Source organism: Fringilla coelebs (genome assembly GCF_963513975.1).
Source record: "Fringilla coelebs genome assembly, chromosome: 1".
Lineage (NCBI taxonomy): Eukaryota > Metazoa > Chordata > Aves > Passeriformes > Fringillidae > Fringilla > Fringilla coelebs.
The window spans coordinates 109,377,122-109,520,712 of NC_140028.1; the positions used below are offsets into that span (position 1 = coordinate 109,377,122).

General features: G+C 42.6%; 7 protein-coding genes across 8 annotated transcripts in view; 4 read left to right on the forward strand and 3 right to left on the reverse strand.

Moving 5' to 3' along the window:
• Window positions 1–29,697: 29,697 nt before the first annotated feature.
• Window positions 29,698–30,753, forward strand: LOC311162692 (C-C chemokine receptor type 8-like; the record flags this gene model as incomplete). The annotated part of the gene is made up of 1 exon (XM_084221135.1): window positions 29,698–30,753. The coding sequence occupies one exon, from the start codon at window positions 29,698–29,700 to the stop codon at window positions 30,751–30,753; it is 1,056 nt and encodes a 351-aa protein (XP_084077261.1).
• A 17,548-nt stretch (window positions 30,754–48,301) lies between these two features.
• On the forward strand, window positions 48,302–51,100 carry LOC311162682 (C-C chemokine receptor type 5-like; the record flags this gene model as incomplete). The annotated part of the gene is made up of 1 exon (XM_084221124.1): window positions 48,302–51,100. One exon carries the CDS (start codon window positions 48,302–48,304, stop codon window positions 49,370–49,372), a length of 1,071 nt encoding a protein of 356 aa, XP_084077250.1. The 3' UTR covers window positions 49,373–51,100.
• A 7,213-nt stretch (window positions 51,101–58,313) lies between these two features.
• LOC311152560 (C-C chemokine receptor type 5-like) lies at window positions 58,314–62,238 on the forward strand (the record flags this gene model as incomplete). Its single annotated transcript, XM_084203769.1, has 2 exons — window positions 58,314–58,350; window positions 61,157–62,238. The coding sequence occupies 2 exons, from the start codon at window positions 58,314–58,316 to the stop codon at window positions 62,236–62,238; spliced, it is 1,119 nt and encodes a 372-aa protein (XP_084059895.1).
• Window positions 62,239–66,691: 4,453 nt separating this feature from the next.
• Window positions 66,692–88,963, forward strand: TOPBP1 (DNA topoisomerase II binding protein 1). The gene is given in 28 exon segments (XM_084223321.1): window positions 66,692–66,827; window positions 67,412–67,546; window positions 68,098–68,241; window positions 68,741–68,922; window positions 69,043–69,236; window positions 70,049–70,228; window positions 71,140–71,309; window positions 71,892–72,055; window positions 72,981–73,228; window positions 73,510–73,829; window positions 74,615–74,787; window positions 75,828–76,039; window positions 76,575–76,864; window positions 77,625–77,798; window positions 78,711–78,820; window positions 79,859–79,982; window positions 80,321–80,467; window positions 80,956–81,052; window positions 81,650–81,842; window positions 82,655–82,881; window positions 83,925–84,088; window positions 85,025–85,139; window positions 85,663–85,844; window positions 85,847–85,855; window positions 86,727–86,867; window positions 87,732–87,821; window positions 88,279–88,440; window positions 88,766–88,963. Coding segments are annotated over 28 exon segments (4,572 nt in total). The 5' UTR covers window positions 66,692–66,746; the 3' UTR covers window positions 88,910–88,963.
• A 2,097-nt stretch (window positions 88,964–91,060) lies between these two features.
• CDV3 (CDV3 homolog) lies at window positions 91,061–107,790 on the reverse strand. Of its 2 annotated transcripts, none has more exons than XM_084213929.1 (5): window positions 107,339–107,790; window positions 104,861–104,940; window positions 102,559–102,701; window positions 101,594–101,756; window positions 91,061–100,074 (listed from the first exon to the last, which is right to left on the reverse strand). In XM_084213929.1, the coding sequence occupies exons 1-5, from the start codon at window positions 107,573–107,575 to the stop codon at window positions 100,068–100,070; spliced, it is 630 nt and encodes a 209-aa protein (XP_084070055.1). In that variant the 5' UTR covers window positions 107,576–107,790; the 3' UTR covers window positions 91,061–100,067. The 2 variants fall into 2 exon arrangements, with proteins under 2 accessions (XP_084070055.1, XP_084070054.1); XM_084213928.1 differs by having other exon boundaries at window positions 91,061–100,506.
• On the reverse strand, window positions 107,618–135,222 carry BFSP2 (beaded filament structural protein 2; the record flags this gene model as incomplete). Its single annotated transcript, XM_084208092.1, has 7 exons — window positions 107,618–108,146; window positions 115,761–115,981; window positions 116,451–116,582; window positions 121,692–121,853; window positions 125,343–125,499; window positions 127,363–127,445; window positions 134,767–135,222. The coding sequence occupies 7 exons, from the start codon at window positions 135,220–135,222 to the stop codon at window positions 107,618–107,620; spliced, it is 1,740 nt and encodes a 579-aa protein (XP_084064218.1).
• A 3,312-nt stretch (window positions 135,223–138,534) lies between these two features.
• The window catches only part of TMEM108 (transmembrane protein 108), a gene marked incomplete at both ends in the record, with an annotated part of 83,836 nt that continues 78,779 nt past the window's right edge, over window positions 138,535–143,591 (reverse strand). The window contains 2 exons of the mRNA XM_084221977.1: window positions 138,535–138,657; window positions 140,039–140,193. Coding sequence (XP_084078103.1) covers window positions 138,535–138,657; window positions 140,039–140,193 — 278 coding nt within the window. The remainder of the gene's footprint in view (window positions 138,658–140,038; window positions 140,194–143,591) is intronic.

Below are 143,591 nucleotides of genomic sequence, written 5' to 3' on the forward strand. Positions count from 1 at the left end.
TACAAGTGAGAGCAGAAGTTGGTTGAAAGAAGGAAATTACCTTAATTTCAGTTGTCAGGACAAATAGCAATAGAGAAACACATCATAAAGTTTAACGTCATTCCTGCCCTTCTGAAGAGCACTCAGCATTCAACATTCATTTCACTTTTGTCCAGAAAAACTGCTTCTCCAGAAGCCTTCATTTTATAGCAGGGCTGTGCTTTGTCTTGGAGCATCATATTAAAAATAGATTCTAATACAGAAATGAGGAAACGATACTACGAGTGACCTCCAGTTCAATTTTCCTTTTCTCTGAAAATTCAGTTTGACTTCTGTCAGCTGAAGGCACATATTATTCATCAGTTTATTTCATTTTCAAGCTGAGCATTTGAAAGAGCGGCTGGGAGGAGTTCTCTGCTCACTTTGCAGTCAGTGGAGGGAGAGAGAGGCACCGGCAGAAGCCACATCAGCCTCCACTCTGTGCTCTACCAGTCTCCTTGCCAGGCAGAAGCAGCTGAGACAGCCCCCCTTAAGAAGATTCCTGGCAGTTACACAGACAAGCTGAGGTTAATCTCATCTTTATTGGAAAAGACAAGGGGAGCGCAGTAGAGAGAAGGCCCCTACCATAAGGCATGCACTGATGGCATTTTTTTATTCACTCTATTCAAAAAGCCTCTGGACTTCATAGCTTGTTCTCCATGTTTCTCAGGCAAAAAAAAAAAAAAAAAAAAAAAAAAAAATTAGATGTTTTTGCAGGCTGGTTTACACAGGCAACAAGCATTGAGACATAAAATAAATTTCTGTTCCCCTAAACTAAATTTATCTGGTAGCTGCTTCCTTAGCCAATCTCTTGTTCCAGATGTGACCTTTTCTGGCAAGAAAAAGCTTTAGTTTTTCAAGCAGGTTTATGGAGCAGCCATTAAATTTAAGGAAATTAAACCACAATAAATAACATTTCTCCTTCCCTAACTATGACTGGTATCTGTCTTGGAGCACAGCCTTGGAGTCACACGTAGGAGATGGACAGGAAGTCATGGCAGGTACACTTGGTCCAAAGCACAAGTGTACTCTGGACAGTGTGGTCTGTGCTGGTGGATGAACTTTTTGTCTGTTTTAGAAGAAATTTGCACATGGTAACAAATTCTTCTAGGACATGGGTAAAACAAAAGATCAAGGTAAAGTGAAAAGTCAGTAGGAATTCCCTTGAGTAATTCAGTTTTGTAAAGCTTCAAGAAGCCCAGCTCATCAAAGAATTTCTTATCCTATTTTTAAAGCAAAACATTCTGTTGGGTTGGGATCATTTTCTGAGACCAGTGTTCCCACTTTTGCCCCATGGGTTTCACAAGGCAGGTACAACACTCACAGAATTTTGGTGGCCTCCTCTTTCCCCTGAGCTCTGCCTTTCAGTCCTGGCCATCAGCCCTGTGATAACCACAATCTATGGAAGCAGAAACATCCCAAATGAAGAGTCTGGAACCCATCTTGAAGCACACATTTGAATTCAAATTTCCACACTAAGTTGGCAGCCCACGGCTTGGACTGGTGCAGCCTCTGCTGCATTAACAACAGGCAGGATGGCTTGGCCCAGAGATGGTGAATGGTGCCACATCCAGTATCCCCCAGGGAGCTGTGTTGGACCCAGTCCTATTTAATATCTTTACTGATAATCTGGGTGAGGGGATTCAGACTACCCTTAGCAAACTTGCAGTTTTATTGTGCTAAGGCTGGTCAGAAAGGATGTAGTGCCAGCAGCTGGGCAGCAGCTGGGCAGCAGCTGTTCAACAGAGCGCAGGCAGGAGCAACCTTGGCCAAAGAGGTTTGTGTGGAAGTGGAGGTGGTTGGTATCCTGCCTGTGGTTTCCTGCAACAGGCTTTGTGCCAGCAGGATTGCAGCTGTGGGTATTTTCTATCCTTCCCTAGGGCAAGAGCAAGGAGAAATCCAGCCCCTTATTTTTGTGGGTTGGTGCAAAGGAGAGCATCGCTCCCTGCTTGCAGCCAGGCAGGGTTTGGCCATGGTTTTCCTGGTAGTTCATGCAGGGATGGGATGAGTAAGCAATTCTGCAGGATGATAAGTAGTCCTTTTGGTAATAATTGGCTGTGAGGAAACAGAAAACAGGAGCTCTCTGTGTATTTTTGAGTGGAGAAATTATCAATTTATTTCTACAGTGTAGACGAGTGCAAGTTTAAATGCATTTCTTGCAAGCGAAGAGCTTGCATTGATCTCTGTGTCTGATATGTAATTCTGATTTTTCTTCATAGCAGCACTCCTGCCAGGCCCAGAACACCAGCCCATTTCTCTTTGCCAGGCAGCAGTGACATGGCATACCACTTTCCCATCTGCTCCATAGAGAACATAAATGCTCCATTATTTGCCCATGAAAAAGAGCATCACTTTGTTTCATAGCTGTGTTCCTTGGCTGTTGAAACCAAGCAAAACCACTTCTTATTTTTCTTGCTAAAGCAGAGCATATCTGCAGGTTTCTGTTGCCAGCAAAATGTTGACCCCTCCCTGCCTCTGTGTGCAGATGCACACATACCCTCCTGACAATATCCTGGAAGATGGGGCTCACCAGCCACTGCACTATATTTAAATAACAGTCTTAGAGCTGAATAAGAAGTCTGTTAAGCAAATGTGTGTAAAGAAGCTGACTCTATTTCCTCACAGACAAAAACCAGACAATTATTAATACAAAGGAGCACGTCACAGTTTTGGGAGAAATAATCTCACGTCTTTCTCTAAAGCTTAGCAAAAGTCAAGCCTCCACATAAAGTTCATGAACTCATTTTTATGGCTCAGAGACAACATGAACAATAGGGTTGTATTTATCTACAAAATTCCATTCTACTGGTGTAGTTAATCTATATTACTCTTTTTTTTTTTTTTTTTGTCCACTAAGAGGATTATAAGCCATATGTCTAAAGAATTTGTGTACAACATTTTGGGTGGGATTTCCAGTGTTCCTGCTGGGCTCATTGCTGCAGGAATGATGCTGAAACAGATGGAAACTGTGCTGACAGCCATTGATGTGACCAGTATGCCCTGCTCCTGAGGCTCCTGACTGCAGGCCTGGGATGTGGCCTGGGAAGAGATGATGGGGGCAGCCTCAGCATCTGTGTGTGCAGGCAGAGGGAGGTGTATTTTCTGGGGAGATGGATGAGCAGTGTCACTGCAAGGAGCCCAGCTTTGTCACAGAGTCTGTCCTTGTCCCTGGCAGTGCAGGCACAATCTGGTTTTGTTGACTATTAAATGGGCTCACTCGTATCAGACCATTCCCACTCATTAATCCAATCTGATGCTGAAGTCCCGGAGACTTGCAAGGTTTTAGCCAAACAGAGGAAGAAGAGAAAGAGAGAAAACCCTACCCACTGAGCCATGCTTGCATAGTGTGAGGAAGCAAACAACATAGAATCATAGAATGGTAAGGGGTTGCAAGGGACCCTAAAGATCATCTAGTCCCAACCCTCCTGCCTTGGGCAGGGACACCTCCAGGTTGCTCAAAGCCCCACCCAACATGCCTTTGAACACTGTCAGGATTGGGGCATCCACAACCTCCCTGGGCAACCTGTGCCAGTGTCTCATCCCTCTCAGAGTAAAAAATTTCTTCCCAATATCTAACCTAAATTCCCCCTCTTTCAATTTTTCCCCATTACTCCCTGTCCTGTCACTGTAGTTCCTGATGAAGAGTCCCTCCCTGGCTTCCCTGTAGGCCTCCTTCAGATACTGGAAGGTTGCTATGAGGTCTCCACACAACCTTCTCTTCTCCAGGCTGAACAGCCCCAACTTTCTCAGCCTGTCTTCCTGCACCAGGTGCTCTAGTCCCCTTATCAATTTTGTGGCCTCATCTGGACTTGTTCCAACATTTCCATGTCCTTCTTTTGTCAAGGACACCAGAACTGTACTCAGCACTCCCAGTGGGGCCCTACAAGAGCAGAGTAGAAGGACAGAATCACCTTTCTTGACCTGCTGACCAAGCTCCTTTTGATGCAGCCCAGGATTCATTTGGCTTTCTGGGTTGTGAGTACACACTGTTGGCTCATGTTGAGATTTTCATCAACCATCACAGAACTGTATATGTTACTGCTGTCTCCTCAGCACTTTCTAATCAGGTTTATTTTTTTTTTTTCCTTTCCTTTGATCCCATCTGTTATGCTTTTCAGAACATCAGAGAGTTTTAGTTTCATTATTCACCCCACTTTTACTCACTGGCATCAGCTACTCCCTACCCTGATCCTGGATGGCTCCTTGGCACCCAGACCCAGCTGGGTAGTCCCTTCTGTGCCTCCACTGCTCCCAATGGACTGCCCTGGCCAGGCTGGGAGCCCTTGCACACTCCCCCAAGTGTGGAACTCACTTGAGGGAGCCTTTTCAGGTGGATGCAAAAGCAGGACTGAAGAACAGATGGCTGCAGCCAGGTCAATGTATGAAGCATCTCTGTATCCCCCTCTCTCCCCTCTGGCTGTATGATGGCCCCTCCTCTGATGGTGTGAATTGTCACCTGCTCTCTTAGATGGACATGCTGCAGCTCTCATGAAGACTAAAATCTGATTTACGAGCAGCCTCCTGTTCCTGGAGGAGTAATGTGCCTCAACAAGAGGCAAGTCACAGTTTGGCATTTGCCTATCACCAGGACAAATTTTTTGGCTGCTCTGTCATCCCTGCTTTTTCTCAGAGTGGCGCCTGCTCTGTGTTCTGACAGAGGTCTGGATGAGGCAATCTTTGGCACAGATCTCTTGACACTGCAGACCTGAAGCGCTGCCACTGCCATGGAGGTACAGGACATCTGAGCACACCTTGCTGCTGTTCTGCTGCCCCTCTGCTGCCACCCATCTGAGTTACTTGGCTCCCAAAACTGCCACTCTGTGAAGAGGGTGATGCTAGAAAACCAGATGAAACAATAAAGGAAGACAAAAGAAACCGCTCTGCTCACCACTGACCACTCATTTCCTGTGAGTTTTGGAGAAGATTATATACAGATTGCCTATATATAATATCTATATGTTCTCTTTGCCCCTGGTGGCCATCTACTTCTGGAGAGAACCAAAGACTGGAGCTGTTCTTTGGGTTAAATTTGGAGTCAGAGAAAAGAGGTGCAGGATGCAGGGTGGTCAGGACCATAACAGCTTAAAAAAAAAAAAAAAAAAGGGAGAAGCAAAAATTGCAAGGGAGAATGGCCCGGGGCTTTATTGGGTTGATAACCTGATGGCATCTCAAATGGTGGTCAGGAGGTAGCCCAATGAGGGGGTGGCTCAGTCAGACTTTGGGAAAACAGAACTGGCTGTGGAAAACAAAGCTCTTCATAGTTAAAATTACATTTTTCTACAGGAGACAGAGCTGGAGGAATTTTCTTGTGCAAGGACATCTCCAGAGCACAGCCAGTTTCCCAACACTCTTTGTCTGATGAGTCAAAGCAAAATAAATCACATTTGATAAAACAACCCCTAAACACAGTACATTCAGAGCACTGTTTACGTTAACAGTGAGGCAATTAATAGCTTGCCCCAGAAACAATTGACCACAACCGAGAACATTCCTGTCCTGTTTCAGTCCCTACTTCCCCAAAGCCCAGCACTTCCTCCTGATGTGCCATGCCTGCTCACAGACTAGAGGCCCAGCCCAGGCATGGTGCATCTCTTCAAATGTCTTCCCCCAGCTCCCCCTGAACAACTGCAGCAGCCAGGACTTCTCGAGCTGATCCTGCAGTGACCACAGTTCAGGCAGCCCTGGACCTCATTTGGTCTGTGGCACCAGGTGAAATCCATCTCCTGGCACACAGAGTCAGTGCATGCTTTCCTCTCAATAGGCTTTTCAGAGAAATCCTTTCATTTGCCTAGCCCTGTGAGCACAGCTGTTCTTCTCAAAGGTTTGGGCTGAAATAGCACTGGCTGAAGCATTCAGTCTGAGCTCAAAAATTCTTAAGATCCTGCTTGATGTGGCTTAGTCTCACACTCCCACATCTTTTTCTCTAGCATTTTGCTCATTTGTTTATATTGAAGATTCACTGTTGTTACAAGAGGCATCTCAGAGTGCTTTACCACTTTGCAGAAGACATCTGCACACTCCCATCTGCCATGCCGTACTGCTTTTGCACACATATTTCAGCACCAGAGTATGAGCAAGCAGGTGGCCAGCAGCAGCAAATCCACCCAGAAAAGGGGCTCTTTAGCAGAAAGTCAGCTGTAGCCCACATTCCCCAGCAGGGAATAACATCAGGGGCTCTGTGTCTCAAATTGGTGAACCGAGACAAAATCTTAATATTCCAGTTCCTGAGCCATTTCATAACACATCCAGCCATCTGTCCTTTGGCAAGATCTTGTGGTAAGTACAGTGAGGGCAAACACTACTTTATGCAACAAGGGCTGGCATGCTCTTCCCAAAACTGTTCCCCAGCTCCTAGATTGCCCTACACTTACCCCAAGATAGCTCCAGTCCCTCAGGCTTTAAGCCACCTCTTTAAGCCACCTGACAGGGGCATATTCTTCTTCTTTAGTGATATTATGCTCAGCCACTGTTGTGTCTTTCAAGGAAAATCAAATTTGTGAGCTGGGAATTGTGGGCAGCTCCTCCCCACAAATTAAAGGAGAAAACCAAAAGGCAGGAAGCTGAAGGAAGTAATGTAATTGGGAACTGTTAGCAAGAGTCTCCAGGCCTGCATAAAGGTGAAATAATCTAGAAAAATTGTCTCCTTGGACATTTTTCCTTTTCAAATTACTCCTTACTTAAAACAGACTTTGAATACATTTGTGGATGGTAAGGAAATTCAGGCTAGTTAATCATAGATGACATGATGAATCCACACAGGACATAGAATTAACAAACACATTTCCTTCTTCAAAACTGGGATGTGATCCCACCTATCCCCTCCTGGTCCAAAGAAGCACCTTCATGGTGTCTCAGCACGAGGGAGCACAAGGCTTTAAAATTTCCCTGCAAAGGCTTTAAGACTGAGAGGCAAAACTCTTGAATTTTGCTACCTATTTTAGCCACCACCCCAAGTGACCGGAGCTGCTTCTGTACATGTCAGTACCTCTTCTCCAGCAGCTGAGCTGACTGAGGTGCAAAGAACAAACCTTCAGCCCTGATCTTCCAGCAGGCACTTGCAGGGCTGTGCAGTGCAGTGGAATGAAGCATGCATTTGTGAAACCACCTGGTGTGGCTGCTGAGGCTGCTTCTTCACTGGGGAAGAGGCAGCCAAGCACAAAGGATGTGGGTGATGCAAAGCACTTGGTCCTGGGGGTCTGCGGCAGCCTGTCTGTCTTGGAAGGTGTAGCCAAAGCACTGTGTAGTCATGGCTGTGTGAAATGCAGCAAGCAGACTTTGTGAACTGCTCCTGAGCTTTGTGTCAGTTCTTGTGTAACTCTGCCCTAACCAGGGCCAGGACCCTGCACCTACAAACTCCCTCTTCAGCTCTGAATGCCAGAGATCACTGGAAGTGTAAACCCCAGCTCTAAATGTGCATTCCCATCTCGAACAAAATTGAAACTTGCATTATTTCAGAGTAATGTCTGTGTTTTGTTCCTTTTTGTCACAAACTACCTCTTCTTTTCTTGAAACAAAATGCAATTCTCCCTTACTTTGGAATTTCCCATTGCACCAAAAAGGCCAACTTCTGCTGAGCTCTATGCAATATGCTGCCATCAATGGTGTACAAAATTGGCAGTAGCACTCTGTGGTTGATGTGAGCAAAGTGAGGTTTGCAGGAGGAGGTTTTTAATGACCAGAAATGACACAGAAAGAAAAACGAGGGTGCTTGGAGAGCTTGTCTGCTGGTAGAGGAGCCTCAGTGACTCCTTCCCTTTCATGTTTTCTTCTCTGATTGAGTTATCAAATATCTCAGCTTCATACACCCATTGTTGCTTTTTCCACCAGTATCTCTTGTTCCAAGCAAAAGATACAACCTGTTGCTGCAGGTGAAGTCTGGCTGACTCAGCTATTAGGAAGAAATTCTTCATTATGGGGATGATGAAACAGGTTGTCCAGAGAAGCTATAGATGCCCCATCCCTGGCAGTGTTCAAGGATGGATGAGGCTGCAAGCAACTTGGTCTAGTGAGAGGTGTCCCTGTCCATGTCAGGGGTTGGAACTAGACGGTCTTTCCCCTCAAACCATTCTATGATTCTATGACTCCAGGTATAACAGAGCTCCCTAGAGCACATGCACGTTGTGGGAGGCACCCTAAGATCCAGAACGATTTTTGGGATGTTAGCTTTGGTAGCCGTCCTGCTCAGCAACAGCCCCACCCTGCTCGTGCCCTTCGGCAGCAGCACTGTGCTTCTCTATCCAGGTTAAGGGTCTGTGTCTGTGTAAGTTTGGCTGCATATTTATAGCTATTATTATCGGGTTTTTTAGATCTATAAGTGAAGCTGCAGAGATTTGTCTGGCTTTTGCATTGGGGCCGGCAGATTTGGCACGGGCTCCAGGCGCATTGTTCCCGCAGTGGCTGCAGAGGGAAGCCGGCTGCGGGCTGCGTGCAGTGGCCGCGGTTAGCTATAGGTGGCACGATTGAACAGGGCAACCCTGCCTTCCCTCGGCAGCCTGAGAGATCCCTGGGACCTGACAGTCACAACTCTCCTCCAGAGGATGGATTATGTGAAAAATGCGCGTTTTATGATTGGCTTTTTGCAAATATTAAAATGAATATTATATGTGTTAGAAAGTTATGCTGCATTAATTTTCTTAAGTAGTGTGTTAAATATAGTTTTAAGTTATAACAAGATGTTAAAATAGAAACGATGCTATGTAAGATACTTTTTTAAAGAAAGGACTCGCAGCGAGATAGCAGCCACAGGACACCTAAATCTTTCAGAGAAAAAGAATTTATTGCCCTCTTATCAGAAGAAACTAACTTCTTCCTGCCTCGCTCAGGATTTAAGTGCTGTTAGGATTAAGAGGAAGAAGCTGATGATGACCAGACAGAATGCTTTGTTTGAATGGAATTTATGCATCATGTATGAGATGTATGAATATGCAACAGGCTATTGTTTTTAAGGGTTAATCCTCTATTAACATGTGTCCTTTTTTGGGCTTATGCTGCCCAGAAAAATGTACCCGGATGTCCATAACTCTTTGTTTCTATTTTCTCATATTGTCCTAATTCAAATTGTCCAGAATTTTTCTTACTCTAATTATATTGCTATTTTTATAAACATTTAATTACTATTAAACTTTTAGAATTTTAGAAACAAGTGATAGGCATTTTTCACAGATTAGATGAACATCTGCTCTTCAGCAGGCAGATACACCCACACCTACATCAGCTGCTGATAAGCAGAGCTGCTGGGAAGTCAGATTTGATGAGGTCTTGCATGTGGCTGCAGGTGACTCCAGGTCCCTGATGCTATTTGCAGAGCACTGGAGTGCTGGTGGTGTGCTGTCCATCAATGCTGTTAGGACAAGATCTTTTTTCTCCCTCTCCATTCCCCTATTCCCCTCAGTCACTCTCAGTGAGCCTCTGCAGGACTCCATCCCCCATCCAGTCTGGAACTCCATCATAGCAGCCTGGAGCTGGCTGTCTTACTGCTGCCTCACCTTCTCCCTCCCTGCTGCCTTCAAACCACCTGGCTGGGATGTTTCTGGGACCTGTGGTTTTCCCCAGATGACCAAGTCTCTTCTGGAAAGCACATGAGTGGTTCTAAGCACTGCATGCATGTGCATGGGTAATTTATAGTTGAGTTTGTGAAGCCAGACTAGAGCCTTAGCAGCAATAGTGTATTTTCAGATACACTGGGAATGAAAATATTTGAGGTTTGTTCTTAGTGAAAGAGTAAGAAAAACACCCATGTGGTTGGTACCAAATATTTTGTGAGGGGCAGCAGAAGGGCATTCTAATTACCCTGAGGTTTTCTTGTTTCTAAAAGCACAAGCAACATTTTCAAGAAAAACCACAAGAGCAGAACATGAAGAAGGGCAAGCCTTGCATTTAGAAGATGAAGTCTTGGATGTCAGCTTTTCACAACATTTCTGTTTTCCAGCTGAAACTGTTCACTAAATGCACCCCACTTCCCGAAGGCTGCTGGAAATGACTCAGGCGTGCCCAGGGCTGGCAGGGCACAGCTGTGGCTGGGCAGTGGCAGATGCTGCTGACTCAGGCTGGGCGCTGCCCCATCGCCTCCGCCTGCCCAGGCTGGACTGGCACCTCCCCAGGGCAGGGACCCCTTCTTAGAGCAGGTGAAGACCACCCTGGCCCCATGGGACAGGAGGTGCAAGGTGCTCAGGCCGTGCATCCTTGAGCCTCACTGTCCTGGTGCCCAGCTTGCCCCCAGGCAAGAAGAATGACAAACTGTTTCGGTGTTTCCAAAGAGAAGGAGTCTCAGATGAGAGGCACCCTATACCCAAGCGTGATGTGCAAAAATGCTGTGGTTTTGCTTGAATTTTAAATAAGAATACAGAATGCTTTTTGTCATAGCTCCCCCACCAGCAGCCACTTTCACACTTTGTCTGATAAAAATCCCATAATGAGATAACATGGTAAATAGGTTTCAATGTTCCCTTTCTCAAAGAAACCCTCTTACTTTGTCCTATCTTGGCTTCAACCTGGGTGTATCCACGTTGCCGATTAACCCTAAAGTTCTTAAAAAACTCCTAAAGTTTTCTTATATTAAAAAATTAAATTATTCTTAAGACATTCTTTAAAATTATTAAACATAATCTTAAATTATTCTTTAAAATGGTCTTAAACATCTCCAGAAGGCAGGTGATAGAAGCCTGCAGAAAACAGCAGAAAGAGACAAAAGGATTACATCAGAACTCCAGTCATTAAAGCTTTTTCTACCACATAACGACAGTCCCTTGGCTTCATAACAAGTAAATGACTGTGCTACAGTCAAATGGAGCTCAACAGGAGGAGGGATTAAACAAATTGATGAAATACTGGACATGAACAGTAGCAGGTTTGGATTTGTAATGCAGACAAAATACTATCTGAAATAAAGGTATTTTTGTTTCAAACCTTCATCTAGGATTTTATAAGTCTGTCCCTAGAGGTGTCTGAGCAACAGGGTACAATTGTGTTCTTTTATGCTGAAAGAGCCATGTCTCTCCTTTTTTCAACAATGGAAGAGGAAAAGTGACAAAATTTGCACCCTGGCTTGTATATCCTTATCAGATGTAAAGGAAATTCAGAAATTTAAATATGGGCAAACACTGCCTGTGTCACTGCAAATGACAGATTTGACTCTTCTGGTTTTCCTGAAGTGCTCTACAGCTTAGTGTGGAGATCTTCTGATACCTGGAAAATGAAATATGACTAATTGTGGAAGTGGTTTACTTGAATGTAGATTTATTTATTTAATATCTCTCCACCTCAAATGGCAAAGGAACACTTTGAAGAAAACATGTTTGTTAAACTTCTGAGTTTATTTCCACTTCAGAGCTGAGGAAAGCATTAACCCCAGGGAGTCAGGGACCTGTCCTATGAAAACCAGAATTCTCAATCCCAGCATAGCTGAGGCAGAGAGTGAGCAAGCTTGAAAAACTGCTTAAAATGGCAGCAGGTTTACATCTCCTGCTACAAGGAGCCAGCCAAAAATAAAGCCAAAACCAAAGTTTCCTGAAGAAAACACCACCAAAACAGCTTCTGCAACACTCCAAAGACTGGTCTTGGCCAACCATAGGGCAGGTTTTGCATCCCCTGGTGAGATGAAATACATGCTCACACCTCTGCTGCAGCTGTGCAAAAGTCAGATGGCACAGCTTAAGCAGGTTTAAAGGAAAGTGAGTTTAAACCTAGTGCCTACCTTTGCCAGCAATGACTGGGCACCCCATTTTGTTGCTTTAGCACAGGGGGCTGGAGCATTTGAGTTGCTGGGAAAAGAAATTAAGAAGCTTTGTTTGACCATGCACAAAATTGATGTTCATGAGCTGATCTAGCGAAAGCACTACAAAACCATGCAAACGAAATCTCAGTTTAAGTCGAGCTATGTCTATTTATGTATTTCTGCACCATCTTTGTACCTTTCTCGCATCAAAGCAAGTGAAATTAACATAAGCCACATTTACGTCAGCCTCAGTATAACCTTTTGTGTGCAGGTTTCTCTAAAACCTTCTTTTAAACTGTCTTGAAGACAAAACACCGTACTCATCTTTTCTAGAAACTTAGTCCAAGCATGACCACGTGTTCCTGGAACAGGGACTGATGCATTTTTGTTTACTTCCTGTACTTTTACCAAAGCCAATATGAAATACCTCTGGAGCACCTCAGATAGTGCTTTGTGCCGTAGCTCTGCTGTGGTCAGTGCAATTGCACTTGTGGGACTAAATTTGGCCCTGTGGGTCACTGTCCTGCTGAGCTGCAGTGGGAAAAATGAAAAGGGAGGAAAAGTATGCAAGGGTGAACTGGCATTCTGCTGTTGGAATTGGAGCCATCATAATGATTAAAAATATTTATTCCTAATTTTACTCTTGAAAAATTAAAGCCAGGCAAGGAAAATCTAGGCAGGGACAATCTGGACCTTCATGCATCTTCCTCTTCCCAGTGCTCCTCTTGCAATTTTAGCTCTGGTCCTCTTTTTCCCGCAAGTTGTTTTGCAACCTCTGCTTCTTGTTGCACTGTGTGCCACAACACCGAGAGCCCCATGATGACAATCAGGGTCTAATGCATGATGGTGAACAGTCAGGATATTTAAATAGGGTGGGTTTTGGAGTCAGGACCTCAGTCCAGTAGCTGGTTCCCAATCCAGCTGCATTGCCCCAGAAAACTAGTTTTGTTGGCTCTCTGGAAAACTCTCCAAAACAAGAGTAATGCTAGAGCACAAGATTTGCTGTAGCTGACCCAGGTTGTCTCATCTTTTCCTTTAGTTAATTTGGACCACGAGGATCAGTGCTGGAGCCCCCACATCTTGTTGTTTTTTGGGGGTGTGGCTGGATCCTGATAAAGGTGTGAGCTGAAACTGTCCCCAAAGGCAAAACTCCTGTAAAGATTTCCCTATTCCTCGCTTCCTGAGACACCTCAGCTTCTTTTTTTTTTCTTTTTTTTTTTCTTTTTTTTTTTCTTTCTTTTTTTTTTTTTGTGTTAAAGGTGTCAAAAAATAGCACTGCAGAATGAGTGAGGTACAAAGCAGGAAGACAAAGAACTTGGGCTAAGGTGGATGGGGGGAGTTTGGCTGCTTACAGGATTGTCTGTATCCTTGGTTGCCACGACCTGACTCAGGTTCCTTGTCCCCTGATAAGCAGGTCTGTTCTTCAGTACTTTGCCCACATAGATTTGGAGAGCTACAGGGCAGTGGGAGAAATTATGTGTGTTTTTGTGGTTTTGCCCTGTTTTCTGGAGGGCATGTGAGGAGGAGCTGACAAGAGCTGTTAGCAGAGCAGGCTTGTGTGAGTCCTGCCCCCGGCTCTGCAGAGGCAGACAGCTGCACAGCTGCCACGCCAAAAGTGGCAGCTGGGGCATGCAGCCAAACTGGCTTTGCACAAAGGGGAACCAGCCACATGCTGGGGGGCCCAGATCCTGCTCTCTGCTTACAGCAGGTAAAGTTAAGGGTTAGCTGGTTGCAGAATAACAGCTCCACACCCAGCCGGCAATGGAGGTAGCAAAGCTTGATTCCTTGGGTCAGTGTGGTGCAGCAGAAGAGGAAGAGACACTGGAGCATCTGAGGGCACCAAAAAAGAAGTTTGGCGAGATGTTCATCCCCATTGCCTGCATTCTGTTTCCTTCTCAGTGCTGCCCTGACCATTCTGCCCTGTCCCTGACTGCCTGTGGCCACCCTAGACCTCCCCTCAGCATGCCACAGGCTTGTGCTCCATTGCTGAATCCACCCTAGCGAAGGCAGACAAGCAACTGCATGCAGGAGTGAGGGGCTGGCACAGGGATGGCTGCACTCAATGGACTGTCACCCTTTGTTGTGGAGATGTCCCTTGCTGGAGGGCTGTGGGCAGCAGAGGCAGTACCAGGCTGCATTTTGCCATGGGCTGGTGAGCCCCAGAACAGGTGCCATGCAGCTGTCTGTATTCCTCCTTTGGCCCTTCCTTGGGTGCTTTTATAGTCCTTGCCAGCCTGTGCTCCAGACTGCCCCTGAGGTCCTGTGCTGGGGTCCAGCAGAGATGAAAGGACTACTCAGAGTAGATGGGACACAGGGAAAGAAGCTGTGCAAGTGTAAAAACCCCTGACATGGAGCTGACTGGACTGAGGAACTCACACCGTGCTTCCTGCTCCGGCATTGCTCCAACATGGAGCGTTTTTCCCGTTTTAATCATGTACCGTGAAATCTGTAGGCACTCTAGGACCACATTCACAATTAGAGACAGAGGAGCTGGGTAACAGCTGCAGCAGTCAGGGAGACAGCAGCTCACATATATTGGAACATACAGAAACACTCTTTCCAGAAAACCGGACTATGTCTGATTATTTGCTAAGGGGGGGAACCTCAATGCCCAAAGGCAGCCAGTGCTGTCCCCATGCCAGCTCCCAGCTCCATCTGGGCATCCCTACAGCCTCAGGAGCCAGCGACTGCTGAGCACACCACAGCACTGAAAGCTGCTCCCTCACGGGCTCCTGCACGGGTCCTGCTACAGCACACGCTGTCAGCCCAGGAGGAGGAGGAGGAGGAGGAAGGCACTGAGGCAAAGCCAATCTGAGAGGTAGGTAATGATCAAAGGCATGGGAATTTGCTTCACCTACCCACACTGAGGAAACCTTTCCCAATCCCTGGCACTTTGCTACAATGGGGCTGACCAGTGGTGGTGTTTGATCTTTAGGACAGCCTGTTGTTTCTTTCTGACGCTCCTCTGTTGTTTCTTTGGACTCTGGGAAGCCTAATTGCTGCTCCTGCAGCTGTCTTTGCTCTGTCTAGGAAGAGGCTATGTTGAAAATTGGTCACTCCTTCTTCCCTGGATGATCCCTGTATTTTTGCACCCATGGCTCTGGATAAGCTGGTGCATCTGTCAGCTCTGCAGCACCTTCTCACCTTTGGTAATCCAGTCCCTATAGTGCCTGTGCCAGGATGTGAAACACAAGCATGTTGGGATGCTTTCAGCTCAGGTTTTCAGCTGTGTGTTCACACTTTGGTGGTGGCCAAAAGGCTGATCTTTCCTCTCCTGTGTAGTTCTCTGAAAACACTTCAAGTGAAGTGTAACACCTGTGTATCCCTCACAGCCAGCAGAGTTGTCTTTTTATGGCAGGCAGGATTTTCTCTCTGGATGCAGCAATTCCCTGCCCTCTGTTATCACACCACAGGTAAGGCTCCTCCTTGCAGTGCAATGTCACAAAGGAACCCCAGTGGGATGTCAGGGCAGCAGTAGGAAGCAGCTGCCTGCCCAGCTGCTTTTTCCCCAGAGCCTGTGGCTCAGCCTTGCACCGCCCTGTGAGCCAGTCACTTTGCTGATGCTGCTGAAAACTTTCTGTTTCCTGGAAGATTGGATGTCCTTGCTTTTTGAATAAGATTGATTTTCATCGAGAGCAGGCAGAGCTCCCTTCTGTGCCCCTTGGAATGCTTCAGGACAGCACAGCCACGCTGAAGCTGGAGCTGTGCTAGCTGGAGTTACGGCTGTTTTGCTAGACCAACCTCTCTGAATCCCAAATCCTTTCGAGGTTCCTCCATTATTTTTGTATTGGTTGTGTGATTTTTTTTTCCCAGAGAGTTTCTTGCAGAATCACCAAACACCCTTAGGATCATCAGGATGGAGGGTGCTGAATGCTATTTCTGATAGGGTTGTGTAACACCCAAAGGCCATTTGTGTGATCTTGTTAGCCACCAGCACCTTAAGACAGAGCATAGCTTAGGATGCTAGACTAACTAACTAAAAACCAACTTTGTGCTAAAAGTAAGACTGGATGTCAGACTTGCAGATATTGCCAGGACTGAGTTTTTGACAATCCCAGTGATTTAATGATGCTATTTTGTCACAGGTTTCTAGAGAGTCTGGAGGCCAATGTGTAGTTTTCTTGTGCAGTCACTTCCCTCTTTTGTGCAAAGAGGTGTGTTTTATACCAACCTAAATGGCAAGAGCATAAATGAAATCATGATGGGAGCACACTCATACTCTTGAATAGCATGTCTTACTGGGATGCACATTAAACGTTAACTTCCCTTGGTTTATGTGGTCAGCTGCTGATTGATGTCTTATCACAACACCAATTCACATTTCAAAGAGCAAGGAAAACCCCAAAATGTTGGTTTTTTTTTTTTAATAATGTGATCTCATTTTGTTACCTCGGACTGAGGATCTATTTTATTATGTTACAGAGAAAAACTTCTGTTTTAAATTTGCTTTAAATTTTCCAAGCTGAAATGAGCCACAGCGGGAACAAATGAGGGTTGGTTTGTTCCATCTTCAGGCCCATTTTGCTGATAAAAGTCCTAAATAGTCAAAAAGACAAGCTTATTTTATCCCAGCTTATGACAACTATCATTGACAAGGTGAGCTACAGAGGTTGCCCAGTGCTGACTGCCCCCACCTGCATGCTGGGCTCTTCTTTAAAGAAAGCTGACACTATGAAGAGTTTTCCAAGTTTGGAATCATTCACTTTGCACATATTTGTTAGAATAAAGGTAAAGCTAGCAGACAGCATTTTGGATTAAGGAAACTTAAACATCCAAACCACACTTTTTTTATTTTTTTGACCATCATTTGAGATTAAATCAAGAGCCTTCTTTTTCTTCAAAGAGTGCCTGAAACACTCTGACTCAACTTTTGACTTTGGGATTTCTCAGATGTCCTTTGCTCTGTCCAAGACATATGGACACGTTACCATTTTTCTATCTATGAATTAGGTTTGGTCTTGAGTTAGATCCTGCTCAGAAAGACCCTCAAAAAGTTAATAAAAACTTTTGACCTTTTACTGTCCTGCCCACCAACTTACGACGTAGAACGTCTTGAATTATTGGTCCTTCGAATTCTTTCAGCTTATCAGAAGAGTCAGCAAAAACCACCACATTGTGTTTTGTAAAAGGAAAAATGAGATTTTAACTATGCAGTGGAAAAGTTCTTCTGCTTTATCCTACACATTTGAAACCCACATCAGAAAAAAATAAAGCTGCAGTTTGATATCAAGAAGGAAACCTGACCCACACATCTGCATACCGGAAAGTGACTCGACCTTCTCTTATTCAACCCAGCTTCTTGCTGGATTTGTTATTTTCTGAACATTTTAGGCTGTATCTATTATCTTCCTTGGGCTATGCATGTCCCCCCCCAGCCCACAGCAGAGGAGGATGGTGTAGGTGGTGACAACCTGTTTTACTCTGTCTAGCTTAAGGGATCTTCCTCACTGCTGTGGTGAGGAGCAGGTAAGGTGAATGCAAAAAGCAAACTCCTTTCTGTCAGTGCATGGTCAGCCAAAGTCATATTTGCAGCCCCAGGCTGCTGCTGGCAAGCCTTGACATGGCTCCCTGTAAGCAGCAGGGGCTTCATTATTTGCTTGTTCTCTTGTGCAGGATCTGGAGAGAGTTTAAACATGGTTAGCACTGATCCCTGCAGGTTTTGTACCTGCACTGCTGCCTTCAGCTTAAGACGAGACAGGGGTGTGTGATGCACAGTAGGACAGTCTGCCCTGCTTGCTCATGGTGTGTCTGGACACTGAGCAAGGGCCTTCCCTCTCCCCCACCATGCTCTGGCTCACAAATCCAGCACAGCAGGATTTGTGCTTGTTTTGCTTGTTTGCAGTGGTGTGGATAGTGGACATGCCTGGTGTGGACAGCAGGGTGGGTGTTTGGTGGGGAAAATGAGTTCCCAGAGCCTGGTGTCACACCTCGCCAGAGACCTTTGCCCCTGGATGTCTTGACCAGAAAGGTTTGAAATTCTCTCTGTGATTTGGTGAAAAGCCCCCCCAGGTTACACAGCATGAAAGTGTCTGCATTCTGCATTGTCAAACTCTTTTAGCCTTATGTTTATCATTGTGAGCTGGACCCTTACACTTCCAGCTTTTGCCAAGGACATTCTGATGCCCTCATTGCCAGGGCCTTTGACTCATCACCTCTCGTAGAGAGGGCTGAGTGAACCTTGAGGTTTTCAGCACTTGGCATCTTGCACACTTCCTGTGAGAGCTGGCAGAAAAAAAATGTGTTTCCTGAGATGAAGTAAGCGAAGAAGAATAGCTATGAAAATCAGACCAAAAGAACCTAAAAAACTAAGAAAAATAGCAAAGCTGTTCATTGGCTTCCTGTTTACCAGCGACAGATAAAGATTTACCAGTGGCGTTGCCAAGCTCTCCTCACACCTCTGCTCATACTGCAGCAGCTTAGGTGTGTGCTACCCCAACAAAGCCTCTTTTCATGCCCCTGACCAGGGCAGAAGCCTGAAGGAGACAGGACAATGCCACACAGATTTGAGACTGTAGCCACTGTGGTGAAGATGGGAAATGCCAGATGACCGCATTTCAGCGCATGATGCTTTTGTGCTGAGAGCAGCCTGGCAGTGGCAGGGTTTGAATCCAGGGCTTCTGAGTCTTCAACCCAGTTTTAAACTACACAGACTTCCCCATTTTAGGAGCATGATTTCATGTGTTTAACCTTTTTCCTTTAAAAATCTGATCATCATCAGGAGTTTCCTCCAGAGGAGGTTCCTGCAGCTTAAAGGGAGACAGACATGGTCCCTGGTACCCACATGGGGAGTTTCCCACCCTGAGACCTCCTGGCCCCTCTCAGCCACTGGGCTGGCACAGTCTGAGGCCACTTGAGAGGCAGAAGTGGCACAGCCACCTGTGCTTTTCAGTGGTCTCTGACAGGCACTGCCTGGCTCAGTGCTGGCACAGAGCTGTGCCCTGGCTGGGCTGGGCAGGGTGGGGCAGCAACTGGGTGCTGCTGGTGCGGGGCCACCCAGTAGTGGTGGTGGTAGCTGGTGGCCACCTTTGCTCTGAGCCAGGGCTGTCACTGGCATATTTTCTGAAAAATCCCCTTGATCAGGATTTTGCTCCTGGGAAGCTGAGAAGCCTCAGAAAAAAAGGAAAACAATATCATCTCATTTGCTTCTCCTGTGTTTTGCTGCTTCAGAACGTGGTTTGGAGACTGTTTATCCAACATGTGAATTGTTTTTACTTATTGGCCAATGATAGCCAAGTTGTGTTGGACTCTGGAGGAGAGAGTCGCAAGTTTTTCAGTATTATCTAGCCTTCTGTAAGTATCCTTTCTGTATTCTTTAGTATAGTTCAGTTTAGTATTCTTTTATATAATATAGTATCATAAAATAATAAATTAGCCTTCTATGAACACGGAGTCAGATTCATTCCTTCCTTCCAACAATGGGGGTCTCAGAAAATACAAGACAGTGTGGCCAGTGTCAAGGTGTGGTGCTGAGCTCCGGGCAGCCAGTCAGCACAGGGACCTTTGAGAGTCCCTCAGCTTATGCCTGAGAAGGAATTTTGCGCCAGTTGCTGGAAAACACTGGAAGGAATAAGCAGGCTGCAAGAAAATAAAAAGAGTAGGGGCTGATACAGATTTGCCAAGAGGTAGCGATGTCAAAACAGCCTCAGTTACAGGCTCATGCCACCTGAAAAAGCAGTGGTATCCCATGCCTCAGAGCTAGCAGCTTTCTGAGCACCCCAAACAGCCTTTATGTGGGTGCCCAAGTGCTCCTGAGTGGTTGTCACTGGACAGGAGAGCTGCCCAGAAGGATTCTGCATCCAGGACTGCACCCTGCCCTTGCACGAACCAGCATTTGCTGCACTTTGCTGCTCTGGATGGAATTCTGGTGCATGCCTTTGCTGCTTTTACACATGCCATCATATTGGGAAGGAGTACAAATGTACTGGGGGACAGGATGACTGCTTAAATTGCCCGTGACAGATGGAAAAGCCTGGCAGCAATGGGCTGCAGTGCATTAAAGACAAGTGACCACTTCTTCTCATGGGCAGGGTCAGCTGAGGCCACAGACACAGCACAGGGAAGGCAGCACTTCTGGGGAAGGCAGCACCTCTGGGGAAGGCAGCACCTCTGGGGAGGGAAGCACTTCTGGGGAAGGCAGCACTTCTTGGGAAGGCAACATTTCTGGGGAAGGCAGCACCTCTGGGGAAGGCAGCATCTCTGGGGAAAGCATCTGGGTGCTGAAATCCATCATGAAAGAACTGTGAATCATCAGTGCTACCTGACTGCAAAAGAAAACAGCTACCCCAGACTGATGACTCTTCCAGTCTGCTTTGCCAGTTTTGGGCACTGCAATGCAAAATAAGACTAAGAAAAATTGGACAGTCACCAAAGAAGAGCAGAAACTATAATTAACAGTTTAGAAAGCATGACTTCAGAGGGAAAAACATGAATTGTGAGCTGTTAAGATTAAAGGAAATTATTGTCTTATAATATTTTAAAATAGCTAGATGTAATTGTTCCTCTATAGCTCAGGTAAGTAACTGGCTCAAATTATACCAGGACAGCTCTGGATGAAGACAAATTTACAGGAATGAATTTGGAGAAGCACTTGGATGGTTCATCAGGAGAAGCTGGGGGAAAGCAGGGGCTGTAGGAACAGGTGGAACAGCTGCATAGCAGGAGTAACAGTGGGACACTGCCCCTGCTTTCAAGTCAGGGCACAGACTGGGTGATTGCCAGTGTCCCATGCAGCCTGTCTCCTGTGATTTCTCTCTTCTAATTGATTCTTGCTTGCAGCCTTCTCTGCTCTCCGCCCTCAGCCAAAGCACTATCAGAGGCAAATCCCAGAGGTGCCTGTGCGCTGGTGAACCAAAGATTTGGGACAGCAAAGGTTTAAAAACCTAAGGGCTCCAGGGTGAGAAAAAAAAAGCATCAAGTGAGGGACAGATGGAGAAGACTTTTGTTCTCAAAGACTCCATATGCAAGAGATGTATTTGTTTACTCCTTTGTGTCCCACAATTACTCTGTCGTAGCGCTTGGGTGAGAAATTTCCCCTCACTGCTGACGCTGCTGTGAGTGAGTTACTGTGCTGGGAGTTTTGCAATGCACTGATTTCTGCTGGGGTGAAACCAAAGGATTGTGCAAGGCTGCAGCTGTCACAGCCATAATCCTTGTGGCTGCGGTGCTGGCAGCCAAAAGCAGAGTGTGGAGCAGAGTGGGCTGGTCCAGACCTCACCAAACACCTCCAGCTGCTTCTCCTACACAAACTCAGCGACAGTTTTGGAGGATTCTCTGTCTCACAGCCTTTTTTATTGCACTGAGCATCTGCTGCAGGAGAGAGAGCCAGAACAATGCCCAGTAGGTTTTTCTGGTGCACATTTGTACATGTCTGCATACACAAGCACTTTGTTACGGTAATACGACGCCACGTTTTAGTGGAGGGTGTCAAATTTTTTTGCTGATCAAGCTGAGAAGCAAAATAAAAATTTCTGCCTGCTATCAGCAGAACAGACACATCTTAGTTCAACTGGAAAGTTTTTGAAGCTTTGAAGTTTTTGAGGAAGAAGGGTTAGAAGAAGAGGTTATTTATAAAACAAAATGCTAAATTTGAAAATGACACTTTTGAAAATGAAAAATGGCAGCGTTCTGTCTGGGTCTTCTCAGAATAAAGTATTGCAATTGTTCTTCCTTTTTCTCTTGATTTGGAGGGGGAAGATCGCTCTCCCAAACAGCTTGGCACTTTCAGAGATATTTTAGTCAACAAAAATATACTTTTTTTCATGTCAAAAAAACCATCACTCAGAATCTTACCTGGTCACAAAGTCTCACCAACCCCCCCCCCCTTCTTTGTACATGGGCAAACAAATATGTTATTCTCCTCAAGAAAAGGAAGTGAACTATTCTGCCATATGACAAGATTTTTACCTCTACAGTGGCAGTGGTCTGATGAAATGAATTTTCATAAAGATAATGTGGTCTCGCTAAGATGGTGTGTTGATAGCTGATGCTGATAGACCCAAACATTGTGAAAATAACTAAAGCAGGCAAGGATTCCTCAAAACATAACTCCTGTGTGGCATTTCTTCTTGTACCTCACAGTGAGTGCCAGCCCTGGACATCCAGGGCTCAGTGTCCCCATTGCCCACCCCTGCTGTCCTAAGGAAGAGGGCTGCAAGGGATGCACTGAGGGTGCTGCAGTTGGGGAAGGGCAGTTGCTGGTCCATACAGGCAGCAGAGACACTTGGGAGAAGTTTATTGGGACAGAGAGATGGCCAGGAAGAGGAATCTGGGGTGGGACAGTCATCAAAACACTGCTTGCCAAGCTGCTCCTACAGTGCAGAGAGCACTGTGTGCAGAGAGCAGACAGCTCACCCTGTCCCCCCACTGCCACCTTCTCCTGCAAAACTGAGCTGTCCTCATTGTTCTTCTCACTAACAGTGATGACTGCTGGTTTTAGCAAGGCATTTCAGCTGAGCAACCCAGGATCTCTGAACATCCCATAAACCCCTGTTGCAGTTAATCCTGGTTATTTTCCTCTGCTGAACTAAGTCATCTCTTCCCTCATCCAATATGACACAGCAAGACTTCTGAGATGTAAATTGAGAGTGGATCTGAAAGGGGAGGGCCTCCTTTTGACTGAGAAACTTATTTTATTTTGCTGTTGAGCAAAGGCAGAGTTAAGTGATCTTCTTGGATAACAGCACCTGACTTGGCTGCTTACCACAGCTCTGAGATAGGTGGAAGCTGAGCACCACGTTGAGGTAAACATGTCCTTCACTTTCTACATGGGTGCTATGACAGCAAGCAGATCCAGGAAATACTTAGCCTTCTCTTGGGAAATACCTACCAGGCAGGCTCTCCCACTCTGCTTTTTTTGCCATACTTTCCTGGTGGCTGTTACCAGAAAGGTGCCTCCCTCCACCTTGGCCAACAAGAGCCGTCCCAGGGCTTGTAGCCCGCACTGCTGGGGTCAAAGCAAGCCCTTGCTGCTGGTGCCTTCTGTGGCAGCTGCAGATTCTTTTCTGTGTTCAAACTGAATTCATCTGGACCATCTATAAGAAGAAGGAGAAGTTCCTACAAGAGCAGGCACGGGGGTTTTGCAGCAGCTCAGCTGACCATCACCCCCAGGCTGGGGAACTGCAGGGATGGCACAGGATAAGGAAACCCTCTGGGACCGATGCCAGAGGCTAAGCTGGTGTGCAGGGGGTGTCTCCACTGCAGTCAGCATTTCTGGCTGTAGGAGCTGGAGATGTGGCCGTGCTGTTTGCCTCACAGCACGATTCCTTTTGGTTGCAGCATTTGCCACAGTCTTTCCATGTAACCCAGGGCTGCACAAAGCGTTGTCTCCCTGACCTTGGGGCTCTGAGGAGTTTGGGGCAGTGGAAGTCTGCATTACTCCAGTGGTCACCTTTGGGCTGGCAGTGTCTTCAGCTATATGAAGGGTTGCAAGGGAGTTTTTCCCACGCTGAAGCAGCTCTTCTGCCAGAAGATAAAACAGCAGAAACTGCAGCTTCGAATGCAGATAAAGGAATGGCTGTGGTGGCAGCTGGAAGGGAAGTGTGAGCAGTGTGGTGCACGGACACTGGAGACTCCCCAGCCCTGCCCTCTGTCTGGGGCTGTGGTGGCTGCTGCAGGCTGACCCTGTCATCCACTCCCAAAACATGAGCAGGCAGAACAGAAAGCTCCTCATGTAGCAATATTTTTGCTATGTTTTTAAACTTGAATGGGGACTGCCTGCACCAGCCTTTTCACAAAGTGGTGATGCCATGTGGCTCTTCCCTCTGGTACTCACAGTACTGAGTGGGTGCATGGACCCAAAATGGCCCTAGGCTGGAGCAGCAGAGGTACCCACAGCCAGTTGTCTCTGTTTTGCTGTAAGGTATTTCTTTCCCACAGGAAATCACACAGGAGTATGGAGAGCACCACTAGCCCTGGTATTAGGGACTAGCTAAAATTGAGCTGGAGGGACACCTCAGGGCAGCAGTCAGGGCTCCTGGAGAAGGAGGCTCTGGGGTGGATTTTGGCTAGGTTCTTAACAAGCAGATTTGAGAACTTCTTGCTCCTCAGCCCCCATCCAGCACCTTGGGAACATCCTGAGGCCCTGGGGGGAATTGCCTGGTGCCTGCTGTCCTATCCCCTGGGCTATGAGAGCTCCTGGGTCATGCATCCACTTCAGACATTTAACCAAGGACCATTTTACCACCAGCTGCCTGTCTCTCCTCCCACAGCAAGCCTGGTCCACAGCCCCAGTGCCTCAGCAGCAAACTCACTTGACCCCAAGGGGGTAAATATTGATGTCATATGGCTGTACTCTTTTAAGGTGAGAAAATCCTCTTTTCCCCTGGCCATGTCCTTCCCTGGGTTGTCTGTATGAAGCAAACATATCCTTTCCATGATCTTGCTGTTTCACACTGAGCCCTTGCCCTGCTTGTCCTGCCACCTTGCAGCCTCTCTGCACCTCTTTCCACCAGGGTTTAGCACTTTTGAGCGCAGACGACCTTTAGCTTTTGTGTTCCTATCTTACCACTCTTGCTGGTTTACCACATTTTCTTTGTTATCCTCCTCACGTGAGCTACAAGGGGCTGTGTGTTGGCTTGGCAGAAAATTCAGGTTTGACTGAGCAGCCCTGTGTAACTCAGGGCTTGGTGTTTGCTACTCACAGACTGAAAAAGTGTTGGGAAGGATAGAAATCATTACAGCCTGCCTCATAGCTGATGTGAAGGAAATTGGAAATGGGTACCTCTCCTCCTCCCTCCACCAGCTATCTTCCTCTGAGCTTTCAAGGGAAGTTCAGCACTCCTGAATCTTGCAGCACCCCATGTCTGTGAACACGCTGGTGGTTGTTTATCTCTACTGCCCTTCAGCCCAGCAGGGCTCTGCCCACGTCAATCCCTCTTGGATTGCCTGTAGGGGAGCCAGCAGGGCTCAGCATGGGAAGAAGAATAAAATCTGTCTGTGGGTTTTCCCTGTCCCCCCAACATAGGCATCTCCTATTAGTTTTCATCATTGTGATTTCTCCATTTCAGCTGACATCATATTTATATTCTCTTCAGTTCTCAAGCCCACCCCTGTGGGTTTTACCTCCCACCCACGCTCACACCTGCCAGTCAGAACCAGCACCTTCTCTAAACTCATCTCTACTCCATTCCTTTCACTGCTTTTGACTAATGACATCCTCTTCCTCCGTTCATGAATTCCCTTTCTCTGCTGGGAAAAGCTCAGGTTCTGGCTGCATGTCAGGAACACCAGCCACCACAGAAGCATTTGCAGGCACATAAACCTTCCTGAAAGCCAGGTAGGGCCAGGGATTCACACTTGTACATCACTGCCCAAAACACAGCAGAGCTACTCTTGGAAATGTTGCATCAGACACCACAATTCTACTGTTTTCTCCAGAACACTGGCACCACCACAATTTTTTCCTCCCTCTCCTGATTACCAAGCTGTTATCCATGTGCCTTGGTGTGCCCAAAGTGCAGCAGCCAGCCCAGCCATCCTCCAGCCATATCAGTCACCAGCCTGCTTACTTCTCCTTTAGCTTTTGTTCTCTTGAATTCAAGCTCTTTTCCTCACCTTTCAGGTCATCTGCATCTTCTTGCTTGCTCCAATTTTCTCCAACTCACAGAGCATTTCCCTACGGCCTCTCCCAGCTTCATGCCTCTCTTTGCCTGACTGTGCAGAATTGTGGCTGGGAAAAGTACACGGCTGGGAGATTTCCCAATTAAAAATAGGCATTTTGAATGATCTGAAATCTTTTTGCAAGATCATAATTTGTGCAGCAGAAAATAACTCAAGAAAAAAATGCAAGATTTTTTCAATTTTAGAATATGTACTAATGTTTTAAAATGCAGAAATGTTTTATTCCTTTATTGGTTTCATGTCAAACTATTGTTTTTTTTAATATGTGTTAATAACTTATCAAACAAAATAATGCAAAAAGGCATATGGTGGAAGAGGACTCTTTAATTTATCAATGTTTTGTTCCTAAGAAATAATGAAAGCTGACCTTATTGATTTCTAAACAAATATAAATAAACCTAAATCAAATAAAGCTACATTATGTCATACTGTGTGTCTGTAACACCAGGACATACTACTGACATATTGTTAATCATATAATTAATATCTAGATAATACAATAAAATAAAGCTCTGTTGCAACAATTTTCAAAAATTAGTTCTGAAAAAAATACAAATAGAAAAAGAGGAGCTGGTATCTCGTGTGTGATAAGACCAGCTGGGTACTTGGAGGCAGGATGATGCCCTGGTCACTGTTAATATTTTGAATACTTAATGGGACAGGTGTTTTCTGACTGTGCTACCAACTAGTGCCAGGTCCTTTATGACGTTACTCCTTTTCTCCTCCAGCCTGTTTTCTCACTTTTCTTTTTCTTTCTGCCTGCAGTATTTACTTTTTATTCTCTTTGAGACTCTTTCACTACTCACTTGTGCAACAACAATCAGTGACCTCTAAAGGTACTTTGGGCTGGAACTGCAACCAAAGAACATGCAAATAACTTCAGTAACAATTGTGTTTTGGATCTGCCACATACTCATTTGGGACCTCTTGAGGGAACCTCTGGTATTCCCTGTGCTCTTAAAAGTCAGGAAAATTGTGTGCCTGTTGAAATTAATGGATAAAAAGTTTATCATTTGTCTGACCTATAAAGCACCACAATGTACAATTTTAGTGTTCCACTAAACATAAGTAATTTAAAAAAAAATTAATAAAATACAAAATACCAAACATTTGTTTCAATATTTTGTCCTTTTCCATCCTCAAGTAACTAAAATAAACTTGAAAAAACCCAAGCAAAGAAACTGAAATACCCCCACTAAATAAGAACTGATTAAAAAATTATGGCTAAGTGGTATCAGTAGCTTTGAGTTCTTATTTTGCTCAAAATACTGACGAGGTTTTAATAGGGAGGGATATAAACAGACTGCAGGATACAAGTTGTTACTAGCTGAAGAAAATGAAAAACTAACATAATGCTAACTAAAACTATTATAATTATGTATCAGCTTCTGTAAAAAGCTGCAAATTTATTAGGGTGTCTCCTGTGATGGAGACATGTGAACTTTTAAATTTTTCACTTAAATCAGGTGAGGCTGTGAAGAAGGGGGGCTTAGCAAACGTCAAAGGAGTGCTACCCATTACCGTGCTAAAGAATTACCACGCTAGGTATTTGATCTTTGCTTCACAGAAGGTGCCTGATACCCCCCTCACTCTTTTCCTGTTTACCACAGATACAAAATCTTCTATTTGCCCCCCAGCCTATCCTGTGTCTGGCAGCTGCCCATTTGACAGCAACATATCACAGGATCTCAGCCCTCTGCACAAGCCAAGTGAGAGCCAAGTGAACCTCCAGGAAAGGGCACGAGGAGAAGGGTCCAGGGCCATCTGAGAGACTGAATCCTCCTGCTGCCAGAGGTAAAGTCCATCCACATTCACTGTGCTGTTACTGGGCTCGCTGTGCCAACCAGGGGACCTGCAGCAGCCACCTCTCCCTTGGTACCTTCCATAAAACTGCTTTTCCAGCTGGACTGTTCTGCTGAGTGATGTGGAGAGGGGGGAAATGGAAAATGGGAAAATGCTGTGGCCTGGTTGGGAGCTGTTGAAGGCATTAATGGTGCAAGGGTGGTCTGAAGTAGAGCATCTCCAGTGTCTGTTTAGCCCAGGAAAAACACTTGAATTTTGCTGGGAATAGATGCTTTTTAGCTACAAATCTAGATTTATGTATCTCTACGTATTTATCTACATGTTTATACATCTATATGTCTTTAACACACTATTGGTTACTTTTTTACTATTTTTTAGTCTTGGTAGTTGAATCTATGCACTGCTTTTAAGAGGTCCCTGGCAGACAATTAAGAAGAGAGAGCCAGTGCTGCGTCACTTAGTCATGGTGTATCAGTTTCACACATCAAAAGCATTAGCAGGAAATATTTTCTACCTTTATCTGTTGCTGCAAGAGTCACATTATCTAGCCACTACCAAGTAAATATTTGAAGATTTATGCCTTATATGAAGTTAAAATTAATAATGCAGATGTCTTAGCTACAGCTAAGAGCCCAACATAGTAGAGAATTTCACTGTCAATGTGTAATTGCAGCTGCAGCACGGCTTTTCTCTCATTATTTGTTATTTCTGAACAGGGAATTCTGTGGGGCTGAATGCTGTACTTGTAACAGTTTTCTCTGCATTGCACTTAATGAATCAAACTGTTCTGGTGCCCCAAGGAAAGCTGAGGCAGGTCAGTGAGGCATGAGAGCATCCATACCTGGAGCAGAGGATGGACACGGGCACTCCTCTGGGCTGGACGTACGGATCATTCTGTTCCCCCACAGCTGGCACAGCCAGGCAAGAAGGGTGAATTGTGATTCCTTCCTGTCAGTACAAAAAGTTTTCGCTGTTCTCTCTCTTTTTGTATCTCCAGGCAGCAATCTTTAATTCAGGAGAGCACATCATCTACTTCTATGGAACTATCACTTCCATTCATGTTATTGTTTCATCTTAACAGCAATGATTATTACAAATTATTCTTCCTTCCAGTAAACTCTGTGTCTTTGAAGCTCTTTCAAGATGTGGTCAGCCTGTAAGCAGGTGCAACAGAGGTGCAGCACAGCCTAAGCTTTCAAATGCCTTAGCAGTGAAAACCCAAACTCTTTTGAAAGAATCATCACTTCTTAAAACGTGAACACTCAAGTCTGGAAACCCAATCCGCTTTTATAGGGGTCATGAACTGACATCTGAAACAATAGAAAAGTTGGCTAAAGCACTGACTCACTCTTGGAGAGCATGTCAGATTATTTTACTATTTTGAGGCTGCCTTCATTGCAGTTCTTCAGAAATGAGAGAGAGGAGCCACTCCTGCTAATGTTTTGGTTTTCTCTATGCTAGAAAACTGAAGCTGGACAGAACAGGCAGGAGTGCTAAGCTGCTGTGTTGTGGCAAAAGCTGCTCACCAGCTGCCCTGGAGGCTGGTGGCAGCTCAGAGCTTGGCACTGCAAGTGTTGCTGTGCAGTCTTGTGAACTCCTTGTTGCTGCAGAGCTTTTTGCAAGCAATCCTGGGCCCACCCATGGAAAAGTAGCTTGCATGTCTCTGCTCTCTGTGCCAGTACCTAGCCCTGATAAGCTCTGCTAAAACAAAGGTTATGCTGCTTGGTGACAGTTTCATCAGGCAAAACACTTTTATGAGGGTCTTTATGCTACAGACAAAAATCTTCCCCACCCCAGGGAGCACAAGAAAATTGAGGTCCTTAGATCAGATGCAGGATTTGGGGTTTCTTTTATCATTATGACTATTCAGAGACCTGAATTCCATGTCACTGTAATGATGAGGGGCTGGCCCACTGGCACTAAAGCAGTTTCAGGAAAACAGAGAGCATTCCAGAGCTCACACAAATGTGTAGGAGCAATCAGCAGGCTGCAGGGCAGCCCTTTGGGTGGCACAGCCTTTCTCATCCAGCCAGTGAGGTCACAGTGAGGGAAGACTTGGGACACTCAATGTGACAATCAGCAAGCTCCAAATTTATTGCTAAAGCACCAAACATTTATACACAACAAGCAATAAGCTCATGCATATTCTGTAAGCTAAGCAATCTGTTGGTTATACTACAATACCAGCTCTTCCTCATTCTTGAGAACTTACATTTCTGTTTCTCATGTCTCTTCCTCATTACTGGTATCGTACTACTGCCATGCTCGAGGACACAATGTTGTTGCAGGTGCAGAAACTCAGATTAGCTGGCTTCGGTACTTTCCCAGTCCTTGGTCAGCTAACAAGAGAATCTCTACGTGACCTCTGTCCTGTAGCCATTCCTCCACACAGTAAGACCAAAACTGCATTTTGTAGTCCCCCTCTGCCTGGAGGCTGACCCACAGGCTCAACACAGCCCACACAGAAGCAGAAGCCACCATGGGAGAGCTGAGCCAGGACAGCCAGACATTTCTAATCCTTTCTCTTTCCTGCACAGGTGTCTGAGATGAATCCCACCAGCCAATCCATTGGCACAACAGAATATGACTACGGATACGATGAGAACACCGCTCCATGTAACGAAGGAAACAACTTCCGCAGGTTTAAATCTCTCTTTCTGCCAATTCTTTACTGCCTTGTGTTTGTCTTCTGCCTCCTGGGAAACTCCTTGGTCCTCTGGGTTCTCCTGACCAGGAAAAGGCTGACAACAATGACTGACATCTGCCTGCTGAACCTCGCAGCCTCTGATCTCCTCTTCGTTTTGCCCCTCCCTTTCCAAGCCCACTACGCTTCAGACCAGTGGGTTTTTGGCAATGCCGTGTGTAAGATAATGGCTGGCATTTACTACACGGGTTTTTACAGCGGCATTTTCTTTATAACCCTCATGAGCGTGGACAGGTACATAGCAATAGTCCACGCTGTCTATGCCATGAGGGTACGGACAGCCACTTGCGGCATAGTTATCAGCTTGATCCTGTGGCTGGTGGCTGGCTTGGCTTCTGTGCCCAACATCATGTTCAGCCAGGAGCTGGAGGTCGAGCAGGCGTTGCAGTGCGTCCCCGCGTACCCCCCAGGTGACAATACCTGGAAGGTTGCTTCTCAGTTTGCAGCCAATATCTTGGGCCTCTTGATTCCCTTTAGCATCCTCGTCTGCTGCTACACTCAGATACTAAAAAACCTGCAGAAATGCAAAAACCGGAACAAGGTCAAGGCCATCAAGATGATCTTCATCGTCGTCATCGTCTTCTTACTTTTCTGGACTCCTTTCAACGTGGCGCTGCTCCTGGACTCTCTGCAGAGCCTGCACCTCATCAATGACTGCGAGGCGAGCTCCCGGATAGCGCTGGCCCTGCAGCTGACAGAAACCATCTCCTTCATCCACTGCTGCCTGAACCCCATCATCTACGCCTTCGCTGGCGTCACCTTCAAGGCCCATCTCAAAGGACTCCTTCAGTCCTGCGGCCGCGTCCTCTCCAGCCCTGCCGGAGGTGCCGGGGCTGGGCAGTCGCTTTCAGCACCCACCCAGCTCTCTGGCTGGTCTGACAGCGCAGGGGTCCTGTGAGCACACCTGAGCCACCTTCTGCTGGTGTGAGGGGCTGCCCGAAGGTCTGCTGTGGTCCTGGAGGTTGTGCCGTGTGTGCAGCATCCCCTGGGAGATGCAGTGTGCCAGTGCCTGCTGCTGGGACAGGCTGTGACCTGCCACATAAGAACTGGTGACATTGATTTCCCAAGAGAACCAGTGTGTTTGTGAAATGGCGACCATACATTGCCACAGAATAATTTTTAATCAAGCTTTAGAGCTCCTCTAGCACACTTCAGCAAGCAGGCTGCTCCCTCTACTATCTACTTTTTCCTCCGACAAAGCATCGCTTCTGCCTCACCCCCAAGTATGCTGTGCCTTGTGGAAGCTGAAGTTGGGACAAGTGTGTGACACCCCTCTGGAAAGTGGGAAGAGGAGAGGCATGGCATTGCCTCACATGGCAAAGAGGGAATCATCTCAGACACTGTCACAGCTTCCCCTTTGCCTCAGATCCCAGATGAAAAACCCCCTCAGCTCAGCACCCTGCTTGTTGTGGGATGGTCCCAGGGGCACAGCCCTGGAATCCTTGGAGCTGCTGGCACCCAGAGCAGCCTTTGGTAGTGATGCTTCCAAAGCTAACAAAGCAATGGCTCCAGGTGGCCCCTACACTGGTCACTTGAAAAAGTGGTGGCTCCTACACTGGAGAACATTGTCCTCAGAGCAGGTGGGGGCTCTGCATCACCTCTGGAGCTGTAGGAGCTCCAACTCTGTGCCTCCAGTGCTTGCTGCTAAATGTAACCATCATAAAATGACCTGTAGCAAAGCAGGCTCCCTCTCTTTCCCCAAATGTCTTCATTTTCTGCCATTTAAAAAATGCTTTCTTTGAATAAACGTTATCTACACCTTTTTTGTCTTGGTTCTTGATAGTCTGCCTGATGACTCACAAGCCTCCATTAGGACAAGGAAACTCTGAGTTTGCTTATTTTGAGTGGGTATCACATAAATGCATCTGATCTCCAGGCACCCTGGAGCTCATCAGCAAAATAAGTCTTATCTCTACTTTTCTGCTGAGGAAGCTTTGTTCTCCAAATCCCAGTAAAAATCCAAAGGGAAAAAATAACATTTATATTGAGATAGTATTACTGCAAACACATTTTTAAAAGTTAATCAAGAGAACATCTGAAATTAGGGAAAACACAGCCTGGATATTGTCAAAGATTCTCTTTTTTAAGGTAATAAAAATTTTAAATATTTTTCTAATTTTACCTTTCCTTCTGAAAATATAATTTCATGTTTTTAGCCTTCCTAAAAATTAAAAAAAATTACCCTTGGTGCCAAAATATTCTTGCTATTAACTATATGGTATAGAAAATATGTAATTTTATTATAGATAGCATAAGTAATGTTTCTAGGCTTTATTCCCCAATGGATAAAAAATGCTCTGCAACTCAATTATAATGTTGTTTTACTTCTCAGAAAACTTCTATTTAGAAATAAAGCTCTCTGTGCATTTCTGTGGGGGTTTTTGGACTGCACAGGGACTTTAATGATTGAAAAGAAACATGGGTCAGCATCTCAGGTCAGGTTATGTTCAGGTTAGGCCAGATTTTGGAGTCTGGATGAAAGCATTTCTGTTCAAAATATTCAGTGACACTTACCATCATTTTTCCTGTTGATCTTTCAGACCAGGAAAGGACAAGACACAGAACTTACAATGCTTTAACTGATATTTTGAGAAGAAGGGATAATGGAAATGTTGTCTGACCAGCCCTCACTCACTGGCACTTTCCCAATGAGCAGTAACATTCCCTCCAGGTTACAAGACAAGAGTCAAACTCTGGTTTCTATTTTTTTTTTAACAGCTTCTACTGAAATAATGCTCTGTGTGTGTAAGAGCAGTAGCAGAATTTAGCCCAAATTATATGTGAAGCCTTAACCAAAGTGTAAAAAATGTGCTTTGCTGGGCTCACTGAAGAGTTCTTGCCCCCTCATCTTCCACTGTGTTTAAAAGACTGGTGTTTAAGAATTCAGGAGTGTAGATCCAAGCCTCACATCCTCTGCCCAAGCACAGCCCATCTCTCACAGAGCCAGACTGCAGATTCTGAGGACACTTTTCACTTCAGCAGGCTCCTCCTCTGTATAATGTGGCTGTGAAAAGGAATAACACATCTAGCTATTTTTCCCCTTTTGTTGTAAAAATTACCAGAACAGAGACACAAATACACCCAGCATCACTCCAAAGCACCTGTACCCAGCAGAGCACCCAGAAGCATTGTGCCTCTCCTCTAAACATGAAACTTTATTTATAATGGTTTTGACCACAAGACTTCATGCTACTCTTCTTATATGCGATGGAAAGAATCTATGGAGACTCTAAACTCACATGTTTAGTGAAAGTGAACTCACATCTTCAAAACGTTTTGCACTTTTATGCATTGAAAGAGTTCTGGAAACGAGCACTACAGGATAATAATAATAATAATGAGCTGGTAGTGCCATTTCTTCAATTATACATTTTTTTTAGGCAAAAACTTGTCGACAACAATCTGCTTTTCTCCGCAGGTGTAACAATGTTGAAATAAAGCAGGAAGCAGTTTCACTGTTTCCTCCGTTTCAAGGTTCTGACACAGAGTAAAATTGGTAAAAGAAATTTTGCAATCGACTCATAACCAGATCAGTTCGTTTTCATGTGCTCAGGTGTTGTCAGCTGCAAACACCACTGCAAAAGCACCAAGTAACAGTCAGGTTTCATCACCTGGATTTCCTGGGGCTCGGTGTGATACTGTGAGTACATATGCCAAAATACATAGCTCAGTCTTGTTCCACTTAATTAGTGGAAATGTGGATCACTGTTCAGAAGAGGATGGAATAAGGAAATTATTGCTGTTTGTAGAACAGATCTTCTAAAGAGATGTTGCACATCTAAAGCAATTATTGTTTCTCCAGGAACCAAGCTGTATAGAAACCGTCGATGTCGGATTGCCAGTTAAACTACTGAATGCCACTTTTCACATTTAGTAACACTTTCCTACCTGGTTCTGAACTGTGTTCTGTGTGTGTTCTGAAGGGCTTGAACTTTCTAGATATTGATTTTCATCTAACATGACTTTTCAATGACTTTTCTGTCTCGTGTTCCTCTGTCCTTCTGTAGCATGATGCCTGTGGCGCTGTAACCTTATCCAGGTCCGACCTTAGTCTACTCCAAGGCCTCCTGGCCAAATGTGCACATCCTCAAAAACATCTCCCAGACCTTTAAAGTAAGTGAAGCATACCAATACTGTGCAAAGCACTGCAAAGAGTGCTGACAGATAGAAAAGCAAAATAATAATGTATATTGTGGTGCTATTTGTGATTCCTTCTGGCTTTTCTCCAGCCTATGATTGCAAAGTTCAGAGCTTTCACAGTGTCCCTCAATTCACTTACCATGGGATAGCCCAAACTTAAGAAGGTGTGAGACTGAATTTCAGATGCCCTCCATTTTGCCCACCCCCCACACTAGGGTTATGAGAAATCTGCTGCATGTTTCAGATCCACCACTGAATTCAGTGTGGCAGGATACAGCACTCACTGGGAAATTCCATAATATTTCCCGGACTTGACATCAGAGTTAAAAAGATGCAGGTAAGAAGTATGCATTACCTTATGAGAGAGTTTTGTAGACATTTGGCTAGCTGAGAGAGGGCATGTAGACACAATACCATTAACAAACTGAGAAGGACACAGGCCTGAGAGTCAGCAGTCAGTGTCCAATGACAAAACTGGGCTATAATAACCTTGCTGCAGCATGAGGATGTAGGAAGGTAGTGCCTTGCCAGAATAGGAAGAATAGTTTCAATAGTTGCAATGAAAAACCTAAAAGAATGTAGAAGTAGGTGTAACTGGATGATAAGTAAACCAACCAATCCTGAGCTCAGCTTTGCAATATGTATGAACTTCATTAAATCTAATAAAAATGTATGTGACTACCGATCAATAAATGAGATCTGCTGATCACCCATATTGGAGTCCTGCTTTTCTCCCGCCGATCCTACAAAAATGGTGATCCTACAACCTCCTTCTCTTATTTAGTTTCCAGCTATAAAGAAGGAGAGCTGGAATAGTCAAAATCAATGACATTGCTCATTCATGACCACACACTGTAACTGTTTGTGCTCCTTACACCAGAACCTTGGCTACAGAAACACACCTCACATCACTTTCTGCCTCATACCTTGTGTGGGTTTTGCTCTCCTTAATTAGAAATATGTTATAACCAAAACAAATTATCCAGTGCAAACCCCAAATGAATTAATCAATTAACCCAGAAGTGAGATACAAAACTTTCTGTGGTTTGCAATTTCTGCTGAAATGACCTCATAATGCCGCTGAGTTCCGAAGAGCGCCTAACTATAACTTTCTTTAAGAACCCAAAAATCTCAGAGGTCTGCTCAGCACTCCAGTGGCCCTTAGATGACTCCTGTGCCTAGCTGCTTGCTCTCTCTCTTTCTCTGCCAGCAGTTCCTTTCCTTCTCTTGGCCTGAAGAAGGTAATCAGGTGTCCTCTCTCATCCATCCCAGTGCGCTGCAGTGTCAGCTGGCCAGTCCAGTCTCTCTCCCTAGTGACTCAACCTGATCTCTTCCTTCACACTGATTCCCAAGCTAGCTGACAAACTGTTTTCACCTGTCACAGTCTTCTGACACAGATTCTCCAGGTTGTAGCTCATGTCCAGAACCTTTGGCCCTAATTTTTTTCAGCTTCTTTCTCAGGCAGAGGAAATGTTAGGTTATACCTCAGGAGAGACTCCCTGATTTTAGATTAAAAAACACAGGCTGGGGTGGCTTAGACTTCCCTGAAAGTCTTTTCAGTGAAATGTGTGGAGGGAGGGAATTCCATTGGAAGTGCCAGTGGTGAGTGCTTGTAAGCATTTGATGCTTAATGCATTTAACATATGAACAACTAGGAGACAAGAAATGGTCCCTGGACAGTGTGAAAAACAGTAATAGACAGTTAAATTCTCCAGTGTCCAGTAGTATTGAAAATACAGTGCCACTTGATCAAGTCATGTAAAATGGAGCACCAGTGTACAAGGTTAACTCCCCAAACTAACCAGTGATAGTTAGGTTTTGAAATTTCAGGGGAAACCAAGTGCACTTTACGCAATGAAAATGCTTTTTTTTCCCTAGGATTCATGTAGGTGTTTATGTAGGTGTTTATCTCAGCATACCTCAGTACAACTGAGGCAGAATTTTTCCTTTAAATTATCTTACAGAGCTTTTCCCTTGAAGTTATTTTCGTCACCTACTTGTGGTTTGCTTTCATCTTAACGCTTACACAATCTTTCCAAGAAGAATGACAAACTAGTGTGCATGTGCCAAATGTAAAGCCACTCCTGCAATGTGATCTGAGAGCTTTACAAATACAGATGGACTTGGCTTGCAATCACTCTTGCTGGGACTGTTTTGCACAGCAGCACAAACAGCCTATCTAGAACCTTTCATCTGACAGCAGGTGTGAAACACCTCCCTTGTGACAAAGCTGTAAGCTACCTCTTCCATTCCCATTGTGAGACAGCAATTAGTACTGCCTTAAAATAATAATTTAAAAAAAGAGATAAAGAGGATGCAATCTACCAGAGTACAGAAAATACCACAGTCATTCTCTTTTGCTGAGGATGGGGAAGAACTTGAAGTCTGTAGTTGCACAGACTCTGTGTATGGTTAGTTTGCTGTGGATGGTGAAAAAAGATTTGATGACTTATCTGAAGACCTGAGTATTCTTCTGTTTTCTCTATAGAAGTTACAAAGGAAGTGGTGTCTCCACCCATAAATAAAATGTGTCAGAAGATGACTGAAATCAGATTCATGATGTGTGTACATTGGTGCAGTGTGGCTACCAAGCTGGCTTCAAGCTGCTGGACTGTCCCTGGGGAGTTTTCTCAGAAACACAGCAGGGTCTCCCAGGTAGGTGCACAGGAGTGTGAGGCCAGTCTCTGAGAGGACTGAAGACTATTTGGAGCCATTTGTGTCTTTTAGGTTCCATTTCACTGATCAGTCCTGCAGATACCTGCGAAGCAAAAGCAGGGAAGGCTTGCATTTCAGAAATGCCAAGTCCTGTGCCACAAATAATACTGGAATCTGCAGGCTTATCACAGGACAGGCACAAGTTTCATCAAGGGAGTGAGACACTTAGAGCTGATTTTATCCTCCCCACCCCAGAGTGACTAATTCTAGCACACAAATTAAGCACCTTCCCTTTCTACTTACATTAAGATCTTCATAGATAGCCTCTGCTGTTGTGATCCTCATGTTCCAAGAATCAGTGTGAAGACCAAGAACAGCTACAACAGATGAGAACCCTGCTCCAGCACAGTACTTTGCTTTGGAGAAAAGCAGTCTACAAACCAGGTTCCACAAGTTAGTGGATGCTGGCAAAATGGGCATAATTGTATTGCTTCATCTCATAAATGTGGTAAGAATGCAAATACAGTAATACCTGTGAAGGACTCAGAGGTTGGCCTGACAGAGTTAGAGACATGATTATGAGAGAAAAGCAGAATTCTACAGTTTGAGAAGAGCCTGGATAATGTGCATTAAATAGGGCCTGCTCCAGCACTGTAGTGAAGTGCAATAGAGAGAACCCCAAATAACCAGTCCCTCAGCTGGGAGGGTGCCTCCTGCAAACTGAGCCAAGCATTGTGACAGGGGACTGAGCACCACAATGTTTGTGAGGACAGGTTAACATGAAGCATTTTTTATTGCATTGATACGACCCTGTGTCATTCTTATGTGAGTAATGCAGAATATCTTAAGAATATATAGGTCTCCAAATTTACTTACTTCTTTGTTGCCACGTCTTACTCCTCCAAGGCTCTGTGGAGTGCCCTAAAGCTGTAAGGAAGAACTGTGACACCTGAGCAGCTAATGGCAACTTGCATAAACCACCAATAGAAACTGTTTTATTTTTATGTATCTTCCTACCACCCCACCCCCCCCCCCCCCCAAAACCCCAGTTTTGGTACACCTGCATGGATATGAGGATGTAGGGAAAGCTGTTCCAGCTTCTGGGTGCATCACCACCTGGGCTGGTCTTTAGATCTGCATTTGATCTATTCCTCTTCAGCAATGGCAGTAGACAGCATTATCAGGCTTACCTGCTAAAACATCACCTTGGCCCCAAGGAATAGCAAACCAAAAAATATTTGACTTGATGTTTTTCCAAAATAAATGGTTTCTCATCACCAAAAGCCCTGAAGTCTTCATTCAAGTTACCCAAAAGTTTTATCAATGCACAGGCTGGCTCTCTACCCTGAACTTGTTGCCTAAGGCTGTTTATATCATTAAAGAGAATTCCCTACATTAGGTGATTCATCCCCTCTGCAAATACCTACCTCTGTCCCTTGGCTAGAGAGGGAGCCCTTAGATTAGCTAGCCAACGACCAACTAAGGGTGGGAGAGATGATTCCTGCAGCCTACACCTTTCCAGTTGGGAAAGAATTCCCTACTAACAGACCTTGCAAAGGCCTGCTTTGTGCTCCTCCTTGTGCTCAACCAAAGTCACCACGTGCCCATCCCTGTAAACTTGAAGATAGTCAGCAAAATATCTGATGCAAGCTACTGTGGGTGAGGGTGCTCAAGAGGAGTCTGCAGCACAGGTCTCATCAAGATGTTTCTTGAATTCCTCTTTTAGGACAAAAGATCTACTTTGTTCAATTTAATCATAGAAAATGGCTGAAGCACACTGGAGCAACAGGAAAGCAACTCCCTCAGTACGCACCTTCCCTCATGCTGTCCTGCTTGGTCTGAAATTCTTGAACAGGCTTTGACACAGGGACTGAAGTCAGCATTTCTCCTTCCAAAGCCTAGAAAATGAGGTGAACTGCAAGGCCATCTCTTACCTTTGCTATAGTCTTACTGGCATATAGCTGAAGACCAGTAATTTCTATTTAAGTAATTAGTTGGTAATATTTTTAATATTATAGCCATTAGTGACCTGTCTCCAGCATCCCTTGAAAAGACACTTCAAGAAATAAAGAAAATTATTTCAGCACCTTTAAGTGTATCCCCACAGCCTGACTTCAGTGTGCACACAACACTGTATTATTGTCACAAAAAGCCAGTCTTCTCTTACATTCAGTAACTGATGGAGTAATATAAGCACATCATGGTTTGATTCCCTTGCTTTAGATTTCTTAGTGGTACTGTTGTGACAGCTTGCAGAAAGCTCCAGAAAAACTAAGACAGTTTTGTTGCAGATGTTCTTCATTCCTTTTTGATTCTTCCCTTTGATCAAGCAGTACTTCCCTATTTCTAGAATTTCAATGGATTAGCATGCCAAAGTTTCTGTACTCTTTTCTTACTGTTCATTCTAATTTTTGATGGAGATGGAGAACCTAATTTTAAATGGCAATCTTCTCCTGGAAATGTCTCTGACTTTGGGAGACTTTTCTCCCACTGTTTCCTCTGCTTCTATCTCCTAGGAAGTTATATGAATTAGTTAATGTTTATAAAGCCCATTAAACCCATACTATGGAAAGATACTATGAGTAAAATCATAGAAATTAAGTCTGAGAGATCCTCTAGGCCTTTTGCAATCACTTCTCACAGGCCATGCTTTCTAGACCAATAAACACAATTTCTCTCCCCTGGATTTCTTGAGAGTCTCAACATGGCTGAAAAAACACATTTTCAGAGGGTTCTGTCTTTTGTAACAGGCTCTATCCTCAATAAGATGATAGCAATTTGGCTACAGGTCAAAATGTAGTCACAGGTGCTTAAAATTAAGTGCCTGATATGAAATGTTGCCCTTCCTTTGAATACGTCTTCTTTTTTTCTCCTGTATTTTAATCTTGCTCAAACTTTTTCAAGCTTCAGATTATTTGTATTACCATTTTGGAAAGAGACTATTCCTGATTTTCAAAGCCTGGAGCAACTGGGGCTCCAGCAGCCTGAAAACACATGTCCACGTGTCTTCAGTCTTTGGAGGCACAAAGAATTAAAATTCTTTCCAAACAATATGAGCAAAACCATGCTTTTGCCCTCTAGTTAGAGTACACTGATTGGTCAGGAGTGATTCATTCACCACCACAAGCATCCACCAAACCCATTATGCCAAACTCAAAACTGCTGTTTACCCCCCCAGTTATGAAAATAGAACAGAGGTCTTCCAAGAAAGACTTCTCCTGTGATCTTTCCTAAAACTGATTGGAGTTTGGTGACTCCAGGAAGACTCTGAGCAAGGCAGAAGGAAGCCCCAGTTTCACAAGACAGGGAGAGAAGAAGTCAAGGACTACCTCTACTGTTCCCAGAAGATTACACCCACGCGGAGACCCTGGACAGTGGATTCCAAAGGAGTTTCTCCCTTAAAAGCTAAGCCCCTTCTCCAGGTGACACCCTTCCTTTTCATCAGTGAAAATGAAGTTCTTTGGGCAGGATTTTGGATCCTGAATTGGGAATTCGTTGACAGTAGTTGCCAAGCCCCTCTCCATGATACTTGAAAAGTCATGGCAGTCAGATGGAGTCCCAGGTGACTGGAAAAGGGCAGACTTTGTATTTCTCTTTAAAAAGAGAAGAAAGGATGACCCTGGGAACTGCTGACCTGTCAGCCTCACCTCTGTGCCTGGGCGGAACATGGAACAGATCCTCCTGGGAGCTGTGCTAGGGAATGTGGAAGACAGGGAGATGATTCAGGACAGCCAGCGCTGCTTCACCAGGGGCAGGTCCTGCCTGACCAACCCAGTGGTCTCCTGGGATGGAGTGACTGCAAGGGTGGGCAAGGGAAGAGCTATGGATGTTGTTTATCTGGACTTTTGGACAGCCCCCACAACATCCTTTTCTCTAAGGCGGAGAGAGATGGATTCAGTGGGTGAATTCTTAGGTAGATTAGCAAGTGGCTGGACTGTTCTGTCTGGAGGGAAGTTGTCATGGCCCGGAGTCCCAAAGGACATTAGTGACAAGTGGTGTCCCCCTGAGGTCTGTACTGGGACCAAGCACTATTTAATATCTTTATTATCAAAGGGATTGAGTGGACCCTCAGCAAATTTGCAGATGACACCAAGCTGAGTGGGGCTGCTGACACACCTGAAAGATGGTATGCCATCTGGGGGGCCAAGACAAGCTTGAGAAGTGGGTCCTTGGGAACCCTGTGAGGTTTAACAAGTCCAAGTGCAAGGTGCTGCACCTGGGTTAGGGCAACCCCTGGTATCAGCACAGGCTGGGCGATGAACTGATGGGGAGCAGCCCTGGGGAGAAGGACTTGGGGGAGCTCATGGATGAGAGGCTGGACACGACCCAACAATGTGGGTCTGCAGCCCAGAGAGCCAAATGTGTCCTGGGCTGCATCCAGAGCAGCGTGGCCAGCAGGGCAAGGGAAGGGATTCTGTCCCTCTGCTCTGCTCTGCTCTGGTGAGACCCCACCTGCAGGGCTGTATCAGCTCTGGGATCCCCAGCATGGGAAGGGTATCAAACTGTTGGAGCAACTCCAGAGGAGGCCACCAAGACAACTAGAGGGATGGAGGACTTTTCCTGTGAGAGAAGTCTGGGGAAATTTGGTTTGTTCAGCCTGAAAAAGAGAAGACTTCAGGGTGATTTTATTGTGGACTTCCAGTGTCTGAAGGGAGCCTCCAAGAAAGAAGAGGAACCTTTTACAAGGGCATGGGGTGACAGGACGAGATGCAATGGATTCAAACTGGAAGGGAGTAAATTGAGATTAGAAGTTTCCAGAGTAGGTAGAAATACTTATTGACCTGAGAATGGGATTTTATTGAACCAGCCAGACTTAACCCTGTAGTGATGGAGTAGTTCCAGCGGGAGTAGAACAAGCTGGCCCCCATAAAGTCTTCATCCACCAGTTCTGACCTCATCCTGGAAACCGAACTTTTTCAGGGGAAAAGAAACTTACCCCCCTTTTGCAATATGTCACAGGAAGTGCTGTTTCCTATTTTCAGATATATGTTCGTTCACAAAGAAGAAGCACCCACAGTTAGACCAGCTTGATGAAACAGTGAGTAGCTGATTTTTTTTCCTTATCTTTCCATCTACATGTGTGTAAATTTAGAAGAAATTCACTAGGTGGGGAGTCACTGTGCCTAATGACAGTGGCAGTAGCAGGTATTATCTCTGACATTTCAGCAGCGATAATATCTTTGGGAACAATTGACTCTTGTAACTAGCTTAGAGCTTGGGATGAGGCTAAATGTGAAAGTAGAGAATTCAACTGGATGATTTGTGTAGAAAATGATAATCTGTTTTTGTACCAGAAACTTACTGGGTCTTGGTTTTGAAGCAGTTCCAGGAGACCAATAGCTTGAAGTTGCATTCTGCTAAGGATAAAAATTGGTCAGATGTGAAATCCTTCATGCTTAACTTAAATGCTCCATATCTAAAAGGCATCTTGCTCTGTCAGATGCAGTTGGCAGGTGTTCTCCATCCCTATCCTATCACATGGTTTCTCTGTATTATTAATCTGTTAAAAGTGTTATTTCATTATCATTTTTAAAGGGATATTGTGACTGGGTCCTCTTTTTAATGTGATGTCTCTGAGTCACCACATTAGAAAGTCTTTACTCCATACCTCAGCTACATCTCAATGAGGTATCAGTTTTATACCCAGATTGCAATTTTTGTTAATGAGGTTTTACATGAATAAAAATCATCAGTGCTACCCTGGAATTTTACTGCTCACACCCAAGAAAAGGTGAGCTCCCCTGCTTGGATAAATGAGATTTCCCACTTGTATATTAGCAAAAAATCTACAATAGCCTACAAATCCTTTTTCATTTTTTTTACATTCTTGGGAGACTTGCACTCTCATTTGCCTGGAACAGCTGACAGCAACAGAGCAGGGGGCTTGAACCTCTCAGTGTAGAGACCCTTGGAACGATAACAGGACATCACATGATCCCATGGCATATGCTGGCAGCCTCCCCTCCAAGCTGTTAGCCTTCCATTTGGTACTTGAGTTCATCCTCAGAATGGTTGTGACTACAACTGCTGCTTGAACTACTCCCAATTCAATGTTTTATCAGATACTGAAAAAAAAAACCCAAACCAAACCACAGCAAAAAAAACCCTAACAGACATACTAGCCCAGAACTTAGCTTCCACAAGAGAAGAGCCTATGTATCCAAATACTCATGATTTGGAGGAAGATACTTAATCCATGTCTCTAATTTCTCTTTCTCAGAATGCTAATTTTCAGTGCTTATGATATTCCTTTACTTTACATTTGTTTAGGTAAGACCACATCCTCCTTCTTTTTTCTTGAGGCCCGTAGACTGATTCTATTTAACTGCAGAAAAGCTCAGAATTTTTGCCAGGCTGTCTTTCTGGTTTTGGTGGGGAACGTAAACAATCAGATCCTGAGGGCTTACAGAGAATAAGCCTGCTCTTTTCAGCCCAGAATATATTTTATTTTCAAAGTTTTGCAGGGTTGAGAAAACGTATCAGTTAGGAGGCAAGTAATTCTGAATGTTTCTAATGCTCAACTGTTAGAAAAGAGGAAGAGGTTTCCCAGGCAAGGTTTAATTCTGGAAGGGGCTCTTTGCCCAGTCAAATCCTAGAAAGAAATCCTGTGGTCACTACCACACGAAAAGTTGTTTTTGAGGGAAACTATCAGTTTAGAGTCTTACACAGAGTATTGAGTTTACACCTCCATCTTTTCCTTCATCTTTCCTGGTAACTCAGGAAAAGTTCTTACTTTTATGCTTGCTCTCCAAGCAAGTGCAGCTGTTTGTGCACAGATTTCTCTGCACTTTTGCTCCTCCTAGAAAGTCAAAGGCAAAGTTAAAGAGGTAGAGCTATGAGCAGGAAACACTGGGTACCTCTCTTGCAGAGCCTATCAGAATATGCGGCATTATTTTTTGTTATTTGAGTTTCAGTATTACTCAGTGCTATGTTGCACTTCTCTCTCTTCAAAAAGTGCCCTAGATGCTGCTGACACTTACTTTTAAGCTGACTACAAGTCATTAGGCAATTTCTTTTTCTGTGTGCCAGATGCTGGCATTTGTGAAAGAAGGAGAGTGAGGGCGAGGGCAGTAACACTGTGTCACCTGCTCATACATTTCCAAAGAGAAATCTTTTTGTAAACTGAGAAAAGGTGCAGGGAACTTTGGGAAGGTCATTCAGTTTTGAGATAAGGAGCTCCACTCATGCACAGATGCTTTTGTAACTTGTAGTTACTACAAGTTCTGGTTTCTGAGGGGAAGCTTTGTCCAAATCCCCTCTAGAGCACAGTGGACTCATTGGGTTGTGACAAATGTCATCCCTAAATAAGTCACTGCAGCAACTCAGGAGCAGCTTTGCTTGAATGACATGACAATATCATGTCTGATAGTCCTACCAGCACCAGACATCTTCTAGCTTCAAGTGACACTGTAGATAGCAGCTAATGCTTAGGAGCTAGTGACAGAAATCTGGAAAGACTTCAGGGCTGCACCTTCATTACAAGAATCTCTGATGTTGCCATAAGTACAGCTTTGTTAAAACTTAAGAGAAATGAAATTATGTTTATTTGGGCTCACAAAGTTACAAGTATCCAGCAAGCCAAATTTTATCTCATTTAAGATGTAACTCAATGTCCTTTGCAAGAATTTTTTTCCAGGGTCCTGGTATTTGGCCCATTGCTTGGCCAAACCTCTCTGTATCCGGCTTCTTTGGCAACTCAGAACAAGTGGAAACAACAGTAGCCTCTTATTGGACTGTTCATGTGTTTAGATAGTCTTACATGGTTAAACACAGGATAAATTAGTAAGTTCTCCTCTTATATGTCTACCTTAGCCTTGACATGACGCCTACTTTTGCAAAAACCATTCAAAACTTCTGCCAGCAATTGAAACTACCCTGTGCATGCAGAAACAGTGGGACTGTGGTCAGGACAGTGGGCACTGATGGCCACATGCAGTACAGAAAATGAAAATAGTTAAGACTTTATGAATATTCATACATAATTTTGGTCAGAAATAAAAAAGGAAAAAAATTAAACAATTAAATTCAAGTTCTCAAATCAAGAATTACTCCAATTATGTTTGAACAGCACAAGAGCAGAGATAAACCTGGAGATCTCTTTGCTGTGACACACTTATTTCTGAAGGTTCACACCTAGATAATTTAAGAGCCAAAACCAGACATCATGTCAAGGGCTACAACTTCTGCAGAAGATGCTTCTTTCTGCACAAAAATGAAAATGGGAAATATGGTTAGAGATAAATGAAAAAAAATAAAATCAAGTGCAACCAGTAGTAGAGTTTTTTATCCAGGTCTGTTTTCTAGAGTTATTTGTGATTAACACCACCTGTGTGCAAAAGAGAAGCATCTTTTAAAAAAGCATCTCAGAAAATACTCTTAATATTTTTTGCTTGTTTTGGAAAGGAGGACCATACAAATCCTGTGAGATTTCCTACCAGGTCAGAGCCAGTAAATAAAACAACCACAGCACAGGCTGTCTTTCTAGCCAGGGTCAGTGTCAGTTGTATAGGGCAAGAGATGGAAAGGAGAGCTTGGTCTGACTGGGATGGACTTACTTTTCTTCTCAGCATCCCTTATGGTGATGTCTTTTTGGTTTGTCAGCACAGCTGAGACAGATGACCCAAAGTGACCAAAAGGATATTCTGTGCCATATAACACCACACTCAGGAATAAAACTGGGGGCAAAGGGAAGTTTTTTCCAGAGCAGGCATTGCTCAAGGACTGCATCTGCCTGCTTATTGAACATGGCAAGCATTCGTCCTTGTATCGCCTCTTGTGGGTTTTTTCAGTTTCATTCTCTTTTTCAGCTTTTTCTCAACCTGCAAGTTTCTTTTCTTCAGCACTTCTGATCCTGCTGTGTGGAAGGGAGTGGGTTGACCAGATGGGGCCTTAGCTGCTGGCTGGGGTCAACCCTTCACAGGACACAAGGTTTGGAGAGCAAAGGAGACAAATCTATAGGAAGTCAGTTAACTTCAGTGTTGTTGCTCCCACTATTATTTTCTCCTGTTGTCACAACCCAAAATAAGTTCCAAACTTTGAAGAAAATAAAAGTTACTTTCTTTTTATACAGATACAAAGATTCTACAAGGCTAAGTGCACCAAGGCAGGTTTAGATCAAATATTAGGAAAAATTTCTTCACTTGAAGAAAGGGAAAGGGGAAAGCTTGAAAGGGATATCAAGCTCTGGAACAGGCTGCCTAGGGAAGTGGTTTAGTCACCATCCCTGCAGATATTTAAAAGCTGTGTAGATGTGATGCTTAGGGACATGATTTAGTGGTGGACTTGAAAATGCTAAGTTAATGGCTGGACTCAATGATCTTAGAGGTCTTTTCTGATCTAAATCATTCTACAATTCTACAGAACTATGATTCTATATATAGGCGTATGTATATGTATATTTACTTGTGCTTATATACACAAGTACATGTGCACAAAAAATTACATACATTATATACACACAAAAAATTGTTTTACTACCATGTAACCAACAAAATTTGTTCAGGAAGGTTATTTGTATTACATATATATCCACCAAGATTAAAATCCAAATCAAAACTATGTCCTCTGGATCCTGAATGCTCTGTAATTATATATCAGGAAAACAGCCTTCTCTCAAACAGCTGAATAAGCTGACACGAGCTTAAGACAGTTCAAAAATTTCACCTGCTGCAGCTCAGAATGGCCCAACATGTAATTAAATTGACTGTCTACCAAAAAGAAGAGCAGGGGCTGACTCTCAGTCACTCCAGCCATGGGCTGGGTTACTTCAGTGACATTTAGACTTGCAGACTCAAGTGCAGACAGAAATGGTGTGGTTGTGAGACTGGTCTCTGCAAAAGATGCCTGCAACCACATTGGGCAGAGCACACCACTGAAAAAAGTGCAATCAGGATAGGAGAGAGCACTGGTGCATGACATGAGTGTTCAGGGATCACACAGCAAGCTGGGCCAGACCCACTGCCCAAACTCTTCTGCATCAGGAGCACTCTGTTGCCTTTACCTAAGAACAGGCATGACATTTCCAGGAACAGGCTGATTTCAAAACTAACACCGTGCCATTGGCAGCCACCTGTCTGTCCTGAAGTGCCTGATAAAAGCAGTCGTGATGGCACAGGAAGACAGAGCAGCCCTTTAAGCAGACAGCAAGTAGCGCTCTTTGAGTGGCTACCAAAGGCATTGATTGCATTTCCTCACCAAGTGAGGCCAGGGAGCACTTTTGGTCCCTCTGACACTTCACAAAATCCTCTGCCCAGCTTCTCATGGAACACACAGGAGTTCTTCTGCGTTCTCGGGGAGCCTGTGAGAAGACAGTTGTCCTGAGCTTTTCAGAGATCAAGTTAAACAAATCTATGCTTCTGCATCTGGTTCACAGATGGACTTGGGAAAAGGGGAGGCCTTGGCAGCTGGGGGGGCGACACCCAGACCCATTCTTGTAGGGGAAGTCCAGTCCCTCCAACCATTCCTAAACCCAAACAGAAGGGACAGAGGGTTTGCACAACCCACGCACTTCCTCATTGTTGCCTTACTGGAAACACTGACTGACAAGGGGTGAAGAACCACATCACATGAAGAACTGTAGTGCACACTCTTAGCTACGGCCACATCGCTGCCTTTTGCCTTTGTGCCCCCTCTAAGACACTCTACCAATTTGAACTTTGCAGCTCCTGGATAGGGGCTGTAAACAACGACTGAAACAAGGAATTAAAACTCCACACATCCCCAAACAGCAGTGGAGAGGCCTTTCAGCTAACAGGAAGATGCCACAACAGAAACAGATGTTAGAAGCCACTCCAACAGCAACTCTTTTGCATCATTTGCTAAGGTCTTTGTCTGTTTGTTCTCTCTACAGGACCATGCAGCAATTTCATTCCAGAGCTATCTGAAACCAGCACCCTTCCACTGCCTACACCTGCCCTAGGCTCTGTAAAACACCGAGGGCTTGCCATTTTAACACTGCCAACGCTGCCAACTTTCCACTCTTCAACACCCACAATAGCACAGGTAGGTATGTTTAGTACTGTCCTAATTCCCATAGGCATTGAGGCTCCCAGAATGTCACTTGAAGCAACCTGAAGAAGTGCTTGAAGTCAGCTGTTTTCCACCCATTTCACAGTGCCTTTGCAGGCACTATTGACACCTGACCAGTGCCTGTTCCTCCATGGGTAAGGGTTACAGGATGGAGCAGCACGATGAGCAGGTGGCAAGATCCCAAGGAGAAGCAAAACTATGCTCTGCATGCCAGGCACAGTGCTCTTCTGAGGCTGCCTTCCTGGCTTTCTACACTTCTCCGGAAAGCCTCTGAAAAGCACAAGAGCCCCAAACTACCCACAACTCATTAAATTCATTCATCCTCTCCCCCTGGGTCAGGCAACTGACAGGCTCTACTGAGGAGGAAAAATGCACGTGACAATGTACACGTGGGAAATGACACACTTAATTCCAACATGCACCAGTGTGACTCCCCAGATGTATGGATGGAGCTCCTGGGAGCTCTGCAATTTCATTCTCTTTCTAACCTTGACATCGTAATGCTTGTGTGCTCATCAGCAGACTTCATTTCAGAGAACATCAGCATGTTTCATTCTCTTTACTACTAACTTTGAGATTCCTCTAGTTTAATGGTCTTTTATTCCTTTCCAGACCAATACACCATGGGAAATGAAACCACAGACTACACCGGCTGGCCAATGACAACAGAATTTGACTATGGCGATGCGGCACCATGCATGGGAACTGAGGAAAAGCACTTTGCAGCAAAATTTTTGCCACCTCTTTATTCTTTAGTGGTGATATTTGGCCTGACAGGCAACATGCTTGTTGTCCTCATCCTGGTAAAATACAAGAGGCTGAAGAGTATGACTGACATCTACCTGCTCAACTTGGCAATTTCTGATCTGCTGTTCGTATTTTCTCTCCCTTTTTGGGCCTATTACGCAGTTCACGACTGGATTTTTGGGGAGGCGCTCTGTCGAATTCTGTCAGGTGTCTACCTCCTTGGCTTCTACAGTGGCATCTTCTTCATAATCCTGCTGACCCTGGACAGGTACCTGGCCATAGTGCACGCAGTGTTTGCTTTGAAAGCCAGGACAGTTACCTACGGCGTCCTCACCAGCGTCGTCACTTGGGCTGTTGCTGTTTTGGCCTCTGTTCCTGGGATAGTATTTCAGAAAACGCAGAAGGAAAGTTTAGGCTATACTTGCAGTGCTCATTACCCAATTGATTCCACAATTAATTGGAAGTACTCTTTTACTTTAAAGATGAACATTCTGGGACTTATTGTTCCAATGCTCATTATGATTTTCAGTTACTCACAAATTCTAAAAACATTATTGAGATCCAAGAATGAGAAAAAACAGAAGGCAGTCAGACTTATTTTTGTAATCATGATATTTTACTTCATCTTCTGGACACCATTCCATATATCTTCTTTTTTGCATACATTTCAAAATTCACTTTTCACCCCAAATTGTGAACTTAAAGCTCAACTGGAGAAAGCAATTCAAGTGACAGAAACAATCTCAATGATCCACTGTTGCATCAATCCTGTGATTTATGTATTTGTTGGAGAAAAATTTAGGGCATATCTTTATACCTTTTTCCGAAAGCAAGTTGCACCTCACCTTTGCAAAAAATGTCCAAGTCTGTATCGTGAAAAGTTGGAAAGAGTCAGTTCCACATTCACACAGTCCACTGCAGAGCATGACATCTCTACTGGACTGTAAAAATACATCAGAACATTAGCTAGCAAATTTTGCATCACTTGCTTTGCCTTAACAGTGGCACATCCTTAAGGCATCCTGGGTCTCATCAAGATTTAAATAGGACCCAGACAAATATGATCGTGCTTTTTTACAAAAATCTATCCACTGAGGTTTATTGAGAGGAGAATACAATATCGATCACAAGATCTTACTGGGACCATTTCACCCAAGAATTTTTCTGTTTTGCTAATAGAGCAGTCGTTTTTAAATATAATCCTTTAACAGCTATAACTAAGTTATAGCATTTTGTTTTTTGCTTTTTAATTTTATGTCTGCCATATCACCATTCAGTTGCTGACTTTTTCCAATGTGTGGTTTTAATCAGCAACATTGTTATTTTTGTGGGTGCAATTCTTCAAGCAACTGCATACACCAAGTTTATTGACTGTACAAGATGGTGCACTCATAAAAAGTGTGAGCTTGTTTCTGACAAGTCACATCCCTCCAAGAAAAAATAAAAAAAAGAAACAAAACGAAACCAATAAAGGCCCTTCAGCAAAGATCTGCAAGACCTGAATGAAAATTACCTTGGTATGTGCAATGCAAGTTTCTGTATGAGCAAAATATCAGGACCCTCTGAAGGATGTGAGCACAGTACTGAGAGCAGGCCTCCCTAGCTCTGGACAGGTAAATCATGTGCAGAAGAAGACTTGACACAGCAACACGTGACACTGGTGTGTCAGGTTAGGCTCCTCCATGGGAAAAACATGCTCTTTACATGCACAGCAACTCTTAATTTTGGGATACACTTCTAGGAAGACAGTGGCCGTGGAACTGCAAAATCAGCCAATTCTAGACAAGGCATACCTTCCTGCCTTCCCAGGAGGAGTGCCTCTTGCCAGCTGGTGCTTCAATGAGAACTGTATGCTGACTGAAGACTTGTAACCATTAGCCTACTGGTGTACAGTGGCCATATATTTATTCCGCCATTGAGAGTTTCCCTGTAAAAGAAAGGAACTCTAGGGACATGGGGTTAGCAAAGAAGAGGAAGAAGGAGCATAGCAGACAATTTCCTACTTCAAACTGTAAAGAAGTGCAGGTGAGCACTCCTTAGGCAAGTGAGCTGTCCTTCTGGCTTTTTCCCCATTTCCTTGGAAGGGCACAGCTCATGTGTGCAAGGACTTGCTCATGGAAATCTGGAGAGGCAGGTTCAACTAACCTCCAGCAAGGACACCAGAGGGAATTCCATGCTACTTAAGGTCAGGCATGTGATGTAGATGCCTGAATTAACAGCAAATCTCTTCAAGGTCCCTCAGTGGTCAATAGAGAGTAAGAAGTGCCTGAGCCAGAAGCAGTCATGGGATTTAGTCTCAGGGGAAGATTAACTGTCCAGCTGGGGAAGAAAAATGTCAGCCTCTTAATTTGGGTATCTTATGCCTTAATCTAGGTGGTGCAAATACTCTTCTTCCTCTTGCCTTAAAATGCCTGGGCACTGCTTCTGTTTGTTAGCTCTTACCCCATCAGCTATTGTAACCTTGTGAGGTTAACAGCCACAGACAGACTACACAAAAGACCAAAACCTATCCTCACAGTAAACTTCCTGACTTAAAAAGGATAGGTTTTCTGTCTTTTGTACTTTCTTTACTGAAACAATGTGAAAGCACCTTTATCATTTTCAAGCATAAATTAGTTCAGTGCAATAAAAATCTGACTATAATGGTGATATTTCTATTGCTGTGTTTAACTGTAAATCCTTCTCTTGTTGAATTAAATTTCTTCCTGTTTTCATGTTAATGCAGTGAAATTAATAAAATCAGTGTCTGGAAATCCCTGTAGCCCGTTATCTCTTCTGTAAACAAAAGTGCATTGGCTCTGCTCTCAGAGTGGAGATGAGAAAAAGACAAATGGGCACTTGCAGTACCACACTGCAAACCAAGCAAACACAGAACTGTCTGCCCAGTCCAGAAGCTTCTGCAGCTGGCACAGATTTTATCCATCAGCAAACTTGAGAAGAGTGATCTACAATAGCTTTAGAAAAAGTCTGGGACCACAGATTTTAAATTAGTGAGATTTGGAGAAATACAGTTGTGTGTGTTATAAATAAGGGAAAAGTGGCAATAAAAAAGGGCAATAAAAGAAGTTACTATATTAATATTGGGATAAAACCAGGATTCTCCATAGACTCTCTGCAGCAAATTTTAGATCTCTTTGCACCATATAGAGGGATCCCAGACAGGTAGTGTGCCTGTTGTCCCAAGTTTTATGTGTAAGGAAATTAGGCCCTCAAAGTTCAATATGGAAATATGCTTCTGCTGCACCCTACCACTCTCTCTGCTTCATTGTGCCCATTCCTTTTTTTAGCCTATGATCCACACCTCCTTCTCTCCCCTGCACACTCTTCTTATCTATCTACCACTGGATAAGCAAAATTCTACAACCCCTTCCCCCTCCTCTTTTTTTTTTTTTAATCTTCTATTTTGTGCTGCAGGAACACAAATAAACTAAACTTAAACATTAAGCTATTGTTATGGGCCCAAGCAAGATAATCTTTGATTCTTCATTGCAGCTTTGCACTGCGACATGCCCCTGCATGATAAGAGAGATTTACAGTTATGAAGCTTCTAAGTAAACATCACTCCTTCCAGTGAAAATTACACGAGGGATAAATACAAAGAATATAAGGACAAATTTACATGGTATCTTGTTGCAGTTAATTAGAAACAAAGAAAGTGCCAGGAGAACAACATGACACTGACCAGGTTAAACAGCACAACAGGCAGATACTGCTCATTTTGAAATTTAATTTTACTGCTGTTTTCAACTGCTGATGCCTACTGCCCTTCACCAGGAAGTGTTTAGTGTGGTCACTGGGGCCTCAGAAGCATTACTTCCTAATAAAGGAAGTAACAGAGGGGAAAAAACCAAACTGGAAAATTCTGGTGCATTTGGAATATCTATAGCAACCAGGCCAGAACAAGTGCATGCAATATGCTTTGTACCCATATTTTGGTGACACTTGCCTACTAGGAGCTGTACTTTATTCAAAAAATTGAACAGAAGGATTTAAAAAAAGGTTGCCAAAGTTTGTGTCACTGCCAATATGTTCTGTACATCTGGTGACAGTGAGAGCAATCTTGTTTTGAATGTTTGAAGTCTGGAACGACTGGTGCTGGGAAGGTGGGACCCCAGCACTGAGAGAGAGGAGGGCAGCATTTTTAAAAACACAGGCCAATATGTAAAACTGCACAAACCTCCAAGTGATGCTCAGCTCTCCAGAATTGTCTACAGGGTTGTGCCAGTAGAATACCCATAACAACAAACCTATCCTGATACCAGACTTTTTGAATGGAATGCAAACCAAATGGATGGAAGTAAAAGAGCCATCTGCACATACCTTGCAGGGACACTAATATAAGGTATGGGCAACTACAGACTATATCCAACCTTTGACTCTTGAAAGTACTTTCTGTTTTCTAGGGGCTGGCTTTGTCCTGGGTATGGATTCTTTCACCTGATGTGCAGGAAGCTGACTCACACATGCAGTTGAGATACTTTTTTTCTTTTATATCTGGGCAGAGATGGGTGCTTGGTCATAAATCCGCAAAACTAGCATACCTCCAAAATGCCAAGTGCTCATTCTTCTATGCTTTGAACAACAAAAAAATCAACATTTTCCCCATAGGTACCAACCTAAAGCTGAAGTCCTTGGCTTTGCATTCTCTGATCTCCATTTAAGGGAGTGCATACTTCCTTCACCCTGCCTGCCCTTTGAAGAAGGGGGTTTTGTGAGTAAGAGGCAACCATACTTTATAGGCAGGTATTTAACTCCATTAATGACTAAGCAAACTTCTTTGGCTTTATCAACAGTTTCATTTCCTTTGTAGCTTGATTTGTAGCGTCCTCCTATTCTTACTTCTCAGGTTATAGATTTTGGTTCCTGCATATTTGGTTTTTCCTTCATTTTTCCTAAGTTCTTTAACGTCTCCTGTACTATACTTTGGTGACTTTTTACCCCTCTCAAGCTAGCTTGTTGCCTTACTGGGATATACTTTGTCATCAAACAGACTCTGTTTGTCCTTTGTGTGACCTAGTTTTCACTGGGAAAAGAATTTTGCGTGTGATTTTCCCAGCCTGCTTGGTAAAAGGTCCAGGAGTTACTGATGCACAGGAGGAGCATATCCAAGGCACAGATGAGATAGCCCCAAAACACCAAACTCTAGAGCTAGAATTTATGTACTATTAATGTACCTGAAAAAAACCCCAAAGTGTGGGAATTAAAGGCCTGTGTAAAAATTAGATTCTGAAAGATTAAATTTTGTGAAATGCATAACTGTGGCCCAAAAGTAAAATCTATTGCATCATGAAAACCCTTTATCTACAAATTGGTGGAACATACATCCCAAACATGGATAAAAATAGTAGAAGGAAGCAACGTTCTCTTCCATGCTGCATAAGGAAACATTGTTCAGTAAGAGCAGCTTGGAGAAAGCCAAAAAAAAATAATATCATCACAATAAGAGACAGGATGTGCTGCAACGCATAATGACATATGTGACAGATTTACAATGAAGAAACAAACAGCATAAAAATGATTGGTGAAAGAACCCCTGCCTTTCTTTGATGTTATTGACAATAAACAGCAATGTGAAGAAATGTTCATCAGCTTTAGAAATACTTGTGCCTTTCAGAATTTGGTTTTGTTACCTATCTTCTTTTACACCTTTGTGTGAATTGTTTTGGGTTTTTTTCACTAGTCTCAACGATAGAAATCTTAGGGTGTGGTACATCATGCTTTTCCCCTGTTCTCCTCTAAAGAATACATCTCACAGATGTCAAGATTGGGTGTGATTGTGATGGTGGCTCAAATGATGAGTCACCAGAACTTGAGAGCCTGAAAGAGAAGGCTGATAAGAAAAAATAGCCTGAGCAGTAACGTAGTTTGAACTGGATGTTTTTATTCAGCCTTTTCAAGACAAAGACATTTGCTACTGATGAAAGAAAATGCATGCTAATACTAACTTAGTTTAGACACAGATGTCGTGAATAGAACAAGTAACAAGATTAATCTAGGTCATGTTCACTTGTCTTCATTTGACCTTCATTTGACCAGATGAAAAGGATTAATATTTGCTGTAGCAATAGACTTTTAATAAGACTGTTGTGCTCTATCACACTGTGTATACCTAAGAAAGGTATTTGTCATTCTGTGCCAGGATTCCTTCTTCTCCGCAGCCTTTCTTCTTCAGGTGGTGCAAGTTTGCAATAACTTGAATGGAAACTGTAAGTTGAAAATTCAAGTTTCTGTACCCATAATTATACTTGATGACACTTGCGTATCTCAGTGGTACATGAGGTTTTGGTATGTGTCCTAGCAGCCAGTTTGGTACTGGTATAAATCTCACATAAATTACAGCATCTCCTCTGGGGGTGCCATACCACTCAGATACTGACACTTCAGTGTGATGGGCTGACTGCTGTAAAGATGAATCATATAATCAAACATTGGGTAGGAGAGATTGACAAATGCAGCTTGGCTTAACAGTCAGTGTACATGGCTGCACACCTGCTGAGTACCTCAACTTGAGCACCACAGATGGGGAATGTAGCTCACTTCCATTCCAGGAATATCTTTATGGAGGGAAGGAGCATCACATCACTAAGCAGAACTCCTATTCATCCCTGAAGGAAAACCATGATAGGTAAACTTCAAAGCTATATCATCCCACTGAATCATTACTTTTTTATTTGAACAATTGCTTCAGTTTCTTGTTAAAATGATAAGATTCAGCTTAGGTAAAGAGTCTTAAAATCGACTGACATTCATGACAAGCAGTAGTGCCCTTATTCAAAGAAATGCTTGGCAAGGGATTGAGAAAAGGAGAGAAAAATCTAATTGCAACAATGGATGTGTTGCTTGCATTGTGTATACCTGTGTTCACACACAAAATATGGAGGCAGCAGAGAAGAGGAGGTGAGACAACATTAAGATGATCAGTCCCATATTAGGGTGTTGAAATTTTGGACTGGATAGGAGACCAATTCCTGCAGGAAAGATCTTATCCTAACAGCATTGATGAACAGCACATCACCCAATGCCCCAAAAAGAGCACAAGGGGATTGGGCTTACTTAGAGCCTCATGCAAGACCTGATCAAATCTGGCCTCCCAGCAGCTCTGCATACATGCAGCTGGGGTAGAGCTAATTGTAGATATCCTGCAGGTGCTGGCAACAAAGCCACACAACCCAGTACTTGGGCTGCCAAGTGCCACAGCAATTCACACTCTCTCTGGGGATTTTCTCATCCAGCTGTAAGATGCAGCTGCTGAGCAGACCAAGTGCATTCCCCTTATTCAGCTGTTACAACTGTGAGTGGCAGAGGCCCTCTGTTGGTGTGCAATACTCTTCATCAGTAAATAACACACCACACTGTGCTTGCTGACCAGACTGAGCTATGGGAACTAAAAACTATAATCAACAAAATCAAACACATTAATAAAGCCAATGAATCTGTGGGAACAAGGGACTATTTCTGATGACCACCCTACCACAGGTCTTAGTTTAAAGCAGTAGTGGTATTTGTTCTTGTTACTGTTAGTCAAAATGCTGTAGGTAAGTTTTGCCGGAGCATATTTTAGAATTAAAAAGCTTGATGAAAAACAGGCAAGTCCAGCAACAGGTTTGAGACTGTTTCCCCTGCTCCTGTAGTGTGAAATTATGAAAGGGTTTAGTGTCTCCAGTGGGTTAAGTAACATGTAACATACAGAAATCAATGTAGTCTACAAGAAGAGATACTTAAAATATCTATTAATTTTAGTACTTAGATTGTTTAGAAATTATATATTGAAAAAGTAATTTGCCACAATACCTTGCTTCAGAATTATAAGCCTTCTTAATGAAAGCAGAATTTTTTATTCAGGAAAGTTAGGCAGTAATTGGGAACTTGTCTTAAGTGTAGTGGAAGCAGTATTAGAAGCAGCTATTTCCACTGACTGTGTAGGGGATCTAATATAGTCAGTCCATCGAGCATGGTGGGGTGAACACACGCTTAGAATGTCCTTCAGGGGCCTTTAATTTTGATCCTGAGCCTTTAAAGAGCTCTTTGGAACAGCTGATTAGGAAAGGAAGAGAAAAATTCATTTGTACTATGGGAAAAAGATTAGTCCCTCATGCAAAGAAGGGTTGACAAGGAAAAGAGAGTGAGCTTTTCACTCTTTACTGTCTCCCCACAAGACGTGAGGGATAACTCAGAAGTTGTGATTCCCTTGGCTTCCGTTAAGGAATGGCAGCATCCAAAGAAAGACATCATTGTGCTTTTGTTTTAAAATCTTTTAAGGATACCAAGGGGTGAGTGCAGAAAAGGCATCGCTTTAGTGCCTTCACTGATGGGATGAGATCCTCCAGAACCCTACCAAGAGGTGTCAAGGTGAGGCAGGGGATGGTATTTCACCAGGTATCTTCTCAGGGGCTCTCTCTAAGGAGTTCTCTGGCATTTGGTCAGGCACCCTTTCTTGCCTTCTGTATTTTTCCTACCTCCTTTGTCATTTCTTTGATGTCCAGGAAGGATCTAGAAATCTGCTCACAGTGCAGCTTCAGTTTAAAAGTCAGAGAAATTAGCTGTGAGGAAGGAAATTGATAAGAGATCAGATTTTATCAGGCTTTTCTAAAGCTTAATTCCAAAACATTAGTAACAGTGATGTTTTAAAAGATCAGACTTTAGTTCTTAGATCAGACTTTAGCTTTTAGCTAACTGCACAGACTAAGTTATGGTCTTATGAGAGGGATTAAAATAAAAAACATAGTCCAGAAGACGAGGTGAAAGAAAAATAGGATTGATCAACTATCCTGAAATATAAGGACTGCAACTCAGAGCAAGATAAAAGAAAGTACAGGTAATTCTGAATAGAACCATAAACTTTATTCAAAAGCTTCACATTTTTTTAAAGGACAGAAAAACATAAAAGAAATGTAATGACTTAAAAATGTATCGGGATGAGCCACATGTAAACTGTTGATTCAAACAATTAGCAAAAGAAAAAGATAAAATAATTATACAAACCCTTTTTCTAAAACTATAGTGCTGGGTTGTGAAACTTCAACTCCTAGGAGGATCCGCTAGAATTTCAACATATCTGCACTTCTCAAGAGTTAGAAAAGTAACATCTGATGATCCATTTTTAGAAAAAAGAGAACCAGAGAACTGCTCCTTCATTTTTTTTTTTAAATGAGAATAGATTTTTTTTGCTTGAAGTTTTCAAACTGATACATCCTTCTTCACACAGGAAGACGCGTTTTTGACCTTCTTTTTGTGATGGACAAGTCATTTTAGCATTACTCATGTTGTGGTAATACAAGACATCACCTGCACCATAAGATACATGGTAAGTCATCTTTGCCTCTTTTATTTTTTTTTTACATTTAGTAGCTACATAAGGTAGTATGATGTCTAAAGTGAAACATACTAGCGGAATCCTGGCAGTGTACTCATCTTTAAAAATTACCCTGGCAAAATACAAAATATATGTTAAATGGAATACAGTAGTCTTAAAGGACAAAATCACTGAAAGACTTGAGCAGAGCATCCAGGTAGGGAAAGAAATAAATCTACAGTGATTGATTTGAGTAAGAAACATAAAGGAGTATGCCTCATTGATTTTGTCTCTGAAAATGATGCGCAATGATGGAAATATGGATTTTAAAACTAAAACTTTAAAACAGTTGTTTGAATGTTGAGTTATTTAAGAGTACTTATGCTTCTCATAGGATGCCTTCATAAAAACTAGTGTTTCAGACACTGACTGATTGGATCATGTTTACATGCTGGACTTTACACTTAGCACTTTACCTCCATTTGCCACAGCCTTAAAATTATTACCATTTTATGGGACTATGCAAATGAACTGAAACTCACTTTAACAAAATCTTTGCCTCCTAAAACACAGAAAGCTGTGACCTGAAACTCAGCATGAAACAGGGACATGAGTTTACTCATCTTTTCTATGGTGAGCCTTTCTTTTAAAAAATTAATGACTGCTAATCTTCTCAAACAGAGAAACAGAATTTGTATAGCGGATTGCAGGTTTCTGGAAATATTGCACTTATCTAAACTGTACTCAAAATTATATAGAACTTTTTAAAAAATATCATCTCTTCAGAGATCTTTGTTGACTGCCTTTTGGGGTTTTTTTAATTATCAGGAAGCATAAGCCCAGTTAGGTGAACAACCTACTCTAGTTAGTGAACTGATTAACCCAGTGAAATGTTCCAACCAGCAGCCAACAGTGTCTCCTAAACCATCAAGATTATAGGCTAAAGCACAAACCTGCTTATAGTTATTTTTTCTGGATTTCAAATTAGTATTTTTAGTCTCCATTGTCAGCATGTGCTGGATACTATACTCAATTCAGAGTAGTAAATACTTTTGCAGAGAGAGTTGTGAAGCAAAGGCTGGGCTAGAGGAATGGGGCTTGGCTAGCAGAAGCAAGGGCTCAAAGGGGAAGCCATAACTTAAGCATGCAAAAAGGGTTGTAAGGAAAAAGACAAGATGCAGGGAAGATGTGGTAGTCATTCCAGGAAGGCAAAGAAAAACGAGAGAAGGCATTGAGATAGCAATTAACAGGAAGAAAGGTCTGTCACAAAAAGAATTATCACAGTAATATCAAGGCAGCATTTTGCTGTGAATCCCATCAATCACCTACTCATAAAATCCCATTCTGCATTTATGACTGAGTTGTTTTTTATACCCATATTTATGCATGACCATCCCACAGGTGCAAAATGAGCAAAACAGGGAGTTCTGGGTCTGGCACTCATCCCATAATCCCAGTATACAGCATGGCTGATTTGCACATTGTAAATGAGGATACTCAGCTATGTGCAGAGACTTACTGTCAGGGCATGCAACATGGATCTAGCAAGTCCAGCTGAAGGAAATCTTAAATATTTACTTGGGTAATGCCCAAATTTCATCTAACTGCTGCATTGTAATAACTACATAGTTAGTATGACTATGGAAAAAACTGTTTCACAGAGATTGACAGAGTTTCCTAAAAGACAGTCTTTGAAGAGGTTGACAGCACTTATTTGTCATCAAGAAATTATATCTGGGCAAAGCTGAGACCCAGACAATTACAATTTGGTAATATTCTCTTACTCCTCATTCTCCAAAAGAAAACTTTACACCTCACTCAGCATACCAAAGTAATGTCTGAACATGGACGTTGTTGTTCTTATAATTCTTGGGAGCAGAGCTGGTAGCCAGACTCAAAAACTCGGGGAAAGAGCATAAAAACCCTTTGCAAAAGCAGCATTTATTTTTGCACAAGGTTCAGATTTTGCTCCAGCAAAACTTCCTCTTTTGGAGCAGATGCACATCTGCACTGTGCAGCATAGGAATCTCCATCAGGAGCGGGCAGCAGAACTCATTTTTAAGGTCACAGACCCAGCAAATAGACCATTCCCCAAGACTTCAGCTTAAGTTTAGCTAAGTCAACCACTTTGAAACAGATTAAGGACACTGGCATTTTAAGCAATTTGTTTTTACAGCAGTAAATAGTCTATTCTCCTGAGAAGTTTTATCTACAGACACAAAGTGATGCTTTGACCATTTAAGAAGCTCTAAGTCAGAATGGACCACTATGAGCTTGTACCAAAAAAAAAGAGCAGGGGCTGTTTCTCAGTCACTCCAGCCATGGGCTACTTCAGTGACATTTAGACTTGCAGACTCAAGTGCAGACAGAATGAAATGGTGTGGTTGTGAGACTGGTCTCTGCAAAAGATGCCTGCAACCACATTGGGCAGAGCACACCACTGAAAAAAGTGCAATCAGGATAGGAGAGAACACTGGTGCATGACATGAGTGTTCAGGGATCACACAGCAAGCTGGGCCAGACCCACTGCCCAAACTCTTCTGCATCAGGAGCACTCTGTTGCCTTTTCCTAAGAACAGGCATGACATTTCCAGGAACAGGCTGATTTCAAAACTAACACCGTGCCATTGGCAGCCACCTGTCTGTCCTGAAGTGCCTGATAAAAGCAGTTGTGATGGCACAGGAAGACAGAGCAGCCCTTTAAGCAGACAGCAAGTAGCTCACTTTGAGTGGCTACCAAAGGCATTGATTGCATTTCCTCACTAAGTGAGGCCAGGGAGCACTTTTGGTCCCTCTGACACTTCACAAAATCCTCTGCCCAGCTTCTCATGGAACACACAGGAGTTCTTCTGCGTTCTCGGGGAGCCTGTGAGAAGACAGTTGTCCTGAGCTTTTCAGAGATCAAGTTAAACAAATCTATGCTTCTGCATCTGGTTCACAGTCCTACCAGGGACTTGGGAAAAGGGGAGGCTTTGGCAGCTGGGGGGGCTGACATCACAGTCACAGCCTTTCTCTTCTCCCAGTGTGTAGCAGAATTTGCCTGATGGCTTTTACAGCTCTGCTGCACACTCACCTCCCAGGCCCAGACTCCTAGCAAGGGAAGGCCAGTCCCCCACAGAGTGCCTAAATCAAGAATAGCCATGACTCAGATTCCTCTGTTTCTGGTTTAGCCAGGCAGCTGATGATCTCTGTGGAGACGGAAAAATGCACATGACAATGTACACATGTGAAATAACACACTGCACACCTCCAACATGAAGCATGTGCACAGCTGTATGGATGATTTTCCTGGGAGCTCTGCAATTTCATTCTCTTGACATCGTAATGCTTGTGTGCTCATCAGCAGACCTCATTTTAGAGAACATCAGCACATTTCATTCTCTTTACTACTAACTTCGAGATTCCTCTAGTTTAACATCTTTTTTGTTCTCCTTTCCAGACCAATACACCATGGGAAATGAAACCACAGACTACACCGACTGGCCAATGACAACAGAATTTGACTACAGTGATTCCACGCCTTGCCCTGCAACTGAGGAAAAGCACTTTGCAGCAAAATTTTTGCCACCTCTTTATTCTTTAGTGGTGATATTTGGCCTGACAGGCAACATGCTTGTTGTCCTCATCCTGGTAAAATACAAGAGGCTGAAGAGTATGACTGACATCTACCTGCTCAACTTGGCAATTTCTGATCTGCTGTTCGTATTTTCTCTCCCTTTTTGGGCCTATTACGCAGTTCACGACTGGATTTTTGGGGAGGCGCTCTGTCGAATTCTGTCAGGTGTCTACCTCCTTGGCTTCTACAGTGGCATCTTCTTCATAATCCTGCTGACCCTGGACAGGTACCTGGCTATAGTGCACGCGGTGTTTGCTTTGAAAGCCAGGACAGTTACCTACGGCGTCCTCACCAGCGTCATCACTTGGGCTGTTGCTGTTCTTATTTCTGTGCCTGGGGTAGTATTTCACAAAACTCAGAAGGAAACTTCAGGCTATACTTGCAGTGCTCATTATCCATCAGAGCAGAGAAATACATGGAAGCAATTCCTCACCTTAAAAATGAATATCCTGGGACTTCTTATTCCAATGTTAATCATGATCTGCAGCTACACACAAATTATAAAGACGTTACTGCAATGTAGGAATGAGAAGAAACATAAAGCAGTCAGGCTTATTTTCATTATCATGATTATCTACTTTTTTTTCTGGGCACCATATAACATTTGCATTCTCTTGCGTGATTTTCAAGGTGCATTTTCCATCTCTACTTGTGAAGGAAATGGTCAACTGCACAAAGCAATCCAAGTGACAGAAACAATCTCGATGATCCATTGTTGTATCAACCCTGTAATCTATGCCTTTGCTGGAGAAAAATTTAGGAAGTATCTTCGCAGCTTTTTCCGAAAGCAGATTGCAGTCCACTTGTCTAAATACTGTCCTGTTTTCTATGCTGACACAGCTGAACGAGCGAGCTCCACCTACACACAATCTACTGGAGAACAAGAAGTTTCTGCTGCATTATAAGTTGTGTCTAGTGAAAAAATGGAATTGACTCTTGTGAGATCAACTCTATGATGAAAGCCTGTTGAATCTCTCCTGGATATTGTCCCTAAGGCAGCTGGGGAAAAAAAAAATCATCACAGAATACACATTTACCAAAGTTTGCATTTGCTCACAGACTTGGGTATTTGTAAATATATGAAAAAGATGCAGCAAATTACCTGACTGGGGGCCTGAGCGAGGAGGCTAACAGATTTTCTGAAGTGAACTGGAGGTTATAAAGTTACACTGGTTCTTTGGAAACTTCTCTTGACTTTGTTCATCACACAAGATACCTCACTCATTTAAACTCAGTCTCAGTCATATTTTTTACTAGTCTGGTTGTCTATCTCTGTAAATAACGCTAAATTAGTAAGGTCCATTATACAGGATGGAATGGAAATTTTATACACTTAGGTTGGACTCAGATATTTCATGGTATATTTTCCTTTGTGTATGGTTGAATCCTAACCACCTAGATGTTTCTCATAATAGTTCTAACTGCTAGGGGCTAATACCTGAGTGACTTTTGAGTTTGGTACTTCTGAAGGATCTCTTTTACTCATCTGTTCTTTTATATGCTACTCATGCTAAAAAGATAATATAACTGAGCTATCATTAAAAAACTAATGTCCTATAGCTGATCAGAAAATGAGTGTGGTGACAGTACTTTGAAAATAAAGTATTTCATATGGAGCTTTATCCAGGCTGGATCAAATGTGGAGAGTGAGTCAAGAGTGTTTTAGTTTTTTAGTGCAGTGATTTTGCTTGCCTTTTTTGTAGCCTACATAAGAGAAAAACTTAAAAAAAAATGAATGCTGGCATAATGGCTATCACCACAACAGTGGTGAAACAGATGTGAAAATGATTTCTGAACTGGATTGACACAGATGTTTTTAGAGATAAGTGTATGCTATAAACATTTACGTTAACAAAACATCTGAATAAGTAAAAATATTCCCTGTTCTACAAAGTCAAGGGCACAGACCATTTCTCTTTTGTTTCGGAAGCTGGTGTTACTTGCGGAGCTGTGCCAATGGGGTTTTTTCCTACTTAGGAGTTTTACAGAGAGCAAAATTTCCATAATTAGTAAGACTGGTGGTTAAATATGACTGATTCTCCATAAAGCTCGGAACCTGTAAAGCATGGGAACACATAGAAAACATGAAATAAATATTGGGCTACTCAGGTGCTTAAGAACATAACATAATCATAGTATTAATTGATTTGGGCCAATTTCTCCTTTTAGCAGTTCTTATATTACCCCTAGGACATATGGTATTGGACAACTTTGGAGACAGGAAATAAAAAGTGAATATTTTGTTTGCTGTTCCTATCCAGAAGGGCAATTTCTGTTTCCCAGCTTCTCAAGACAGCCTTTTAAATAATATTTTCAAAGAAGCAAATGTTCCAAGAAGTCTCAAAGAAATTTTACAGTGAAAAGTGCTTGTGAAAACAGGAAGTGAAACAGGGAAATCTTTACTTATCAAACCACTTTTTTTGTGCTGTTTATTTTGTCATATTAAGCACCACTTTGGAACTACATCCACATGGGAAGTGTAAGAGAAGTATACCACACCTTCTCATCTCATTTACAAGATTTTCAGCTGCATACTCTCCTTTAAGGCCCTGCGCATTAATTGCTTTCTGGACTTTGTACATGCTTTTAAAATGGGTAAATATATCAGCATAATGACAAATACACGCCTTCTAATCAGGCTGTTGTTTTTTGTTTTGTTTTTTTTTACTTATAGAATACATTTATGAAAACAATTTTATATTTTATTCTGCTCTTGACAAGAACTTTCTTTTGGTCTTAAAAACACCTTGCCTTTAGGAAACTCCTTTCTCTGGAGGGCTTTGATGCCAGACACAGTCATTCCTCCTTCTCAGCCCTTCAGGAGCAAAGCACAACAACCAACTGTGCGTGGGCACATTGACAAGCCTTCTGAGAGGCACGTCAAAACTGCCCTGATCCTTCTACAGCATGGGCCTCTAATCATGGATCTTTCTAAGCAGCAAGCTGAAAAAGCTTGTTGAAGCTTGAAAAGCTTGAAAAAACTGAAAAAGCTTCCGGAGGAAAGAGGTGGAACTGAGGTTGGCGGCCCAGCGGTTCGGCAGCTTATCAAGGGTTTCCATCACTTCACTGGAAAGGGATCACACTTCAGCACATGAAAACGAGTCATATTTCAGCGACTGCAATGAACTGTGATCCACATTCAAGGAGACAATTGAAAACACAGTACTTGGTTGCACTGCTGGTACATTCAGTTAAGGACTCTGCCAATAACTGTAATAATAATTGTATTATACCATCCATTAAAGTTGGTTAACTTTTTTGTTAGACTTCTGATCCTTTCTCAACCCCATCCCCTTATTTTTTAGAACAGTCCAGAAGAATGAAAAAGGAAAATAAATCCCCCTTCATAACCCTGAAAGAACAGGCAGGACAAAATTGGGGTTTTACAAGTGGACTAAGAACCAGCATAATCAAATAACCATGAAGATAACTCCGGTGCTCTTAACTGCTTGTCACTTATAATCAAATAATAAATACTCTATTTGGGTTGTCATTACATTTGATTTTGTTTACATTTACCAATGGGAAAAGCAGTATCTCAGACAACTCATACTGATCCTAGATGATTTATATTAGTGCTTTTAAAAATAAATAAGTGCATAAAAGAATTCCCGTGTATTTAGTGACCTAAATAATTAGGTAATCTAGCTAAAATCTAACAATTACCGGGGACTTGTGCACACACTTCCCTTCCGTTCTTAAGATTACAGTGCCACCATGTGGTCTCACTGTAAAGTTCGATGCCAACAAACATGCGCTACCCCAGGCAGGCTTTTGGTGCTTTCCTCAGTCAAAACATTTTCTAGGATGAGTTTCTTCACACAAAGGGTGATTAGGTATTGGAATGGGCTTTCCAGTGGGAGGTGTCACTGTCCTTGGAGGTGTTTAAGGAGAGACTGGATGTGGCTCTCGGTGCAGTGCCATGGTCTGGTTGACAGGGTGGTGTTGGGTCATGGACTTAATGATCTCAGAGGTCTTTTCCAACCTAATTGATGCTGTGATCTCTTTTCCTAAGAAAATCTCCTAATGGAATGATTCCCCCCACTACAGGCATTATCAGTATTATGCAAACAGCAGCAAGCCACTGTGGTCACTAGGGAGGTCCATTGGGTGCGTAGGCAGGGTCAACCTGTCATGATGCAGGCAGATGCCAAGAGTGTGGTTCAGGATTCCAGACTCTGACCTGGAAAGAGAGCATTTGATGTTCTTGCCCACAGATTGGAAGGTACAATCTACAAGAATGAAAGTGAAGTGCAAGGTCCTACAGCTGGGTCACAGCAATGCCAGACACAGCTCCAGGGTGCATGTAGAAGGGATTGAGAGCAGCCCAGCCTCAACACACTCCGCTTTTCTCTAGCCACAATTACCATTGTGCAACTACCTTTTGATTTTCTTTCTTCTTAAATGTATTAGCACAGAGGCATTATCGCCATTTTTAATTGTCCCAATCCATCTTTGGATCTGCCAGGGGTTGGCTCTGCCGGCTATGGAGGAAGCTTCTAGAGGCTGCTCAGAGAAGCCACCCCAGCTACCAAAAACCAGGCCTCGCAAACCCAATACCAAGCACCTGAAGGGGGCCTGCAGGGAAGCCAGACAGGGACTCACGGTCAGGAACTGCAGTGACAGGACAGAGAGCAATGGACACAAATTGAAAGAGGGTAAATACAGGTTAGATATTGGGAAGAATTTTTTTCCTGTGACAGCGGTGAGGAGCAGCTTTCCCAAGGAGGTTGTGGATGCTCCATTCCTGACAGTGCTCAAGCCAGGATAGGGTAGAGGATGTTCAGTGGGACGTGTCCCTGCCCATGGCAGGGGAGGCTTGGGCTAGACGCTCTTCCAGGTCGCTCCCAACGCGCTATTCCTCCGTCATTCCCTAAGTTCCCCTCCTTCCTCCCCCCGCCCTCAGCGAGGCGCTCGCCCCGCCCGCTCCCCCACGCGCGCTCCCAGCGCCCCCTGCGGGGGGAGCGCGGGCGCGCAGCCGCCCCGCCCACATCCGCTGCGGCCCCGCCCCCTAAGGCCCACCTTGGCCCCGCCTTGCCCTTGCCGACCCCGCCCCGCGCCTGCGCAGTGCCAGCACCGCCGCTTTCCCGCGCGGGTGAGGGGCCGGGTCTGTCGGGGGCTGCGGCGGGGCCGGGAGCGCTGGGCACCCGGTGCATAGCGGGGAACCTTCCGTGCGGGCATTGGGCCCCGTGGGGAACGGGCCTCGCCGTGGAGAAGGGGATTTACGGTGGGGAAGGGGTCTCTCGGTTGGGGGCCGGCCAGTCCCCGCCCCTCCGTGCCCGTTTGAAGTCGGTGCCGCCGAGGCCGGGCGGCGTGTGCTGGGCCCGTGGCCCGACAGGGACAGGGCGAGAGAGCTTCCGGGCTGCGACGGGAATGTCAGGGCGCTCACTGGGTTTTCCTTCTTAGTTGAAGGATGAGAAGTAGTAAGGAGCCGTTTTTTGTGAAGTTCATAAAGTCTCCAGGGAGCTCGGAGTATTTTTCTAAAGCTCTTGAGGTAAGTGAGTTTGGTCACCCGGGTGAACTTGGTGAACTGGACTGTGATTTCTGTGTCGTAGTTAGCTGCATGTGCCATACAATAAGCTAAGTTATATGTGCATACCTGGAAATAAAACTGTTTCTGTAGCAGGGGTGCTTAGTGTGTAATAAAGCTTGTTGAGCAAGAACAGTTTTGTTAGAGAGCCTCATGAAGTAGCTTCAATTTCAAAACCCGGTGATGTGTAGGGAAGGGACATGTAGCCTGGAAGGCCTGGATGGTGGTCACTCATCTAAGCACAAACTTTGAAAGGACACTGTTTTACACCTTGGGAGGTTAGTGGGAGCCAAAGGCACCGCATGGTAGGATCAGGTCCTGAAGGCTTCTGTGCCAAATATTTAAGTCAGAATATTGTGAAGACTCAATAGAATAAGGAGGACACCCATGAGGTGTTTTAGCCCTTTCTTCTGCTAATACCTGTATGCATGGTAGCTTTGTTGTGAGCTGTTTCAAGGACGTGCACTTGTGTAGTTTGCACAGGATTGCTTCTTTATTAATTATTTGCTAATTAAATAAATGTTGATGTTTGCATCATTTACCTGCAGTCTATAAAAGAATTCCAGTCAGAAGAACATCTCCAGATCCTTGAAGAAAAAACAGTACTCGGTATAAAAGAAAATGATAAATCACTTTACATTTGTGATCCTTTCAGTGGCGTGGGTTTCAGTCATCTCAAGAAGGTATGTCACCCACCAACTTACTTTGAGCTCTGTTCTTTCCTTTTTAAAAGCACTCATGTCCACACTTACATCCTGCAGGTTCTCTCCTGCACTGAGTGTAGCAGTGTGAACTTCATCCTGTATTTAGGATACAGGATGAAGTGAAGCATAATGATTATTTTCAAACATTTGGAAAAGTAAACTGTATGGTCAGTTCTGATTTTGCTGGAGTTGCTGAGCTGGGTCTTACAGTATTTATCTCCTGATAAACATGATTTGGTTCGATCTGCAAGAAATTGTCCAGTGGACAAAGATAGGCTAGCTGGAATTCTTTGACCATAGCCATGGCATCGTCTGCCTTTACTGAGGCCAAAAATCTACAAGGATTGTACAGCAAATCCAGAACTGAAAGTAAAAACAAAACTGTCAGCTACTTGGAGGTGCTGGAGGAGAAGGCGGAGGACAGACCAAGAGCCCTGCCTTCTTCAGAATTCAGGGACTAGGAAAGCCTTCCTGATGCCAGTGTAGCCTCTGCTTATTTTCTTTGTGCTTTTCCTGCTCTTTTATTGCAGCTTGGCTGTAGGATTGTTGGACCACAGGTAGTTCTGTACTGCATGCAGTCGCAGCGGTGTGTCCCGAGAGCCGAGCATCCCGTGCACAACATGACCATGGCCGATGTCACCGTGTCCTGTACTAGCCTGGAGAAGGACGTGAGGGTAAGGCCCTCCCAAGGATGGGTTGTTCAGCTGGCTATCATTGATATTTGCTTTGCATTGTTCATTGGTAAGGCAGCAGTCAGAGCATATGTGCCTCACTGTGTCTAGATCCAGTCTTCTGTAGCTTGTAGACTATGTGTAGTTTATTCGCATGTTAATACACCTCAAATATCATTATATACGTTTACTTTATTCTGATACATTTTTTCTAATACTGCCTAAAACATCAACCCTCTGCAAAATTTTGCTCATACAGCATAATTGTAAGGTTTTTATTTAGGGTATATATTAAGTTCAGCTGATCATAATTGTAAATAAAATGGAAATGACAGTTACATTTTTATGGCTTCCATATATATCTAGTTAGTATTTTTTGAACAGTCTTTAGAGGAAATAATGGACAGTTGAAATCCATGTTTTTGGTGTAAGTGAACATGACTGTCACATAGGTTGTTTTTTTTCCCCTGATGATTTTCTCTATATTTTTTTCCTCATCCAGGAAGAGGTTCATAAATATGTTCAAATGATGGGTGGATGTGTATACAGAGATCTCAACGTGTCAGTAACTCATCTTATAGCTGGAGAAGTTGGCAGCAAGAAATACTTGGTAGCTGCTTCCTTGAAGAAACCTATTTTGCTTCCCTCTTGGGTTAAGGCATTGTGGGATAAGTCTCAGCAAGGGTATGAAAAAAACGAAACTGATTTTGTTTTGGGTCATGGTAATTCTTATGTACAGACTAATTTCTTTTCCTAGCTGATTTTACTTGCAAAATAATTTCTTTCTCTCTTTAATTCCTGTAGCATGATGAGGTACACTGATGTTAACATGGAAGACTACGCCTGTCCTGTGTTCCTTGGCTGCACGATTTGTGTCACTGGCTTAAGCAGCTCCGACAGGAAAGAAGTTCAGCGCCTCACTGCTGAGCATGGTGGGCAGTACACGGGGCAGCTCAAGATGAATGAATGCACTCACCTCATAGTGCAAGAGCCAAAAGGTAACACTGACAGAATAAATGCTGTTTTCACTTCTGGAGTTGAAATAGTGTGAAGGTTGTAAGCACAGGAGCTTGAACTTCCTCTGACTGCTTCAGTGTTGCTCTTACTGCTTCTCTCTAGGGAATCACTGTTGATGGAAGGAGTTACACAGGAACCTTGGCTTTGCTGTAAAGACACGAGAAAGAGGGCAAAAGAGGAAAAAAAGCCAGAGATATAGATGGTGTTTAAAGAAAGGAAAAGGGAGAATCCTAGAGAGGATAAGGAAAAGAAAAACTTTTTTGGGGAGAGCAGGATAGGGCTTAATTTGTTCTGTGATTGAAATTGGATTGTGGCCTGATGTTTTTTAACTGATTATTCTTTGTGCCTTCCAAATTCCCTATTAAGGTAAAATGAAAGCTCTTTTTCCTTTCTCTTGGGAAGATGGAAGGATTTTAGTTTTATTGTGAGAAGAAGGGAAGGGTTTTCTTTTTTTGCCTTGATTTCCCTCTCTTTGCCTACAATGAAAAATGCTGGGGCTTTTCCCCCTTTTCTTTTGTGTGCTTGAAAGCTTTAAAGCCTTTCCCCCCTTTTTGTTTCTTTAATGCCTTGTCATACCATGGGTTAGCCATTCATGAAATTTTTCTACTCGAACTTTAATTACAGCATAAGCAGCTCATCAGCAGTCTAGTATAACATAATTTGTCCATTAAAATCAGTTATTTAAATTTTTTAATTTTCTTAATGTCCAGACATGTTTCAGCAATCACTGTTTGATGCTTTAATCTTTTAACAATTGTGACTGTTTTTTTAAAATTTTGTTTTCATCTGGAAGGTCAGAAGTATGAATGTGCCAAAAAGTGGAATGTGCACTGTGTGTCTGTGCAGTGGTTTTCTGACAGCATCAAGAAAGGCTTCTGTCAGGATGAGTTAATGTATAAAATAGAGGCTGGATCAAAACTGAGTGATGCGCCCAGTACATCAACACCTACAAATGACACCAGCAAGCCTCCTAGTAAGTAAGATATTTTAAAATGGGTTTCAATTAGGTAGGAAACATTTGTATTAAGGAGAAAGAAGTATTTTGAGATGAGTAAGGTGCTTGCTTTTTTAAATAGTCATTTGATAGTTTGAGTTCTAGATTCAGTTTAAGCTTAAAACATAACAGATTGCTTTTATGCCCATGGAATATTCCAACATGCGTAGACTTGAAATGTGTGGATAATTGATAAAAAAGTAAACTTGAATTAGATGTATGATTGTCTTCTTGAGAACCAGTGGTGTATATCTGTAAGTCCTACAAAAGCACAATTGTTCATAGGTTTAAGTTTAAAACAAATGTTTATGAGTTTAATCTTACCGCAGTCTTAGGTCTGGGGGGGGAACAAATAAGTTTTTATTAATCTTCTTCTATTTAATTTTTCTTTAGACACTTGCTTTTATTTATTCCACGCTAATAACAGAAGGACAGTTAAAAGTATTTTGTAAGCACACATGGTAGCCTAAAAGATACAGCCAACTTTAATTTGCATCCATGTGATGCAGATTCCTGTTAAATTAGAGTTGATTTCTCTATAATAAAGAGTCCTGTTTAATTTAAAAAGTATTTCTACCGGGTGTCCACAAAACTGGAATAACAGCTTTGAAAACAAGTCTCAATGGCTGCTGTGTCATAGGTGACATGCTTTAAGAAATAGAAGATGTATCAGCACTCTTTCTAGTAAGGTGATGCTCAGTCTGTGTGTAAAGAAAACCCTTGATTTAGCAAAGATTTTACTTACCTAGTATTTTTCATTCTTCAGACTTTACATTTCCTTATAGCACCACAAAATAATAAGTGGCAAATCTGTATTTTCTTTAGTGAAGCAGCAGAGAGAGCTGAGCCAAATCTAATGCCTCCTTTTTAAATTTTATTTTTATTTAAAGATCACGCCTTTTCGGATGTCAGCCACATTTCCAATATCAATTTGAGTGGTGTTAATGAAACTGCATGTAGTTCAGCTATGAGCAGCAGACTGGATCCTGTTTCTGATGAGCTGGAAAACCTGGACATAAGTTCTTTTCAAGCCGCTGAAGATTTGTTAGATGGGTGTCGAGTATGTTGAACGGTGTATACTTTGAAATGTTCAGTTTTAACAATGCAAAAGTAAATGTATTGAAGCACTGGCACTTTCTGCTTGAGAAAATCGTTTCCATGGTCAGCAACAAATACCAGATTTATTTTGTGTCCGTGTGCTTGTGTGTGTGTGTGTCTACCTATCTGTGACTATAATTATATTAAAAATGTAGTGGAAGTATAAAAATTTATATTCGTAGGCATCTGTATTTAAACGTTAGCGTGAATGGGTTCTAGAATTAGTGTGTGGGATTTTTGTTTGGTTTTTTTTTGTGGTTTTTTTTTTTTTTTTTTTTTTTTTTTTTTGTTTTGTTTTGTTTTGGGAATTTCAGGGGTTTGTTCCATTAGTAAACATTGATGCTTTGCTAGATTAATTTGCAAAGCTAAATTAATCTTTATAAATGCTCAACTTCTTTTGCTGCTTCTCAGAAGCTGCAGCACTGGTTTCTGTGTTCTGCAGCAGTTGAAACAAATTATACCAAAACATTCTACCTTATTTTTCTGGTTTTGTTTTGTTTTTTACATTTTTAAGGCTTTATTTGTTGCTCTGTTCCCTTTGTAGATCTATCTCTGTGGCTTCAGTGGCAGGAAGTTGGACAAGATGAGAAGGCTTATTAATTGCGGTGGTGGCGTTCGATTTAATCAACTTAATGAAGATGTTACTCATGTCATTGTGGGGGAAAATAATGATGAGCTGAAACACTTCTTGGACAAGACGGCTCACAGGTTGTGATAACTGTATTGCTTAAGGTCTAGTTACACCTCTTTTCCACCTCTGGGGTCCCCAGCACAGAAAATACATCAAACTGTTGTAGTGAGTTTGGGGGAGGGCCACCAAGATGGTCAGAGGAATGGAGCAGCTCTCCTGTGAAGATAGGGTGAGAGGATTTGTTTGAGAATGATTTGGGGTGACCTAATTGTGGTGGTCTTCCAGTACCTAAAGGGAGCCTACAAGGGAGGTGAAGAGGAACTTTTGGCAAGGACCTATAGAGGGGACTAGCCTTAAACTGAGAGAGGGGAGGTTTAGTTTAGATATTAGAAAGAAATTCTTTACTGTGAGGGTGGTGAGGCTTCTCTGCTTGCTCAGAGAAGCTGTGGTGCCCCATCCCTTTAAGTGTCTGAGGCCAGGTTGGAGCAACGTAGTCTAGTCAAAGATGTCCTCTGCTCATGGGAGGGGGAGTGGAACTAGATGATCTTTTAAGTTTTCTTCCAAACCATTGTATGATTCTTTGAAATCACGTATTGATTTGAAACTACTAAGCAGTTCTTGATTTAAATGAAAAGACTTACAGCTAGTGGTAGTAAGTGTGTCTACATGTGCTTTTCAGTACTATATCTTTGGGTAGCCATGGTTAGAAAAGCAAGTAGAAAAGCAAGTGTTCTTATTGGTAAAAAGAGGTGTTAATGTGTATTTATTAGTGCATTGAAGAGGATGAAATTGGCAGTGCAGCAGTGGCAGATATCATTTATGTTATAGAAAATAATTATGAAATGCTCTGTTCTCAGACTGAAAGAATGAAAGTCTTTTAAGGGTTGTAAATTGTCCAAAGCTTGCTTAGTATTGGAGTTACAGACTTTGTGTGTGTGTATATACTGTGTTTTTCGGTCTGAAACCTGCTGTGACTTGTTTCTATAACATTTTATTTTATAGGCCTCATATAGTGACAGCAAAGTGGTTGCTGGAGTCATTTGGTAAAGGTTGTCTATGTCCAGTGGAGCACTATATCCCTCTAAACTACCAGCTGTTAGAGAATCCAATTTTAGAACAACCTGGAATGAAGTCAATTTTCCCCCAAAAGAACAGTCTCTTGAAGAAAGATGCTGTGAACATTATAAAGCACCAGAAAACTGCTGAAGATGACTTCCTCTCTCAATATGCAGATAACTATTCTGCACTAGGTATGTTCTACGCTCAGCATACTGTAGAAAATTTAACTGCTCATTATTAGCATTTGAGCTTGCAGAATTTCCTTATTAAAAATTAATTCACATCTAGTATGTTAACTTCTACTTTGTGTTTCAAAATTCAAATTTAAATCGGCCTATATAGAACAGTTTTTAAGTAAAACCTAGCTGGAAACAGCACAGTCCTGTAATTTCATAGTGAAACTATTTTGGATTTTCTTTGATGTTCTTGTCAAACAATTATTATACTTGGTTCTTTTTCTTTAACCTTTCAGATGAAGTTGGAAAACTGACATCCAGAACCTTCAGTGATGTTACTAACTCGACTGCCCAAGGAGAGAATCAACCTTCTGTCTGTAATGGGTCTTTGGCAGAGTCTTCTGCACTGGCTGAAGGAGGCTTATTTTTCAGGAAGAGATTTATTCTCCTGGGTTTTGGTGAAGAGGACGAGTCCTGCATTGCAGATATTATTAAGGAGAATGCTGGGGAAGTTCTGCCACTGCAAAGCAGAACCATTGCAGACTATGCTGTGGTACCTTTATTAGGGTGCACTGTGAAGGCAACTGTTGGTGATGTCGTCACAAATACTTGGCTGGTAAGGGAGTTACACTTTTTCAATTCCCAAATAAACAGGTATCTCTATTAGAAATTTGTTTTGTCAGAATGCAGTTATTAATGGCTTAAATATAAAGATGAGATATCAACCTCATTTCATTTGAAATGTGCTAAACAAAAGCCTTCTTATCTGTTTCACTTAATTTTCCACAGGACTGTTAAATAGGACTGCATTGTCATGACCCAGGCTTATATTAGGTCTGACAGCATTCTGTCTAAATGAACTGTAGAAGGAGCTAGTTGACTAAAAATGATTTGATATTTTTGTTTGTTTCATGCTTTTTGTAGGTTTTGTTGTGGTTTTTTTTGGTAATTTGTGGCAGAAGAGCAAGTCTTTATAGCTTAAAAATCAAAGAATACAAACCATATTTGGCAAGAGCAGGCCTGTGATATAGACCCGTGATATAGGCTATCTGCTGTTAGCAGTTTTCATATAAGGTCACTTCCTGTGAAGTAAATCTATACAGACCCTCAGATCATGTACTGAACTGGAAACTTCCAGTTTTATGGGAATCTGCAGGGCTGGAACTTCAGTAACTAAAAAGTTCTGAATAATGCTTCAGTATATCAATCTTGACAAAATAGACATGATCTAAAAAAAGAGTTTGTCTGATCCAGTGGGAAATAATGTGTCTCAGGTGTTACGATGGAAGCATGATTGCTCATTGTTGAGTCCATAAATGCTACTGTTGAATTGCTGAAATCTTGTTGGCTTTGTTACTATTTGGCTTGATTGACATTTTTATGTCTTCCACCTTCTTGAAGATAACGTGCGTGGAACAGCAGGCCCTTTTAGATCTCCGATCCAATCCACTTTTTACACCAGTCCTGGTAATGGAAGGAGCTACCCCTCTGGAAGATTGTGTTCTTTCTTTTAGCCAGTTCACGGGTGCAGAGAGAGACTCCCTTGCTTATCTGGCAGAACTGCTGGGAGCCAGGTACTTCTGTCACAGTTTCTCCTTGTTCTTTTCAAGAGCCAATGTGCTGCCATTATGCATTTCATTTCTTCTCTACAGATACTGGAGTTAAAGCTCTTTTGAATTCCATCTATTTACAAAATCTGGTGCTGAATTAATGAAATATCATTATATATATCTTTAATTTTGCTCTTTTTTAAGGAAATATGGTCAGTTCTCACACAGTCTAATTTCTACCAGAATATGCTCAGTCTCTTATTTGTCAGTAACTGAGTCTCAGCAACTTTTTACTCTGCTGGTGAACCGATCAATGAAAGTCAGGTTTTCAGATGTGGCCTTCCAAGTTGCTCTTTGGTTGTCTAGGAAAGGACACTTCAGTACTTACTATCTGGCTCTGCCTCATAAGTATGGTGAACACTATTCACTATCCCAGCTCCTAAGAAATGGTTCCCTATTTGCTTAGAGCTCACAGAAATCTTTGAAAATCTTTAGGAAAAGTATGTTTAGTCATGACATGGCAAAATAGTGTAGCTTACAGTAAGTATCATTTGATCTGGTTTGTAGCTCGTTCGAACTACATTCTTTGCTGATGAGTTCTCAACCCTGGCATCTTTTTGCAAGATTGTGTCATAGATAATAAGAGAAAAACTGTAATATAAAGAAAACTGTTGTTCATTTGGAAGTGATGCTTGTTGACTCTGGAAGGCAAGCAAGCCTGTTCCATTCATCTTGCTGAAGAATGTTAGGCCCAGTGTAGGATTTAAAAATGGGATATTGCTGGAGGCTTGCTGGAGTATGAAAAATATTGTTTTCAATGCTGGTAGAAGTGAAACATTACTGTGTAACATTTTTTAGTTGTGTTATTGGGGGTTATTTGGGGTGTATTTGTGGATTTTTTTTCCTTCCTGCAGATTAGGCTATAAAGTGCGAAGTGGGTTGCCTTAAATATCTACTTCTATTGGTTCTTCTTCTGTTGTGAGAATACAATTTATAATAGTATAAGTGTGCCCTAGATTAATGTTGTTTATGACTAAATGAATATTTTATCAACCTAATTGCAGAGTCCAAGAATTCTTTGTGCGGAAAGCCAGTGCAAAAAAAGGAATGTTTGCCAGCACCCATCTTGTGGTGAGAGAACCGAATGGCTCCAAGTACGAAGCTGCGAAGAAGTGGAATTTGCCAGCAGTCACTGTAGCTTGGCTTTTGCAGTCTGCAAGGACAGGAAAGAGGGCAGATGAAAGCAAGTTCTTGGTTGAAAATACAGAGGCTGAAGGTTGGTTCTTAGCAAGTTAGGGGATATGATTGTGTCATTGTTTGTTCACGATAATTTCATCACACCTGCCTTCTTTTTCTTTCCTAATACCTTCAAAGTATTAGAGCTAAAAGATATTTTTCCAAATAAAAAGATAGAATTGTAGATTGGTTTGAGGTTGAAGGGACATTAAATCATGTAGTTCCAACGCCTTGCCACAGACAGGGACACTTTCCATTAGACCAGGTTGTACCTGCAACCATACTGTTGAGTTGTGATTACAGAGATGATATTGTGTGTTGCTGCAAATCTCATGGAGACAGTGGGCTCTGATGGTTATCTGTCAGTTGGGATTCAAGCTTAGTGTCTCAACATTGTCCTTTTCGGCACGTATGCTGCTGTGTAGCTTGCATGGGAAATTGAGGAGAGATCCATCTTAGGACTTCAGCTAGTTAGTCTGCAATGCCCCTCTCTTCAGTTCTTCATGGTTGCTGGTTAAATAAGTGTGCATGGGGTCTGTGCTTACTTGCTGATGTTTTCTTTGTTTCTTTTAAAGATACGGACAGTTTCGTTACTCAGCTTAGCAAGACACCAGCAACTGTTAAATTTTCTGATTTGGAACAGCCTATTCATCTTCTTGAAGCTGGAAAAAAAGGACCTGTGACCCCGCTTGATATCAACAGGTTTCAGAGTAAAGCTTTCCAAGCTGTAATCTCTCATCATACTGGGAAGACAACTCCTGTTGCACAAGGGGGACCACTTCAGAAAGAACCATCTTTAAATCTTGACACACCATCAAAGTTTCTTTCAGAAGACAAGATCTTCAAGCCTTCTTTTGATGTGAAGGTGATTTTTGCAAAATTTTTGTTCTGTGTGGCCAGTAATATTTAACGTGTGCATAAACTTTAAACAGCACAGACACCTGTGCTTTTACCCATTTTTATGCTGTTCACACACAGACTTTCCTTTTTGAACAAAGCCCGGAAAACTGGCTCGTTTATTTATATAGTTTAGTTAATGGCTTGTGGATGAAATTTATTGAATAGTAAGTGTCGTAATGTCCTTAGCAAAGCTCCTTTGTGCTTATTGCACCATATGCTTGTGTGTCCTACACTTCAGACAGTATCCAGTCTGCATTCTTTGCACCTAGAGACTGATAAATGTGACAGGGCACCTTGGAATTGCTCCACATATTTGTAAACAAGTGTTTACATTTTCTGATAAAATGCTGCTTTGATGGTACATTTTAATGTAATAGCTTTAGAGCAAGGTGCAAGTACATTAAAGTAGTTGGTTGGGGTCAGGAGTACCTGGGTTTGGTCACTGGCTTTTCCACTGAGGGCAGTTCTCAGTGATGGCAGTGAAGAGAGAGATTAATAAACTGTTGTCTTCTTCTTTTGCTTCTGTGGGCTCTGAGATTGGGTTTGCCTTGTACAGCTTTTGTGCAATGGTTCTACAGTTGCTCTTGGTAACTGTAGTTTGCTGTCCTGGTTTGTTAGTATGAAGTCTTACTGTATTTGTAAAACTTGCATCTTGCATTTGGGTGAGAGTTTTGTAGGGTGTTAATTAAAGGCACTCAGTTTCTCCTTTTTTTTTTTTTTGGTAGGATGCTCTGGAAGCTCTGGGAACTCCTAGAGGTTCTGAACAAAGAAGCAGGAAACTGAGCACACCTCTCTCTGAAGTCATTGGCAGAAACTTGAAACTGGCACTGGCAAGCAGCACAAATCATGCAGCAGCTCTTACTGCCAGCCCTCAGTTGGCTGCTGCACAGCCAGAAGTGGTAGGAAATTTGGGGGCTTAGTTCCTGGAGCATAGGTTTAAATAAGAAAAAGCTGTATCTTTTGTGATTTAAGTTACAAAGGAATTTGTGAATTGTTATTTGTGATAAATTCATGACTATGTGTTCTTCAATGACAGTTAAAGGGATGTAAGATAGAGGAAATTCCTTATGGAAGACAAAGAACTTTAAAACCTTTTTCTACTATCTGCATTACTGTCTCAAATATTGAGCGGTGGCTAAGTAACTTGGCATATAAATAGGTACCAATTTAGACTCTGTAGTATTGGAATGAGATACCACACTTAAGAAATTCTCAAGTTCCAGCTAAACAGGGTTAGAGATTTTGTCTTGGACTAAAGTTTGGAGTTCTGTATTAATGCATGTATCTTCTTTTCTTCCCTTCCTCTGTCCTTAATAGGAGAAGAAAAGTAAGAGAAAACAAAAAAGTATAGGAGGAAAGGGAGGATTTATGTATTGCTTGCCATGTTAGTGCACTGTTTACTGTTGGAGGAGTGAGAAAGCTAATGACCTCTGGAAAGGGAAGGCTGCTACTTCTTGTTTTGTAGCTCCTTAGTCTTACTTCTCTCACTCCTCTACAGTGCAATACTTCAATACCATCAGGTTTCATAATTCCTTAATTTCAGTGTTCAGCCTGTGATGAAAGGAGTAGGGTATGTTCTAGGGAGCTGGCTGAATCTTTGTCTCTGCATTCCTAGTGCATGGTATGTTAATAATGCTGGGTTTTGAGCATGGGTAGGGGAGCATTAAAAAATAGAGGAAGTGTGTTTATCTTACCTTTGTTGTCACTGAATATTTTACTCCATGCTTCACTAAATATTAAAGTACTTTCGTTACTGATACAGAAGCCTTCTAATCATGACTCTCCTGTTTTTATCCCTCCTGCTTGACCAGGAAGAAGAGCCCAAGCCTCTAGCTGATGCTGTTATATATGTTAGTAAAAAACTTAGTAAGAGGCAAAGGGAGCTGAATGCAGTAGCAGCTTCTCTTGGAGCAGACTACAGGTATCAGCCAATACAGTGGCTTCTGAGCTTTTGCACTGATATGAATTCTAATAACTTTGAGTCTTTGCATCCCATTATGCCTTTTGCTACAGCTAAACATTAGATTTCACCATCCTAAACAACCTTTCAAGTCATCCACTTGTAGTTTGAAATAAAGCCATTTTTCCCTGCCATGTCCCCAGTCCCCACGTTCTTTGTAAATCCATCTCAAAAGACTGTTTGTCCAGAAGTCTTGTTGAATTGCAGATTTTTTTTTTCTCCTTTGGTTTGAAGACATTTTGCTTTTGGATGGTTTAACATTTGCTTTATATTTTACATTTTGAATCTAATGTGAATTTGTGTATGTTTCTCCCTGGCTCAAAACAAGTTATTTTCTTGATTGTAAGCATGGCTAAGTCAGAGTTCTTAGAAAAGTTTAGGAAAAATAGGTTATCATGAAGAGAAACTACAAACTAACATTTTTGATTTAAGGCAGAATTCTGCTTCCACTAAATGTGTTTTGTTACTGACTTTTATATAAGTGTTATTATTCATGGTGTGAAGGAGGTTAGCCTTATGTTTGGTAGTACCTTAGAAATGCTGAAGATACTTGGATTAGATAGAAAATACTTGTTTTTATCAGATTAAAAATTAGCAGTCCTCAGTTTTGTATATTTTGAGCTTCAAGGATCAGTATTTCACTTGCAGTTCCATGTGACAACAAAAGAAAAAGCTCTTTTCCTGGATCACACATTCTTTTCAGAAACTGTTTTAAAATTCTACTTAAATAAAAACAAAACATGTAGCAAAACCCCTACTTTCCATATGTTTATCCTATTTAGTTTTATCTTCTTCAGGAATGCTTTCAAAACACATTGAAGCTGTGCTATCATGAAACTGCTGTCTTTCTGTCAAAGAAAATGGGCTCATTGTTTATTGAGGCATAACAAAATAGGCAAAACTAGTTTAACTTGAACAAGGGGACAATTTTTGAGCTGGATTTATGATACTTTTTGATAGAAATTCTATCTTCAAGTTGTGTTTTGTTCTCTTTTCCAGATGGTGCTTTGATGAAACAGTAACACACTTCATCTATAAGGGCGGACAGAATGATAACAATAAGGAGTACAAATCTGTTAAAGAACGGGGTATACATATTGTTTCAGAACATTGGCTTTTAGAGGTAAGAAGCTTGTTTTATACCCTATTTAAAAGTAAAATTAAATGGACGCTTAAAATCTCCAAAATATGGCAGTGGATTTTCTGTATGCATTTATTGAATTAATAAATTGAGTGATCTCTTTTCACTGATGTACATTTACACTGTTCTCCATAAGGAGAAAATAAATTCCACTGAACACTTCAGCTACATTTTTCCCGGAATGGCAACCATTTTTTTCCCCTTGTGTGAAATACTTTTTTTGGCACTGTTTTTATTGTACTTTTCTTATGTTTAGGTGTGAAGTTTCTTTTATCGCAGTCAGTTCCTTATCTTTCTCTTACTAACTGATGTTATTACAGAGTGCCCGGGAATGTAAACGGCTTCCTGAATCTCTCTTTCCTCACACTTACAATCCCAAAATGAGCCTGGACATCAGTGCAGCACAAGACATCAAGCTCTCCTCCTCCTCCTTTCTTTCAGCTGGAAAACCAGCAGTGGAAAATGAGGTATGATGTGTGATAGCAATGCTTGTTCCATCATTTGAATTAAGTTAATAGTTGTAGTAATAAAAACATTGATACTAATTCAGCAATGTCCTGAATCAGGTTTAGCTAGTCATTAATAGTAGCTATTGCAGATGTTGTGTAAGGTTGTTCTGCATTTGTAATATTCATCTTCTAGGACGATTCTAGGGTGATGGAGAAAACCTCAGGCATTTCAGCATTTGCTTTCCAGATTTGAAAAGATAGATATCTTTTCTTTTAGGTCATGAGATCCATGGTGTGACCTTGCTTTAGTAGACATTAAGACTGCAGGATTGGAGCGGTGACCCATGCTACTGTTCACTGTTCTAATGTCATTGCAGTAGCAGAAAGGTTAAATTTACTCTAAGGCAAGATTAATGATCTTTGGAATTTATACAAGTGTCATACACAGTTAAAAAGAAAAAAAAAAATTAGTGTTTGAGAAATCTGCTTGTTTTCATTGGTTTTAGATTATTCCAGTGGATGAAGATGATGTAACTACTGACCAAATAAAGGAAACAGTCACTGTAGGGGAAGAACAAATTGTAGCAAGTGAATCCAAAGGAGGTAAATGCAAATCACTGTTCTCAGAATATTCATGGACTATCAAACTATCAATATGAGTTCCTCTGCACTTCCAGGTGCTGAATGCTAAGATCTGGAAACTTTAGGTAGCATATTAATATACTGGTCAAGTACAGCTAGCTTTTATTGCTGCTGGATTCTAGCGAAGGGTTTTCGTCTCTCTTTTAAAGATCTTGGCAGCCCACAAGAAAATCATGATTAGTCATTGGAAGATACTTAATTGCCATTTCTTTGTTTTTAAAAGTTCATCCTTAATGTGACAGATTTTTGTTTTGGAGTATATATTATGTAATTAAATGTGTTTTTGTGGATCTAAGTTAGATTGTCTGAGGAGATTCAGAAGTGAGCCAAATGGAGATTTCTCCTTGTGTCTAAGAATAAGTGAGTTAGGGCGTATGTAGTTTTCCTTGATATTCTTGCCCAAGTACTTTTCCTCTTTTTAGTGTATAGTCTTTGTCCTGGTGGAGGAGGGAGGTTGAGTGGAATTTCAGTTTTCAGTGAGACAGTGAGCAGTTGTTTACTTTTCACTTGTTTCAGTATAAGAGTTGTGATAGTATGAGTTTTGTTTCTTCTTTTAAGTTTTAACCCAAGCACTAGAAATGAGGGAGAACTTCCAAAGACAGCTGCAGGAGCTCATGTCTGCCACATCACTAGTGAAACCACAAGGGCAAAGAGGATCCCTTTCAAGGAGCAGCTTTGATGGCTCTCCAGCCACTCCTGATAGCGCACGGTCTGTGCGAAATGGCCGCAGTAGGGTCTTGGAAGCTCTAAGGTATGAATTTGTATTTAAATATATCTTGTTTTGCCCTTGCATGTACTTAGACATTCATTGAAATTTTAATAGGTCTCCAGGGTTTTCAAATGTATTGTCTGTTTCTACTGATGTGCTTGAGTTGCTTCTCCTGCAATTCAGAATCTTTAACTGAATGTGCTAGGTAAAGTCAGAATATTGTCTTAATCCATAGTGGGTATCTTTTGTTTTTTATAAAAACCAGACTAGTATGATTGGTTTTAATGTTCAGGTTTTGAACTGGCTTATTATCTTTCTCTTCAGATTCCTTAGTGTTCTTATAGCTTTTGAAGAAAGTGTGTATGAATGCTTACGTAGGTCATAAAGAAGTAGTAGGCATTACTGCAGAGCACCTCTGTGAGTGTTTCTTCTCTTCTATTTTTCTTTTCTCTCCAAATGGAGAATAGGATTTGAACTCCATCAATACTGATGTGCAGTAAGACAGTAATGGAAACCTTGCAAAATAATTCATTTAGCTTGGTGCCTATTTGCAAATAAATAGGCTTAATAAAGAGTAAGGTACACTGATTTTATAATAACTTACTAATATGCATATAATAAAAAATATCTACTGGTATTTTGGGTGCCCATTTTCAGCCATGCTGACACTTAGGTTCATAGAGCCAAGGTGCTGGAATAGCTTCTATACTGAAATTTTCCCCTTTCCCAGCCATAATTTCTAATAATGACATCACTTGGGTTCTGCAGTTGATGTGATCATTAACACATTGCCTCCTAGAATGGAAGTCTCTTCTGTAAAATGAGTCTGTAAGGTGTCTTGGTTTTTCCCTTAGGCAGTCCCGTCAGGCGCTGGCAGATATAAATACAGAGCCATCCCAGAGCGAGCAGATCATTTGGGATGATCCTACTGCAAGGGAAGAGAGAGCAAGACTTGTCAGCAACCTTCAGTGGCCTAATAGTCCCTCTCAGTACCTTGAGCAAGGCCAGAGTAACACCAATAAGAATGCGGATGAGTCTGCCCTCAAAGGATCTGTACCTGATGCAGAGATGGCTGGTATAGGTAAAATTACAAGTGCAATATCCTTGCTCTGTGCAACAGCACCCATTTGGTCTTTGGGATTTCTAAAATACAATAGTATTTGAGTTCTACTTTCAAAAAATGTGAGCATTGTTGGCATTTCTCAAAGGCCAAAAATGCAATTTCATGTCTTTGAGCTCCATTTTGTGTTGCTGTTTTTTAAAGAGAAGCTTTCCCATTCATTTGTGGTCAAATACCAAGGCAGTGCTTGTCTAAAAATAGACTGCTGTGGCTCCAGAAAAACACCAACAGCTTGAAAGACTTCCTAAAATTTTCCAAGTTGTTTTGATTTCTTTGTTTTTTTGAACCACAGCTGGTTTTCAGGTAACCCCTCAGGTAAGTGTAGTGGAATTCTAATGGAAATACCATGAGCAAGATCTTTTCCATTGTAGTGGAAATATTTGTAGGTGAAAAATTGGGGTACAAGATTAACTCACGGACCCAAAAAACAAGATGTGTCAAGTTACTGATGGATGTGCTTGGGTCAGGATTTGGTAAAGATACTTTATTTATGTTCCCTGTTCTTGAAGTCTAATGTCTGTTGCTAGGATTAAGGAAGCATCTTTTCTGCCAAAACCAGATGTTTTTTCATCTGTTTTGCTTTCTTTCTGAGATAGCAGAATCCTTTATTTCTCACTCTCTGCTGCCACCAACTCCTTCCCTCAGTCTCCTTGCAGAGTTTCTGTGGCAGCAGTCTTCCTGAAAACTGACTTGTCCTAGAGGAGGTTGAAGAAAATTATAAAACTCCAGTCAACTGGTTTTTGTTTCAACCAAATTAGTGCAGTCTAGCCAAAGAAATAAGAGGTTTTCAGGTGTTTTTTTAAAAGCAAGGCATTTCAGGTGCATGATTGCTGCATTGTGGTTTGTGGTATAAGGAAAAGCATCGTTATGAAAGGCAGGTGAAATATCACTATACATGTTATAGCAGCAATTGTGAGGATTTTTTATTTTTATTATATCTTTTACTTTATACGTAATTATGTTCTGCCAAAGGCAAGTCATGCAACACCACTTTACTTTCACAGCTGTTCCTGAGGCTGGGCATGGAGATGGGATTCTTCAGCCTTTCAATCACATTTGTAGAGATCCTGAAACGCCTGTTAAGGATAACTTGATTCCTACTCCACAGGCGCCCAGCATTGCTTTCCCCTTGGCTAAACCTCCTGTGGCACCAGAGCCCAAAGAAAAGGTTTGTCAAATGGAAAAATATTTATGATGATGTGTGCTGAGAGATGCAGTTATACTTAAAGAAATTTTGAATTTAATGATAAATATAAAATGTGCAGATCTAGATTTAAAATCTTGAGGTAGATTACTTCTGTACAGTTCTATTCTATTCTTTTTTTCTATTATTTTCATTACTCCCCCTTCCTTTGAGATTTAAAAAAAAATATATTTGCTCAAAAACATGAAGCTTGTTTATTTAGACAAATGAAGCTTTTTGTCCCATTAGTTAGTGCTGGGATGCTAAGTCAGGCTTTGGAGTGAAGAATTACTATGTGTGCTGCTTGGAACTCCTCTAGCCATGTTAAGATGACAGAAAAAAATTTAGGCCTTTGTTTCTTTGGTCGTATTTGGAATTTTATGTTTAGGTACAAATGGGAAAATATTTCTCTGCTGAAACCTGGTTTAAAATTCTATTTTATTTTGAACTTGGAAAGGGAAAGGAAAATGAGCTTATAGTCTCACCTGCAGTGTGCCACTTGCTCAAAGTTTCAGCAGCTGTGTGTCTTCAGAGGCATAGCGTGTCATCTTAGTGGGAAAGCCCTCAACAAGTATAGTATTCTGACTTGACAGAAAGTGTATGAATGAGGCAGTGTGATAGATCAGTGCTGATTTCTTCATGTGTTCAACCTGGCATTCCATGGATGTGAATGAGGGATTAGTTGTTCTGACAGATTAGTTCAGCTGTGCCCTGAAGAAAGGGAGAACCAAGAGGATGTTCAAGCAGGAGCCTAAGGATAATATGATAAGATCCAAGCTTTTTGTCAAGTGACTGACAGGTTTGGTTCTGCTTTTCCCAGCTAAAAGAAAATTTAATATATAAATAAGCCAGAATATTTGGCAGAGAAATAGTCAGCTGTCAACCTAATCGTTCTGTCATATTTTCAAAATCTGTTTCTAGGTTGTTACTGAAGATGAGAAGGCTGATGAAGAAGCAGAAAAAGTCCGTAAATTTCAGCTGTCTTCTCTTAATCCTCAAGAAAGAATTGATTACTGCCATCTGATTGAGAAATTAGGTACCAGATACTTGTGAAATGCAAAGAATAGTATGTGTCTGTATGTGTCTGTTCAACTGTGGCTTGTTGGGGAGAAGAAAGGGCTTCTGTTAGTGGCTCATCAGATTTGAGGTCTCAAATTTGTGGCTTTCTGTGCTTGTGAGCAATTCCTTGAATACAGGGTTATTATTATGTGAGTGATCAGCTTTGCCATATAACAGCAATGGTTTTGTCTTCTGATAGTTTTCTTTTAGCTGTCTTTACAACAGCCTCATTCTTTACTGATAGGAGTGCCCAGGATGGGCTCTCTTCTGGTGTCTCTTATTCCTGTCTGTGTTGCTGTGGCATTTTACAGAGCCACTCTTTGCTGGCTGCTTCTCCCTCCCTAGCAGCTTCTGTCCATGTCATTTCAATGACAATACTCTCCATGTAAATTTGAGCTGAATTTTTGTCTGAATTCAAATAATTCTCACTTAGAGTTGATCCTTTCTGTATTCAGCATGATGCTTAGATAATTTGAATGCAATTCATTCCTCAATTCAAGGTGGAATAGTACTTGAGAAACAGTACTTTGATCCAAGCTGCACACACATTGTTGTGGGACATCCTCTTCGGAATGAGAAATTCTTGGCTTCGATGGCAGCTGGCAAGTGGGTGCTCCATCGTTCCTACCTGGAGGCATGTCGAGGAGCTGGCTGCTTTGTTCAGGCATGTCACCCTAGCACTAGGACATGAGTGTGTTTTACTTCCTTGCATTTATTTTTGTTTTGCACTACTAGGGAAAGACAACTTCACAAAACCAATTGCTAGTTTAGGGTGCCCAAGCCATGGGAGTTTTAGGGAATCCAAAATCTGAGAGGTTTTTGGCCAGCTTTGTCTGAAAACTAGCCCTGCACCAAACTCCTGATATAAGATAAATTAAATACCTACAGTTTTTGTAATTGTTTCTTAAAATTGAGTCTTTGAATATCTTTTGGTAGATTCTCACTGTTATCATCGAAATTTACATGGCTCTTGTTAAACCAGGAATTAAATCTTGATTCTTTCAATAAATGAACACATATTATTTTTAAATAATTTGATTTTATAAGCATATATGTAAATATTTTTGAAATCTGCCTCTTCCGATGCCTTCCTTACTGTTAATTTTGCATTTCTCCTGGGTCACATAGTTCTTTTACATTGACCAGGCTAACTTTAAAGTAAGGCTTGTAAGCTGCTTCATATCCTTATGTATTAAAACTAACTTTAATTGTTTTGGAAGATAGTGCAGAAATATAATGAGTGGTATCCAGTGTAGTGAGATGCTTTGTCCTGCTGTTGAAGTCTATTGTAAATGTAACTGCAAGAGGAATCAGATTGTGTGCAAGACTTGATGTCACAGAAAACATGAGTTAATTTAGATAAATATGGCAATTCAGAGCCATATCTTGAATTCTACCTAGAACTGTTTTGGCTAGATAAAATCCGTACATATATATAGCTAGAGTGAGATGAGATTTGTTTCAGGGTTTTTTATTTTCTATTTGGTGTGGGTTTTTTAAATCTATTTTTATGCTGATAAAGTTGGCAGGACTGCTTTGTAATTCAAGCTTATGATTCTTTCAGGAAGAAGATTATGAGTGGGGAAGCAACTCCATACTTAATGTTTTGTCTGGAATCAATGTAAACCAGAAGAAGCTAGCACTTGCAGCCATGAGGTGGAGGAAAAAAATTCATAAAGGGAAGCAAGAAACGGGTGTTGTTGAGGTATATAGATACTCCTGTAATGTAAGCTGTACAGTGTGGATGGACAGGACAGGGATTGTCACCAAGAAACTAAAAACTTCACTGTCAGGGGAAGGTTCTGTCTTGTTACCAAGAACAAAATGTCTCGGCTTGATATTTCTAGTTAAGTAATTTTGTTTTTTAAAAAGTTTCTGTGATGGTATATTAAAAATCTTAGTCTCCTCTGAACCATTGTTCATGTTTTGCAAGGCTGGAATGTGGCTACTTATGTATGTAAATGTCCCTCAGCCATGAAGATGATGTTTATTCTTAAGAGCTCTGACGGGGAGCTAACTTAAGTCAGCTCTGCTAGGAAAACAAAACTGGTTACTGGTTTCATAGTCTTTCAGTGAGATTCTTGGAAGCGAGACTTGAACTCCTCTCAAATCAGGCACTGCCATTGAGGATTCATTGAAAGATTATGTTTCAATTACATCAGGAAAAATCTGGTGTGTTTTACAGTAACTTTTTTAAAAGGAATGCTTGTAACAAATCCTCCGTGCCCTTTGCCTGTGTGGAAACCACACTGAGTGTTCCTAGGAGGCAACCAGTTGGCCCTGTGTGCTGTTACTGTAACCAAGTGCATCGTGGGGGACCAGGGGAAGATGTTTCCAAGTAACTGGTGGTTTTTTAAGATACATTTTTCTCCGTGTCTGGTGTTTTGGAAAGCATACTCTCTGCAAGGGTCTTCCCTTAGAGGGGGCTGGTAGCTGTCCTGTGGATTTTTTTTCTGGCATGCATACTTAAAGGCAAAACTGGGTAATTGCAAGTCTTCATCTGAAGACCCATTAAATCTTTGTACTTTTTAGTACCAGCATAGTTTTGACTGAATTGTCATTTATCTAGGGAGCTTTCAGTGGCTGGAAAGTGATCCTGAATGTAGATCAAACCAAGGAAGCAGGATTCAGGCGCCTTCTTCAGTCGGGAGGAGCAAAAGTATGTAGTTGTTTGAAAAAAACAATGAAATGCATATAATATATGTTGTTTAATTATTTTGTTACTTTCTGTTTAACTCTGTGCTGGGCATTTTTCATGTGAGTAAAAGGTCTTAATGAACAAAATTGCTTACACAGGGTAGCTGAGACATGGTCAAAGGGTGGGAGGAAAAAGCTTTGTCATCTTCACTTTGCAAGTGGTCAGGCAGAGCAGCTTGTCTGAGGTTACACAAGTCAGTACTGCTGGTGGGAATTGAGGATAGAATTTCTGTCCCCTGCTCTGATGGGAAGGATCACCCTTTTGGACAGGTATGTGATGGTACAGAATGCAGCTGTAAATGGTATTTGATTTCCCACTGGTTTCTCTTAGTTTGATGACTGAAATTAAAGGTTATAAACTTCATTTTTCTTGGGGAAGAAACAGAACTAAACTTTTGTGGGTCATGTTTTGTCTGTAGGTGTTCTCTGGCCATTCTGCATCTCTCTTTAAAGAAGCAACTCACCTCTTTGCTGACTTCAGTAAGCTGAAGCCAGATGACTCCAGGGTGAACGTGGCAGAGGCAGCAGCCCAAGGCGTGAACTGTCTCAAACCTGAGTACATCGCTGACTACCTCATCCAGGTGGGCACACCCAGGGCTCCCCACCTGCCACAGTGCCCCAGCCCCCTGCAGGGGATGGCGGCTGCTCTACCAGTCACGGGCCTCGTTTGCCAAAAATTCTTGCCACAAAGTGCCTGTGCTGAGGGCTTTGATCTGTGGCATAAAATTTATGCTCTGACATGACTTGTTCTGGTGCTGGCAGTAGGATCTCTTGCAGGGTAGGGAGCTGCTCGCAAAACGTATTTAAAATGTAGGTGTGTAATGTTTGTTTTGTTGTCTCAGTTTCAGACAACTAATGAGCTGTTTCTTGAGCTGACCCATTCTTTTTTTTCTTTCTTTACCGAAGGATCCACCTCCCCCTATGGAGTCTTACTGTTTGCCAGAAGCTGAGTCTTACCTTCAGAATAACTCAGATCTTGGAATTGGATCATCCCAGAAAAGAAAAGCACTGGGAGAAATGAGCAGAGTCAAGCGATCTAGAATACACTAAGCATATTCTCTGTTCTTAATTTGTACATTTTTAAATTCATATTTATATTTTTTCATTCTTGCCCAAAAAATTAAAAGCTTTGAGTTTCACTTTTAATTTGTCCTGAGATTAAAATAAATTTGCAGTAATGCTTATAGGAAAGATTGCTTTGGTTACCAGTAGCATCTAAAAATATGGCAAGAATTCATCCAAAACATACTTTACCATGTCCAAACTATCCTATCACTAGACTAGTGATTTTGTCTGTGGGCACAGCTGTAAAATAATAGTTGAGAAATCATTTGTAAAATGCTTATTACATCTTTTATCTGTGTTCTGTGGGGAAAATATCAATTGATGAAAATTCCATTGCATTTCCCATATGGTAATAGACTTAGATTTTTACATTATTTTTTCATCTTTTGGTGTTTCCTATTGGAAGGGAAGAGGAAAACCGGACAAAAAGAGCTGGCTTGTAAATTTTTTGTAGTAACAGAGGGTGTAGTAAATTATTTCTATAGATTACAGGTGCTGTTGCTGCCATCCTGAGTGCTAATGAATCTGCTCAGCAACTGTAGAAACAATTCTGTTACCCAAGAGGTAAAGTTTGTCTTGACCATGTTCCCTGTTTGAGTCTGTGACAGGAACCAGAGCCAGACACAGGCTTCAGTTTCTGGCAGCTGGAAATATTCTTGGTCAGACAACCAGAATATTTGACAAAGCCTTTGACCTTTTCAGTAACAGTGGGTCTGGGTCTATATTTACAGAAATATATGTATGTAAGTGCAGTGTGTTAATCTAGGCAAAAGTGTTCTCATGGAACCTGAAGAGCTGTATTTAAGCAGCTGGAATTGCTACAGGCTGTTTTAACAGAAAAGCACAGCATCCAGTTGCACAGGACCAGTGGAGTTGTCTGGATGAATACATGTAACACTGAAGTCTATTTAATTCACCTCTTTTTTGTTTTGAAAGCAAGGGTGTATTTTATGTTTATTTTCTAGCTGTTGAATACTGTTTTCTAGAAAGGGTTTGCATCAGTATTTGCAGATAGAAGACTGAGCCACAAGCATTTAAGCCCTGTGCAACCTGGAGAGGCACTCAGGGCTGGACAGAACAAACATTTTGCTGCTTGGGGAAGGGACAAGGCACCTGAGCCGTGGGGTCTCCAGGTGAGAGAGAACACGAAAGCAGCTTGTCTTTGTGTGCAGGGCTTGTACTTTGTGCTTCTGATTTCATGCTTTAGTGCAGCAGATCTTTTGTCAATGAGCTCTGCAACCTGCTGTCATGAACACCTGAAGGAAGTGCCAGAAAGGATTGAGAATGAATGTGAGGGATTTGATTCTTTTAAAGAAGTGAAATCTGTGCCCCTGTCACTGGGGTCTTGGCTGTGACAAGACTGCTGTGTTGAGCTGCGGTGACTACAGCATTACCACCTGCTTCTGGTTTGTTTGTTTTTTTTATATAACAGCTTGATGCTTCGGTATTTGTGGACATCAAATATCTCCAGCTTATTCCAATTCCACATACTGAAAGTAATAACGTTGTTAATGCCTTACATCACATTTTGAATTAACTTTAACTTTGAATTAACTGTGTATTTCACTGTTCTGCCTCTGAAGTGCTGCTTTGCATTGCAGGCATTTGAAATAGGTGTGAGTATTACCAGGCAAGACCTAAGCTTCCTGTGACTTTCTTCCCAGTCTCCAGAAGCTGCTGTGGAAGGGGTAGTGTTGGTATTGTCACTTTATAGATCAAAAAACCATTCCCTGACCCACTAAAGCTTTAAAAGAAGTCTTGGAGCCACACAGTTCCTGCAGCTGCTGTGAATCCTGGAGCAGGGGCAGAAGGGGGAGCAGCTAAAATCAGGCACATACCAACCCACAGAGAAACCAGTAACCTGGGATCTGAGTGCTACATGTCCTCCAGTGTTCTCTGCTCTTGTGGACACTGGTTTAAAGCCAGGGCTGAGGCAGGACAGTGAGGGAGGGCTGGGGAAACAGAAGCAGAGAGCAGCTGTTCCAGCCAGCTCCTCTTCTGTGCTGGGCCTCAAACATCCAGCTGTCTGTATGCCACACACAGGGGAACACCACACAAGCAAGACAAACTTGGGAGATGAAAATTCAGTTGGTGCTGTTAAGATAAATTTATTTTCTTCAGCTTTCTTCACAGGAAACATCATGAAAGTGCTTTACAGAGTTTGAATACCATTACTCTACCATGGGACAAAAGGACAACAGGTGTGTGCACTGCACAGTTAGAAGTTGTCATATGCAGAAGCCATGATAGGTAAATCAGGGTTAAAAAAAAATCTACTGACAAAAATATATATAGTTCAGGTTTTGAACTTCAGTTATGACTATTAACACAATTATATAAATATACAGGCACCATTAGGTTCCTGCGTTAACTGTGGGGGCCACACAGGGATTTTCAGAAATAGATCATATTGAACTCTGCTGAAATAGTTTCTGCTGTGCTCCATAGGCTCCCAGCCAAACCATTTTCCCAGATGGTATAATTCTTTTTTTTTTTGCGCTACACTGAGCCCACAATTATCTTAATTTCTTCACATTAAGGCTGGTGCTGAGGCATTCTGGTACATGGTCGAAAACAAATTCAGGTTGTTTTTTTTCTTTTGATTTACAGAGAGCTCCTCTTACAATTCTTCCCTCGGTAATCTCTTCATTAAAAAAAAAAAATTAAAATGCTTTAGGCTAGATCCTGCTGTCCAGGTAAGACAGTTTTGTTTAAGCTAGAGCATTACCAGTCATGCAACCCTACTCCTTTCCATAGTTGAGCTGTGTTGTACAGTGCTACTGCCTCCCTTTTGCTGTACTCTGTGGGAATTTGGCTCCTGCGTAGCCTTTGAGGCTCTCTAGGTTTCAGTTCTTCAAGGAGACTGCATTTACTTGCTAGGCAGTTTTGCAATGTTTGTGGTATTACAGCCCTGACAAAAACAATGCAGCATGATCAAGACTCAGGAGTTCTTGCCTGCTGCTTTCTAAATACGTGGTGAATAATTCAGGCACCTAAGAAATTCTGGGCATGGTAATAATGTAGATGAACAGAAGAAGGAGGGAATACTCTAGGGCAAAGAGAGGCCAAACCAAGAGATTTTTGCTGTGTTTTGAGTTCCAGGAAAAACAATGAGCAGAGCCCATTACCTAGAAAACACTGTCATACCAGTTTCCAAAGCCACTTTGCCTTTTTCCCAATTCCCAGAGTAGAGACACAGTGCATGGTCAAAGAACTTGTCAGTCCTGAATGTTACTGGGCGGTTAGTAACAGTACAGAGCTACGCTGGCAAGGCAGGGCTTTGGTGAGTACCAGCAGAGGTGAGGCTTCCAGAGGCCTAGGGGAGGTTATCAAGTATTACATTCTAACAACTCTCAAGACTCATTGGCTCTGTTTTCCCACCCACGTCCTCAAAAAGTAAAGAACTCCCAACTCCCCTTGGCCAACTTACTCAACTCCCAGCAGCCGTGACTGTTTTTTGACAGAGTACTGCTGTAATAGAACACTTAACAGATACAGATCTTTGGATGCAAAATCCAAGGTACATTGTTCTCAACCCAGTATCAGCATTAGTACTGGAAGGCAGCTGCTCTCTAGGATGTGGTACTCTGATAATTGAGGTAATGCAGCTCTCAAGGGCCAGGCTGTACATCCTACCAGGCTTGAGTCTGCCCTTATTACACATCCTTTGTATCTGTAAACATAACATGACTGGGAAATTCAGTCAGTGCTTAAAGACAACATCATTTACAGCTCCATGCTCTTTAAAGCACAAGATTATGAGAATGGAGAGATGAAACAAACCACAAAGACTAAGCCTGCCCCCCAGTGTTGCTTCATCTCAAATACTGTAATGCAGTTTCAATATCCAGTTAAATACTACCCCAGGTATATTAGATTGAGCATGGCTGAGCTCACGTGGTTGCTGATCAGAGACTAAGTAATACTAATACATCTACTTCATCTCTGGCACAAAGAGAATTACCCAGAAATTTAAAACAAGTTTCTATGGGGCTTGTTCACTGGCACTTGATTCTGGCTGTCACACCTAGATGTCAAATGATCCCAAATCTTTGGTCTCAAATCAAATGTTAATGAAACTGACCTTGTGTGACAGAAATAACTCTGTTGAAACCAGTGAACTTAAGCTCTGGGAGACCATACACATATTTTGCCTTTTTCTCAATAGATATGTTCTGTTGTAATCAAGCAGTTTTTATGGTTTGAATCCCTTTGCTATGGTTGTATATACTCTGAAAGATATGCAAAATAAGTGGTTTGTTTTAATTAAAAGAGGAAGCTTATGACAGACAATACCTTAACAGTTTTCTGTAGGCAATTACTTGAAATAAAGCAGACAGATGTTATGTGATGGCTTCATTACTGTAACTCAGCTAGAATGGAAATTCAGTACAGAAGATAGGAAACATGAAAAGGAACAGAAAACATCAGATTGAGCAAAAATTAGTAAGAGCTTGCCATGCTACTCACTAACCAGAGGAGTGGATTATATACATGAAACTGAAGACTTCAGTACATCAAATGGCAAAAGCCAATCCCCATGGAAGTTACTGGATTGATGGTGATTGCTAGGATATTGTAAATGACTCTGTAAATTAGGCAAATCAGGGGCAGGTGAGTTGTCAACAGGAAAAACCAAGGCAATAAATACTTGAAAGGTTTTAAACCACTCATACATGCTCTGGTAGAAGTTGTGACATGAGTCTGAATTAGTTGTGATCTTTCAAGGGGACGATCTAGGCATCACCATGGGCAGCTTGATGAAGACATCTGCTCACTGTGCAGTTGCAGTCAAGAAAGCGAATAAGATGTTAGGCTGTATTAAAGACAGAACAATACAGAAAAATATTACAGCATCTATTTCTCTTAGAGGTGATAATGAATATTTGCTGTTTCTTCAGCACCTTAAAAAAAGTGACATATTAGAAAAATAAGGCAGAAAAGTGGTAAGTGAATGGTAGAAGCAGCTCCTTGGAGCTGGAAGGACAGTAAAACTACCTTAGTTTATTTGTTAATAGGGGGATAGATGACAAACATCTCAAAAGCAATTATTCCTATATAAGATACATACTTGAAAGTCCAAACAATAGATGGACCTTAATACCACTTGTTACCATCATCATCGTAAGTATTCTAAAAAGCCCCATGTTATTCTTCAGTGCTTTTTATTCAGCTAGTTAAATATTTTCTCTGAAGCAACTGCCACAGTTTGTTGAAGTTTAACAGTAATAATTTCTGACAGAACTGTCACAGCTGATGCACATTAACAACTGTCTTAGAGGTGCTGCAATGATAAAAATGTCAGTAAGAGAAGGTAACTGCTTGGGCCTCATCTCTGTCCAGAACCCACCAGAGCTCTCATTTGTCTGCGTGCAGGCCACCATAGTGTTCTCTGATTCTATTTGAAGACCCATTGTAAAAGCTGAGCAGTGAACCTTGAAATCATCAGCAAAAGCAGACAAAGGCATATTTGTAAGTTACTATTGCATGTTACTTCAGCTGCAGCTAACTGATAAATCAGGAGATAATAAGTAGGATAATCGCCTCTGCTGTATCTGCATTCCTTCCTCTTACCCATTCTGCTTACCACACTCATGCCTAAATTTTTGATAATTTCATCCCTTTGTTTATTTCATAAAACTCTCTCCATGGCCAACTATTTCCCTTTTGTTCATTCCCTTCCTCTACCATTTGCCTTGATACCAGATTTTACAAGTTTTGAAGATTATTCTCTCTTTCCCTTGTATCTGCATGCCACTTCAACTTAAGTAAGGGAAAGGATGAAGAGCAGAAAAAAGTGTTTACACATGGAGAGGAGAAGAAAAACACATTCCTATGACAAAATACCCCTTAGTATCAGAAGTGAACATTTCTGGTTCGCATGATTGGAAGAAACTTTAAAACAGCCACATTATAAGAAATGGCTATCAACTGTGAGCAGGATTTTATTTCAGTCATGGGGTTTACAAAATAAAGCAATATTGATTTTAATATGTTCCACATAAAAACAAAGAGCCTCATATTAATATGCCATTTGTGTTGCACAGATAATTGAATAGAGGAAATACCAGTTGAGTGCTCAGCCTGAACTTTTTCCTTACTCATACATACTAAAATAAGTCAAATTACATAATACTTAAATAGGACGTATATTACATTCCATAGAAATAAGCCTTTGCCAAAGTAGTATTAAAATACTATAATAAAAGCTAATTTTAATAAAGATTTAGTCCTCTGTAGAACCTTCCATCAGCCCCAGCCTTTGACAAAGAACAGCTTTGGCCTCACAACATCCCTGTGAGGTAGGTTGTTGGTTATTTTGGTACAGCTGGGGAAACTGAGGCAAAGTGAAACTAAATAACTTGAACATAGCAGCTCAGTAGAAAACCTAGGCCACATCCCACTCTCTTGGTCCCATGCTTCCCATGCTCTTGCTAAGAAATGGGCTTGGCTTCTTTTCAGTGCACACAGTTGATACTTTCCAATCCAATATTCCAGACACACTGCTTTTCCTGGTGACTCATTGATACTGTGATATGTTTTTAGTATTTGTGCTCTGGCTAAGCAGAACTTTGCTGAAGTGAACACTGAACTTCATTAACCTTGCTGCATCAACACATACTCTTAAGCAACTGAAGATAAACCCATGATGTATGTACCATTTAGAAGTTACTTCATTCATAAAAAAAAGTCTTCATAGCTATTTGAAACAATGTCTCAGCCTTTAATCATGCAGAAGAGAAAAATCATTTTCTTAAATACACAATTTTTTTCCTAAGAGGATTGCTGAGCCATCTTGAAATTTGTCCTCAGTTCTCTCTTTAAACAGGTCAGCTTCATACCAATGCAAAATCCTAGCTTCTCTGTGAACACATTCTCCCAGTTCATTGAAAGGAAGAAATAAAATGGGCTGCCTTCCCCAAGTACTGAACTTTAAAGAGTTTTGCTGATTTAAAGTCAGATGAATCTGTCACATGTGCAAGCAGTGCCCACCCACACAGCACCTGTACTATCCAACATCTGACACTCCACTCCCTGCCTCAGGCTATGCACCTAAAGCTATCATTTAGAAAATGGCCCTCCTAATCCCTCTTTTCTTACAGCACCTATGTTTTATTTGCATCATTTCCACGCTCCTTAATTTATTTATTTATTAATCTTCCTTCCTGCTCTATTTCACTTCAAACAGAACATGGCAGAACAACAGGGGATGCTTGAGAAGCCAAACTTCAGATACACAATTGCAATAACTTAAGACTCCTCAGTTCTGTTTTCTGCTGTCACATCTTCCTCCAACTGCTAGGGCTTGCAGGCTCTCGTATTAACCTCAATACAGACAAGCTGTCTTTTTAACTTTTTCTGGAGTTTATCTGCAAACGTATGTCAGATTTCATCCCCTCTGTACATACCTAATTCATATACCTGAAGTTTGAGTACACTTACTATTTTCTTATATTGCCTCATAAAATCTCCTATTTAACATTGAAAACAAGTTGTAACATTAAAAGCTGAAAACAGGGAGAGAGAATTTGGGAATTACAGTCCAGCAACAAAACCTGGATCATGGCTGTTCATAAAGATTATATAGTACTCAAGGTGGTTTTGGTATGATTTAGCTTCTTGGGCCAATGAGGTATAAATTTCTGACCATGTCAGTATTGGAGAGAATAATATTACTATCTCGTAAGTAAGCAACCTTATTTAAGCACATGAAGCCCTATTAATCCCTGCTCCATTTTAGTTAGGGTATTTGAAAGGAAACCACAAGCAAGTTTAAAACTGCTCAAACAGGCAGAAATTAGAAAGGCTTTTAAAAAGCTACAACTATTGCAAAAGCTCAGATAAGCAAACTCCAAAGATGTGCAGCCCAATAGAATTTATATTGTGTTTACTTGACCTGAACAACACTGGGGTCTCAGCCATGGTGTGGTCAAAGTTTCCAAGAGCTGACAGATGCAGTCAAATACCAAAAGCCCTGTTCCCTGTGGTGTCAGGCCTCTAGCACAACTGCTACCATTAAAAATTCAACTAAGTTACTGTGGACATGACTGGTAGAGCTAGCCACAAACACAAAACTAGTAACAGGAGACAGTCACTTTTAATTGTCAATTCCTCTTAATTTTTAAATAAGATTGAACATGACACAGCTAACCTGTTAGAGAAGGGCAGGGGCAAAACTAATCCGCTCCTATATTTATCATCAGCTCAAGTAAATACAGATTCCAGATACCTACAGCAGGCATTTGGGAAGTCCAACTTTATTAAAATTACCTGGTTTTTAGCATTTTAACATCCTTAAATACAGACTACCACTGAGAAACACAATCCAAACTGTTCTTTTCCCAGTAATCACTGGACATGTCCATGTTCTGCCAGCAAACTGGTAACTTTATGGCTATGTTTTATTGTAAGCCAGAGGAAGTAAAACAGAACCTTAAAGCTGGGAATTAACAAGCAACCCACCATAAAAGCATGTCACATGCCAGGGAGTCCTTGAAGTGGCACACAACTCCATTATATGGACTGCCATCAAGAGTCTCATTTCTACAGCTGACAACCCTTCATTTATGGAATAAGCCTTCAACAAGCATTTTGAAGGAATGAAAAGGACATTCTTAGCATGCCTTAAATGAAAGCAACAACAAACCAGGATAAAGCTGGACTTCAGAGTCTCCAAAGCATACCAAGCTTCTGCAGAGGATTGACTCAAAATTTCAGGCATACAGAGTAATTACAAGGTAGATACTGACAACTGGCATTTTGATAGCTGCTGGCAGCTATACTTAGCATGAGAAACACTTCTTTTAAAACAGTTTAACGTTCTGCACTATGGAAATCTGCTGCATTTCTGATTTTTTTCCTTATGCCTCCAGAAAGACACTGGAATGATATGCTTAGGAGAAGCCCCCAAAGGAACACCTTTAGTTATCAGTATCTGATGGGCTCCAGTGATAGCAGCCATGCAGAGGTTATGTTTTTATTCCCCATTCTTTAATTTAGCAGAGGTACTTTTAAGTGAAAAGCAAATCAAAACTTCATTCATACTCAACTCACAATCTCAAACCAGTCATCTATGGTGGGAGCAAGAAGACACTGTGCCAGGTAGCAAACTTAATTTCTATGTATAAATAAAAGTTTTATTGATATGCACTGCTATAAGCTCTGAAATAGAGCCCACCTGACCATAAGGACAACTGCCCGCTCCAAGGCCTATCCCTGAAGAGATCCAAATGCCCTGTTTCCTCTGCTATTGTACAGTCATGAGCTCAAGCTAAAACGTAAAGACTCACTAGACTCCAGAATCCATGTATATTTCCATTTTATTTGATTTGAAACTTGTACAGGGTTTTCTTGAACTGCCAGGATTCATGCCCAAAAACCTCAAAGGTGGTGCAATGGACAGTCTCATCTACCCTTCACACAGGAGACTAAAACTCTATTCATGTGCATTAGTGATTGCAATCTCTTTAGAGCATGAGGAAAAGCATAAGACTTCACATCTCTACCCCATCAAGTGACATGTCCATACACCATGAATTCCACAGAAATTGTGACAACAACACTTTTGCTGGCAACAATGGATTTTCAAGGAAGATACATGGCTCAGAGTCCAAGGTATTGGTATCAGTCTTTCAGTGGGGTTTTGTTTCCAAATGAAGTCTCCAACTTTAGGAATAGTCTCTTGAGCCCTCTCTTTAATAGCAGCTTCTAGCAGAATTTTTATGGACAGTTAACTCTGCAAGGGCAAGGCCAGTTTTAGTCTGTGCTCAAAAGAACCAGGTGAAATCCCAGCCCCACTGAAGTCAACAGCAAAATCTGCACTGACCTCAGAGAAGTAAATTAAAGCAAGTCAGCAGTTAGTCAAAGGGAACCCAACTGGGTGATTCCTGAACTATCCTTATCTTCTGCACATACACAGTACTCTGACACACGTAAGCAAGCTTTTTGTTCCCTTGTTTTTCTTGCCATTGGCAACTCTTATGGATGTTGGGTCTATTTTTGGCATTTACTCTGAGAAACCTCAACACTGGAGCACACCACTATTGTACTTCATTTTGCTTCTGATGTAAAAATTCAGAGAAGAGAAAAAACAGTTACAGCAGAACACTTCTGGTACTTGACAGGTTTGGTTCACTGAAACAGTTACAGGCAATGTTCTATATTCTTCGTGTACCAGTGCCATTTTGCCTACTTCCACTAAATTAAGTAACTTTAAGAAGTCACTGCCTTCCATCATTACTAAACTTTCTGACTGTGAATAAACACCATTTACGAGTTATACTTGGAGGACTGCTGCCTCAGACAGCTGCATGCTTCACAGAAGTAGCCAAACAAATCAGGCTTACCAGCTTTAGTTATCTCTCTGTATGTTAAGTTATTCTGTTTATCAAGTAAGCATCACTCCTCAATAAACAAAAAATTGTTTTTGATAGAAGACAGTTTTTATCTAGTATCGCTACTGCCACGTCTCATTATTAAAGGACAAATTCTGAAGACTGTAGTTGGAGTCTGGATACCTCTGTGTCAAATCAAAACTCCAAGTCTTAGTGCTTTAGGGTGAGAAAGACAAACCTCATGACAAAAACCAAAATAAAACCCTATTACACTACAACATTTTACCATTATTTAAATATACTGCAAATCAATATCAGAAACAAGGCAGGCATTTCTTTTGTGGATAATAGAAAAAAAAAAAACTTAGACAACTTAAAAAATGGCTAATGCAAACAAACAATTCAAACCCATCATTCCTCCAATCTGATACTGAATGAGTTTTAATTTGTTTTGCAGTTACTTCCGTACAGCACTCTAGAAAGGTAAACAAACTACAGCTCTGTTGTACTTGGACAGTATGAGTGGTATGGGACGCTCCAGAAGTCTCTAGTAGGCTATGGCTACACGTGACAGGATTCCTCAGAAGGGGAACGAACAGGTTTGTCATTAAGGTCACTTAAATCTTTGTTATAGCAAATTGGAACCAAATGGCTGACTTCTGCAGGATTTCTGACAGGAATCCAGTAGAGCTGGTTTCAAGTTTCAGATGGCCACTAAAACAGCTGTAACCTTCTCTTCCAGAAGTTGTGATCCACATGGTGTCCACAATGAGTGCATCAAGTCTGAGGTAGTCAACCTTTACGAAGGCTCAGTATCTGAACATAAAAAGATTTTGAAATGACCACTGGCTGTAGGTATCTTTCTGAGCAATTAAAGCACACTGATGACTCTTGTTCAATCATTTACATTAATTTGCCCCATATCCAATGGAGAAGTTGCAACATATTATGCTTCCATAGTGCAGGAGAACCAATCACTTATGTCAAAGCAGTCTGCACTTGCTGCAGTAGATCCAGCAGAAATAAGGTGGCACGTTCATCATAGCTGTTAGCTGTAGTTTAGTTACCTTAGTAGAAGGGTTACCAAAAAAGCATTCCTTAATTGTAATGTGTGTGCAGCTCTACTGATCCCCAAGCACAGCATACTGGTTGTCTAGCTGAAGTTTAAGTGCCTGGTTTTTTGAGACCTCATCCCTACCTCTAGTTTTGTATTTTACTACTTCAAAGCTCTTCTCCATTTCTTTATCCCTATGGGAAAATAAATGTAATCAGTAAATATCTTGTCACTAACTTGTGAATTGTGAATTTCCAGTCCATTTCCACCCCATCCCAACAAAAACATTACGAACACAGAATGCAAACTAAGATCTAGAGCTTAACAGAACACCTAAACATTCCCAAGCAAATCTTTTGAAACCTTATCTCCAAAATAAGCTCATCACCCAGTACAGCTTACATTAACACTCCCAAAGTAAATTTAAGTAAATTAATTTAAATTTAAAGTTTTAAAAAATTAAGATTTAAGTATCTGACAGTAAATTTAACCTATTTATGAAAAATAGGTTCTAGAAAGAAGAAGTAATTTTCTAGAACGCTAATTCAGAATTTCATCTTGGCTCAATGTGCACCATTCAAATCACAAAGCATCAATAACACCATGTCTCCTTTACTACACGAAAAAAATACCCAGAAGAAACAAAGCTTCTCCTAAGCTGTATTAAGCAAGAGGGGGGAAAAAAAACCCAGTAACAAAAAACCACCCCAAATCCCCCAGGTGAATTAGGTATTGGCCTAGCCATCTCTTCTACTGGGAATAAGGTTATAGAAAGATCAGGATTGAAAGATAGGGTGAGACCAAAGTCTTCAGCACCACATAATAAAAAACACTTAGCAAAACTGGGGGAGCTCGTCTCTGTAAATCACAGCTCAGACAGCAAGTGTATTGATTTGTAGTTATACTGCACTCCTCCAGTTAAACCACTTCCACATCTCTAACAAGAAGGCTGAAAGCTCAGGACTTCTACATCTATCTGCTGAAGGAAGTAACACAGAGCTTCACCATGCCTAGTCTAGTGTCTGAGGGAAGCACATGCTGTCAGTACCAGAAATATTCAGCGAAATCCTTCAGCTGTCAAAGAACACAACTGGCAGTCTTGTTTGGCTATCTCTCTGTGCTACGAAAGTTATTTCACAGAAACAGAGTTGGACAATACATTAACCACCCCTTAGTTATTTCTTTCCTCTATGGAAAGATTCAGGCTTAAGCACTAGGACAAAATAAGAACTTAGAGAAGGCAGTTAGAGATCTCTTGGGGTATCAGTGGAATGCACTTACTTTCGACTGTCTACGAGCTTGGCAGTGGACTGCAGTGAGGGGAACTGTGTGTCACTGTAGATCTCTGGTGGTCCTTGCTGTGCTCTCCGTGGCCGCCCGCCTTCCCTGGCACCTGGCGGCCGGTACACGCCACCAGTCTGCACTGGTTCTGGAGTTTCTGTAACTAGGAAAACAACAGGATTCACACATGAAAACAAGTCTGCATTCATAGCTGAACAGAACCCAAAACAACCAACACACAAACAAAACTCCACAAACAAGAAATGAAAAGAATCTTACAATTATGCTTTTCTATCTTTTAAGTTTTGGAAGCAAGTTTTAGACAAGGCAGGAAATCAGGTGTCACCTAACAACCTACACTCAGTCAAACTGAAACGTGGCTCCAGAATATTGTCTCTCAAAGTTTAGGGAATCTGAACTACTAAGGAAGACTTCATGTTTCTCACTGGCAATTTATTACCAACAATTTAAACACATTTAAAACAGATCTAAACACGTAATTATAAATAATAAATTTTGCAATGTCATGTTCTAAACATTTTAAGAACTGATTTGAAAAGTGTGCTTTTCAAATGGCCACAATAGATCAGATGCTGGCTGAACATCCACTGAAGTGGTAAAGCAGTATTTTCAGATCAACGGAAATGCATCCAACAGGTATTTCACAGACTGCAAAACAGAGGGATGTCCTGTAAATACAGACTGTTTCCCCCCATTTTGAATCTGGAAATAAAAAAACCCTTCCACATGTGTTTTAAAGTATCTGACAGATACTTTAAATTCAATTCTGTTCCTCAGATCCCTTAACACAAAGATTTCCTTGATGGCTGGCATGCCAAAACAGCCATTAGTTCATTAAAGGGTGCCTGAACAAGAGCTGCTCCTTGAGCTCTACCCACTGAGCAAGTTAATTTAACCTGATGCACTTCTGATTGGAAAAAAAAACAAGTCTGAGTTTAATTTACCGACTGGTTCAACGACAGGGGCTGGTGCAGGAGCTGACTTGTTCCAAGGACCAGATGATCTGTCTACACTACCACCACTACCAGTCTCTTCCCAACTGTCACCAGGTTCTTCTCTTTTTTCACTTTCATCATCTTCTTTTTCACTGTAAGAGAAAAACGATCAGTAGCACCCTACAAACAGAGGTTTAAGATTTGCCAGAGATTACACAATCCCCATAAGACAAGAGATTTCATGGCCGCCATGCTGAAGATACTAAATCAAACTAGACTACGTTAATCCGGTACTCACTGTACTAGCAATTTCATCTGAACAATTTCTGGCATGATGCTACATAACTTGGCAACTGAAAAGGAAAAAAGATCCTAAAAGAATAATAATTTTAAAAAAAATCAACTTGAACAAAGTGATCAAAGAAACTGGCAGGTTATTTTGAGCAGAAAGGCTTTTTTCTTACTAATGCAGACGTGCATTTGGAAGGGATGACAAGATAAAACTGGAAAGGTCTACAAGTCCAGTTTCCATAAAATGCTTTAGTCAAGAGGAAGAAATAGTGGAGTAGTGCTGGAAGAAAGCAAGTCCTGAGTTCACATTTCCTACAACCACAACCACCTAAGAAACACCCTTATATGTATGGGTAATATACAATCCACAAATAAACTAAGATCTCTTTTCTTAAAGCAGGCAAAAAAAAAAAAAAAAGACAGAAAAATATAATTTTTTCAAAGACAGACCCAATGCAAAAGCTTGGCTGTACTTTATTTAGACTATTTTATTTTGCACAGATGTAGTCAGACACATAAAATAATTTGCTGGCTAAAGTTACTACAGAAAACTGTGTGGTAAAGTAGGACAGAGGTGGAAGGTGAGGCTATTGAAAAGAAGCAAGAAACTGTCAGCAATGTGTGAATTCAGAAGTTTATAACACACCAAATCCTACTAATCATGATCATGATCTGTGTAAGCTTTCTGTTAAGTAATGGTCAGAGAACAGAAAAAAAATGCCTGTAAATGGCCTTTCACTGTTCATCCTAACAACCATAGTAAGGTGGCCCAAGGGCCTAAACACCTTATTTTAAATGATAGAAGCACTGCCTACAGACTTAACTACAACAGAGCAAGCACAGGGAGCATCCCACCCCCGCCAGACACTCTGTATCTTTGTTTCATCAAAGAGACCTCCAGAGATGGATAATTTATAACTGCTAGTGGGTTTTTTTTCCCATTACTTCTTCACTCTTCCCTTGAATCCACTAACTGAATGGTTACAAAATCCTGTGGCAAAAACTTCCACATGCCTGAAAATCTGCCACAGTATGAAAAATATTAGGAATGCTGGCCTTTGTCTGGAAAACCAAAGTAGAGGCTTTTCAGTCAAACAGCACCAGCAGCTCACTGGTTGTCTAATCAGACGTGATTATCTACGGTGACACTTCAGTGCCATGGACAGCTTGTGGGACAAATTCATGCAAATGGCCCAAAGGACTAGTTAACTGAAAGGAGTGGGGGAAATGCTATGATCCAAAAGAGTAAATCCAGAAATGTCAGACCTGCTCACACAGTGAAGAAAGCATCTATTGCACTGGTTACAGGTAGGCTGATTTTAACATGACATTACTTTGAACATAAACACCTGGACAATGACGATTATCTAACATTCTCAGTCTACAACTGAGGTCATAAAAATCCTTTTTCTGACATGATGAAAAGTTGTGGGTTTTTTTAACCAGGACAGACATAAGTAGACTTACTTTCCACCAGACAACAGGAAAAGTCTAATGAAAAATACAAACAAGGAACAGTGGATTAGATTCATCAATCCTGTGGGATTTTCTCATGGGACACTACTTTTACCAACTGTATTTCTGGTTTCTTGAAATTCAAGTGCAATGATTCAGGAATTTGCCCCCAACTAAAGATGCTGAGTAGATTTAGTCAGATACCCTTACAGCAGTCAAATGATTCAGTGGGAATTACTATCCTGCACTACTCCTAGGAATTCCTACTTGACTACCTTTATGGAGCAGAATGCTAAGCATTTAAAAAAAAAAAGAAGTCTTAAGTCCCAAACAAAACAGATAGCTTTGTTGAGTATGAGCAGAGATTCAGAAAATAAAGAGAATATTGGCAGAGACTGGTCAAAGTTAAATTACCCAGTAGTAAACTTGTGTACTATCAGAAACATATCAAACCTCTCTTTAACTGGACTCCATGAAAGCAGCTCTGTAGAAAAAAACCCATCATTTTTAGACATTGTTAAGGATTACACTGAAGAAAAAAAAAAAAAAAAAGAAAAAGCAATACCTTATTTGCATGGACTGAACTCTAAGACCACTATAATCAATTTCTTCCTTTTGTTCAAACTCCTTCCAATCATCCTCTTCCTGTAAGAAGACAAAAATATAAGTAGTCACTTTCTTTATAATCAAAGTAGAAAAGAAGAACATAACTAAGATAATACAAAAAAACCCAAAACCTGAGGGTGAAGGTACAGCTCCAGGAGAAACCAAACTGTGTGCCCCACTGCCAAGAGGAGAAAGGACTGCACGCCTTCATTCCCTAAATCACTGTGTCACCTGGAATGCACCTGAGAGGTGACTTTAACTCACTAGAACAGCTAAGAAATGCCCCAGCAAGAAGTTATTCAAGCAAAGAAAACCACATCACCTCAGCAAAAACATATCAGGAAATCAAGCAACAACACAGTGTGGAACACGACCCTGCAGTCATGACCAGGGCAATACAAGAGCAAGACCTCTCCCTTTCACTAACACAGCTGGAATGCACGCAAAGCTTTAAATTCACTTTTCAATCACCTATTTCATGAGCCAAACAAAAAAGAACATTTGGAAGAGCTTACAGTGGATTTATGACAAAGATCAATAATGGTACATTTGACTTTTTCACATTCACAACCACATTTACAGCCTTTTCTCCTAAGCAGTTTTTTTTGTAACAGTAGAAAGGTCAGCTTCAAAACCACAGCAATCTTAGTACACAAAATACATGTATCTTTCAAGAGAACCACCTGAGGGTTTTAAAATGGGAGTTTGGGGAAAGAGGGACTCGCCTAAGTGGAGGCAGTTTTGTCCTACTGTGTCACCAGGAGATTCTGGGATTATTAAGGTAGACTAAAAATGGACCAGAACAGACAAGCAGTCCTCCCATGTTTCCAGTCCCAGCTTTAAGACACTCACACACAGCCTAATTAGTAGTTTACCTAATTCTTACACTCTATATGAAATGCAGTTATATTCCTCCAAACAGGAGGACCCTGTAAGCAAGGTCTGCCAAAGGTGCAGCCCCTTTCCACTGAACAGCTGAGAATAAAGCTGCTTCTAGAGCCCTGTGATGGGATCTCCTAGACAGTCAATTCCAACAGAAAAAACTTTGACCTGCTTTAGAGGAACAGGAGAAGTAGGAAGTGACCTCATGTTAACTGCACTGTCTGCTGAAGATTCAGTCTTCTGGAAGAGCAGCAGGCTACAGTGCTAAAATCTTTTTGATTTCTTAAATCCCCATCTCCATGGAAACGTTAGTTTCCAAGCTAACATACCTTTCACATTTAATGACTTTTGTTTATAATCCAAGTACCAGCTTCAGTCAAAGCCAGATATTTTGCAAGCAAGTGAGCAGAAGAGCAGCTGAAAGATTAGCACTGACCTTGATCTACTTAAAAAGCTACGGCACGTGTCAAGCTCCCCAGGTGAAACAACAACAGGAAACAGGAGAGTATTTCTTAAAATTCATTTTGAAATACACAGCATTAGAGCTCTTGTATCAATCTAGTACAAGATAATATCCTTAAATTACTGATCCTCTATATAAGCATGAAGGAAGCAAGGTATCTAACTTCCAAGAACCCTTTCACAAGCCATCTTTTTATACTCAGAGTATAATGTTAGAAGGATTACGATTCAATTCGTAGCAGTAGGACAGGGAACACATCCTCAGATTACTACGTGCTGAAGCCTCCAAAGGAAAACAATACCAAGAGACAAAAAAACCAAACTAGAAATAGAGATAAAAAGTGCGAGTAATTTTTTAGGTCCTATCTGTCTGGTCTACAGCAGACAAATATATAACAAAGGTACGGCACGTGTCAAGCTCCACAATTAAAAAACCATCAGGCAGGCAGCAGTAGAGTATTTCTCAAAATTCTTTCAACAATATAAAGGATTAGAGCTCTCATAATTACTTTTGATTTAAATTTCATTACTTCAGCACTGATATTGTTGACAGGAAGAACAAGGGCGGAGGAAGAAACAGAGAGCTACTAACTCAACTACGGACACTTAGGCTTCTCCTGCATTCTTATCGTTTCACTGTACTACGCTACCAAAAAAAAACCAACCGAAAAACAAAAACAAAACAAAAACCTATTGGCAGCAAAATCCTGCCTGGTAACGAGGCACAGAGCTCGGGGGACTCTGGGGGAATCTTATCGCCAAGGTCCACATGCCACGCTGCACAGCCCCAGGTGGCACCTGACGCAAACCTCCGGTTCCGGCCGCAACACCCAGAAACCTGGGAGGGAGTGCCAGGCTCAGCCGCAGCTGCAGAGCGGGAAGGGGCCCAGCTTTCTCGCCTCCCCCAGGGCAAGGACGGCCGACGAAGGCTCCCCCCACCCCGCCAGCAGCAACAGACGAGGCAGCAGCGCCCGCCCGGCGGCCTCAGGGCGGGGCCGGGAGCGCCGCCAGCCCCGCACGGCCCCGGGCGCCGCATGGCCGGGCGGCGGCGGCGCCCCCTGCCGGCAGGAACCCACGGCCTCCCCGCCCGCACCTTGCTCGCCGCCTTAGCCGAGGAGCCGCCGGCGGCGCTGGAGGCAGCGGCGGCCCCGGAGCCGCCGCCCTCAGTCGGTCGCGGGGTCCCCGCGGCCGCGCCCGCCGCGTTGGAGCCGGCGTTGGAAGCGCTAGAGGCGGCAGCGGCGGCGGCACTTCGGCTGCTCTTCTCCTTCCGCTTCTTCTTGTCCCGCTTGGCGAAGAAGTCGTCCAGGCTCCGCTCCTCGGTCTCCGCCATGGCGGCGGCCGGGTGGGGAAAGGAGGGCGGCGGCGGCCCGGGCTAAGAGGTGAGCGGCGCGGCCCTCCCGCTGCTCGGCGAGCGCGGCCGCCTGGCTGCGGCTGCTGCAGCGGCGGCGGCTCCTGCCCGGGCCCGCCCGGCGGCCCGCGCACCCCACGCCTGACGCGGCCCGCAGGGAGCGGAGGGGCTGAGGGGAGACGGGGCGGGGCCGCGCCCCTGACCGCGCACGCGCTGCCCGCCGCGGCCAATGAGCGCCGCCGGCCGCTCAGGGGTGTCTCCAGAAAGGCCCGAAAGGCGCTGACGTTGAGGCGCGTGAGGATGCGCGCGGCGGGCACGGGGAGGGCGGTGGCGAAGCGGCCGCGGATTGGCCGAGCCGGGCGGGACAGCGCGTGCGCGCTCGGGGCCCGGGCTCGCGCTGGCCCCTCCCGCCCCGCCCTTCCGCGTTCGGGCAGCTCTGGGACCCGTGAGGGCGGGAGGGACACGGCGGGCACCGGCCGTGAGGGACGCGGGGCACGTCGGGAGGAGTGCGGCCAGCAGGGCGAAAGAGGTGATCCTGCCCCTCTGCTCAGCCCTAGTGAGGCCGCATGTAAAGTCCCGTTTCCAGTTCTGGGTTCATCAGGACAAGAAGGACGAGCTACTAGAGAGGGTGCAGTGGAGGGCCGCAAAGATGATGAGGGGACTGGAGCATCTCTTTATGAGGGCATGAGAGACTTCAGGAGCTGGGCCTGTTCAATCTAAAGGCACAGTTCGGGGGGTGGGGGGGTGGTCTCATAAATTTACATAAATGTCTCCAAGGCAGGTACCAAGAGAGTTCCGGGCTCTTTTTCATAGAGCCCAGCAACAGGGCAAGGAGCAATGGCCGTAAGCTAAATCACGAGAAATTTCACCTTCGCGTGAAGAACTTCTATATATTGAGGATGGCAGAGCACTGGAAGAGGCTGCCTGGGGAGGGTGTGGGGTCTCCCTCTCTGGAGACATTCAGACCCCTCCTGCATGCGTTCCTATGTCACCTCCTCTAGGTCACCCTGCCTTGGTCGCAGGGACCCTTCCAACCCTAACAGTTCTGTGATTGAGACCAGCATAGCTCCTCTGGAAGCCGTTGGCTGCTCCCGCTTTGGGTGCAGGCTCTTTCTGTCAGGACCCCTCCCAGGAGGCTGCAAGAGCTGCTGGAGCAGCCCCAGTCCTCAGCTGGTCCCTCAGGCTCAGGGCCAGCCCAGCTCCCCCCAGCCCTTGAGGAAAGGTGACATTCTTTCCCAGCATGGACTGCGGGGACAGTCATTGCCTCCCACACCCCAGCAAAGGCTGTGAACTTACACTGTCACTGCACAGGATGCAAGGAATTCATTTAGCTTTCATCTTGGGTCTCTGTGGTTAAGTGAGTAAGTCCTGAAACACCGCTCTGTCTAGGATGTCTGGATGTGTTGGCCTGAGATTCCTAGCTGCTTTTCTGACTGGCATTGAAGCCTAGGGAATATAGGCTAGAAAACAAGCTTTGCAGCTGGTGTTTGCAGATTATTACCTCTCACTTCGGGTACTGTAGTGACCTTTAACTCTGGGGAAAAACATGGGTGTTTAAAAAGTTCACTGTGGCTTCAAATCACGTCAAAAGCTTTGAGGCAGGATATTTGGAAAAACATCCTCAGCCTGTCATGACTCATAAATAATTACATGAAACACTGTTTCCAATTACTTACACTTCTTTCATCAGCCATATAAAGGAGGTAGAAGTTCCTACTGGGAAAGTGTGAGCCCAAATGAGAATTATCCATCAAATATGTATTGGTTTGTATTACAGTTATATAAAAGTAGGCATGTTTGTATTCTGGAGTTATTTAGTATAATTCTGTACATGTCATATTTTCACTTGAAATAATTTTGTATGTGTGCATTACTATACAAATTAAAAAGTTTTCTACTCTCTGGAGGTTGTCAGTTTCAACTTATGTCCATGACAATGCTGTTATGTAGTGTTTTCCATCCGTAGTTCTCAGGTTGTTTGAAAAAACAGGCAAGGTGCCATTGATGTTTCAGAAAGAGGTGAAAGAGGTTAAATACACGATGTCTTCATGAAGTGTTTTGTAGCTGTGAGTAACTGAGTCACTGTAGTGAAGCATTCTGCCTTTGGGTAATGCGTTACAATCCTCTTTTTATGCATCCCCCGATGTCCTCCTTGTATTTTTACTACCTGTGTACTTAGAGGATTTGAGCCTGCACAGAGCAGGCCCTAGAGAGCTAAACGTTGCAAGGATACCAATTCATTTGGTAGCACCAAGAATGTCATGTGATCAGTGACACTTTCCATTTGTGATAGGAGTCATTACTGAAGTAGGGAGCAAATTTGGTAGCAAAATCTCTTTTTTTCTGTGCCTCCTGGGTACTCCCTACTGTCCCTTTCAGCTGATGGAAGGTCACGGGGAAGGTGTGACAGGGAACAGCTGGGTGTGGAAGAGTGTTCCACATTCCTGTTGGCAAAGGCCACATTCCCTTGTGTTCGTGCTCCTTTATTTCCTGGGAAGCCAACATACCTCCAGCACTGCCCCATGCTGGGACTTGCAGGCTCAGCACTGGCAATACCATTCAACTAAGCAGACAGTTTGTGTCCCCCAGCTTTTGTGGTAGATAACCTAATAATGTGCTAAACATAGTGCTGTACCTCATTCTAAGCCAATCATTTCTTGAATTTCAGCAAGGGATAAAATATTTTCATTGTATTATTATAACAGATATCCCCATTATTAGGTTGGAGAATGTGAAACCAATGCCTTTTTGCAGCTTTTAGCATCTGCATCACTTGTCTCTTGCAAACACAGTACTGTAAGGCTGGAATGTCCAGCTCTGGATTAGAAACTTAATACCTGTCAGGAGCAGTGCACCAAGAAACATTTCAGCTGTTAAATCTGGAACAGACTCAGCAGAAATCATGGAAAATAGCAGCAATGTTTTGTGCCTCAAAAGGCTTAAATCCTGATTTAAAGACATATCTCGGTGCTTTAAAGGAAGCATTAGTGATGCAGTTATGCTTGGATTTACCTCCCACTTCTAGTTTTATTTTTATGTAAAGTTGTGAAAATGTGCTGATGCATGGCATTTGTATTTCTGTGAGAATGCGTTTCTTCAGCTTTTACCATTGAGATTCTTATTGTGGAAAAATTTAGATGCAGGAAAACTGTCATTTTTTTGTGTTTTTCTTTTCTCAAATTCAGCGTCTCTCAATACTTGCACAGAGGACACTTGGCTGAAGAATGGCTCACAGGCATGGACAGGCAGAAGTGACATTTGTAATGCACGGAATATATCCAGAATGCCACATTGCTGTGCCGGGAGCATGAGCTCAGCACACGGCTCCCTGCTGCACTGTGTATCACTGACCTTTGTGACCCGCCTTTGGCAAGACACAGCCCTCTGAGTGCCTCTGCTCAGGACTCCGAGGACTTTGTCTCTCTCTCCTCCTCATACAGTGGTGCTTGCCTGCCTCTTCTCTATTCTGGAGCTATGGCAAGTGCTGCTGTGATGCTGCTCCCTGTGCATCTTGGTGCATTTTATAAAGCCTGAGGCGCGAAGCACCACTACATGTAGGGAAAGGGGTGCAGCAGCCACTGTTCGCTTGGAGAAACTGAAGGAAGGAAAGTTGGAGTGAGTTTTGGGTGATGCAAGAGTTAGGAGCAGGCTTCCATTGCCAGTCTCCCAGTGTTTCATCTTCCTTTGTACCCAATTATCTCCATTCTGTGACATGAAGGTGACAGCATGCAAACTGCATTGACATTTGCAGAGCAAAAGCGGAAGAACATTCAGTAACTCCTGGGCAGAAGCCTGCTTAAGGAAATTGGAGAAAGTGCCCTTAGGTGCAGAGCAGCTTGCAGAAGGGTTCTGGTGGAGTCCTTGTCAAATCATGGGCCCAATTCTCTTTAGGAGCTTAGCCTTCCTCTAAGCTCTGAGTTTGGAGTAGTTTCAGACCTCTACAACCAGAAGGGAGAAGTTTTGTCACGCTCATTTCTCCACCACTGATTACCATCTGAATGCAGGCACTGGTGCCAGCAGTGCATGGTGGTTTGTTAAACTGTTAAATTTTAGACAATGCCAGAGTAAAAGTGACCTTAAAAATAATCTTTTAACCACAGAATCAGTATAATAGTTCTTATACTAAAATAGAACCAGTAGAATGATAAACTAGAATGCCTATTTCTAGCTGGTGAGCTATGTTGCTGCTCAGTGTGAAATCTTAAATGAGGCAGGGGCTCACACAGAGCTAGTACCCTCTCCTTCCCCCAAAGATGCAGCAGTGTGGGTTCAGGCTGTGGTGCAGAAGAAGCTGTGTCTGGCTGGGCGGAGTATAAAGTACACATCTGCTTTGAGAGCACAGCTCATCTGACCTAGTGACTAGCTATCTCCAAGGGGGTGGCTGTGCTTTACAGTCTGGACTAGTTCCTGTCCCCCTCCCATCACTGTGCTGCCATTGGTATGTGTCTGTCCCTGCAGTGGCTGGATTCAGGAAACCAAGTGTCAGGAAAGTTTTGCAGCATTTTGCAAGGCTAATTTTCTGCTGATTTTGAATCTTGAGCTGCCTCCTGAGGCATCAGACAGATGTTGGTGCTAACACAAGACAATGCAATGGGAATACATAGCACATGAGGGGGAGCAGAGGTGTCTTTTTGTGCAGCAGCTGCTTGTTAGATTGTATTATCTGTGCTCTCTGAGTGCATCCTGAGTGTTCATGAAAGCAAATGCCACAAATTCCTTCACAGGAATATAGGTGTGAGAGATACTGCAGTGGGAGATAAAAAAATCTGCTTTCTGCTGCCGATTTTCTGCAGAAAACCAGTTGGAAATGTCTTCATATGTATTTAATAAAGCAACTGCTAGACTAGAGGATAAATATAAAGCTAAATCAGTTTATGAACCTTAGTGCTTACAAATAGTTGTGAAAGCCTTTAGTCTCTCATATTCTCAATATCCCATCTCACACGATGAAGACTAAGCACACAGTGCTTAGACAGCATTCAAGCAGCCTGGAAGGGCTGCATAGCCAGCTAGGGACTCACAGGAGTCCGTGTAAAAGTGCAGAGAGATTTCTTCACAAGAACTTTAGCACTTAATATGAAAACACTTTGATTTAGAGGGGCCAGATGTGCTACATTTGACTTCTGATGGGCTATTCACAAAGATCATCTTTTCTGTGGTTTTTGGTCTTTGTTAGGAATAGAGAGAAAAACTGCTGGAAATTCATTATTTATGCTTAGATGCTTCCTCCTTTTCCAGACGCTTCTCTGTGTCTGGAATACCTTGATGGTTTTGAAAGAAACTATTTCCATTCCAATGAATAAACATCTTAGTATTAATCTAATTTAATTTTTATGGAGTATAATGGATCATGGCATATAAAAAGCTTAAATAATCTTTCTTTCACATCTGAGTCTAACTGTAGACTCAGAATTTCATCAGGTTTATCTCCATGAGTGACATTTATAAAGACTAGTTTCACAGTGGGATAGTCAGTTGCTCTTCACACCTGAAGCATCACTAGAAGATAGCAAATGGATCTGAATCCAGATTATATATTGTTATGTTTTTTAAATTTCCCTCTTAACTTTCAAGTCATAGGGAAATTGTTCTCTTCTCTGTCAGGAATGAGTGGGAGGTTATGTTCTGTTAATGCCAAAAAGTGATCAATCCTAGACACCAACCAGCTAGCACCAACCCAAGGGCGTGTGCCGTCTAATTTCTTGTATCACTGTTTGTGTGCATTTTCTGTCATCATCACTGTTCTTGGAGTCTCAGCTTCGTAAGTTCTGTCTGCACTGATGTATAAGAAGGTATTATTGCTGCTCTGAGGAGCCTACATTATATCAGGGAAAAAAACCCCAAAAAACCAGAATCTGCCATCATCTGCCTTTATTTTTTTGGTTGTTGTTGGGTAATCTTTTAATTCAGTAATTTTAATCAAAATCTTGCAGGTGGTATATGCCAGATGGACTTTTCACAGAGATTAAATGAACGGTCATTTGTCAAGCAGCTGCATCAGGAAGGATTTTTCCTGCATGGGGGAATGTACAAGGAAAGGCATGACAACACTTGTGTCACTATTCCTGTAATTCACTGGTTTAGTGGATTCTGAGAGTATTTGATTTTATCAGTCATTAAAATCTAAGTAGTTTTCTTAGCTAATGTTTCAATTAAAAATCAAAATATCTGAAGTCTACCTCTTGTATGTCCTGGATGCCACTATATTCTCTAATATATGCCATTTCTCAGTAGTCTTTGAGTCCATTTAATGAACTGTGTTGTCACCTGATGTAAGTGTTGGTCTTGTGAAGCCCAATCCGACAAACACATGTATGGTTAACTTATCGCTGTGCGGAAACTTGTGAAGGAAATTTTGTGTGATAGGAGCTAAGGTTCGTTATGTTTCTCTGAAAATGCAAGCTCCATCGTGGCATTTTATGTGACCATACTGCACATGCAATACAATGAGGTTGTCAATGTTTAAAATATAAAAGAAAGCCAAAAGTAAAAGATGGAGAAATCTTTTTCCTCATGACGCCATCAAAATACAGGAAATTACTTAAGGTCACGCATCAGGATGATGCTGTGTGGATTCGTTTTCAAAAGAAGTATGGCCAAACTTCCTTGGAGGGATGTTGATTTTCAACCATATAAAAACAAATATAAAAATATATCAATATATTAAAAAGTATCAAATTTTCACAAACTGATACCCTGGCTTGGACTTTCGGTATACAATAAAAGGATGTAACCTGGATGCTGGCAGAACTGCTGTTGCTCTCCTGCACCTTCAGCTTTTCCAGAAGTTTAGTCTAGACTTAAAAATGTGTTTGTAAGGTACCGTTGGGATGCTTAGATTAATGATTCTGCTGGTTTACATGTTGCAAAATTAATCATGTTGAGTTAACAGTGCACTTAAACTCCTTCGGCACTATTTGAATTAGATTTCACACTACAGAGCTGTTGTCTTGTGACACAACAGAACATTCATAATTTCCATGTGGGTGCTGTGTGCACAGTGGAGGGATAGCTCAGTCTTGATATATTTGTACTGTGAAAAGAACAAGTTGACTTGGTGGGAAATGGAGAGCTGATATTCTTTATCCAACCCCCTCCAGCTATCATGAAAAATACTGGAAGGAAATAAAAAGTCAAACAAAAGCATGATATTCTTTATTTTTATTATAATTTTAACATGAGTAAATTGAAATCTGTAAGCAAAGCAATTACGTGAAGAGGGTCTAATAAAGTTGTTCAAGCTACAACCTACTTTGATTGTTGAATCAAACTGAATAAAGCAGGCTGCTTTGATGGGTTTTTAGCTTCCACGAACATATCTGGCAGTGATATCTTTTGCTTTAATGCCAATGGTCTTCTGTGAGCTGGGAGTCATACTCAGCTGAAAGTAAAAAAAAAAAAAAAATTGGTCACTGCTATAAACAGGAAAATTGCTGAACCAAGTCCTATCCTCAGCAGCTGGTGAAATCTCACCAGCTTCAGCAAGATTTGATTATTTTAAAATACTCCCTGTCCTGAGCAGAAGAGCAAGTCAAAATCTGTGAATCAGATTCTCAGAGGTTCCCATGACTAAGGGTGATTAGGGATCTTAGAAATGCCCAACAAAGCAAACCAACCCAACCACTGTGAAGGTGTTTGCAGGTTATTCCCAGAAGAAAAATCTTAAGAGTTGGAACCACATTTCTTCACAAAAGGTACAGTCAGTGGTCCTGATTCTGTCCTTGGACTTCAGGACAAACTTACAGGCTTAGACAGGGAGTTTTCCCAGGATCACAGCTATAATTTTGGACTGCATTGAGGGAGGAGGAAGGATGGCATAATGTATTCAAATCAGGAAACAACAACATATCTACTTTGCAGCCACTGATGTAGCCCTGGTAGCAGCTTTTTAATGTCACATCTCAAACTTCACTTCAGAGAAGTGAAACTCATGGGCATGTTCCCAAACCATGTCCTTCTGTGGTAGTCCTGGAAACCACCCATCTCCAATATATTAGGAATCTCTGTTTGATGGGATTTGGTGTGTACTCCCCCTTTGGCAGCTTCTCCAAACCTCACCATCTACCAGCCAGCCTTATGAAACATGAGAAGCACCCCAGTCCTGCTTCCAGCCACCTCACAACCCCTTCCCAGGGAGCATGCTCTCCATCCTTTTAAGGACAAGTACCTGCTTTGCTCTCCATCCAGGAGGCAGTGATATGCAGCAATGTCTTTCTCCAGCTGTTGTTTGCTAGTCAGCAGATTTTCACGATCCCTCTGCTGCTGCTCTGTTTCTACTTTGATTTCTCCCATCTCTGCCTCCAGCTTGGAAATGACAGAGCCTAGGTTCTGCAGTTCGATGTCATGCCAGTGCTTGGCGTCATATAAAGAGTTCTCCAGACCCCTCTTCTACAAGGGCAGGACAGCAGACAATGAATCAGTCAATTTCCATATGCTTCATAGTGATTTTTATTCAGGTTTGGGCAATATCTCTATTGTCTATATATCTATTTCATTGAGAATTCTTTTCTTTAGCTACCTTGGTATTAGGTATTAACCTGACAAAAGTTGAATATCTGCACTTTTACAAGGTGCAGATATTCCTCACATTATCTAGTACTTCACTACCAAGCAATCTCGGTGAGATTGAGTATGAATACACTGAAGATGGAAATGTGGAGCCCGCTTGTCAAATGTGGTACACTTAGAGCACTATTTCAATCAAGAAGAGGCCAGAAATGTCTGGCATCTCTGGAAACAGGATTTGGTGGAAAATGGGATTCATTGCTAACTCTGCATCCCAAGACAGGAATGTTCCCCTCAGAAGCTGTGTTGAGTTCGCAGAGAATCCACCCACTGAAAACCCAGAATTCCTTACCAAGGTTCTCAAAGATTCAGTTTCTGCTTGCAAGCTCTGTATTTTGCAGGCAGTTTCGTGGAACTCGGTTCTGAGGCCCTCCACCAGCTCTTCCTCCTGGGTTCGCACGGCAGCCGTCGTCTCAGCCTGTTGCTGGCGAAAGAAGGCGACTGTCATCACAACCTACGCAAGTTATGGTTTAACTTCTTTACAGACCAAACTGACAGTAATATTTTCACAGCTTGTGGCAATTCTGACTTTAAGTTTGATTCCTGTGCATTAAATCCCTCGGTTTAATAATTCTGGATACTTCTTAGTGTCAAAATTATCATATTTTCTAGGCATTTACTGTAAAATGGCTTATCCATAGGAGCATATTTTTTGTCATCTGTGTCAACAACAGCTGTTTAGAATTCATATTTGTATGTTTAAAATTATCTCTAAAGAGAAAACATGACTGTAATTGTTCATTTTATAGCCATACTATAAGATTTCTTAAAAAGTTGTGTCTTCAGAACTACTTGCACCTTAATTTTGCACATAAGATTCTATGAGTCAGACAGCAAGTCATATCACAGGGATCAAAAAAAAAAATCCTGTTAATTAAATCCTAAGTTAATTATGCTATCTCCTGCTCTTATGGCTTGGGGGGTTTTATGTGTGTTTAGTTCAGGTTCCTTGAAAATAGGTGAAGGAAAAAGTACCTTAGTAAAAATAGAATTTCTATACTTTTTAATAAGGGCTGAGATCAAGGTTTTTCAGCCTGGAGCTCTGGGCTCTCCAGAAAATACAGTTCTTCAGTCAAAACCTACATTTCTTGTGGTTGATGCTAAAATTAAACTATGCAAAATACTTCCATCCTACTCTGAAACTTCATCTTGACCCTGCTCTGGTTTTCTTTTACTTCAAAAGTAAAATTGAATTTTAAATAATCTAGGACCGTGCACCAAAAATAGGGATTATTTTGAATTACCATGTGAAGCCCACAACCTGTGATTGAAATAGCCTCAGTGGGAAAAGGTCATTTAAATACCAGTTAAGTCTCAAACAGAAATTTAGATTTAAGAACCTATGTTGCAGAGGGCTGAATTTCAGTCCAAGCACCAAACCTGTCCTTTCCAGCAAATTGCATAGATCCTGTGTTTTCTGGAAATGCTTTTTTGGGGCTTGTGCTTCACAGGGACATAATTCTACCTGACTATTCCTGGTGAACCAGTGATCAAGGACCTGCGACTCTTCAGTAAATTGTGTCTCCTAAATTGTGTTGAGAGAGTAGTCTGCACCCTCTTGGGCTACAAGGACTGCAAATGTCTCTTTTTAAAGAGATACACAGGGAAGGGAAGGTGCCTTTGCCTCTATATTTGTAGCCTACACCCATTACCTGAAGCCTGGCTTTGACATTTACCCTGCTGGTGGCCCAAATGCTACCTGCAAATCCAGCTTGCCCTCACCACAGGTGGCATTGAAACCCTTCCAGGAGCTACCCTAAGCTGTGAACTGACCATAGTGGTGTGAGCAAGAGAACAGATGGAGTAGTTGGAGAGGGCTGCATCAGGTCATGAGCACTCAGGAGGACACATCAAGTGAGTACACACCGAATACGCTGTAAAGCTTTTGGGACACACAAGGTTTCCCCACCCTCCTTACAGGGTTACCAGCCCCAAGTGCCCATTTGTGGGGTGCTGCAGGGCATGACACTTGGCCTCAGCTTTGGGGCTCCTGCTGTGGAGAAGTGCAGAAGTAGTCTGTGTGTCCTTTTCACTAGGTAATTAATGTTTTCTGGGGACTTTTCCTATTCCTGAGATGCTCTATAAGGGAAAGGCTATACATGTGGTGACTACAAACAACTGGATTAATGGAGGGAGAGGATGAAATAATATTCCTAATTCTTTATCATGTTGGTGCTTGAGTTTCCTAGGAATCTGTGAATTTCAAACATCTGTACAGTCCTGAGCAAAGCATTGTGTATGAGTGCAGGAGCCCTCATTAGTCTGTTTTTCATGGAATCCAGATAATGAAAGAATGGTTAGGAATGGAACACCAACACCCAGAGTTGACCAGCGTGGCATCTAAAGAAAGAAAGTTACTTTGAAAAGCTCTTGAGAGTTCTGGGAAAGTTTTAGCAAAGTAGCAAAAAAGGGAGAAACAACTGGCATAATTCACAAGATTTTTCAGAACATCTTATGAGGACAAGAGAGAAAGCTGTGTATTTATGTGCTCAGGGCAGAACATTTCCATGGATCAACAGCTGTTCAAGAGACAGAACATGAAGAGAAAAATGAAGGTCTAGTTCCATTAAGACAGAAGCTTAACAGCTTGAGGCCTCAAGGTGTACTGCATTGGGAATGAAGCAGGAATTAGAAGGATTTATGGATGACAGAAAACCATACAGATTAGCAATGAGCAGGGGTGGATGTTTGGAATCAAACTACATGAATGAACAGCACATCAGTAAGTAAAGTATCTTTCCAGGGAAAAATATTAAATAGCATGCATGTCTTGCAAGGGTTTGAATTACATGTGTCAGTTCAGGGAAGATTTTGACCACTACAGACAAAAAAGTGCACAGGTGGAACCAATGGACTTGAGTTTTGAGGTTACTCATCTAAAAAAGGCCCATATGAAACCCCATTAGGTATGAATTTAAATTGATGTGTTTTGGTGCCCAAATGTCCTTGAAAAATTGAGCCAACATTGCAAATCTCATCAGAAGACAAAGCAAATGAGGCAAGGCATTTAGTCAGAATAAACTAAAATACTGCCCTCATGTCCAAGTCAGTGCTAGGACATCATCTGAAACACCGTGGGCTGAGCTGGTCACAGGTACACCAGAGAGTAGGTGCAGAAAAAGGAAATCAAAATATTAGGGGCCAAGGAAAACTTCACAGAGAGACACTGAAAAAACTGGTAATGAAGAACCAAGGAGTGCAGGGAACTGCTCTCCCTCCTGTGATGTCACAAAAGAGCGAGAGCAAGTTTTTCACTGTGTGGATAACCAAATTATACATCCTAACAACAAAAGATGATTTTAAACCACAAGCTTAGTTGATAAAAGCTAAGCTCTTGTCATCTGTATTCATAGTGGTAGTCTGAATTGAACTGTGTCTGTAGGAGATAAAGGACACAAAACTGAATCATCTGCGTTTAATTTGTGCAAAAAAAGCCCCTGGAATCTCTTACCAGAACCTATTTAGAACCATAACTGATAGCTCCAGAAATCTGTGATATTCTGTTTCTTTGTTCCATTAAAAAACTAAACCAAAACAGGAAGAACTGAAACTAGTAAGAGCTTAGGCTGAGATGGCTGAGTAGGGGTGGGCTGGGTATCAAAGACATGATAGAGCAGTGTACTAGGAGCTGCCAATTTTCTCACCAAATGTAATCTCTGAGCAGCTAAAAGTCCAGGTAATGAAGGTATGAAAGAAACAGAAAGAAGTTGTAAGGGGTTTTTTGCACAGGAGGACAAGGAGGAGGAAGAAACAGGATGGGAAAGGGGGAGCATTGGAGAATTTGGTGCCATCAGAGGGAAGCTCATTTTGCAGAAACCTGGCAGTGGGTCAGGAACAGATTTTTCTGGGGAAAGCTCAAGAGGCCACTGAGGATGCCCTGGCTTTTCAGGGCTGCATGTGCTTTGTATGGAGGCACTCTTCAAACTCATGCCGTTTATTACTGTGTCACTCACTTCCTTTGGACTTTATGAGCTGAAAATCAGGCCCCACAGACTAACTTTATGAAAACTTTTCTTAATAAGTCTGGCATTCTCACAAACTTTATGGGACCTCTGGGATAAACCCCTCTGCTTGGCTTCTTGTATATTTCCTAGCAATTTTGCTATCACTGTTGTGACAGGATTTTTCTTCTTTATTTTGAACATTAACTCAGAGCTTGCACATATGTTTGCAAACATATTTCTTGGTTTTGTTGTTTTTTCTTCCTGTTTGCCTTCAATACCCCCTACACCTCTCATGGCAGCTCTTTACCTTGGAACAGGGGGGATATGTTTATATGGTTTTGCTATGTATTTCAACAGCACTGCTGCAGTTATGATTTCACAGAATTACAGAATATGTTGAGTTGGAAGGAACACACAAGGATCATCGAGTCCAACTCCTGGCTCTGCACAGCACCATCCCCAAGAGTCACACCACGTGCTTGAGAACATTGTCCAAATGCTTCTTGAGCTCTGTCAGGTTGGTGCTGTGACCACTTCCCTGGGGAGCCTGTTCCTGTGCCCAGGCACCCTCTGGGTGAGGAACCTTTTTCTAACATCCAATCTAAACCTCCCCTGACACAACTTCAGACCATTCCCTTGGGCCCTGCCACTGATCAACAGAGAGATCAGTGCCTGCCCCTCCTTTTCCCCTCATGAGGAAGTTGCAGACTGCAATGAGGTCTCCCCTCAGTCTCCTCCTCTCCAGACTGAACAAACCAAGTGATCTCAGCCACTCCTCACCAGGGTTCCCCTCAAGGCCCTTCACCATCTTTGTTGCTCTCCTGATTTACTCTGTCATGCTCTGCTGTAAGAGCTAGCTCAAAATGAGATGGCTTCTAACATATAGGATCATCCACTGAACTTAAGTGCTTCAGCTGTGCAAAAAATACTTACTTTGGAAAATAAGAGATCCTTCATGACAGAGAAAAAGCTATATTAAAGGGCTGAGTCTGTCTCAGACACAGCCTCAGGAGAGAAACCCTATTTAAAGGGAATGGCTATTATCATCACTTTTCATTTCTGGCTATTATCATCACTTTTCATTTCTAAGTTAATATCTAGTTTTCCCACTACTGCCAGGAGAAACAATATCTGGGAGAAATCAAGGAGTCTGTAGTATAGAGGGCAATGTGTTTTGCCCTTCTTATATTTATAGACCCCTGTAAATTATTAAGTGGAGGAACAGCCCTAGTAAGAAGGGTAATAACAGTGGCTTTACCTATGCAGAAGGTATCAACTGATAAAGTTTGTTTTCCTTAGCCGACATTTCAGAGCCCTTGAAAGGTTCCTACAGATACCTGAGATATGAGGAGGGCCATTTCCACCAGTGCTTAACTCTGTGCTTCCCAAGAAGGCCTTTATATTTATAAGTGCATTCTCCTTTGGACTTGGACCAAAATACTTCAGATTTTTAACATGTTTTCTTGTTCACAAAAAAAACCACCCAAAAAACAAAAAACAACCAGCCTTCAAAGATATTGCAGAATATTAGAGAGATTTTGTGTTTGATTGATATCCTGTGATGTTGGAGTGGGTTACAGAGGGCTGACCTTGGTACGGAGCAGGGCACCTGTCTCAGCACGATTCTTTTCAATGTCTCTCTCCCAGTGGATTCTGATTTTTTCCAGAATGTCATCCAGGCCACTTCCCAGGGGAACATCAAGTTCTTCCAGCTGAGATCCAGCAAGCTGCTTGTATAATACCTTCACATCCTTGAACAAAAATAACAAACATAAAGAAAGTGAACTGGACAATTGAATGGTATCTTCAGAGAAGCCCAAGGAAGAGCTCTTTTGGTGCCACAAACAGAGAGAGTAATTAAATTTGGTCCCAAAAGCTGTCTCTACATTAATGATTTAGTGCACCAAAGGGCTTCTTTTCTATATGTGGATTTGCCTTGCTTCTGCATGGGGTCTCTTCCTGCAGATCTAGGGTACTGGAAGAGTTTTCCCCTTGGTGGAAGGAGACTGAAGCCCTGCACCAAGGCAGTGCCTGGAGCAGCCTCTCAATGGTGGCAAGTTTCTCCAGCAGCCAGTGCTTGGCATGTGCACACTGCACAGCTGGGACCTGAAATCACTACAAACATTGCCAGTAAAACTGCAGTGTGGACTTTGGGCCAAGGAACTAACAGCTTACAGGATATCAGAAACTCCTCCCTTGCTGCTGCACCATGCAGGAGCATGGGCCTTCCAGCATCTACTGGAGGATACAAGATGTGCAAGGCAGCAGGAGCTCTACAGCCTCCCAGCTTGTGTGAGACAAGTGTGTGTTTTATCCATGTTAGATGAAGAGGATTCTCCTCTGTAGCAGCATTCTGTTCCTTCTTTAAATTTAAATGCTCCAAAAACATGTAACCAGTAGAGAATTAGCAGGTTTAGAATTTCACACTTAAAGGTAGCACATCAGTTGTACATTGTGTTCAGGAATGCAAGAATTAATGAGATTTTCACTGTCTGGCACTGCAATCCTTTTATATCAGCCTGTTTATCTGTGTTATTCACACACACACAAAAAAAAAGTAGTGTAAAAGCATCTGGGAATTGTATTTGTAAGCAATGGCCCCTGACAGTGACAATACTGGAAAAAATGGATGGGAATTATGTGAATTATGAACCTGCATGAATGCAAACCTCAAAATGTGCCCACTCCAAGTTCACAAACCCTTGAAAAGGACTTGGCATGGATTTGCTAGTGGGAGCACCAGTGGAAAGAAAGGTTTGAATTAGTTCAGGAAAGACCTTGATACTATATTTTGCCAGGGCTCAGCAATAGTTGCTTCTAGCCTTTGTTCTGTGACTTCTCATAAGCAGCTTCCCCTGGTCCTGCTGCCATTGGAAAACCAGTCGTGTGCTGAAGTGGTTCTGTAAATGCTCAGGTAGTCCCAAAAGATAAAGAAAAAAGCATCTTTCCACTCTGCAAGGGGTCCTTGTTGGCTACATGAGGATCAAGATGGATCAAGGTTATGTTCTCATCATGCCATAGCTACAGACAACAGCATCAGCACCAGCTTTTCTGGTTTCACAACAGTCATTGCATTACTTGGAGGTTTAAAGAGGATCTTGTTTATTTCTGTCATTTTTCTCTTTACACTCTTATCTAAAACAATTTCAATCTTCTCCTGCCATGCACTGGTAATGAAGCCCTGGTTATCTTCTGCAAAATGCCAGCCCTGGAATTAGACTGACGCAAGTAGGGAGCTGTTGATGCAACCTCATCTTGGCAAGACAGTGTTGCTGAATCCTGTGGTTGAAGGAACAACTGGTAAGAAATGTAAAGTAGGATAGTACCTTGCTTTCATGAGCCATCACAATTCAAGCTCTACCTTACTTTTGAGGCACCAGCACAGTTGTTTGCTCTCCCTTATGAGGGATTAGTAACAGCTCCATATTCAATTCCCCATGAATAAATATCCTGATTTGTGTTCAATCCTGAAATCCCTGCTGAAGGAAGTAAACCACCTTCATGCAAATAGTGTTGGTGAGTAGGCGGGAAAGTATTGTAAAATTGGGTAGTATGGGCTTCTCTTCTGGCTGCCTGTCTGTGGTGGTGCATCCTCCCCACCCACTGGGGCCTCTGTATGGGTTCAGGAATTCTTTATAGGCCTCCCCCCTAATCAATCAATGGCTGTGCAGCCATGATTAATCAATTAAGTTTCCCTTGTGTTTATCAGAAACACTGTCTGTTCCTAGGAGCTCCTGGTGCCTAACAAAGGAAGGAGAAAAGATAGCCAGCTATCCTAGCATAAACTTGGAATATTAGTTGCCCGAATCATAGCTTGAATGAAACAATATTTTTGTTACCAGACTTCTGAGGAAAACTCCAGTAATTACCATCTTGGATTACAGCCAGGATGGAGATTAACAGATGACTGAAGCCAATCATCTTGGGACTCTATAAACAGCAGTCCTGAGTGAGGCCCTTTGAGATCTCCTGGACTGCAGTAGGCTGTGTCCCTCTGACTGGGACACCTCTCGGAGCTAACAAGCTCTCAGGTTTGCAATACTCAATACTTGTTGCCAAATGCTGATTGATGGTAGGGCCTGGGATATCCTGACTACTCCTCAAGGCTCAGCCCTCACCTGTTGAGGTGCAGAAGCATCTGACTTGATGCTTCTGAGATGCAAAAGCATCTGACTTGAGTATTACACTGAACTTGAGGGAAATTTTTAACACACACTTTTGTACCAACTTCTTCATGTCTCTTTTGTGTGTGAATTGGTTTGAATACCCTATAGCAAGTATAGTATGAATACAGCCATCCCAGATCTACAGTTAAGTTACTGCTGTGCTTTACATTTTATAGGTGTTAAATTTTTCCAGTAATTCAGTGATCAGGTGCAGACAAATCCTTTAGCTATAAACCATTGACCAAGTCTGAGGTCAAGTTTGGGCTCAGCTAAACCTAATCTCCATCAGGAGTTTAGAAAACAAGCGGTTTTCTGCTCTGCTCTGAACCTCATGACCTCCCCTAACCCTTTTGAACCTTTATCCTTTAGCACTTTAACCCTCTGCATCCCCAATTTCCATGTAAACTATTCTAGATTGACTCTAATCCAATTTTCTTTTGTGAGCTTCATTATATAGTAAGAAATTAAAGGAACCTTACCATCAAATTTAAATTGCACTTTCACATCTCATATTAAACCTGCTTTTGCCAGCACCTTTGATGATAATTCTTTAGAGCCACTCCTTCATGCCACTGTCCCTGTAACTTGCTTCAGTGTTGCTTCTCAAGAGAGGCTCAGTTTTGGGAACTGAGCACCTTGCTAAGCCAAGCAGGGAGTTTTCATAAGAACCTGGTTAATGCTCAACATTAGTGCAGCAGGACCAGAGCTGGTGCCCTGCACATGCACTTTCTCCTTCCATCAGATCTCACTGCTGAGATACCCACATGCATGGCTGTGCAGCCCCTTGACCATCACGTGGTGACTGACAAGAAATGAAGGGATGGTGTCTCTTCCATGTCACACTTATCAAATGAAAGGGTTAACACCTACATGTAAGGTCATTTGAAAATGCCTCAGGGGTTAGTCCTCTGAGTTAAAAGAGAAGGAAGAAATAGGAGTAGTTTTCAGGAAAATCCCCCCCCTGCCCAGACATGGCAGGTGGAGTTTTTAATGTTTGCTTTGCATTAGATGTATGATACCAACCAGATGAAACAGGTACACATTGCCTTTGCTGTATCCCGAGTCTGCACTTACTTCTTCATGATTCTTTGACAGCATAGCTAGTTCTTCCTTCATGCTTTCTATCTGACTCTCCAGATCCATTTTAGTTAAATTAGCATCATCAATCACTTTATATAGGGAATTAATTTCATCTTCCACTGCCTTTCTGAATGGCTGCTCATTTTCATACCTGCAGAGAAAGAAAAAAAAAAAAACAAACTTCAACATAGCACAACTCAGCAAGTAAAACCTGTCTTTTTTTCTTCTGAATGATATTATTTCTGCTAATTAGCAAATGTGTCCCAGACAGAGGCACAGAAACACAGAGAGTATACTTTGCTCTCACCTTATTTCTTTGTACTTGAAGTTAACTGCCCTGTCATTAATTCAGAGTCTAAGAAAACAGGCCAAGTCAGCAGTATGTGCTATGGTGGTTATCTACCTGATAGGATTCCAGAAAAAGCATGGAGAGGGTCATGGTTTCTTGCTAGATCTGATATTTATCTACAGTATCACCATGGGTGGCTTTTTCTCAGTTGTCTTGGCTATAAAATGAGAATACCAACTCACTTGTCTACATAAAAACCTTTTAGAGCAATGGTTAAAGAAAAAACATCAAACATTTTTTTACACACGTCTTTAACGGATGTGCTGATGGAAGTCTGGCCTCTGTTCCAGGGTCCCGGCCCATCCCTAAGACCAAATCCCAGTAGGATCAAAATAAAGAGGAAATTTCTGTGGTTCACTTGTCAGCTAGAATTGCTGTTGGAACAAACAGCTCATTTCCAAACCATGGCTGTAATGGTAGGGAAATTTTGGCAAGCACTTTCCATTCCAGAGCACCTGCTTGCTGCATTGCTCTTGTTTGTAACTTTTTGGTTTAGGCTTTCCATTGAAAATGTGGATTGCACTGTGAATCTCCTTGGGTGGGAGACATTTGTGCCAAACCTGTCCAACCTGGGGACGTGGAGAGGCTGGCAGGTTAGCTGGGAACCTGCTTCATAAACACTTTGCTCCTTGATAACCACCTTCATTGCTGAGAGTTTAAAGCTTGGGAGAGTGGCAGTTGATCCCAGGTGCTTTCACTATACAGTAGATTGATTCAACATTGTTTTTGTTAGGTAGACTGCTTGTCCAAGTCAGCTCACACTTCTAAAATTATTATTTTAAAACTGCATAAAATATGAATGTAACTTGCTGGATGTAAAGCCAAATGAGTATCTCAGAGTTGTACCTTTCTGAAATAAAACTAAAAAATGATTAGCACATTGTGGTTTTATGATTAAATAAAATCATTCCAGAGAGAGAGAAAAAGAAGTTTAAGGGATGATAAAAAACCATAGGAGATAAAAATCAATTAATTTGAATTGTGGTTTTTGTATCAGAGCATGCAAAAAGCTATTTGTAAATGAATGAGACCATTATGAGTATAAAAAGCTAGAAGGATCACATCTCCTGAGTAAAATCTAAAGAGGTTCATGCATTCATACACATGACTATCAGACTGAAAGACAATAAAAAAGTAGTTTGCCAGTGTTTAAAATCTTCTTTTGTTTCTTATTTTTCTCAGTAAAGAAAAGTAAAGTCAGCACAGGCCATTTCTGTTTTCTTGTCTAACATTTTCACCCATGTCTGTAGGGGTGCAGTTTTCACTTTGAGGCTGTAGCAGAATGATTGTTTCTTCCAAAAACGTTTAGTTTAGATGCTGAAGTACTGAAAATTACAACTAAAAATCACATGTAATTTCACCTTTATAAAATGCCAACTCAATTTTGAATGAATACTGGCCTCTCAGTGAGAGAGGCCAATGTCTGTGTTAAGACTAGCTTAGGTCATTTTGCTTGTGCTTGTGCACATTTTTGTTACTATGCATCTTCAAAATCTTCCAAAATAATGTTAACACCATCATTGTTTTTCTCCCAAATCAGGATGTTCAATATGAATATGCAACTTAAAAAACAGGCCCATTCTTCTCCCTAGCATTACACCCCTATAAATTAAGTGTTCACGAAGTTTAAAGAAAGTGGTCATCTGGGTGCCACCACAGGACTACCTGTCTTTAAAATCTTCAGCACAGGCTTGAATATTCTCCGTGTGCAGCATAAGACGAGCATTTTCAAGGACTGCTTCACCTACCTAGAAGAAAGATACAACAGAGCTCAAGCAATGAACAGCTTCAGCACATGTATCTTAAGCAGATGTACAGCTTTGATTCTGAAAACAATCCTTCATCCTAGGGCTGTCCAAGTGACTCATTCCAGATAACTTAATCAATTATTTTTGTACATATAAGTTCACAAATTCTCAGCAAATAGGCTGTAATTTGTCATCAAACTGCTCAATCCTCCTAAGCCCTCATCTTCTTGTAGCAACACATTTATTCTGATCACCAGCTCTTTGCAAGGGGCAAAAATCATTGCTGTGCTCAAGGTACTTTCATCATTTAAGTCCCACTTATACTTTCTAGATACAATTTAAGCAGCACTTATGCAGTTCCTATTCTACTTCCCATATTAGCAGTCCTCTTCAGGGTCGTCCTCCTCAGGGAGCCACGGAATACTTGCTGCTCATGCCGCCTGCGAGCCCTCCTCAGCTCCCAGAGCGTCGTTTTCCTTCTCCTAGGGGATCCTCTAGGCTCTTGCGATAGATATGAGACCTGAGAAGCCTTCAAAGATTATTACACTGATTGGAAAGATCGTGCAAAGCAGACTGTGGCATCATTGCTATGGCTCTGGGGTGTATCTCTAACGTCCAAGAGGCACTTGAGGGGTAAGTAAACCTGAAAGGCTTGTGACTTTTGGTAGCTTGTTGTGATTCAGGAAGGTTATACAAAATGATAAATAGGAAAAAAAGATCACTGCCTGCCCTGGAGTCACATATATGCTGAGCTTTGACCATGCAGAATTCAGTACCAGGCTTAGAGTGAGCACCTCTGCAAGTAAGTGTCTGAGAGCTCCAGCCACCCTATGATCCATGCTGTCACTCTGGAAAAGCTGAACACTTCTTTGGTCTTTCTCAGGAGACACCCATGAAGATTTGCAGTTAAAACTAAATCACCTCATGAATAAGATCAGATTTTTAAGCTGGCCAGGAGAGTTCTTGAAGCTGAAAAATCTTTCCTTAGATAAATAAGTCTGTAACTAAGATTGCAAATCACTCAAAGCATTCTGCTCCCCCAAGGTGAAACACACCATGCATGGAAACATCAAGGCTGCATCCAGACAAGTGGATCTCAAGTGGGATTGTTGCCCTATGTTCCCACCTGCCCTGAGGCTGCTTGGTGATGGAGTGGAGGTGGGCGTGCAAGACTGAAGCATTTCTAGGTGGTAATTAACATTTACCCTCATGGAGAGGCTTACTGCTCCAAATGTCTTACAAATGTTTGGACCCGAAGGTGCAATGTATGTAGTACCTGAAGGCATTTGACAAGGAGAAATGTGGAGAAATAACCTGTTCCTTCACTATCCATGATGACCATAATGGATCAGGAAGTTAAAAGTACTCTACCTTCTTTCAATCTGATGAGGAACAAGAGTTTAAAAAGTGGTTTTCTTCATTCTTGCCTACTGTTAGGAAAAAACAGGGAAGGTGTTGGGAGCTGGAGCTTGTTTCCCACCATTGAATGGGGAACCTGTTTTTCTTCGATAACTGTGGGATTTCTTGGCCTATTCCAAACAATATGATAGAGGGATGGAACATCTCAGAGACATCCAGTTCTAACATATTTCATGAAAATAGCATCTGGACAGAGGAGAGGTTCTGTAAATAGTGCCACTTGGGGCAGGGGGGAAGCCCCAATTTTGGCATGGGAAAGTTGGGGAGTGCAGCAAAAGCTCAGGACTCAGAGATGTCGTGAAAGCCACAGGTGTGGGCAAAGAGATGGTCCCTCACCTCCCACCAGCCAGCCCTGTTGTGCAGCACACAGGTACAGAAGAATTCTGTGTGCTCCTTTGCACACAGAACTGGCTGCTCTTCATTGTTCAACCCCTGATTCCCTTCTCCCTGATCTTTTTGCAGCCCCACTTTACCAGCACCAGCCTAACTCCCCAAACCCTGGGTTGTCCATTTGTGGCATTCCAGAGAAGCTGAACAGAGCTGGGGCTCTGGGGGCATGCTGCTCTTCTGTCCTCAGGTTCCCTTGCAGCAGGACACCTGAGCTTTCTGCTGAAGGATGGAAAACTGGCATTTAGTCAGCGCAGAAGTAGAGGGACCTCTTTGACACAAGCTCTAAAATCTTGGTTCCCTCTGATTTGCATGAGCTGGGAAAGCCCTTTCCTAGAATCCAGAAGAAGAGATCTAAGTCTTCCATCTAGGGGCTCTTTTGTTTGATTTAATTCTCCTATTAATCAACAGCTGGATGCAAACACACAGCATCAGGGAGACAGATTTGTAGTAACTCTGCTGACACATATACTAAAACACATGAGGCAGCAGTTTGGGAAACACCCTTCTTTGTGTCCATTGGGAATGGGAGGCCTTGCAATGCTGCAAGCACTTGGACATTGCCTCCTCTGCCCCTAAAGCAGAAGGCAGTGCTGTCCTGCCTCACAGAGCTTCTGGGAGGCTTATGTCACTGATGCTCATGTAACATTCAAAGAGCCAAAATGGGAAGAGTTTAAAAAATGCAAATAGTATTACTAACAATAGTTCCTTTCAGTCACACATTGTCTTTCAACACTCTGATCTGTGATGCACATACACCTTTTGATCACAATTTTTTCCAGCTCTTGAATTAACAGTAAATATTCATGGGATTAAACATCTTAACTACAAAGCAGCAACACATTTCTTTGATTTCATTGTGATTTTATGGACATGAACAAGCAATATTAATTTTTTGGAAGAAAAGTCTCATAAAAATCTGCACAGACATGCTGGCCCATTTCCTGGGTTAAAACTGGCATCAAGGATAAAACAGCTGCTTCAAGGGAGTGGGCAGATGCCAGACTGAAGTGATACAGACACAGGGAGATATCCCTGGTGATTAGCAACTTCTGATTTTTAACAGAGATTTGGCCAAGTTTGGCATGGCAAGATTTACTATGCCTTTCAAATTTTTAGCTGTCCTTTATCTGTAGCTTTGTATACTTTTGCTGTTCTTACAAAAGTCTAAATCCTTTCTGACTGCTGCTAAATTCATGGCCTCAGGTGTGGCCTGTGATAATGAATCTCATGGTTTAATTATTCATGTAATGGAAACTTCTCTGGCCTTTAAGTTCACTTCAGTAAAGCAAACGCCTCCATGAGGAAAGATCAGAAGATGTCAATCTAGTCTTTCCTTCCACACACACAAGGAAATAGTTGCCTCCAACACATTTTAATTCACAGCTAAAATCAGGCTAAAAGCCTGCAGCCTGCTGCCAAGAAATAAACTCTTAATGGTCTTGGTCATGCTTTCCATGTTGAACCCTTTCTCAGAGCCCGAAGGAGGAAACCTCAAAGGCAGCAAGGGCAGCATTTGTTGCATGGCCTCAGGAAAGGTAATACCTGGAGAGAGGCTGAGATTGATGGCTCCTTTCCTGATTCCTGCTGCATCCAGGGAAACTCAACTTCGTGTATACATCAAATATTTTATAAGTACACAGGACTGCATCAAAGAATGCCTGGTTCTCGAAGCAGGAGATACCTCTTCAAGAAATGATCTGTAAAACTGTAATGTTGCCCAAGCACAAGGAGAGAACCTCACACCCCCTCACAGCTGCCTGTGAAGGCAGCCCAAATTTATGCTGTTGGAGGTGGCTGAGAGAACATGATGAAAACTAATTCACTGCCATCCTCTGTAGGGCAGTTGATCAAGCTTTGTGCCATTTTGTGGGAGTGTGTTGTACCCTTAGATGAGTAGCAGAGTAAATAGCATTTACAGTATCAGTGTCTGTAAATGCTATTTCATGCATTTACAGGCACTGATCATGCACTGTGTTGTGCTAGAGTGGGTCACGAGTAACACTCAGAGGCTCTTCTGACCCTGCAGCAAATAAATTAGTGGGTGTGAGTCCCAATGTGGCAATTCCTCAGGCTGTTAGACCTGCATATTCTCCAGGCTTAATAGTCTCACTGACTAAATGCTGATAGAAAGGCCAAATGCAAATAGAAGTGGCTCCATAAGAAAACTCTGGAGGTCTTTCAAATGCTCCCAACCACACATAGGATGTCATGATCAGTCACAGCAGTGATAAAATTGGTCCAGGATGTTGATTCCTTCTTTTGCTTGTGTGTTACTCCTGTGATCTAAACTGTGAGATGCACTATGTGTCATCTCATAGACTAAATCCCTGTGTCTCCCATGCAGCTGTAATTGAGCAGTCATGGAGGCTGAGCTACTCTATTCTCTCTGTAAACTCACTCAGATTGTTTCAAGCATCCACTTCTGTCAGGTGCTGCCCTGTTCCCTGGGAGGGAATTGCCATTGCAAACAGTCTCCTATTCTGCAGAAGAGACACATTTGATTAGAGATAGAATTTTCCACAAGAAGACCAAGATGAAGACTGGAGAAGAAGAGTATGCACAGGTAAAATTTATATTTCTGTCATGAAATTGCAATTCTGTCATATGAATTCCTTTTGGCAAGGATTTCTCATTTCCCTCTTTTCCTGCAAAAATCCTCTCTCTTTGTCCCAATTAGTGTGTGTTCACTTGCTCTACTAAAAAGCCAGCTGCCCAGGTTGGGTAATTAACCCTGTGAGCTGGATAGTGGCTTTCCATCATTCAGCTCCCACCAGAGATCCCCTGCTGCAGCCATAGCTCTGACAGCTGCAAGGGAACACGAGTGGTTTTTCCTCCCAAGGGACCCTGTGCTCACACACACCCTCTGAGTCACTTGCTGGCTCGTTTTTCCCCTTAGCTCCGTGTTTGGGAGATATGCTGGCACCAAGCTGTTTTTGCTGGCAGTGCAACTACACAAAATCTGGGATGCTGGAGCACATCCCAGGAAGGGCAGGAGGGAAATGGGACTTCAGGTCTGCTGGGGTCTCTCCTGTGCCACTGCAGAGAGGGGCCTGTCACATTTGTGATTTTGAGACCAGAAGAGTCCTTTGTGGCCATGTCCTTGTCTTCTCTTTAGCAGGGCAAGAAGAAAGGGCTCCTGCTTAGACCCGCTCCTTTGCTGTTTCTTGCTCAAAAACTGTTCCTATTGTGAGTGCTTGGGCTAATCCAGGTGCCTGCTTAAGTGGTTTTTTCCCCCAAAACTTTCATAGCTGCTTTATGCAAATGGCCCCGAGGGGTTTTACAGCTGCCGGGCACTTCTCCCCACCGAACCCATGGGCCTGGCTGGGAATTGAAATGAGTGCTCAGATTTTGCAAGAAGCTGAAAATGGGGTATGCCATTTTTAAAGAAATCAAGGTGAATGTGGACATCTGCAGAAAATCTGAATATATTTACGAAAATTACATTTAGGAATGTATCTGCCAGGTGTCTCTCATTTCTGCTACACCTTGCTCCTGAATGCCTTTTCCTTTTCTGTTTGGGATGTGTTGTGGCAGGAGGGCTCTGACTTCATGTGATTTCAGCTGTTTCTACAGCAACTGATTTTGACATTATTTTAATAAATGTGGTGGTTTTGATGTTGATGCTGGCATAATTTTACCAATTAGCTCCAGGACGAATGAGCTAATTGGTGTTTGGGCTGGATAGGGTCCTACTTTCATTTTTGGTTAAATGCTTAATAAAAAAAGCAAAGAAACCTATTAATCAGAATTGAACATAACAGCTTGGATCACATCCGCGAAAGACAAAACCCACTAAGTGATGCCTCTTTTATTGATTTAATTGAAGTAATTCAAAAGATTTTATGTGCTCTCTGATGTGTTTTGATAGTTAAATAGATACAGATGATGCTAGTCTTTTTCTCTTCTCTTCTATGATACTCACAAATGCTATTACTACATGGCTTTATTTTTCTGATTTTCATACAGGAAGAGCCTGATATTCAGGCTAGATTTCATTACGAGATGCTCTTATTCATTCATAAAAAAGAGGTAGAGGCAAGGATGACTACAAAGGAAGGTTGAAAGGAAAGCAATTTGGATGAAAAATTATCACATTTGCAGGTTCATCTGCACTGCAATGTTGGGGGTTTGTATAATGAAAAATCAAGCAGTCCTTCCTAAATGGTCCTTTCCTATGGTCCCACATTTTTGGGCTTAATCATAAATCCTGGTAGGATTTACAGGCGAGGTCTACAACTATGAAATGTGATACTGGTCGGAAGAACACAGGATGGCAGCTGGAAAGGATTGACTCCCTGTCCCCTATCCAAGTCCCCATCTTCCCCAGCGAGATAACAGGTTCAAGGAGATGGCTTTTTTGTACTCCAGATTCAGGGCACACCTTGACTTCAGCAGCTGCTCCCTTCAGGAAGCAATAACATCGTTTACTAATACTAAAATGTAGCAACTTGACTGAGTGTTTCTGCTGACGCAATCTTTGTACAACAGCTTCTGCCGACACGTTCAGAGTTCGGGCAACGTTTGTAGCGTTCTGGGAGAACACCTGCCCTAAAAATGGAAAGTGAAACTGGCCAGCCCAAGTTAAAACATGCAATTGTCCCAGGCAACTTAAAGTTGGCTTTCAGGCTTTCTGAAGACCCAGTGCTGGCATTTTCTGTGCCTGCACAAGTGCTGCTGGGAAGAGGTGTGAGAGATGCCAGACTCCAGGTCTTTGGAATCCTGTCTGCTCCCACTGGCTGGGAGCTGGGATGCCAGGCTTATGTGGTGCACCAAGACCTCAGCAGACAGAGCCCTGCGTCTGCTGCAAGCAGGACATCAGCCTGCAAGGCCTTACTGGCCCGCAAAAGAAACTCCTTCTTGTCCATGAGGTCAGTACATTTCACACCCCCACAATTAGCATCTGTGCCGTATGGAGGAGGTGGGAGTAAGGGATGGTGGGGTGATGGCAAAGGAAAGGAAGGGAGTCATTCATTTGTAGCCATGTAATTATTATTTTTAAATAAATAGAGCTTTTGAAAATGTTACTAAGCCAACAAGGGAATAAAGTAAAAATCTGAATTGCTGATTAAAAAAAAAAACCAAACCAACAAACCCACAACGTGCTTGTAATATCATATTGAGAGATAACCTAATTCAGTCCTAGCAGGTTTCTTTCAATAATTTTGATACTCAGTGTAATAACCACAGACTTAAAATAAGGGAAAAAAAAAAAAAAAAGAAAAAACCCCACCGGTTCTAATCAGCCCAGACTTCGGCGCCTTGGGGTGCATTTCAATCGCTCCCATGCGCACGATGCCTGAGGCAATTCTCCCGCTTAATAGGCATAATAATGCTAATTATCATGAAGATAGATTTTGAACCCTCTGTCTAGGCTCCTCGCCTTGAAATTTGAATTTCGCCACGAATGCCAGACGGCATTCATTTGCAGCCTCGCCCCTGGCCGTCCGGAGCTGCCAATGCCCGGCGCAGCTCCCTCCCGCTCCGCCGGCTGCCGGCGCGCTCGGGCGCTCACCTGGTGGTAAATCGCCTCCCAGTTCTCCCGCAGCGCTCCCCAGCTGCTCACGCTGGCCGCCTTCTTGTCCAGGTAGACCCTGATGTGCTCCTCCAGCTCCTGGTTGACCTGCTCGAGTGCTCGCACCTTCTCGATGTACTCCACCAAGCAGCCGTTCAGGCTTTCGTAGGAGAGACCCCTGCCCTTATCCAGCCCCGGGGCCAGGGGCACGGCGGCGGCGGAGCTGCGGAGACCCTGGAGGAAGACGCTGCTGATGCCCAGGGCTCTACGGGACACTCGGGTGCCCAGGCTGCTCACGCCGCCGGTGGGAACGGTGCCCACGTAGACGCCGGGAGGTCTCGACAGGCTCCCGCCGCCGCCGACGCTCACCCGGCGGCCGGGCGGCCCCGAGCTCTCCGCCGTGGAGGTAGAGGGCTGCTGCCCCAGGAAGGAAGACCGGCGCCTCGGCAAGGGCATGTTGTCGCTCCAGCCTGCCGAGCACCGCCGCTCAGCCCGGCCGCCTGGCCCCGCACTGGCGGGAGGGATGTGCCGAGCCCAGCAGGTTGGGGCTCGCCTGGGATTTCGGCTTTGTGCGACGGCTTTCTGGAAAGGGGGCTTTGTGCTGCCTGGGAGCGCCCGTCACATTGTCCGGGCGGCTGCTGGGTCAGCAGTCCCATTTCAGGGGAAATCTCCCTGCTGCTGCTGCTGCAAATGTGGCAGATGAAAAGCACAATGGTGTTTACGGGGACAGCGGGACGGGGATTCGGTACAATGTACGTGTTAAAATACCAGCAGTGTTTTCTACGCTGACACCCGGATGATTTCCTACCCTTATAGCCACAGGTATCCAGTTATATACTACAAATGCATCTGCTTCTCACACCAGTGCTTGCTCCAGACATAAGTCTACAAGACCTTTCCTAATTTAGCAAAAACCCAAACCTCTCCGGAGTCACCTGGGCCACAGCTGAGCAGAACCGAGCCAGCCTTTTGCCACTGCAGAGCATTGAATGTTCTCTTGTGTCTGCTGCAGCTTCTGGGTTTCTCTGCAGTCTGGCCTCGCTACCCACCCAAAGGATACTGACACAATCCCAGCAGATTTGATTGGGACAAGCACCCCTCATGTCCACCCCTTCTCAGTCAGTTTAACTTCACATAATCAATGGCACTTTGTCTGCTCAGCAAGGGCCTGTTTCACTTCTTTGCCTGTGTAACAGGGTGACTAAGTGAGGCAACTGTGATTTAGAAGAAAAGGGCAAAACAATCCTGGACACTTATTGCAGGGAAAGGGGGAGATTTCCCCTGCTCTTCTTTTTACATCTCTATTCTTTAGCTACTAGTGATCAGGTGGGCAGTTTATAGGTAATAATAAGTAAGAAATAGGGTGTGCTCCCAGTACAGTGCAATTCTTCACAGCACAATGTTAAGTCTGGCTTTTTCTAGCTACACACAGGGATACTTCACAGCCAGGATGCTGTTCCAGTGTAGGATCACTGTGTGCACATCTTTGTAGGCACGATTGTAATGTGCTGATGTTGGGCATTGCCCTAATGCAGTGTAGGTTTGTGCAGGGGCAGTGGTGAGTCTTTGGCGAGACAGGACACAGCCAGAAATCCCTCTCTTCCACTGGTGCCTAATCCTGGCTCGCCGGGTTGATGGCTGGAGTTTGGTTCACTTGTTTTTTTAAACTGGAGAATTGCAAGGCTGCTCAAAGTCAGGTCATCGTTTCCAGGCTGTGTGAAGACTGGGAGCAGTGCAGCATCTCTCAGCTTTGCAAATACTTTTGGCTAGTTTAGGTATTCTGCCTTTAGATTATCAAGCAAACTGTGCTGGTTAAATGGGAAGCATTCTCCAGTATTTCCTACACAGTATTTTCAGTGTAGTTTCTCTGTGTCTAATTAGAAAACCTCCCTTGCAAAAGTAATACCACATACAAAACCCAAATGTAATAATATGTGCTCTTTTTTCAAAGATCTAAATTTAGTTTTCTGTAACCTTGTTCCCTCTGTCCACCCCCCTCTTTAAATAAAAACAAAGATCCTTGTGGGATTGCTTTTGGTCTTGGCAATACCCTTAGGGAATTTTTACTTTCCTATTAAACTGTGGTTTCTAGGAGGTTGTTTAGTAATTGATCATGAGGATCACAGGTATTGTGTAGCATTTATGCCACAGTCAAAAGATCTATTCCCAAAGTGCCCATCCATGTCCATAGAGGGCCTTGTCATCCTGCCTGCCCCATCACCTCATGAGAAAGCCCTGCATTGCTCTCTGATGCTGAGCAGAGAAGCAAATATCCAGGAGAGTCCCTGTAACATTACAATCTTCCCCTTTCCAGAAGCCTGTAACCCACATTCAGGTTTGTGCCTCGGCACAGCAGAAGTGCACGTGTGGGATGGGGAGAAAGGAGGAGCAATGAGGCCTCTGTGGCCCCCTCAGACAAGGCAGTGTCTGACTCCAGCCATCATTTAGTACAGCTGTCATGTTGCTCTGACCAGCAGCAGCCACTGGGACACTGTCGGCAAGGGGCACAGCTGGACCAGATGTGCCACTGCTGTAAGTCTCTTCTCTAGTACCAGCTGTGGCTCATGTTGAACAAGGCATACAGTTAATGATGCCACACTAACCCTGGCCTGTCCAAATGCCCCTTTCATGCAGCCAAGCATTAAACCTGAGCAGCCAGTGGCAGGGAGCAGCCAGCTGGATCAGGAGCTAAAGTGCCCCTCACAGCCTGCTCCTGATGAAGTGAGGAGCGAAAGCAGAACATTGTCCAGCAGAACTGGTGGCCGGAGGTAGGGAGAAGGAGGACAAGACTTCAAAGGACAGAAGCCATTTCATTTGCTGAATGATATAAAAAAAAAGCAATTTGAGAAGCAAAACTGAGAACTGGTCCCACAGTAACAGTTCTGAGTTACTCAAAGAGAGAGCATTGATCTGGGCCAAGTCATTCCATGTTCCAATACATTCCATGTATTAATCTTGCCTTGCAGCAACCTATTTTTAATCCATCATTTAAGCTTTTTTCACCCTTACTATTCCCCTAACACTGTTAGAGTCTGCAATCTAGCACTTAACAGGGTAGGAAAGAATTGCCATTTTGCTCCAAAATGCTGTTTTCCTTCCTAAGGGGGAAAAGAAAGTCCCAGAGAGGAGATATTCTCCAGATTCAGTGGCACCAGCAGTCTAAAGACACAAGATTAATATAACAGTAGGGAAATGGAATTGTGGTCAAAGCCACAGCATTCAATTGGTGGTAGTCCCTAGTCACCAGGTTGCAAGATTTTTGATAATTTGAAAGGAATTTTCTGTTTCTCTGAAGGGAACACTCTACATGCCTTCTTTTGAGGCTGTTTGATCTTGAGGAAATAATTCCAGGTGTATTGGGCTGAAGTGTAGTGGCTGTAAGTCCAACGTGCAGTGTGGTTAAAACACTTATGCAGGAAAAATGAGCCATTCTTGTCCTTGCTCATATAAAAGAGTTTTGGAGCTCAGACTGGAAGTGGGACAGTAAAGGGCTCACCCCAGTTGGTGCTCAGGCAGTACTGGAGTCACAGAAAGGATACGGTCCACTTGACAGCTGTTTTGCTTAGAAATACCTTTATTTTATAAAGCCACAGTTTGTTCTGTAAAGTTTTACCACACTTATAAAAAAGGGGCTGACAATTCTGAGGGACAAAAGAAAAGCTGAAAACATTTCTTGTAGTTGGGGGTTACACAAAGGTTATATTTATAATATATATATATTTATTTATAATTTGGAGATGAAGCTGCAGCAGGGGGGCAGCTGTGGGGTCATATTTCAGAGACTTGCTCGTGTCCCACGAACAGCGTTTCCTGGCAGAAGGGGTTCACCAGGACCATCCCGCTGTCACGGTAGTCGCCGTTGGCCGGGGAGCGCGGCTCCGACAGGTGGTCCTGGGGAGAAACAAAGAGGCAGATGGAGCACTTCACACCCTTCAAGACCTCCACGGGCACACAGAGCATTCCCCCCAATCCCCCAAAGGTGCCTGAATGTTGTGGCCCTGACTCTGGAGAGACGGGTTTGGTGAGCTGGTTTCTCCCTTTGTCAGAGGAGCTGTGAGTGAAAAGTTCCTCTGAGGCTCTGCTGATTCTTTCTCAGCCTGGGGACCCAGAAGTCAGCTGCACCAAACTTCCAATCTCTTTGGAGCTTTCACATTTCTTTTTCTTTTTGTTTTTTTCACTTTACTGACTCATTGCAAGTGTTTCCTGTCTCTCAGCTGGGCTTGACTCCTCAAAGATGCATTTGCAACTTCTTTTTATGGTTAGACAGCCACACATATGGGTCCACCTGAGTATGCCCCAGTTCAGTCATATTCTGATCAGGTTTAAATTACTCATCTTTTGAAACCATCCTGTATGTGAATAGGCCAGACATTTGATTCTGGGCAAGCCAGACCAGGTCCTGCCTTAGCTTGAGCAACATGATTGCCAGCAAAGTGGGGTTAATGAAGCGACTGTGACTGTCTGTCTAATCACATCTTAGAGGTTCCTTTCTAAACTTTTTTTTTAATTTAGTCACATAAGCTTGTCAGCTAGCAGATCTGAAAATCGTTTTAGCATAAACTCAGACTCTCCACTGTTTCTAGGTTTTAATTATCTTTGAACTAAACTGAATTATTCTCTGTCTCTGAGGCCAGGGAATAGATTTCTGTCAGTAGGATCACCTGCTCATGTGTGAATAATCCTACCAAACCAGTCAGATGCCTTAAGTAAAGGCTGATGAGTGTACACCACACCACCACACTCCCCTACATACTGATGTTCTGATTACTTTTGTAGTGGGAACACTCATTCCCCAAACTGGTATTTGAGAAGTTACAGGCAGCTGCTGAGACATAAACACACAAAATTTCTTTTTTTTATTAATTCCCACCAGCCTCCATTTTTTATGCTGTGTGGCACATGCAGAGTAGGCTGACTGTCAGTAATGAGCCAGCCCAAAGCGCTCTCCCTAAGCCATCATGGCATGGCCTGGCATTGGCTGCAGGCTCACAAGGAAGAGAAACCCAGGAACAAATTCCCCAAGAGATGGTTCACACCCATCACCACGCAGCAGTTCAGAACACATCTGCAGTGGCTGGGAACAGGATGGCAATCCAGTTTAGCTGAGATGTTTATCCCACTAATACATGTGTAGGAGTGAGTCCTTCCCTAAAAGGTGTTTCCCCTAACCATGTGTAGGGATTTCAAGGCTTTATTCATATGACTTCCTCTCCCCTCCTCACAGCATGGCTTCAGTTACAGTTTTCAGACACCAGTTCTGCAAGTGAGGTACCTCTGAAGTCTCCAGCGACTGGATCTCTCTTGGTAGCTCTACAGCATGCCTGTTGAAGTAGTCCATGGTAATAGCATTATTCCAATAGCTCAGGTTGTTCTCTGGGTTAGATGTCTTCTTCTTCCTTCTCATGCAGCAGACTGTCAGCAGAACTGCTGTCAAGAGAAACATGCCAAAAATCTGGTTATTTCCTTCAATAAGGACTCATCAGTACCATGGACTTGTACTTTTTGTTACTTAAGGAGAGGGCTGGGGACCTGCTTTCATATGTTTCAGTCTGTCAGTCCCAGCTCTCTGCTAACAAACCCTACACAATTATGTCACAATCTGGGCCAAGCAGTTGAGGCTTTGGGCTTGGCAGAATATGCAGTTTTTGCTTTCTTATTGATGTGAGTGTATAATCTTCAAGATGTGGCTGGCTGATTGATGAAAACCTTTGTTGTTGTAATTGATGGCAATACCTAAGCAGGGATTTATAGACCCTCTAGGAGAGAGGGCATTCCTCAGGGACTAAGATGCTTCTGTGGGGATCTTTTCTGCATCTGGTGTGTTCAGAGGCTGCAGCACATTAGCTGGTGAGCAGGGAGAGATACCTGTCCTATTTCAAATAACCAATTCATAAATACCACAGTTGTGTGGCTTCAATACCAAAAGCTTCTGTCCTGAAGTGCCACTGACCCCTGCCTCTGTTGCCTGCCATTTGTAACTTGGATTTTGTGTTGTGACCATGTTCCAACCATCAACAACCAGCCAGAGGAACAGATGGGCTCCTGAGTAGGATGATGGAGGGTAAGGTGGTGTGGAGATCCTCTGTGGCACCAGTCTCACACACCTTACACTTCCAGGATAGTGTTAATGCCACAGCTGGGGTTTTACTGCCTGTCTCTGTGGGATGTGGAATCTACTGATAAGAGTAACCTGTTCCCCCACACTTGTCTGGGCATTGGGTAATGTCTGAGAGTGGTTTTTTTTTCCCTCACCTTCAGAGCACACTTAAACTTTTACAATCTGAAATATCTGAACTTAAAGTAGAGCAGCTAGTCAAGACAAAGTGACCAGCAAGTGAAACTCCTCATGTTCAGGAATGTGTCTGGTCCCAGGGCCACAGGAATCCCTGGGCCCCAGAAATGTCCAGGTAATTCTCTCCCAGCAGGCAGCTGAACACAAACCTGGCTGAGTGTTATTTTCTGGGATTGCTTTCAGTTTATTCATCTCTGTTGCCATTCATATGGGTAATCTTGGCAACTTTAGGAGAGACAGGCAAACCCACAGCAGCAGATTTACTGCTCCCACCGGCCCTGGCTCAGGGAGAAGCTGGGACACGTGCAAGGGTTTGCTCAGAGCTGTAATGTGTGAGCTCTGTCTGCTCCCCTTACACCTGTGGAATTCATTGGCCACTTGTGTTTGTAATCTACCTGATTTATACAGACAGGTAGCTGCATATGTACTTGCTCTGATTTGTACCTGTGAAATAGGAAATGCCCTGCTGTAAATTCCCTCTATCCTTTCTAAATCCCTCATGGTAAAAGAGAAGGGAGAAAATATTCATGAAGAAGAAAAATGTATTATTTCCTCAGCTACAGTAAAATTATGTATTAGAATGATATCTCAGAGGAAAGAAAAGACTGCAGAAAGATCACTGCTGCTATGTATGTTTTGACAGACATTGCAGCTACCTATGGGCCATGGATCTAATTCCTTATCCCATCTACCACATAAGAATAGCAACACAAAAGTGCAAGGCTAGAGCTTTATTTAAAAAAGAGAATAAACTACTAAGAATAATAATAATAAACAAAAAATCAATGTCTTTCAGTTCTGTCACTAACAACTTCATTTGCTGACAGCCCGGTAGTCTGAATCCTGCTGCTGCACCTCATGGTGCAGAACTGTGGAATGGGGGTGCAGAACCCCCTCAGAACTGCTCTCCCTGCCTGAGGAAATGCCTGTCCTCCTGAAGGGCTGCACCTTTTATCCCTACTTTGGCTGCTGCCCTCCCCATGTCCCAGCCCAGCCTGCAGGCTTGAGCAGATTAGAAAGTGATGCAGGACTTGCATTTAGTCCTCACCACTGCTGGTGAGAGCAAACAGTCCTTGGAGCTTTTCAGTACTCCAGCAACAAGAGAGCCATCCCTAAGGCACAGAGCGTTTCTGAAGGTGCCTGAGGATGTGAGAGCCCCAGTAAAGTCAACTCTGTGCAAGTAATTTTTCTGAAAGCCTGAAGTTTTACAGCTTATAAAATATTGTGGTTGCTGACAGAGAAGTATCATATTTGGGGTTTAGGGGCTGGAAAGCCAGTGACACTGAGTTGAGAGATCCCAGCTTCTTTCAGCAGGAAATGGCCCTGCCATCTGTAGATACATACAGCAAGAATTCGCCCTCTCTTAATTACACTCTTGGCCTCCAACCGTGGTGCACACACAAGAAAATGGATGGAAGAGCATGGAAAATGGGCTCCTGAGCTTCCACAAATATGTATTTCAGCAGAAGGATGTCTACCTAAGCTGCCCCAATTCAAAGCAGAGGAGACCTCATTCAAGAGGGTGAGTGAGGACAGCAGGGCTGGAATGGAGCTGGTCCCTTTTCATCTTATATTAACTGCCCTTTTCACAGAATCATGAAATCATTTAGGTTGGAAAAGACCTTTAGGAATGTTGAGCCCAATCATTAACTTAACACTGCCAGATCTGCCACTAAACGACAGCATTAAGCGCCACATCCAGCACATGACATGCCATATTTGGGGCATATTTTAGTGAAATTAACGTAGCCAACATAGGACCTCCCACTTCCAGAACACTAGGACCAGGGTACAGCTTTTATATTCCTAGATATCCTTTTGTTCCCATAATTAGGATTACATATATTACAGAAAAACTCTTCCAGACAGACAACTCTGATGGCCAGGGAGGCCATACTAGGTGGATGAAACACACAGAGGGCAGAGATGGTTTGGGAGGACCAAAGGGCAGTAATGACAACCACAGAGTTGAAGAGAGAACTAGCAGCTGCACCACCCCGCTTATCTATCCTGGCATATTATGTGGTTAACTCTTCCCTGGTTTTCAAGCAATCCTCTGGCTGCTTTCTGGGAGCCAGAAAATCTCAGCTAACTTCCCTCTGCCTGCTCAGTGTTCAAGTCAAGAGCGAGTGCCATGAGGAGGGCATGTCAGGGTTGTTGTTGCTGTGTCAGCCTGAACAGAGACTGTGTACAACAGCCTTGTACAGAGACTGTGACACATGTTAGGAAATATCAGGGTCTCTGGAAGTTCAGAGAATCTGGAAGCATTTCTAACCCATGTCTCTTCACATGTTAAGGAGCTGAGCTGCTGAGGAGCTCCAGCTCTGACACTGGACATTTTTTGGCCATAGGGCAAGTTACATCAGCACTATCTGTCCCCCCACCTATGACACCGGACATAAACCATCCCACAAATGGGAGAAACAAGATTCTCAGAGATTTACAAGATTCTAGGCAGGTGGGAACATGTCCATCACCTACTGTCACCCATCTAGCACCTGCACACCAGGAGACTTTCACCTGTTACCTTTAA

What these genes read in the sequence shown, in the direction of transcription:
- CDV3 (XM_084213928.1), bottom strand. Translation starts at nt 107,575, where the DNA reads ATGGCGGAGACCGAGGAGCGGAGCCTGGACGACTTCTTCGCCAAGCGG. An exon ending in CGGCTAAGGCGGCGAGCAAG is followed by an intron (nt 104,941 to 107,338) that starts GTGCGGGCGGGG and finishes GTCTTCTTACAG; the next exon opens with GAAGAGGATGATTGGAAGGA. An exon ending in CCCTGTCGTTGAACCAGTCG is followed by an intron (nt 101,757 to 102,558) that starts GTAAATTAAACT and finishes TTGTTTTCCTAG; the next exon opens with TTACAGAAACTCCAGAACCA.